The sequence below is a fragment of the Pelodiscus sinensis genome, chromosome 5 (genome assembly GCF_049634645.1).
Source record: "Pelodiscus sinensis isolate JC-2024 chromosome 5, ASM4963464v1, whole genome shotgun sequence".
In the NCBI taxonomy this organism is placed as follows: Eukaryota; Metazoa; Chordata; order Testudines; family Trionychidae; genus Pelodiscus; species Pelodiscus sinensis.
Genome location: NC_134715.1, coordinates 30,603,040 through 30,725,741, shown reverse-complemented (window position 1 = coordinate 30,725,741; position 122,702 = coordinate 30,603,040). Strand labels below are relative to the sequence as shown.

Below are 122,702 nucleotides of genomic sequence, written 5' to 3'. Positions count from 1 at the left end.
CAGGGACATCCTTAGGACTGATGGGGCCCTACACAGTACTATTAAACTAGTCCCTTCCTATGCCCAGTGGCAGTCTGGAGGAGGATGATTTTAGATATGTGATTTTACAGTCTTCAGCAACAAACTAATGAAATAATTTAAAGGGGCTTTTTAGCTCAGGCCTGTAGAATAACATAGTCCATTTAGAAACTGACAGTATATACCTGAGGTTGGCAAATGCCTGGCTCTTTCATAGATTCGATGTTCTGCTAATAGCTCTGGCAGAGTTTGTCACTTGGAGGTAGCAGAGCCACAGAGCAGTGATAAGAACAGAAGGATGGGTGGACATTAAGACTCTGTAGCACCCCTAATTTTCAGGTGCCCTCTGCATAGGATAAAGATGACCCTGTCACAGGGGAAAGAATTCAGACAAATTCTAAAGAACCCATCCTCCAGAGGGCTCAGGAGGAGGAGGAGTGTTTTCTCCCTCTTGCTGCTTTATGGGCTGGGGAGGAAATGACACTTACATAGCACCCTCCCCCTGTCATAGTGACTCTGGGAAAAATAGCACCCAGCACTCTAGAAGGATTCCAGGGTAAGAGGCCACAAAGTGGAGCAGCAGGTAATAGTCCAGATGGGAACAAAAATTCTTCTGTAAGACAAAGGTAAGTAGGGGTGTCCCTGAATAGGGTGGGAGAAAGGAAAAGGATCCCTGTTAAAATTTTTGCCCCTATAAATGTGCAAATTCAACTGAAAAATAGTCTATTTGGAATGTGCAAGCATGATGATTGCAAAGCTGGACAGACAGCAGAACCCAAACTCATATAGGTGAAAAATAGGAAAATACAGGATTTTCTAATTAACAGTTATTTTATTTCAGGGCTATTGTCTGAACTCTGGGAACTCAGTGAGAATTGGGCAAAATTTGACTAAACGGAGTTATTTTTTTGTCTACTTTGAATAACACCTATGGAATGTTTGCCCCCATTTATCAGCCTCCATATAATGCAGATCATTTAAAGTTACAATACAGATGTGCAGCTGGGGAAAGAATTCTTTCAGATGTTGTGAACTGGCTCAGAAAATTCTTATTCTACATCACAATAGTGAATCTTAGAGGGTTTGCTGCAGATAAACATCCATAACATTAAACTTTTGGAAAAACATTGAATCAAGCTCTCAGAATCTTTTGGATCTGCAAAACTGACCTGAAAACATCATTGCAAAATACATGGTACTTCAACTTCCATTCACAGCTGAAGAATCAGACAACTGCCTGTTGAGTGGGGTTTTCTGGCACTTTTCTCTTCTGCTAAATCCTTATGGAAATTATCCCAGAACTTTAGAAACTTGGGGAAATGTTTTTAAATGTGCCTCTAAAAATAGGGCAGAGATTGCAGGGAAATAGGAGAAAAAGAAGGTTCTTAAAGATTCCTGAAGTAGAGATATTGTTCTAGGCACGAAGAGACTATGGAGGTAGGTACTGTATAAGAACCATCTTTGAAGTTGAGTGGATAGAGCTCTGAGCATGCAGATTTGGATTCCATTATAACTATGCCATTGACATGATGCATGTCGTTAGGTCACTTAACTCCCATGGGTTTCATATCCCCATTCCATAATATAAAATACCTCACTGTGGGGGAAGGGGAGGCCTAGAGATGATTCACCGGATTGGTTTAAAAGTGGGAAGAGAAAGGCTTATTTATCTAAATTTCTAGAAACCCCCTTACTCCTAGGAGGAAGTGGGGACACCACAATCCAGTACCTTCAACCGTCAGGAGGTGTGTATCTGAAAGACCACCTGGGGTTGATTATAAAGCCACCTGGATCCTTAGAAGACTTCTCAGCTCCTAACCAGCCAACATTGACTCCTGTATTCTAAACATGGCAGGGCAGGCTGGTCATGCCCCTAAAGAGCCAAAACAGCCTAGAACCTGAGGCAATGAGTGACTTAGCTAAGGTCACTCAGGAAGTCTATGGCCAAACCAGGATATTAATACTGGTTTTCAGAGTCTCAGTCAAATGCCTTAGTCAGAAGACAATTTTTCCTGAGTCTTACAGAGTGGGGAAGACATTCTACACAGACTTCTGAATGTTGGCCTTTCCTGCAAGAATATGGCTTAAGTGATTTGATAAGTGCCACATCAGAGATCTGAGATAAAATTCAGGACAGCATGTGCTGCAAGATTCCAGGCTATTGCCTTTACCACAGGACTCTCCTTTTTCTTTTCTATTCATGCTCTCATTCATAAAGCACTAGTACTACAATGAGAGTCCACTGGGCACAGCCACTGCTTAGGGCAGATCGGCTGCAGAAAAAACATTTTTAAAGAAAGTGCTGATGTGAATTGTGTCTCCCATATTAAGGTTCTTTTCCTAGCTTTTCTATATGTGAACTTATGCAGCTCTCAGTTACCTAATGTGATACTGCCCTTTGGTTTGCTCTTATCTCTTCAGAGAAAAACATTATAACAAAGGTTTTTTTTAACAGTTCATTGGAAGGATGAGCAGAGGGAGAAGTGTGTTTCAGTAATACCTTTACTAAATGGCCCCAGTTTCACACTACTAGCTCTACCACCCCAAATCCTGAATAGGTCTGGTAATTTTCAGGCTGATCAGAGCATGTAAACAACAAACCGCATATGACAGATGTTCATTGTACCGCATAATGCACTACTGGAACATGCTCAGATATTACTGTGATGAGGGTGGTATGAGAGCATAACTACAACAGAATGTGGATTTCAGAGACTTTTTAAAACTTAGCTATAAATGTAAGTTCTGTTGCAACCTTAACTCTGGGGTGGCTGCATAGTACCCTATAATTCCAAACCTTTCCAAGTCTCTGTGATAAATGATAATATACAAAAAAGGTTAACTGAGATCTAATCTCATACGCTTAAATGGGACATTCTTTGGATGATGCAAAGACTAAAATAGAAATGATAATAGGGAAACCTTTCCCTAGAAGTGTCAGAACAATATGTTTTAGGCAGTTTGCCAATGCTTTGACCAGGGACCAGTGAGCATGTTCCTTGGTTATTTTGCTACCAACAAAAACACTCATCACATTTAGATTACCCTGGTATGCAGAATACGAGTGTTTCTTTCTCACGATAAACTCATACATAGAATAGGTTGCAGAGGAAATACTGTTTTTCTTCTGAAAATATAAATATTAAAAAAACCAAAAATGTGGTAGGTGTTTATTTTTTTCCAAATATTTGGTTTCACATTTTTATACTGTTATTTCCCTTTTGAGAAAACAAATGTAAACTTTATGAAACTGGACTGAAATTATATCATATTTGGCTGCATTTGTGTTTTTTCCCACATATGTGTGGAGGAAAAGCCCATAAAGAGCTTCTCGTCTTTCAACCCTGCTGCATTCTTACATAGGGCCCAGATCCAAGAGGCCTTATTCTCTCCATCACTCTAGTTTTATGCTGATGTAATTTTATAAAACTACAATGGCATAACTTTGGCATGAATCAGGTACAAAGATTCAATTCAAAGAATTAAAAAATAAAGGCTGCTTAGGTACAAGTGATCATGTTTTGATCACATTTATTATGTGCAAACAGAATTAAGTTGAAACCAGTAATAAATGTAGTTGATGCTTTAAAAGGGCAAGTTTCACAAAGCTGAAAACAATTATGACCCAAATCAACTATGCAGAAGAATTTAATCAGAAAAATGTGAATGATACTTGGGAATAATTCAAGAATGCTTTATTGGATGCCCCAAAAGCCACTATCCCAGAGTTAAGAAAGAAGGCTGTATTGGTAAACAAACCAACCTGGCTTACAGGGGAAGTAAAGGCAGCTATAAAAATAACAGAAAATTATATATATAATTTTATAGCTGCCTTTACACACTCTCTTCCGTTCTCTCCCTTTCTCCTTCCCCTTCTCTCTTTCTTTTCTCTCTCTCTCTGGCTATGTCTAGATTATACAGTTTTTCCGGGATACCTCTGTTCCACATCCAGGGAATGCATTTGCTCTTCCACTTTTTTTGCGGAAGAGCAAAGAGGCTCTTTCAGAAGCCCCTTTATTCCTCATTCCACAAGGAATAAGGAGGCTTCTGAAAGAGGCTTTTTCCCAACATTTGGCTCACTCTAAATGGGCCAAATGTCAGAAAAGCCTCTTCTAACAAAAGAATCGTAAAAAGCTATGCACAATGTAGAGCGCATTTTGCGTAGCTTAAAAAAAACCAAAAACACAAAACCGGCAGTGTAGACCTAGCCTCACTTTCTCTCTCTAAACAAATGGAAGAAAGAAGAATTGCAATGGTAATGAATATAAATCAGAGGCTAAGAACTGTAGCAAAAGGATACAAGGAGAAATCTATAGCCAGCAGAACTAAAGACAAGATGTTTTTAAAGTTTGTTAGGAACAAAAAGAATCCTGACAGTATTCTTGGTCCACTAAAAATGCTGAAAAAAGCATTCAGCAAATACCTTTTTCTATATTACTGAAAAAACCTCATAGAGTGGAGTCTCAACATAATGACAATAACATTCATTCCATTCCACTAGCATCATATAAGGATATTAAAAGCAGCTTTCAAAGTTAAATATTTTTTTTAAATGAGCAGGCCTAGATTACTTGTATTTTGGAGTTTTAAAGAGTTGAAGAGCTTACTGGACAATTAATTTTGATTTTCAGTAAATCTTGGTACGGAGAGGACATTCTGGAAGACTGGAAGGAAATTAATGTGTACAAATATTTCAGAAGGGTAAATGAAGTGACCTAAAGAACTATAGTTCCATCAGCCTGACCTATTAATGAAACAGGCGATATGGCATGCTATTAATAAAGAATTAAAGGAAGGTAATATAATTAATATCAATCAAAATGGGTTTATGGAATATAAATCCTGTTGAACTAACTCAATATTTTTTCTTGGATTACAAATTTGGTTGATAAAAGGTAATAGTATTGATGCTCTAGTCTTCTCTAAGGCATTTAACTTAGTACCCCATGACTTTTTCATAAACTAAAAAGATTTAAATTAGCATGGCACACATTAAATGAATTAAAACCTGGCTAACTGATAGCTCTCAAAATGTAATTGTAAACGGGGAATCACGATAGAACAGATGCATTTTGAGAGGTGTTCTGCAGTGATTTGTTCTTGGCTCTATGCTGTTTAATTTTTTTTATTGCGGGCCTGAAAGAAAACATAAAATAATCACTGGTTAAAATTTGCATATGACATAAAATTGGGAGATAATGAAGGGTCAAATCACTAATACAGAGCAGTCTTGATTGCTTAGTAAATTGGGTGTAAGCAAACAAGTTGTATTCTAACATCGATGAATATTGAGGAACAAAGAATGGAGGCCTCTATAGGATGGGGACTCTATAATGGGAATCATTGAGTCTAAAAAGATTTAAGTGGTGGTGGTGTATAATCAGCTGAACATAAGCTCACTGTTGGCTGCTGTGGCCAAAAGGGGTAATGTAATGCCTGGATAAACACGAGAATATAGAGTGTATGAGTAGAGTAAAAGTAATGAGGTTATTTAACTTCTGTACTTGACACTGGTGTGACTTGTACAGGAATTGTGTGTCGAGTTTTGATGTCCACAATTCAAGAGGATAATTGAAAAATGGGAAAGAGTTCAAAGAAGAGACACAAGAATAATTAAAGCTCTAGAAAAGTCTGCCATATAGTTATAGACCCAAGGAACTAAGTTTATTTAACTTAACAAAGAGAAAGTTAAGACTTGATTACCATCTAAGAGTACCTATCTAATACTGTACTCTTCAATATATCAGAGAAAGGTATAGCATGCGTCAATGGCTGGACGTTGAATCTAGACAAATTAAGACTAGAAATAAGGCATACTTTTAATGGAACCCTGAAAATGTAGATCCGCAGGATTAGAAGGGACCACAAGGGTCATTTTCTAGTCTGCCCTCCTGCTAAGATGCAGGATTAGTTGTGTCTAAACTATCCAAGAAAGATGGCTATCCAGACTGCTTTTGAAAACCTACAGTGAAGGAGCTTCCACAACCTCCCTAGGCAATCTGTTCCATTGTCCTATTGTTCTTACACTTAGACATTTTTTCTTGAAATTGAAATTAAATGTGCTATGCTGTAGCTTGAATCCTTTGTCTCTTGCCTACCATTTTTGTCAAGACAAACATTTTTCTCTATCTTTTTTCATGGCAGTCTTTCAAGTATTTGAAGACCGCTATCATCTCCCCAAATGAATCTCTTTTCCAAACTGAACATACCCAGTTCCTTGAGTCTTTACTCATATGGCTTGCATTTCATCCTTTTGATTTTCTTTGTTGCTTACTTCTCGATTCTTTTCAGTTTCTTTCATCCTTTCTATGCATTGGTAGCCATAACTGGACCCAGTATTCTAACAGAGATCTGCACCAAGTAGAGTGGTACTAGCACTTCCTGTGATTAGCATACCATGACCCTGTTTAATGCAACCCCAAACTGTATTTGCTTTTTTAACAACAGCATCACATTATTGACTCATGTTGTGGTTGTGACACTCCGCAACTCCCAGATCCCTCTCAGCAGTGCTGCTGCCAAAGGCAGTAATCCCCAGTTCAGTATTTGTGCTTTTGGTTTTTCTTCCCTATTGTAGCATCTTACAATTTTCTTTGTTGAATTATTTTTTGTTGTCTATAGCCCAGTTCTCCAATTTGTCAAGATCTCTGTGGATTTTAGTTCTAACCTCAAAAGTATTGGCATCCCCCCACTTTTGTGTCATCTGCAGATTTGATCACTATGCTTTCTATTGTGATACCAGGTTATTAATGAAGATCTCAAATAGCACCAGACCCAGAACAGATCACTGTGGAACACTACCTGAGACCTTCCTCCTATCTGACATCATTCATGAATCTATAAAATCCAGGGATTATGGGACTGATGTAAGGCCTTCCAACAATGACTGCAGTCCTCCTAACTTTTCCTTCAGCATTAGAAGGGAATAGGCAAGAACCTTAGTTGTGACACAGATATACTTAGGAAAGCAGAGAAAGAATTTAGGCAAAGGGGGCGCCCAGTCACTTTTGTATCTTACCAATCCTGGGGCCATTCACAGCTGTTCTACCTCCTGCCCCAAAAGGTAATTCTGGCTACCAGGGATCACTACCTCAAAGATGGCAGACAAGCACCACAACCATCTTAGCCTTAGGAAGGGAAAATATAACTACTTTTTTTTTGAAAAACAAACAAACTTTGTGACACTGACAAGTTATTATAAGCAACATTGAAAAAAAATATTCACAAATTCACCATGCTTATGTTTGTATCAATAGTTTGTGCAAGTGCAAACTTTCACAGTCTGATTAAAAATGGGCCCATTTTGTTTGAATGTCAAGTTCCTTTACGTTTTATGACAAATAACTTGCACACATCCGTTCAATCCGGAGAGTTGCTGCATACTTCCAGTGAGGTGATAAACACTTTCAGCTCCTATCTCCCACTGAATTCAGTGGGAGAAAAATTACTTTGTACCTCACAGAGCTGGGCATATGGCCAAGTAAGAAAAATTATAAAAGAATATTTGATATCCATGTGGAAACAATGAGAGACATACACAATAATGTGATTATGAGGAGGCTGCTACTTTATTATAATAAATACCTCCCCAAACCACTCAGGAAGCACGTTCCAGTGTAGGTCTCAGGTGGAACCAGTGGTCCCTAATGTATTATACATGTGGTGTGACGGCCAATTCTCCACTCCGCCCTCAGGCCAGCCAAAGATCCATAATTGATAGCCAGGGTGCTGACTCTCTCGCCTCCCCCACTGCAGAGACAGATGATATAAGGGGAGCAGCAAGTTACACAAGACATAGAGGCATACCCCCTCGCCAACCAATGTGAGGGTTTCAGGCCAGTCTCCAAGCAGCCTACTAGACTTTTAGGGCCTTTTCTACCTCACCACCTGCAATGGACACTGTCAAAGGTGTGACTATTGTAATTTAGCCCTTCATCTGAAACCAGAACACCTGATGTTGATCAAAAAAACCTCTTGAGGAGCCCAAAACTGAAAATAACCCTAGCCCCGGACATCACCAGAGATCCAGCAACTAAAGAAAGGGAGGGGCTGAGACAGAGGAGCTTGCAATGGTTTCCTCTACTTCCCAACCACCAGAGGGAAGCCAATCACTCATGCTTGCAACATACTCCTTTAACCCAGTGGCAAAAGCAAACATCTGGATCTATGTGACCCTCCCAAACCCTTATGCACCAAAGCATGAAGATGGGGTGGGGGAAAATATATGGTGAAAGAGCTGTCCTCCCCACCATAGGCGAAGGGCCAGAGCATGAGGGAACACACAGAATACTACTTCCGCTGCTTCTGGCCAAGACCTCCCTTTCCACTGCAACTATCCCATCCAAGGGCCCACCCCAGCTAGAAGGGAGAGACATTTTGGGGCTTTGTTTACTTTTCGCATTTCAGTTTTTATCCTGATTTTGAAAGCATAGTTTATGCAATTTTTTAAGCCCATGAAAACATTACCATATTGTCTTACCTTTTGCCGAAATATAAAATATGTAAAGTACTGTCCCATCCAAGACTACAGCCCTATGAAGTGAAAAGCAGTAATCAGAGACTTTTCATTTCAAGATTATTCATAAAGTTAAATAAATAAATAAATAAAATCAAAGAAAACAAAAATCTCTGACGGTATGATAGGCAGTCACTCCTCTATGTAACACTCTGGGTTTAGCACAGCTTCTACATGGAGCCTGAAAAGTGCAGGTAGCTTTGTGTTGGCTCTCCTCACTGCAGTTGAATTTCACTTTCTGAAAATAGTATATATATATATATATATATATATATATATACACACACACACACACACACACACACACACACACACACACACACGAAACCTTCATTGGCATGAATGGGATATTTGCCTATAATTCTCACTCATACTGAGGCCAGAAACTTGCAGCTCATCACACCTTCCACATTAGCAAAACAAGAAGTGTGACAAACTGCATGCATATCAATATTTAGACATGAATAATGGCAGATACATTTTTAGAGGCTGGAAAGAGGGCCCTTTAAAAATGCAGTCCAAAATGTCCTAATAAATGCAGAGAGGGAAAGAGTTGCCATTTTAAAAGCCATAGACAGGGCCTTCATGTATATAGCCTGAACTAAAAGAGTACAGGGCATCCCTGCTATACATCTAAGGTATGTTCAAAATAATGTGGACGTATAGTGAAAGGATGTAAAGCAAGGAATTTTTTTCCCACAGCTGACTTCTGTTTGTGCTAATTGATCTTTTTTTCTTTTCTTTTTTTTTCCTATGTGAGGGAAGAACAGGGAATGGCAGGACGTAAAATGGAACAGTTCCCACAAGAGTCAACAATGCTAGTGCGGAACCAACAAATACTACGGCGACTTGTAGTGGGGACTCACTGAGGAAAGTTAGATGACCTTTTTAGTTCAAGAATTGCCTATCATTTATATTTTAAATAAAGGACTGATTCTTTCATTTTTAGTTGTGTTAAGCAGCGTTCATTGAGTTCAACATTCTAATTATATGTGTAAGCACTATCTAGTCAGCAGTAACATAATTTAGTTTTTGGTATTTCATATTTTATTCCTGATGATATCCCTACATTTTGGTCCTCAATGGTTGATGTTCTGATAGTATACTGTTGAACAAAAGCAGGAGCACATAGGCTTCTATGGAATTACAACATTCATTACCAATAAGGACTATTTGTGAAGTAACTCTGATATATAAATTAATGAATCTGTGGCCTTTAAATGAGACAAAGAATCTTGTATGCCACAGAGTTAGAATACATACATATTGACCAAGCCTCTTTAAAAACACCCATTTTTGAATGCCACAGCCTAATTATTGAAACTACTGAGAACCCTCCATCACCACAGAGGAGTAGCAAGACAATGTGTTTTTTCTAGATTTAACTGTAAAAGTTCAACAATGTGTAAAATGAGCTTTGAGTAAGATTATTAGATGTTATCAGCTTTTGAAAGTGTGTGAGACCCAATCTGATAATGCTTTGAGGATCAATGCATCTGTCCTGCTTGCGTCTCTGCTCTCCTGAAGAGAAAGCAACTGTCAGGCCTAGCAAAGAGATCACAGTTGCTGAGCAACAATAACAACACAAATAGGCTCCTTGCATTGAATTGGCAAAAGAAAAAAAAGTCTTTTTTATTTTCTGTTGAAATGATAACATTGATTGGAAAAATATATGAAGCCAGGGCACATGAACAGAGTTAACATGAAGATATTAGTTGAACTTTTCAGTAGCAGTTACACTGTAGTCTTATCATCTTTTTTCAATTATGAGGCAGTATGTTTGAAGAATATATATGTTATAGTTAGTGAAAATGAGAAATAGAATTCTTTGTGGAAAAGTCTTATAGAATTTAATAGGGATTAATCCAATAGGATTATATAAAAATTACTATAAATATCTGAAAAATGTAGTTAAGAACAATGATATTTTCATAGTTTTTCTGACCATACTGTAGAATGCTATAGCAGAGATGGTTTCTCTATTAGATTACGTAGGATGATTCAAAGAATCTATAGGAAAGGGGTATTTTTTATTCAATTTTATAGATTTTTTTCAGTAAAGCATCAGTTGCCAAATGCACACTAAAATTCTTGTCTAATCAAGGAACAGGGGCTTGGATTTGGATTAATGGCTAATTTACCTTATTTATTTTTCTTCTCAAAATTGAGCAACTGCTTTCCTTTTCATAATCTGTAAATCAAAGACCAATAAGAATGAGCCTTTCTCATTATCAGATAGCGGTTCCAAAGAGCAGGGCTAATTGGACAAATCTCCATATACAGAACAAACAATGTGAAAATTAAATGATCTAATGTAACAAACAAAATGAAAGTTTATTTCTTGCAATATGCCTTGTTTATTCTTAGCAACCATCTCAGGGAAGTGTAAATTAAAAGTTGAAATGGTTTTTTTCAGAAGTTAAATAAAGTGATCATATTGCTTCTTTTTTCTTTTTTTCATGTACCTTTACTTCTTGATTTTTCCACCCTGAAAGTACTGTTTCAATAGGATTATGTAAATCTCTATAATTGCAAGTGAAAAAGTTAATATAGCATTTACACTGTTCAACAGCTTCAAAGTTGTTTCAATGAATGAATGTACCTAACAGGAGAAACTTATACACAGAGTTGAAAAACCCACCTAACTGTTGCTTTAGTTGGAAATGTTGTGCGAGGACTTAAAAGCAAAAACAAAAAGGGAAAGAAAATCAAACAGCCCCATTTTCCATCTAATTCAAGCCATTTAGAAGCTCTGTACCTAAGCCAAGGATTACCAGTGATACCATCTACTTCAGTTTGCAGTGCCTAAAGAAAGCATCCCTCTTTTTTTTTTTTTTTTTTTTTAAAAAAAGACATTTAAAGCCAAATAATTCAGGCTTGCATAAATCTTTAATAGGAGCTACCCTTCTAGGATTGGCTGCACTTGCTTGTCTGTGCCCAAGGGAAACACAATATGTCTTAGAAGAGAATAATAGTAACTCCATCTTGTGTGTTATATGATATCTTCAAGTAATCCAGAGGATTTTCCCTTTGTCTGCCACAAACAAAAGGCCACCCATACATAATGTATCCAGGCTTTTTCCAGACTCCTCACCTTAGCAGGTGACACCCAGAAGATGGACGTGGAAGACTTAGCCAGCTCATCGCTGGAGGCAAGTTTACTTTCAAGGCAATTTGGAAATGCAAAACAAAAAGCAAAGTCTATCCTTGTAAGAACAAAGCATGATATGAACCCTGCAGTTGTCCCAATTTTCCAGAGCTTTACTTAAGAGTTATGGTGACGGGCCAAGCCATATGTTTCCATGCTGTTGTTTTGACTTCATTTCTGCAATTTCCATTGATAATGAAGTTCCTTGTAAAATTACCATTGGATACAAAATGAATGTAAAAACCAACGAGTAAAAACAATTTATGGCCAATTAAAGGCTCATGAGTAGCACTTTGCATTAATGTAGTTATGTATAAAATCAATAACAAATAATTAAAGACTCTTTATAAAGCCCCATCCTCTCACCTCAGCTGAAGTATTTTGGGCATTGAACAAAAAGCTGTAATACAAATAAAACATCAAAAGAGAAGAAGAAGATTTAAAGGCCCAACAAAATGAAATAGCAATGTTTTACGATGAACATGCTGAGGCCAAAAAAGATATATAATTGTTATTAAAATGTGTATGCGTGATGGGACAAACAGAGTGAGATATCCCTAAAACCACTGTAGCAAGACTTAATTTACCCTCCAGACTTCACTACAAAGGTAGAACCCCCCATAAATGAAGGGGATAACCCAGTTCAGACACTGATTTTGCTCGAGAGGAGGTATATAACATAGCCAGCATGCTCCTTACAAAAGCCCTTGTAAACCTGAGCTCTGCCAGTTAAAAAAAAATAAAAAAAATCAATCTGCCACTACAAAAATAGCCAGTGGAAAGCTCAGTTCAGGTGTAATCTGATCATGACTGCTCAATGCCAAGCAGGTGTAGTAGTTGTAAGCTGTAGAGAAGACCTGCTGGAAGGCCTATAAGAAGGAATTATAATACCACAATCTGTTATAGCAGAAGAAATTTCAGCCTTGTTTTCAGTAACTCATATACATTCATTAAATAATTTGGGATGGGCAGAGGTGATGCTTCATGGGTCGTTTCTCAACTACAATTGAAGGATCTACCACATTTTCAGTCAATGGCACTAGTTCTAAGACAATGTACTGTCAAAGGTCTGTCCTGGCCTTCTGTAGCAGGTATGGCAGGTATTATTCTGGCCAATGCCATTTACCTTTTTCAGCCGATGACAAAATAAAGTTTTTGCACAAGAAGTAGTTTTATCTCAAGACTACTAATCACGTTCTACTAGTTACATTGCAGGAATGGTATCTGTTTGCTTTGGCACCTAAAGCATGAAAGAACAATGGGCTATATGCTGGAGATTAAAATATACTTTTATATGTGTAATCTTGACATGAAAGGCAAGAGAGAAAGTGATTGATGTTTTCTGACACCTTCTGAAGAAAAACAGCATAATAATAATGTATGAATGCCACAAAAATTTAACAGAATATAGACCAAAACAAAACTGACCAGCACTCAGTAAATATCTTCTTTGCCATAACCTATCCCTGCAAAAACTGTATTCCAGAATACAGTGTCGAAAAAGAGAGATCCTTCCTTAAGACACGGTGACTGTTACAAGTACTTGCATATCTGTTAAATACCTCTCATAACACCAACTTAAAATGTTACACACAGAAGTGGTTGTATTTGAAGATATAGTAGACTTCCGATAATCCTGCACTTTTGGACCTTAGTGGTGCCGGATTATCAGATTTGCCGGAGAATCAGGAGGTCCAGTACAGCTGCATGGCTTAACAGCTGGCCAGGACACAACCTCCCTTCCTCTCCCCTCCCTCTCCCTCTTCGCGTCGCTCTCCTCCGTGCTGTAACCTGATCCTCCTCCCGTTTCCCCTCCCCTCCCGTTTCCCCTTCGCTGAAGCAAAATGCTCTTTTCCATACTGTAACACAATCCCACTTCCCTCCCTCCCCTAACCTTATGCTCCGTCTGGTTACAGCTAGCACGTATGCTGAGCGGCAGGCTTTTTAATCAGCTGGTCAGGAGCGCTTGGCATTTTGATGCCGGAGTAGGAGTATCTTGGACTATTGGAGTTTTATTGTACTAGGAAATATATATTATCCTGTTAATGTGTGCTACAATAAATTATTATTCTGCTTCTGAACCCTACCTAACCACCAACCAAGGTATAAGAGAGTCAAACCATTCAAGAAGAAGTTTATGAAAACATTTGAATTTACAGAAGAGTAAGGAAAACAGCTTTCAATATGGTCTTGCAAAAGTTTCCTGCATGAACCTTCTCACAACGTATTTGCAAATGTGTCGGAGAACTTTTCACTTAAACACTTTTGCAAACAAAAGCATCCTTATGAATGTTTGCAGAATATAATTAAAACATATCAGAGATGGAAAATCAGGTGTAAATTAAGACATCCACAAAAATGATATGTTGCGTCTAAGCTACTAAATCAAACACAACAAATCAATAATACCTTCACTAGAAATCATGGCATCACATAAAAAGGCTTCTTGCCAGAGTGGCAGCTGTTCTAACGAAGGCATGTTCGTTGCAGTAGTTATTTTGAAGCAATTTGCTCTTATTTCCACAATTTTAACCTAGATTAGAAGAACTCAGGATTGTCCTGACTTTTACTAAATTAAGTACTACATACACTGGTTTCCTTTTGTGGAGCAAAATTAGGAGAATCTAATCATGAGAAAAACTGTCTAGTTGAGGAATTAAAGTCATACCAGCCTAGATAACGAACTCCTTTACAATCAGCACATTTATCTAGGACCAAATTAACCTTAGTGGGGAAAAAAATGACAGGTATAATTTAGGAAAGAGAGAACAAAAATGTTGCAAATTAAAACTTACAAGGGACATTTACAATTTTTACTGTGGTGTTTTGACTGTAGAACACTCATTACTGTTAACAGCAGCTGCACAACTACAGTTCCATTCCCCACATCCGTCCCTATGTGATCTTTTTATCACCTCCAAAATGGTTGTAAGTATTAGTGCTGGAAATATTTCCCCCCTTTAAATACATTTCTTTATATTGTCTCCGGGTAGCTAGCCCTGCTCAAATTATTTGTGGTTAATTACATTTGTTGCAAGGGTAAAACACTTCATCCTATTTCCTAATTATTCACAAGAGAATCCAGATTTTTGTTATTCATAAATATTCACAGAACAGTTGCCATAAAATGTTTTTGGTCTGTGAGATTTTCACAAACTGTTTTACTTTGAAGATTCTCTGTACCATTGGTCACTTAACTCACCTGGGATTGTTTCAATTTCCTAATTGACTGCAAGTTAAACGGGGGACTAATGAAGTACAAATAAAGAACAATGAATAGTGTACTGAGATTTTACAGTATTGAGAACCAGGTAAGTACCTAGCAAATTAGCTAAAGAAAATGCACTTGCCATACACATTTTCAAAACAGAACATATCCCTCAAACAGAAAGCAAATAATATTCCCTCAGAAACTGCAGAAGAGGACAAGTTCTACTGCATGGCATAGACCTAAGATGCTCTAGTATTCAGGAAGATGACTAGGAAATGTGCTCCTGAGTTGCAACCTGCATGTGCACATTTTGTGCACTTGGTTGCTAAGGAAGCTATTCAGTAGAACTGCAGCAACATTACAGAAGGTAGAGTCTCATTACAGAAGGTAGAACTTCAGGATCAAACCAACAAGAGTGAACACTTACATCATCTGGAGTCATATTGGTTTTACTAGCAATTCTAACAGGAATCTATACCAGACAGCAGGAAAGGATCATGTGCAGAGCTCTTTGCTAGACCAGACCTTTAACTATTAGTACAACAATGCTGTTTAAAGCTTGGCACTTCCTAAGGCATTGAGATGAGCTGCTAAGGTGCCATGGCTAGAGGAGAAAAGGTATGTGTCCACTAAAAGGCAGGATTGGATTGAGAATTTTACCTTGAGTGAATCGTGACTGGTCTAGCCTTCCTCCTGCCCCCTGTGTTCCTGGATTGCCCGCCCCCTTTCTGCAGGCCTCCCCCCTTTCCGATATCTCCCATTCTCCCTTGGTCATTTCCAACTGATCCATCAATCCAGAAATGTGTAAGGAAAAGTGATATATATCAGGCAACCAGGCTAAATAAAGGCAGCTGGTGGCAGTAAGGAAGTGAGCCAACTGCATGTACTTGGTGCTATATTGGGAGCAGGGGCACTGACTCTGGCAGCGCACAGGAAGGGGAGACGAGGCAACAAGAACAACAAAAGGGATCTCAGAGAGGTGAGGAAGATGGATAGACTGACAGTGGCTGGCTCTGCTCTGGCCCCACTACCACCGGGCTCCAGCCTGTAGAACTTAGACTTGGGCTCCAGCCTGCTGAGGTTCCCTGGGGACAGAACTCCCCAGCCACCAGAGCCCTGCTTCTCACTCACCCAGCCAGGGATCCCCGAGGATGGGGCTTGCTGGCTGCCCTGCTTCGTCCACACTGCATCAGGGTTGCCCGGCAACAGAGCTTGCCGGCTGCCCACTTTTGCTATGCCCCAGGGATGGGGCTTGCCAGATGCCCCACTGTGGCTACCCTGCCCGAACAGGGCTCCCAGGGACAGAGCTGCCCTGTCCATCCAGGTCCTGGTGCTGCTCTGTCCATCCAGGGTTCTCTGGGGATGGGGCTCACTGGTCCCACTGCTGCCACATCCAGCCAGGGCTCCCCAGGGACGGGGCTCATCAACCTCACTACTCCCCCACCCGGCTGAGGCTCCCCACGACAGGACTATCAACCAGTTCACACTCCTGAGTGCTGACCATGGATATTGCTGGACCACAGATGTTTCTGGTTCACAGAGTCCCAGATTTTGAAGGTTCAATTTGTATTACTGACTTGATCACTTACTGTTTTACTTACTTGATTAATTGTGTGATTTTGATGCATTTTTTATTCACACAAATCACTATTCATTTTTTAATCATGTGAAATCCCTAATTCAAACAGTTGTACCCAAAATAAATTATCAGCAACATTTAGCAGTGATTTTTTTAGACTGAAATGTGCTTAATTTAAAGGCCTTATCCTCGAAGTCTTCATGAAGAGCAGGAAGTACATATAATACCTTTCCTGTATTTGTGCTACAGGATTTACTCTATTGATTATACATGTTGAGAACATAAGAACGGCCATACTGTGTCAGACCAAAGGTCCATCTAGACCAGTATCCTGTCTGCTGACAGTGGTCAATGACAGATGCCCCAGAGGCAGTGAACAGAAACAGACAATCATCACATGATCCCTCTCCTGTCATCCATTTCTAGACAAACAGAGGCTATGGACACCATTTGTACCCATCCTGGCTAATAGCTATTGATGGACCTAACCTCCATAAATTTATGTAACTCTTTTTTTAACCCTATTAAAGTACTAGTCTTCACAACATCCCCTGGCAAGGATCCCACAGGTTGACTGTATGATGCATGAAGAAAAACTTCCTTTTGTTTGTTTCAAACTTGCTACCTATTAATTTTGTTTGGTGACCCCTTAGTTCTTATATTATGAGAACAAGTAAATAACTTTTCCTTACTCATTTTTTCCACACAAGTCATGATAGACCTCTTTCATATACCCTCGTAATCTCCTCTTTTCTAAAATGAAAAGTCTGAGTCTTTTTAATCTTTCTTCATACAGGACCCATTCCAAACCCCTAATCATTTTTATTGTCCTCTTCTGAATCTTGTCCAATGCCAATATATCTTTTTTTGAGATGAGTCGACCATATCTGTACATAATATTCAAGATGTGGGTGTACCATGGTTTTAAATAGAGGCAATAAGATAGTCTTTGACTTATTCTCTATCCCTTTTTAAATGATTCCTAACATTCTTTTTGCTTTTTTGACTGCCATTGCACACTGAGTGGATATTTTCAGAGAACTATCCACAAAGACTCCAAGATGTCTCTCTTGAGTAGTTATAGCTAAATTAGTCCCCATCATTTTGTATGTATAGTTGGAATTATTTTTTTCCAGTGTGCATTACTTTACATTTATCAACATTAAATTCTATTTGTCATTTAGTTGCCCAATCACTTAGTTTAGTGAGATCCTTTTGAAGCTCTTCACAGTCTGCTTTGATCTTAACTATCTTGAGCAGCTTAGTATCTGCAAATTTTTACACCTCACTGTTTACTCCTTTCTCTAGAGCATTGATAAGTAAATTGAACAGGATTGGTCCCAGAACAGACCCTTGGGGAACACCACTAATTATTTCTCTCCATCCTGAAAACTTACCATTTATTCCTGCCCTTTGTTTCCTGTCTTTTAACCAGTTATCAATCCATGAGGGGACCTTCCCTCTTATCCCATGACAACTTAATTTACTTAAAAGCCTTTCATGAGGGACCTTGTCAAAGGCTTCCTGGACATTTAAGTACACCATATCCACTGGATCCTCCTTGTCCACCTGTTTGTTGATCCCTCAAAGAATTCTAGTAGATTAGTAAGGCATGATTTCCCTTTCAAGAAACCATGTTGACTTTTCCCCAACAAATTAAATTCATCTATGTGTCTGACAATTTTATTCTTTACTATAGCTTCACTGATGTTTGACTTACTGGTCTGTAATTGCCAGGATCACCTCTAGAGCCCTTTTAAATATTGGCCTTATGTTAGCTATCTTCCAGTCATTAGGTACAGCAGCTGATTTAAAGGATAGGTTACAAACCATAGTTAATAGTACTGAAATTTCAGATTTGAGTTCTTTCAGAACTCTTGGGTGAATGCGATCTTGTCTTATTACTCTTAAGCTTATCAGTTTGTTCCAAAACCTCCTCTTAATGACACCTGAATTTGGGACAATTCCTCAGATTTGTCACCTAAAAAGAATGGCTCAAGTTTGAGAATCTCCCCAATATCCTCACCCACGAAAACTGAAGCAAAGAATTCATTTAGCTCCTCCACTATGACTTTATCATCTTTGGGTGCTTCTTTAGCATATCGATCGTCCAAGAGCCCCACTGGTTATTTAAAAGGTTTCCTGCTTCTGATATACTAAAAAAAAATTACTTTTACTTTCTGAGTTTTTGGCTAGCTGTTCTTCAAAGTCCTTTTTGGCTTTTTTATTATATTTTTACACTTAATTTGAGAGAGTATATTGTCTTATTTTCCTCACTAGGATTTGGCTTCCACTTTTTAAAAGATTTATTTTTTTAAGGCTCTATTTTTAAGGCTCTATTTTTTACTAGGTTATTAAGCCATGATGGCACTTTTTTTGGTTTTCATACTGTGTTTTTTTAATTTGCGGGTATACATTTAAAGTCAGGCCTCTATTATGGTGTTCTTAAAAAGTTTCCATGCAGCTTGCAGGAATTTTACTTTTGTCACTGTACTTTTAATTTAACTAACCTCCTCATTTTCATATAGTTTCCCTTTCTGAAATTAAATGCCACAATGTTGGGCTGCTGAGGTGTTTTTCCCATCATAGGGATGTCACTATTTCCAAGCAGTCCCATTATATTTACCTCTTGGACCAGATCCTGCATTCCACTTAGGACTAAATCAAGAATTGCCTTTCCTCTTGTATGTTCCAGAACCAGCTGTTCCAAGAAGCAGTCATTTAAGGTATCAAGAAATTTTATTTCTGCATCCCGTCCTGAGGTGACATGTACCCCTTCAATATGAGGATAGCTGAAATCCCCTATTATTATTGAGTTTTTTTAGTTTGGTAGACTCTCTAATCTCCCTTAGCATTTCATCGTCACTACCACTGTCCTGATCGGGTAGATAATAACATATCCCTATTGCTCTATTCTTCTTATTAGAGCATGGAATTACTATCCATAGAGATCGTATGGAACATTTTGATTTAGTTTTATTCTACATTAATCTTTCACGTATAGTGTCACTCCCGTACCAGCACCAGCTGTTCTGAGCAAAAATAAATGATCAACAGATGTAGTGGGCTTGCCTAAAGACATTGTGGGGACCACGCAATGGGCTGTAGTACAATATTAGTAGCTAATAGGTATATGATGGTGACGCTCATGGTGAGTCTCCAGTCTGTGCTGGGCACTGAACAAACAGAAAAAAGAAACAAACCATACTGAGAAATATTTAGGGATACCGGCACTCAAGCTGGAAGTGTAATTTACAGTTTAGGTAGACTAACGTACTAGCTTTCATCAAGTTAACTCTCTAAAAGTGGAAGTGTAGTCACGGTGATGCAAGTGACATGACGGCCCCTAGCTAACCCAAGTACAACTCTGCCCAGAACTGTAGTTCCTTACTCCGATGGCAAACTCCTTCCACTATCCATGCCACTGTAGCTACACTTCTATTTGTAGCATTCTAGCTCAATTAAAACCTACATGTGTACATTTACCTGAGAAGGAAATTACACCTCCCAGCACCATTTCCCTTTCAAACTAAATGCACAAACAAATGAATCATAGTAGATTTGGGTATAACATACGAGGAAATGAATATTGTAAGGAAGTGGCACTGCCCAGACAGATATTCTGGAATGATCCTCTGTTGTATGGGATACATTCTTGCAAAAAACAGGGGACTAGTCTGGAAAAAAAGGAAGTCCCACACTTTTCATCCCTGCCAGATGATTCAGGGATAGATGCTCAAACTGGAGTCAGAAGGTGCCTTCTCTTACACTTTTTCCAACAGAAGACAGCTGGTAGAATGCAGAGCTTAAGTGCTAGATGAGGTCTTCTAGAGGAGGCCTTCTGTGCTTGGCTTTAGGTGTTAATAAGAGAGTTTCACCCCACCAATGATCTGGAACCTGAAGCAGCTATAATTATTTATGGCTCAAACTGGCACTTTGCAATCTAATCTGAGTAAGAAGGAATGCTTAGCTGTGCTATCTCAGGACCAGGAGAAGGATGAAATCATAACTCAGAGAGTCACCATTTAGTCTTACATCCCCCTTGCTTCAAAAAGGACCAGTAAAATGCTCTAGCTATTTTCCTGGCACAGCTCACTCCCATCTTCATGCAAGCTTTTTGTACTGACCAGACAAAGCTTCATTCACTTCCTACCACTGCCTTGCCAATGGCTGCCCACATTCTGCGTACACCCCGTGTTGAAGCATCTGATGTGGAAAGCCCACCAAATGGGAGTCAGGTGGAGTGTAATGTCCCCTGGAACTCCTGCACAGGCATGCAAGCTAGTTCAGGACAATGCCTTTAATAAGTATTTCAATTCACATTCAAAGGATGCTTCAGATGCTACATGTGATTAGATTATAGCACTGTCTACCTACCACGTGAACCCAGTTATCAGACTTGATAGTTGTTGCCTAAAGTATCATATGGAGAAAAATGTTCTGCGTCTAAGTAGTATTTCTAGGTTGCATGTCTATGCCATGCTGACTGATCACCTATGTACACAGCAAACATGTTATATAACAAAATCACATATATCAAAGCATTGTGTCTACTTAAAACATTATTATTGAAAGTAAAGACATATAGAAAATGTGGAACATAATTGCATCTGAGCTAAAAGTTCTGACAAACAGCCAGCCAGTACTGTATAAGAAATGTGGGAGAGAAGCAAACAGGTATCATGCATTATAGTTGGGTTGCTTCAGATTTCTACATGTAATGATCAGTACTTTTACAACATAAAAAGATATCAAACACCATCTTATTCACAGTGGTTTTATACTGGTGTAACTTCATTGAGCTCTAAGGAATTACCCCCATTTTAAAGCATGAGAAGTCAGTGAAAATCAGGCCCACTGCTTTCAAACATTTCAAACTGCAACATTTATAAAGAATTAAATACTGTACCTGAGGATACATGCACTGCATTGTTTTGGGTATCAATGTTGATGTGAGTAGCAGGCAGTTGCTCTGGGACACATCGCTTTTCCACTTTATTTTTATAAGGTCAAGCTTTAATACATGCAACTTTGAACCTTTGATATGATGGATTCTGTAAGACAAAGATTTTAACATTCGTTTCAATATTGGTGGATTTTGAAACTTCATCCCAGTTTACAATTTTTAGCATTAGTTCTGATCTTCTGTAACGAATTTTGGGGAAATCAATGATTATCTGTCATTAAAGTGTTAATTCAAGTCATTAACATGGAAAATATTCACCCTTCTCCACTTTAAGGAGATGGACTACACTGTTCCTTTAATAGAACTCTGCAGGAAATCAAACACAATTTTTATTCAAGGAAATGATTATTGTGTCTTGTTTAATTCTCACCTAACAAATGTCAGCACTAATGTATTACAGATTATTCAGTCAATTTGATGGTTCCAGGTGAAAGAAAGGAACACAAATCTCTTCTTTTAGTGTAAAAAGGGTCAGCTGGATGACTTCCACTGCAGGAGCGAGATGAGGCTTGACATGAATCAATCAAGCAGGCTCAATTTTACAGTTATAGTGCCTAATGCCTAAACATGAGCGTATGGGTGGAAATTAGCACCCGATTATGAGCATACATGATCTTCCCTGGGAAGACAATAATATTGGCATTAAGCTTCTCAAGAGGGAAGATGCTGCTGGTTTTTAATATGTCTTAAATTATGTCAGGAAAAACACTGGAACATCACACAAAAGCCACAGTCAGTGTATATTGCTATCTCATAGAGCTGGAGATCTTTACAACAATATTGACACAGGAGCAGGCAAGCAAATGTCAGCCAATATAACATATGAAATACTTAACGTAACCAATTTTCAGCTGTCAATCAGGAGGGAATAATGACTGATGCAAGGAATCAATATGCCACAATTGAATTCCAGCTCACAAACTTGTTTCGTTCTGCACTATAAAAGACTGTCAAATGTCACACCCCCAGAGATGCAACAGGATTCCAAAGATTTATTTATTTCAAGCTCTGAAGTCTATTAGCAATAGTGCTCCTTGCACTATTGGAAAAAGAGCTTTGACGACATTAAATTTCAGAAATGACAACTCATTGAATTTAGAGCCAATTAATGATGCCATCCTGTATCATATTTCAGCAATCCTCAGCTATTGTACTAATGAGAAATAAATCAATTATATTAAGTATAATTATAATTAATCAGAGTTCTGTGATTTAAAGCTGCAAATATTTGATCATATAAAATAATTTACTCTGCTGAATATTTTTAAGTAAGTTGTTTTATACAATAAAGGGAAAACAAAATAAAAGACAGTAATAGGCTCATTTTCATATAGATACATATAACATTATGCACACATGTTTAAATCAAAGGGAATGTTTAGTTCAGCTGAATTATTAAAAAATTACTACAGGAATGTGAGCTGCGTTGAGCTATATATTATTATGAATTGTTATTTCCGGGTTAACAAATATAATGGAAACAATATTATTAATGTTCATACTCCATGCTGCTATATTACCAAGAAAGGTAAATGAGAAGCAAAAAAAAAAAAAAAAAAAAAAAAGGAAAGAGGACACAGGGCTGATCCTTGGAAGAGTCTCAATGTCCAGAGAATATATACTGTTTTTATGAAGAAAAATGTATGGAATGTAGCCAGCACAAATAAAAAAAAAGAGAGAGAGAGAGAGAGAGAGAGAGAGACGTTATCCAGCCACAACAGGCAAATGAAACATATAGTCAGATGATATTTTTGGGAATAGCATATCTATTTTTGCTAACAGATAGCCAATGTTTTAATTTACTAATATGTCTTTTTCTTTATTTCTAGCTATTCTAACACTACCAACCCTTCATTTTCTATTGTTTAGCCCCATAGAATAAAAGTTAAATATAACATACAAGTTCAATAATACATTGAACATACACAGGGCCAAGTTCTACCATCCTTATTCATGCTGAGTAGTAACTTACTCCATGACTAGTCCCACTGAAAGCAGTGGGACTACTCACAGAGAAAGGTACTAATCAGTAGGAGAAGGATCTGGACCACAGTAATTATAAGACTATTAGAATTAGCATATTTTCTTTACCTGGAGCTGAGAGTTAATTAAAATCTGACAGTACAATGTATACAGAAGATAAACATTACTGTATTTTCTTTCCAATACATGGATATGTAATAATTCATTTAAGACAGAGTAGCTCATGCTGTTGAATGTGCTTATTAAAAACAGCGAGGAAGGTCACGGGCAGTGCTTGCTGTATCCTTCATTTGTTCTTCACCGAAAATGATATAACCAAACTGCAAAAGTTGAGATTGAAAAGCCACTAGTGTGTTGTCTAATTTCAACCACAGAAGCTGCTGTGCACTCTGTGACTTTATGAGAGAATAAGATTACAGGTCACAATAGCTTCTTTATTTCCCACCTGTAGCATCTAACAACATTTTATTAAGGATTTTCCCATCTTCTCTTTCTGACCTACAGGGGACAAAATTCTAACAGCTGTTACAGGACCCTTACCAAAATGGCATTAACATAGATTAGCAGTTCTGAATAGTAGTCTCATTTCATCAGGCTATATTTATGACCACTAACTAATATTTTTCTCAGTGTTTGCATGATAAACATGGGGTATCATTATGTAAACAGGAAAAGGGCCTTTAATATGGATAAACACTTAATGTGTGTTGCTTGACTTGAATAATATCACACCAAGCTACTGTCTGAAGCTTTAAAGCTTGTTTACAAAACAAACATTTTAGGTGGCAGTAGGCAAACTTGTTGTTGCCTATATTGTGTTTGTCAATTTCTTATTCATTAACTATTGCTCTGGGCACAATAATACACTCAAAGAAAGGTGGAACGTTAATTTACATGTTTTCAGGTTAATATACACAATACTCACACCTACAATTCTCACTGAGAGCTGGGCCTAGAAGCCCGAGTAGCTGGATCCTGCTCTTTACTAGGAGATGGGGTGAGACGTCCTGGGTGTGGAGAACAGAGGGCACTGCAGCCCACTGGGGGTCTGGGAGCTGGTAGGGCATCCAGGCTCCCGCAGTTACCAATCTAAGAAGGGCAGTATGAGGAAGTGAGAAAGCAGCTTTTCAGCTTCTTACACTGCCCCTCTTGGACTGGTGGAAGTGCTCCTGGTGAGAGTGTGCACTCCCGATGCAAGGAGGGTAGTGTGGCTATGTACCACTACAGTAAATAATCTGGTGGCTGTAATCTAGGTTGATTTACATTTCTAGTACAGTATAGACATACCCCATTGGGTAATTTGACAAAGTACATTCAGATGACTTGCAGCAAAAGCCCATTTTGCTCACTGTTTCTGAATGGATCTAAAAGTAACAGATAACAACCAGGGAAGAATATTTTCTTTATGTGTTCCTAATTTCCCAAAGACTATTTTCCTTCCCTTTTGGTTAATATATTGACAGGAAGCAGTCCCAATTTTGAAAAGCACATAAGTATATTAACAGGGATAGCTCAGTGGTTTGAGCATTGGCCTACTAAACCCAGGATTGTGAGTTCAATCCTTGCAGAGGCCATTTACAGATTTGGGGCAAAAATTTGTCAGGTATGGTACTTGGTGCTGCTGTGAAAGCAGGGGACTGGACTTGACCTTTCAAGGTCCCTTCCAGCTCTAAGATAGGCAATCTCCATTAATTTACATTATAACAGGAGGGAAGCTCGTACAGAAGGATGTGACCATGGGTGTGTCTGTGACCAGATTGGCAGATGCATTAACTCTTTGGGGCTATGTCTAGACTGCCACTTTTTTTCAGAAAAAGGTATGCAAATTGCACTCCACGATTTGCGTACCTTTTTCTGATTGTTTTTTCAGAATAGGGTTTTCTGAAATTTGGCCCATCTACACGAGGCCAAATGTGGGAAAAACCTCCTCTTTCAGAAGAGCCCTTCTTCCTCATAAAATGAGGAATATAGGGCTTCTGAAAGAGTGCATCTGCTCTTCCACAAAAAATGTTGGAAGAGCAGATGCGTTCCCTGGACGCAGTGGAGTTTTTCCGGGATACCTCTGGTATCTCAGAAAAACTCCACAGTCTAGACATAACCTAGGACTGATAGGAACTACAACCACTGGCCCTCGTTTGAGGAAGCCAAGTGTTTCTTATATACCCAAGTTGCATGGAGTACTTTGCTAAAGTCATGGATCTAAACCCTCTCAGAGAAAGGGAAACCAGGCCCGTATGAAGGAATTTCTGTAGAGAGGGGTGAGCTGTGAAAGCAGCTGGTGGCTGACCTGCCCCCACAGCCCATTCCTGCCCCCAGCCTCTCTCCTGGAGGTGGAAGGGGGGGAAATCAGCCACAGGCTCCCCCTGGCCGGCCAGAGCCCGGGGGGAGAGAGACTGGTAGCGTGCCACCTCTGCCTTTCCCAGATCAGCCGGAATTGGCCCTATGGAGGACCATGAAGGACTGTGTGTATGTGGGGAGGGTGTATTTGCACCCTTCGCAAACCCCTTCCCCCTCCCACACGCCTGGAGACAGACACAATATACACTGTATGTATTTGAAACATATAATATTTTATTATCTATTTTTTCCCCAAATTGCAATTTCTATACTATTTATTCATGGGGCATTAAAAAAAAAAAGAAAAAAGTTCTCTTCTAGTCAAAAATTCCTGAAAAATCACTGTACACAAACTATCTAACACAGCCCTCCAGATACTGTAAAGCTGCAGATCAAGTTTACCTAAGACAGCAAGAGGCTTTCTTAGCATTTAGTGGGCTCTGTGCAGGCAGAAAAAAAAAATAATTTGTCTAAAATGTTAACTTTAATAACCTTCAATCTTGGCATAGAATTGGTACTATTGTTTCAGCATTCTTCCAACTACAGCTCTTCCTCGAAACAAATATGAGTAGTTATTGTATTAATTAGTTAGAAAACTAGTATAATATCAGTACCAAACTCACAATGTCAGGTTATAGCCTTGTAAAATTCTGCTTCTCCACTCAACTCACAGTAAGCAATATTGTCTGACAGGTACATGAAATATCATTAGTTTTCGCATGATCAACCATATCCAAGATTTTGGAAAGTATATTTTGTGCACGTGGTGTTAAGTTTTTATGTCAACATTGTAACACTGTTGCCCAGTTGAGCTCGAATTTTAAAAGGTCTCAGCACACACCACTAGGCCTGGATTTTCAGGAGAGCTTATGTTCCATTTAGGTATCTGAATGAGATCTCTTGAAAATAGCTAGTATTTTCAAAAGAGCTCCACACCCAGCGTGATGAGTCACTTTGTGACAATTTTGGCAAGATTTTCCAATGAGCGTGGTGAGGTGCTGAGTACTTTTGGGAAAATGTAGTTGTATTGTATGTTTGCAAATCCAGGAATGTGTGTAGGATCTCTTGGTAACACAGAGGAATATGGATAGATGTAACAAATAATAAAACCACAGTAAAACAACAATTATTTTACTTTCAATTTGTGTGAGAAGCAGCAATTTATCCTGTACCACTCCTGCTCTTCCTCATTGCTCTCCAAATTGTCACAGAAGTTGGATGCCAAGTTTTTGAGAGATACTTCTTCAACAACAGCATCTGGATGCTTGGCAGACACTCCAGCCAGTTGTGCTGAATTCTTTGGATTGGCTTCCACACATCTGTCAATGGTCAGACTATTACTGATTGACTGTCTGGGCTAGACTGTCCTGTTCACAGCAATTTCTCTGCTCTTTCATCTATCTAAAAGTAACTGGTAGGTCCAAGTTAAAAGAAAACAAAATATTGTTAAAGTCTACAGGAGAAAAAAGTAAAGGCTCTTACTGGGCAAATGCTCACAGTAGCATTTAAAATCACCCATACTGTCCCCACCCAATTAAAGATAATTAATGTATAATGTTTAACTACTAAAGAAATGCCACAGACTTTCTTCTGTTCAGTGGGAATATTTATCACAGGAACATTGCTAACTTTTATCCACTACGTGCTGTAAATTTCTGGAAACCATCTAAATAACTGTATGGCTTGTTCATTTTTCAACTGCAAAGGTGAATTTCTAGAGAAATCACAGTACCTTTTTCTGGACATACTGGGATAGAAGACAGACACATCTCAGAAGGTTTGGTCGAGTTCAGATAAGTGTTAAAGCCCTCGGGTTCTAACCTGAACTTTATTCAAACTTCTTGATGATGGAAACTTGGTTCTTGGTCCTGCAGTGAGACACGAAAGTGTAGATTTGTATGCCCACACATAGTTCCACTGAAGTCAGTGTGACTTTTCACAGGCACAAGTGTGTGATCACACGGATTTTCTAATTTGACACAGTTTTCCTCTTGGCCTTCTTTTGTAATTTGGCATAGTACAAAGCTTTCCTTAAGCCTATGGTTTTAACATTGATGTAGTAGCCTTCTGATGAGCGTTGTCCAAGTTAAAAAAAAAGTATCTGATTATTGGCCTGTAGTTTAAGAACTAAAGAGGAGATTGCTGCTAGTTTCTAAAATATCAGGATCATTCCAGTGAATTCCTTGTAAATAAATACCAAATTGTTAGCGTCTCTTTATCCTTCCAGTCATTAACATAACAAATGATATTCAGTCACTCAACATGTGGTGAAATCATGAAAGGTCCTGCCTGAGAGGCATTAAAACCAAGGAATCATAGGGTTAAGAAAGATTAAATATTCATGCTACTAGAGACTGGCCTTTTACAACTCCTTCCTTTGTATTAAGAAGCATTTTTGGCACAAAACAGTGCATGAGCTAAGGCTGGTTTGTCAGTCCAGATTTTCAGCTTTTCCTGAATTTCCTTGCTTTTGTGAGCTTCGGTCAAGTTCTTTTTGTTATTTATTTGAAGTGGGATTAAATATTACTGGATATGTTTTTAACTTGCTGGAGAAATACAAAGTTAGTTTTTATTAGTAGTCAAATTTCTATTTTGTGTTTAGTTAATGATGTCTTAGCTTACATATCAGAAACAAACAATCAAAAAAATCCAGTTAGGGCTGGAAATGCAGGCTGACCCACTATCCTTAAGTATACACGCTGTCATGCTAAAAAACCCTTATATAGTGGTGTACTTTACAGAAGACCAATACATTAGTATTGCTTATTAGTCATATGAACCCAATAATTACTTATTTTTGTGAATTTAGGTCAAACCCTAAATCTTACATAGGGCCCAATTCATACCCCCGGTGTAATGAAAAACACCCAATGAAGCAAATATATTAGCAGCACAGAACTCGTCCCATAGATTTTTCCATTTGCTGTTTGTAAACAAAGTGGAATTTAAATTTTAAAAAGATAGGTAGAAGGGGCTTGACAGGCTGATGTGTGGGCAAGGAAAGTTTTATCTGCAGGGGAGGGGAGGCTGCTGGTGGGTGAGCTGTTGAGAATATTTAAATTTGTCAGAAATATTGACCGTTTTACACACGTGCTTCTTCAGCAGAAATCAACAAAAATGTGTGGTTATATAAAGCACTCCTCTTCCAAAGTTATATTCTACTTTTTAGCTAGAAAGAATAATAATAATAAAAACCTATACAGGAAACTCTAGTTTAATTAATTAAACTAAAACTGAAATAATGAGCACTCAGCAAAAAAAAATTACAATTATATACAAATATTGGATGAACTTAAAACTAGAAAGCAGGAAAACAACCCTTAGCCACACCAAGGAGTATAAATATGCTCAGACTTCCTCAAAGATGCTGTCTAACAAATAACCACTTTAATACTAAAATCAGACTTCCTAACCAAAAACTATTTATCCGACCCATCACCCATTTTAAAATATTGAGAAGGCAATCCCAGAACTTAATATTTAGGGGCTGACCTTGAATAGCAATCAATACTGCCCTTCTATGGCACAGTCATGGTGCATCTCTGATGCTTGTTGAAAATCTTTTGTGTGTGTGTGTGTGTGTGTGTGTGTGTGTGTGTGTGTGTGTGTGTGTGTGTGTGTGTGTGTGTGTGTAGAATGCCTCACAACCAATCACCACTTTCTTCTGAGCAGTTAACAGGACAGAAATTCTTTCAGCTATAGAGAATGTGTGTCTTCTGGTCTGATACAGCAACTCACAGCTCCGCAATGGTATATATCCTTGTAGCACAAGCAAAGTCTCTGATTATAAAGGTAGATCATGTGTACAGAAAGTAATGAGACAAACTGCTAAAAAGCAGAACACCCTTAAAATAGTAGCCTCAACAAAAAATCATTCCATATAAAAATATTTTCACCAGCCACGTAAAAAAAATTTAATTGTTCAACCCGGACCCCAATACCTCTGCTAAGCACTTGTAATTTTTTCAGAGGGACTAATTACCTGTAGTTGTTGGCAATTTTAAAATGCATGTTTGGAAAAATGCTGAGTACTTTTTGGTGAGCTTTGAGAACATAAAGGTAGCATTAGAAATAACGGTGATGGTTGTCTCAAATTGCATCATTCGCCCAAGTGCCATGCCTCACAGGATCATGTTCAAGGATCTTTCAGCATCAGCCTACTTTCTCAGTGCTCAGTGTCTTACTAGAATTCTTTCAAGAATATATTGGCTGTAAATGAAGTGTCAGTGGAATCTTTCAATAACTTGGTAGGTACAACAACATACCCCTGGTCTTGTCCATTAGTGGTAGATTTTGAGAATATGTAGATTCAGGGAAGTTGGGGGCAAGAACACCAAATATTTGGTCCAGATGAGTTGGGGCTTCTGAAGCAGAGGGCTCAATAAAATAACGAACAGGTCATCCTGATCTTCCCTGCCAGTCCTGCTCGTATCCTATTAACTAACTTCCTTGTACGGGTCTTCCAATCAGTCCAGCCCTCAATGTGCTTTCAAGGCCACTCATCCTTTATCCCCAGTCTTTTTGCTGAGAACACAAGGCAAAGATAGCTCATTTGTTGACTGAGCACAGGGATTCTTCAGATTTTGAAGCTGTGTATACATGAAGCTGACCCGTGGGCAAAAACCACTCAAGTTCTGCCAGCCTTTTTACCCTGCACCTCACCAGAGACAGAGACTATGTATATAAGTGAATACACTGTTTTCTCTGCCAGTGTAAAGTTGTATAATAATAATAATAATAATATACATGCCCTTTCAAAAAGGCAAAAAAAAAATTCTCATTCTTACGGGCACAAAAGATCCCAAAGCAGATTCCTTTAACCAGTACTATGACAAAGGGTCACATTTAATCACAGCAATGCAAGATATTCAAGAACTTTAAGCAGACTATATCTTATTCTATTTGAATTCAGTAACCTAACTGAGATCATGGAATAAATATGTTTGTATGTCATTTGGCTAAAGAAAAGACCATATTGCAGTGTGTCCAAGGTTTGCAAAGACCATGACGCCTTTCCAGAAGGGAAGTATACACATTTTTTTCTGATGTAGTCTGAGCCACCAAGTCTCAGGGAAAATAAAAAAAGAGACATTGAAATCTGAGTTTGTTTCACTGGGAATTACTACTACTGTTCTGATCCTCACTAAGCCTCATCTTATTACTGATGGGGGGAAAAGTGTTTTATGAATATGACGAAGCTCAGCTTTTTTGCAAGCAGAATCTAAAAGACTTGCAGACTTGGAAAATTGCACAGTCTCTGATTCAGCTGAAGAGAAGAGGCTTTTTCAATATCTTGTTAAATCATCATGCCCTGAAAACCAGTGGTTTTTATGGCTCTTCCAGTTTTGTGGTAGTATGACGGGGCTGAATCCATATGCTACTCCTTCACAGTTTACCCCCTCCCTTTGATCCTCCTCTGAGTGCACGTGCACACACCCACACACACAGGCCGAATACTCACTGTTCTTGGCTGTCACTTGACTTTAATTTAAATAGAGAAACAATGACTTAAGGCAGAAATGGATTTGACCAGATAGTCTTGTTTTAGTTCTCACCTCTGTTCTTTCCTGTAGTTCTCACCTACTCATATAGCCTCTCAATATTTAAAGAGCCACCCAGTCTGACTGCCCAGGTTGATCAGTACACTTCCTAGGATGGTTCTAATGATAATTGGGGCAGATCTATACCACAGATTTACATTGGTGCAGTTGCATTAATGCAGCTGTGTAGCTGAAGGTGTCTGGTGACAATGATTTAAGCTGTTGGGGTGAGCTCTCCATCTCGGAGGGTATGTCTACACTATCCTCCTAGTTCGAAGTAGGAGGGTAATGTAGGCATACCGCACTTGCAAATGAAGCCCGGGATTTGAATTTCCCAGGCTTCATTTGCATAAGCGGGGCTCCGCCATTTTTAAATCCCCGCTCGTTCGAACCCTGTGCCGCGCGGCTACAAGCAGCACGAACTAGGTAGTTCGAACTAGGCTTCCTAGTTCGAATTACCGTTACTCCTCATTCCACTAGGAAGCCTAGTTCGAACTACCTAGTTCGTGCCGCGTGTAGCCGCGCGGCACAGGGTTCGAACGAGCGGGGATTTAAAAATGGCAGAGCCCCGCTTATGCAAATGAAGCCCGGGAAATTCAAATCCCGGGCTTCATTTGCAAGTGCGGTATGCCTACATTACCCTCCTACTTCGAACTAGGAGGATAGTGTAGACATACCCGGAGGGAGGCAGGAGCTATATCATAGAAACCATTTCTAGGGGTGCATCTAGACTATAGGGTTTTATCGATAAAAGTGGACTTTTGCGGACAAAACTATACCTGCGTCTACACTACCGCTGAGTTCTGTCGACAGTAAGTCGACAGAATGCGGCAGTTTTGTCAACAGCAGTGAACCTCATTCTACAGGGTATAACGCCTTTTGTCGACAAAGTTCTGTTGACAAAAGGCGCTATTGCATCCACACTATGCTTTTTCAAAGAGAGCGGCTTGCTTTGTCAACAGAACTGGCTGTAGTCTAGACACACTTTGTTGACAGTATCTGTCGACAACGCCTCTGTCGACAAAAGCCTGTAGTCTAGACGTACCCATTAGTCCACTTTTGTCGACAACGCCCTGTAATCTAGACACACCCCTAATGTCCTTGATAGGTTTGGAAGAATTCTTATTTTCTGTAGTTTCAACAGATAATATTGATTTTTCTTTTTAAGCATTTTTCAGCTTTTATCCATTTAAGATTACACAGCTGTGCAAAATTAGGATTCCTAAGCATTTTCAGGAAATGCTTATTAAGTCAAATTTTTACCATTTGGGAACATTTTCAAGGGCATCAGACTGTAGTGGTTAGACAATTATTTAATGACAATAGAAACTGAGATTCAAAAAGTTATACCCATCAAAACACAGATTGTCAGTTTCATATGTCAAAATATTCAAAGTAAACATCCTGGCAATCAATCTCTAATAAGTTCTCAAGGAGCAGTTTTCTTACTTTACCTATCCATAAATATCAATAATCATCAATGGAAATATATTTTTAAATCTGTTTGTGTGTGTACAGTGGAATTGCTGAAAAACTAATAGAAGTCAATGCAACTATAAGTAGCTTTAACTATCAAGTCACAGATTTTGCCTCCCTCATTTTTGTATGTGAGAAAAGTACCATGCAGACGAATCACTGCTGCAGATCAGTGATTGCAATAGTGCCTAGCCAGTTGTATTTCTAAGAGGGCAGCTTTGGAAGAAGTGAAGGGATACTCTATAAGGACCATGAGATCCCAAAGTGCCTTTGTGACGGGGCGGCCCCGCCCGCGGCGGAGAGCCCCGTCTCGGCCGCCCTGTACAGCGGAAGGCCGAGCGCACCCCGCCGCTGTCCACGCTGTTCGGCAGCGGCGAGGAACACGTCGGCCTCAGGCGCGCCGGAGGACGTCATCCGGGCGCCCTGGAGACCAGGCCCCCGTCGCCCCGGCAACGGGTAGATGCCCCGACGCGAGGGGCGGGGACGACGCAGGACGCCGGGGCCGCGACCCCGGCGCCAACTTTAAAATGGACCCGCGGCCCCAAGGAAGGGGGGGCTGACCGCGAGGGGAGCGGAGCAGAGCGGAGCGCAGCGCAACGCAACACAGTGCCGCACAGCGTAGCACAGCACCGCACCCCACCGGCTAGAGGAGCAACACAGCGACAGCTGCCCACCAGCCGGCTTACGGATACACCGGACCGCGACGAGTTGGTGAGCTCGGGAGCAGAAGGGGAAGGAAGCAGCCCAGTGCAGAGTCAGGGATGACTGGTGGGCTGGCGAGTTAAGGGGTCGTACCCCGTCAGCCGGGTTCGGGTCGTTTGGACCAGAACCCTTAGGGCCCTGGGCTGGGGCCCTGGGCCCCTCTTCCCCTCCTGCCTTGTTGTGGGGGGGAAACTGAAGACAAGCACACGAATAAGAGGGACCTGGGGAACTCGAGACTCAAGGACCGCAGCGCGCCCTCCGGGCAAACGCCGCTAGGCGGCGTGGGGGCGCCACAGCCTTCAATCCTTGGATTCTGCACAACTGTAATCCCTACTTCTTCACTGTCTCCGTTCATCTGTATATTACTGGAACCATCTTTTTTAACATATTTTTTCTCCTCACCTATTTTCCCATGGTTAGGGAGCATATAAAGTTGGCTGCTGTTTTTTAAAGTCTTTAAAGTTTGTGATAATCTTCATGACCTTCATCATGGCAGATCCCAAAGGGAGATGGTCTCCTTACAAAAAGAGTGCTACCCATTTTGATCTTTTGGTATAGTGCTTAAGGAGGTCTGATTTTTATATTCAGCTTTTGTTCATCACTAGAAATCTTCTTGTGCCAACAAAGCTTTTGGAGCTTGTGTGATCACCGGCCATGTAGCAACATTTCATGGTATATATGCTTCAGAATTCATAAGTGCTCTAGTCTTAGAATATGTCCATTCCAAGAAAGCAGCCAAAAACTGAACCAGTGTGAATGGAAGCATTTGATGGATTTGGTTTGGAATATCCTCATTTCTGATCTTGCTGTGCCTCATGGAAAAGGTCAAGCCAGGATTCTTCAGACTTCCCAAGTGTTCTTGTTTCACTGTCGTACAGCTGAGCAGCTACAACTGTGTATCTGTTGATCTACAGCTTCATAACAAGCTTGATACCATAGTGTCCCCACAGAGGCCATTGAAAGACAACACATGGGAGCAGCTGCTGCTATACAAGCATCTGCAGCTTTCAAGCATCCTCCAACACTGTCTATGATGCTGCCCAAGTATTTGACAGCTGCCATCTGCTCTGTGCCCCATCCAGAATGGCTCATATTGAGTTGGCTGTAATCTGTAACTGTCTGATGGTAATACTCAGGGACTTTATTTTATCTAGATAAATAACCAGACCAATGTGTGTTGCTTCTTACTCAACAAGGCCAGTCATCAGCTGCAGTGATTCACCAAGTTGAGCCAGTGTCATTGGCATATTCAAGATCTTGCTATTCAGCTCAGCACCACTGATAGTTGCCTCCCCAAGCCATCCATCAACCAACTGATGCCAATTGAGGACTGTGTTCTGTGACCATCATCACCTATAGGCCTCAAATCTGAGACCACAGCAGCTGCAGGAGCAGCCATGTTGCAACCATCCATTTGACTGCCTGCTGACAACTGCTAAACCAAGACCCTAGTTTGAGGTTCTGCCCCAACACACTATTGGCGAGGGTCCAGAGCAGCTTATTGGTCCACTGGCCGTTCTTAATAGCAACAGGAACATGAACAACTAGGATCCATCTCTGGACTGTGCACCTTATGCTTCCCACTCCCTCAGCTTGATTTCCCAGGATCTTCACCTGGTGTGGCTCTGGACTTCTGATCTTTGGTTCTGATCTCCACTCTGTCTCTGGCCTCCTGGTATCCTGATTCAGCTGACTCCTGACTGTGGACTCTAGCTTTGACCACTAGGTTTAGCTGTCCACAACCTGGTCCTGATAACAGTCTTGCCAAACTCCTGTGGAGATAGGAAACCAAGCCATGGCATCTCCCATTATCTTGAATGCAGCCTTAAATTTCACAAACTTGCTTGGTGCACTGAGTCAAATGTATAACAGAAATCTATAAAAACTATTACACATAACTTATTACAATTCACCCTTCTCAAAAAAGGTGTGTCAGGGTTAAGATCTGGTCAAAAGCTGAATCTTGTCTACATTTGGAACTATGTAGTAGTGTTTCAGTATAGATACTAACTACCCCAAAATGAGAGGTTCTTCTGTCAGTGCAGGTAATCCAACACCCCAAGAGAAAGCAGTTAGGTCAAGGTAACATTCTTCTGTTGACCTAGCACTGTCTTTATCGGGGGGGGGTCAGGTTGTGTCAACTATGTCACTCGGGGTGGATTTTTACATCCTTGGGAAACACAGGTTGAGCTAACTTTTTGGTATAGTCTAGGCCAAGGTCTAACAACTTTTCTACAGGGTTGACTAATAGTGTGAATTTAAAGTGAATTAGTTAAATCACATTTAATCTCTATGGGGGGGAAGTAGTCTTAATTCAGTTTAGAAGTGAATTAAACTAAACCAAATCAAGGACACTTGAATTCTGAATTAGAGGATTTCTCTGGGGGGTGGGGGCTAGTACAGTTTAACAAAAACACTTCAATTCACACCTTTAGTCGTTTCTGAGTAATTTTCTTTATTGTACCCTTCTAGACAAGCCATAAAACTTAAGTGATTTGAGAGATTAAGAGGGAAATGCCTTTTTCTGGGACTAGCAATAGTGTAATACTTCTGTAGAAGTTACATTCAGTCTTACTGCCCTTTTTAAAACAGAAGCAGGATCCTTTTTCCAGGCACAGCGGATAATTTTAGTGCACCAGATAATCTGGAAAACCTTATACAGCCACTGTGCCATAATATTCTCAGCTGCCTTCAGTCTGTTCTTAATTGGATCCCTGAGCCAAGCATTCCTTTATCTTTCTTACACAATGACATGAAGGTGTTCCAAAGCTGAACCCATTCAACCTTAGCTTTCACTCTCAGCAAACGTGTCTTGGAAGATTCCACTTGTCCCCTCATGACTTTCTCAGCATCAACTGCTGTGAGCATCTTTATGAATGACATTTGGAAGGCTGAGGCCCCAGCTTAGAACTGACAATGGTCACCAGGTTGAAACCAAGTCATTCCTCACCAGATGACAGAGTGAGTAAGACTTAAGTCACTAATCTTTCAATGGCCTTCTGTAGTCTGAACAGAAATCCATCTGATAGCTTGACTGTAGTAAGAGATTTTGGTTGAATTGGATTAACTTCAGCCCTTGTAAGTCTATAAAGTCCAAGGTTCAAGTTTGTTAGCAGAAGCTGACTTGTCAAGTTCAGTACATCCCTGACCATTATTCTAACATGCATGTGACTGATAAGAGTCCTGGAAAAATCATCTGGGCTGTACCAGATATGCTTGTGAATCTTGTGTGATGGAAAAATGTCTCTGCAATCACCATGTCAGCCACCAATTACTGCACAGCCTATTCCTCTTCTGCCATAAACCAAACTTCAAGTGTACTTTCTCAGGTGTCTTCATTCTATCCTACCTGTGTACTGAAGTTCCTTAGATCATGACGACATCTCCTCTTGGACATTCATTACAGTTGCTGGTAAAAACTATCTGCAGCCAAATTATTGGCCTTGCTATTGGTGGAGTCATCCTCTATGGTGCTGACAACATACCCCCCCGGTAGGGAATTAGACATGGTTAAGTCACTGATTAATTAATCACTTGCCAATGGCAAGTGACATGAGAGCAAAGAATGTATAATACTCAACATTATTTTCATTGCTTTCTAGCCACACCATTTCATAGTTCTCAATATTCAGGCTTTTCAATTGCTTGGAAAGGACGATGGCTTTAGCTGTTCCAGACAACATTTGAATATTCCACGCACTAATTTTACATGCAGGACACCATGGCCCTTTCGAAATGTTTCATTAGTGATTTTCCCCTCAGAGGTGAAGAAATTCTTGGCCATTTCAGCTACAAGGACATTTGGCCAGATTATTGCAGGTGATCACATGCTAACAAACTCACTATTGGTACATCTACACTTGCTCTCTAGTTTGAGCTAGGGATGCAAAAGTAGCAGACCGAAATTGTTCATGAAGTGGGGATTTAAATATCCCGCACTTCATTAGCATAATCTCGCCCGCACGTTATTCCGCTCAACAGCTGATTTGAACCAGGAAGTGTGCTCTGGGATGCGTTAGTTTGAATCAAACCCCTCAGTTCGAACTCCTCATTTTACCTAGGCGAGCACCAGGCTCCTGCTCCAGTGCCTGGCAGATCTGCTGCCTCTGTGCGCCAGGTTCTTGCTGCAGAGCCTGGCTCCTGCTACCACTTCGGGCAGCCCTGCAGACCCTGCACTGGGCTTCTACTGCTGTGAGTGGGGCTGCCACAGCCCTGCTGGGAAGCCCCACTGCCAAGCGTGGGCCTCCTGCAGCCCTGCCAGGAAGCACCGCCAGCCTGCAGGGCTCCTGGCGCTAGCCCTCCAGGGGGACTCTCTGGTCCTACCAGACCACAGATGTTGCCACACCAGAGAATCATGGTTAAGAGACTTTCAACCTGTACTTACATTTCAGAGTACAGCATATAGAGCAGAAACAGAATAAACAAATCTTTGTAGGAGATTTTTGTTTGTACTGACTTTTAGTGCATTTTATGTAGCTTGCTGTAAAACTAGACATATCTAGATGAGTTGATGTACCAACTACAAGACCTTTGGGTACCCGCAGGGGTACTTGTACCCCTGGTAGAGAATCACTATTGTAGGGTTTCCCTTTACCAAGGCCAGAAACCAGAAGATATGGGTAACGTGCTGGGTTGAATTAGTAAGTACCAACTTAGGCTATGTACTGATTTTAGCCACCTTCATCTGCCCAGACCACACTGAGTTGCTTGAAATACAATCCACTCCTATAGAGCCTGACTAACTGAGCTCTAAACAAATATAATGTGGGGGGTCATTATGGAAGTGAAATCAGCTCCCCAAGCTGTGAGCAGAAGCCAGGCCTGCAGTGCTCCCATTTCTCCACAATTTGCTGGCTGCTCTCCTTATGCCTCGTTCTATGTTAGCCAGCAGAGAGAGCTTTTCTAGAATGAACAAGGTATTCACATGACTCATTTGCATGTGCAATTTTAGCTCCCTATATGTGTCGGTGATTTTGCAAACACATTTGAGCAGCTTGTTCTAGCATATATGGCCAGCAGCGTGAGATTCTATGGGAAATGTTCTCAGCTTGAAGTTCTGAGGGTTTTAAAGTTATTCCACACATTTTTCTCTATATTTTAATTTTGCTGATTCAACTCGATGTTTCACTGTATTGCCCCAGCTCATTTCTTTCCTGTTTCTTCCTCATTGCTTTGGCAAATGTTGCTCTCCTTGCCTTTGCCTTCATATTGTGTTATTTATGACCTGCTGCTCATCTTTTCTAACACTCTGGTTCCTAGCTCTACTATTCTAGTTGATATTGCAGCTGTGATTTCTATTTTTTTCTTTGCCCTTTTTGGCTCTGCCAGGCATTTCATTAGCAGACTCAGAGAGAGAGTTTATACAGTATCTGCAGCTCCAGTGTTCAGTGGGATTTACTGAAACAACTGAACTACTTGGATGTATCTGCATCCATTTACTATTAGAAATGCCTTCCCTCTAAATTTACAGAATAATAGGTTGTGCACTGACACAGTATATGCATGCACAAATTCACTGAAGTCAGCTGAGATACATCTACGTTCATCAGGTCTGAATTTGGCTCTCTATCAGAAAAACATTAATATTTTTGAATCCAAACACAGGCCTTGATCATGTAAGCTACACTGCAGGGAGAGAGACTTCCCTCCATGCAAAATGAGTTGTAAATCAGTGCTTAGAAACTGTTAAAATGAAGCCGCATAAAAGCCACAGTCTCCTGAAATAATCTTGTAACAGATTTGGGTCAGTTGATTTTAGTATATTATAGTTGATACAATGTATAGTTTTGCACAACAGTATAATTTCTATGCAAAGAAGAATTTTAGCTGAGATTCATATACATTGTTCCCTTTTGGCCTTACGAAGTTTGTATGATTATTTTATTCACACATTTGCAGCCCCCTCTTCCCCCAGATAGCTTCATAACAACTTCCTTTTTTGACTCTCCCGCCCACAATGTTGCCTTTTAAAGCTTACTGCAAATAATGAACTTCTATGGCCTTCAACCTTTCTAATGTCTCTGCTTATTCCTGTAAGTTAGTTTTGGCTCTTAGGTTATGTTATAATGTTCCAGCACGTATACTCTTTTTGTGATGACAGTAAATAAGATACACACAGACTTCTCTGTTTATTTTTTCAGCTGTTCATTTATAGTAAATTTTAATAAAAACTGCGAAACAATTTTGTTCTGTGGGGGAGGCTTGACACAAAAGTAGAACAATAATGTGCCAAAAATGCATTGTTATGATCGTTCAGATGGGTGCTGTCACGAGGAGGGGTCTGCACTTCAGTCAGTATGAACATGATAAAGTATGAATAGTACAGCTGCAAACTCCCTTTGGATAACACTGCAAAACATATGGAAAATGTTTCCTGACTTATGAAAAATAATATTGGGACAGAATATAGTAAAGGGATTGGGTCAAAAGGCTGAATAAAGCATTAGCACAAACCATAACTGAAATCTTGTAGTCATAAATTCCCTATTAATGAAATGTGCATGTAATTCTTACAACTCCTCAATGTTTAAAAATTATAGCGTTAATAAAGACACAGTGACCCACTCAGAAATATATATGGGAATGTTTTCATTCATAATTTATTTTAAAAATGAATTGTGAATCTAAATGTTCCTTTTGGAAAAATTCAGATTATGATTTAGTTTCAGACCTAAGTATTCTAGCCTGAGCCTATCTCCAATTTTGTTTATTTTGCATAACCATGTTCTTTTATTGCTTAACTTCACACTTTTAGTATTCAGACCTCCTTGCTGCAAATCTACGCATAATGCAAAACAGCGTGTGTGTGGTTCTTGCACTCCAGGGCAAGTCTGAGTGGATGTCATGCAGACACACAACGCTCCCCTAGCCTCAGCCTTAGAGAATGGGAGGAATTGCCTGGGACAGCAGGGGAAAGAAAAACTTTGGTCATTGCTTTGTGCTGTGGTTTGACGGTAGCACCCATTCCTGCTCACATGTGCATAATTGTCTCAAGTATTCACCTCCTTTGTTGTGGCAAACTGCCTACAGGGCATGGCAGTCACTTAACAGCTTCTGTGTATTATCCATCATTGCACCAATACACTACAGAATGCTACCCCACCCAAAAAGCAGAATCTTTGTTCTCTGGCCTATCAGTTTCATTGCTCTCTAGAAGTGCATATTATGATGGTCTAATATCACTAGGCATCTGCCCCTTCTGTGATAAAACCTGCAGCTCCAGAATCGGGCTGGTCAGCCATCTACGGATCCACAAACAGGAGGGTGACAGGAAGATGTCCTACTCGTTAGCCAGTAGCTGCTGAGAGAGAGAGGGATTCCATTTGGTGTTGAATTGTTTGACATCTGTCCCAGTGAACTGTGACTCTTATCTGAGCACAGCATGTCATATGGGCCAAACTTATCAAAATGTGCCTTTCAGTTCCTGATCACAGTTCTTGTCTGTTTGTCCTCCAGATAGTTCATTGCTCAGAAATGAACTGATGTAGTAAACTACTGTGATCATCCAGTTTCTGCCAATAGAAGAGAACAGATCTGTTCTGACCAAGGCTGGCATGATGATTTGCGGGGTGTGGTTCAGGCTGGGCAGCTGGCTCGATTGGTCCGAGCTTCAGCAGGGACATGAGCCCAGGCATTGGCAGGATGATTTTCATGCTCTCTAGATGGCATCTCACACTGCTCAGTGCCCTGGTAGCTGGTAAGATAGTTCCATCCAGCCTGGGGGTCACACCAGCCGTGTGGGGTCACACCAGCCGTTTTCCCATGATCAAGGTGGGATTTCATGAGGCTATAAAGTTTCCTTCCATTGTTGATCCCTATGCTCTTTGCACACCTTGCATTTTTTAAATGTATGCTCTCAACTGGACATTCGTGCTTGGACACTTGGGCAGTCAATACACTCCCTGGCTTATCTCAACCATGCCTCTATTTCAATGTGTGAAATATACTGTTGCTCTTTCTCTTAACAATCTCTCCTGTAAGATGGAATCAAACCATCCTGTTAGTAATCATGGAACCTTTTATAGCTCCATAGCCACATTTCAATATAGGATTTTAAAATGAGGTTATTTTACTAATCAAGCAATCTATTGACTACTTGATTAGTTGATTGAACTGGCTGCCTTCCCCAGTCCCAGCTCACACAGGGTCCAAACCCTGCTGTGGCTCTACAATTTAAAATGCAGTAGGAGTTGGGCAGCTGGCCCCCACTCCCCAGCTCCTATTGCATTTTAAATTACAGTGCAGCAGTGGGGTTTGGTCCCAGACCTGGCGCAAGCAAGGATTGAGCTGGGCTACCTGCCCACCCAGCTCCCACTGCCTTTTAAATGCAAAACCACCTGGGCATACGTTTATAGGGTGGTTGAGGAGTTGACTACCCACTTACATCCCCTCTTTCAATACCAGAGATCTCAACTCTGTCATATAAATATGACAACATTTTGGGCATTTATCCTGGCAACAATATTTTATTCCTTCCCCAATGATCTAATAAAAAGCTTCATTTTTGTTATCATTTTTACCCTTCCTGATCAGCCCTGGTTATAGCCTCAGGTCCTGCTTTTACTGCTTCCATACTTGCGCAAGGTTTTTTTGTCTGGAAATCCAGATTTCCATTGAATTCTGATCCTCCCTGCTGCTTGTTAGTTTGGTTGCTAGGTGCTGTTTTATTTGCCTATTAATCACACTTCCTTCTTTACTGTGGGTTTCACTACATTGACCATGGCCATAATTTTTTCATGTACTATATGCTAGGTAATAACATGAAATGACTCCCTGTTTATAAAACTATACTGGTTCTTTATGAAGGGAAAATATGGACAAACATGTAGCATTCAAGTTGGGTGCATATAGGCTAACTTTTCTTCCGCTGCCTTCTCCAAACTCTTTCCTCCTGCAAGCATTGTTCTTACCCTCAAGTTCCATCGCTACAGTCTATGCACATTTGCTATCCACCATAGGATCCGAGCCAGTGTGTTCAGCCCAGCACTCGTGAGCAAATCACTAAACAAAAACACTGGTACAGGTAAAATAAAAGAGGTCATTTTGAAAGAGAAACATGCTAATTTCAAGTTTTGAAGGCATTAATTCTAAATAGTGACTAATACATTGCCTTGCTAGATGAAGGGCAGGCCTGAAGAGGATCAGCTATCTTGCTCAGAGAAGCAATTCTCTTTGCATCATTTTTTAAAACTACTCTGTAAAACAAATGAATAACCAGAGCCCTGCAAATCCACAGATATCTGTAGCTATCCACATTTGTGGATGTAAGTATCCCCATGGGACATCTTTGTGAATATGGATGCGGAAACAACTTTTGTATCTAGAACCCTGCAAATTTGTAGATAGCTGCTTAGTATCTGCGGCTATCTGCATCCATAGATGTTGACATGGATGTCCACGGCTCATTTCTGCCAGTACAGATGCAGATGCAAAATTTGTATCCACATAAGGCTCTATTAGTAACCATTGAACAATCACTTGGATCCTATCAGATTTTTTTTTTTTTTACAAAGACAGGAGTGAAAGGGGAATAATGACTCTCCATTGGAAAGTTGCCCTGAAATAGCTGCAGCCACATCATCTGAGGTAACTCTCCACAGGATCCAAAAGTATAAAAAGGTTTTACTCAAAAACTGTAGTAGTTAGGGATTTATATTGAAAATGCAAACAAACAAACATATAATATTATATTTGGTCTTTCAAATAACTATTGCAGAATTCCAATGATTGAACAAGAGCAATAAAAAACTGAAGAGTAAATTGTAGCAATTCAGAATATCATTTAACACAATATAATTATGTTCTGAAAACTGTTATTATTGCCAGAATGGGCTATTTTAATGATCCAAATGTATGACAAAACACAAGTGTGTATTCTGGAGATAATTATACAAGAAATAGCTTAAGAAACACCACTCAGCTTGGTTAGTGAGTCCTCCCTCTTTACCTGGCCAGCACTTCTGTCTCTTTTTATTTTGTGATCCTTAGATAAAACAGGCAGTTCTTAATGTCCCATGCTCTAACTGTCTGCACTCAAGCACATACTTAACCTGTTTAAGAATGTTTAAAATGGATATTTGAAGAATATATTAAATTGGGATTCGGAGCATACAGGCACTGGTTAGTGAACATGTAGGTCCCCTTCAGATGTCAACCAAACAGGTAAGAAAAGTGGAGGGGGCTTCAAGGAGAGCTATAAATTTCAAAATAAGCTTTAGACAGTAAGTGTTAGAAGACAGACCAGCACGTAGATACCAGGTTTCTACGCAGGTTGATCTCCCACAGAAGGGTCCATAAGTGGAACATATTGATAAAATAAATATCAAATTCACTTGCAAGTCATTGGAGAAGGGAGAAGAGGTGGAGGTATGAGAGAAGAAACAGAAAAAAAGAAATTTTTATGTATAAGGGAGACCAAACAAACATTTTAAAATGTGAATTCAAAAGGGCAAGCTCCAATTGATTCAAACCTGCTCAGATATCAGAAATAAAGAAGCGGAAATAAGGAGGGAAGGGCTGTCCCCAAATCCTGACTTGTGTCCTAAAAACCTAAAATATGCACAATCCTTCCATTGTGTACAAAAATCCCTTGGACTGAACAAGGACTCAGGAGATTTGGGTTTAATTCCAGGATCTGCCTTTGACTTCCCATGTGATCCTGGGCAAGTCACTTCAACCCTGCACCTTAGTTCCTCTTACATAAAATAAGAATAATACTTCTCTACCTCAGCATAAATGTATTAATGTTTGCCAGGTGATCAGATTCTACAAAAGAGTACCACAGAAAAGTTTATAGACAAAATTATGCATTTCTCCAAATCTCCGTGGCCATATAATCATATTATATGCTAAACTGGTGGCTACGAACCACTGTGAAAGGGTAATACACTTTAAGTACTGTGTGAAGAAGCAGCAAGAAAAGTTTGTGTGCAGAGTATGTTCTCTCTATCCATCTAACAGCTGTTTGTCTGTTTTCATCACTGAAGGCACACATGCTGGGTGTAATGACAGCCTGCTCTGTGATACCTGTGTCCGATCCTATTTGGAGAAGGACCAGCTGTTTGCCCACAGCCCACAAAAATGTCTGAGCACAGATAGTATGGTAACAAATTTGGCTGTTCCTCAGAAAGTCCTATAATCTTGTTACTGTGCAGGTAACAAAAGAGACTGCAATAATTTTATAATAAAAAACTACTTGCCACAAAATAGACAGGTTTATTCTTTCTCTTTGATTAGTAAATCTGGCACAGTGCCCCAAGATGGGAACTATGGAGTTTTACCACATTAGAAGCTGAGACACTTTACATCTGTCACATAAGAGGACAACTCATAAAGGATAAACACACATGGTGCATAGATAGGTTTTCTGTCTGGTTCCAGCTTATCATGGCAACATCTGCCTGCAGCTACAGAGATGGGATGCACAGCAGCATCTGTGCACTACCCAGATTTCCTGCACTTCCAAAATCAATTCTATCTTTTAATAGTTTTGGTGAAAGCTGTAGAGAGAAGTATAGCATTAATAGAGCTGTTACTATTACAGGTGCTGTCTGCAAGTCCCATTTCTTTTCACAATTGATGCTATATTTACTTGATGCTCAAGAGCAGGAGATCCAATAATTATAAGAGGATTTATAATTCGAGAGTTATAGAATATTAGAGGTGAAGCTTTCTATATGTGCATGCTTCCAAACAAGCAAAGCCTTTCACCTTCTTTCTATAGATAATTATATATAGAACAGTGTGAATTATAAAGTTTTGCCTCATAACATTTTCATGAAGGGAAATGCTTTTGCTTTTATTTTACAAATGTTAATTTTATCAGTAATGTGGTATTCATTAGCTTGTTCCTGCCTGTATTTCAATTAAAAAAAATTGAAAGAAAGCAGCAGCAGCTGCTAAAAGCCAACCTTATTTTTTTTAAGTATTAAAAAAGTTTTCCTTTCCTTAAAGGACCAGTGGATCACTCTCCTACAGTTACAACACATTCAAAGAACACAGAGTTCAAAAGCATTCTGAAAGGTTCTGGTGTTAGGGCAAGGATATTTGAGTCCTTGACTCCAGTCCTTATCCTTTTACAGGACCCAGGATTGCAAATGTAAGCCTCAAATGGCAATTAAAAATAGCATCCAACTGCATTCTTTAAGTATTTTTTTGTCCTTGTTCTTTGTCTGCTATACACCTGCCATGGAAAATGTTTGTTACAAAAAGTATAGCGAGTTTGACAAATGATTTCTTCTTTAATAAGTGGCATGTACGATTGATATATAATACAGGATGGAAACCAACAGATTGTTCATGTGCCATCTTGAGACTGATTATCTTGGGATAGCATTGATAAATCTCTTATTCTGTGTATTTATGTCTGCCAACTTCTCAAATAAAAGATCCTATGAAAAGAAATGAATTTAAAATACAGATGCCTGTTTCTCTAACCGATAGAACTATGATAAATACAACTACTTGATTGCTAGTCATTTTTCTTTATTTGTTCTGATTCAAAGAGAACAGTGTTAGCCAGAATTCAGTTTTTAAAGCAGTTTCTTTGCAAAAGGCTGGATTCCTTTTTCTATCTTGTTTGTCCCACAGCCACATATTACATTCTATATGTAATGTAGATCTGCATTTGGTGGAAAGAGTACAACCCGATTCCTTCACGAATTTTATATATGTGATTTTCAGGTCCATACTTTCCTCAGAAAACAATATAGGGAGGGATACCAGTCTCTAAGTGCTACTGCATTATGATCTAGTGACCCTGAAAATAGGGTCAGAAGGAGGTCTCTGTGCTAACTGGAAAACTAATCAATATAATTCCACCACAGAGCTGGTGCACACCAAATAATGTAGTCTTCCCGTCTCCTCTCCCCAGTAAAGTCTATGCCTCATTGTGGTGAATATAAATGTCAGATTTCAGCATTCAGGAAAAAGTAAAAAGGACTCTGAGAGGTTCACATCTTGTAAGTCAGAGGATGGGTCTGTATTTTTAACTTTACTTACGAGCTGTTAACTGGTTGTGTCAGATGTTCTTGGTTTAATAATACTTAACTCCAAGGCAAGAAGTGCAAAATGATGGTTCCTTACATTTAAGCTACGCCTCTCATCCATACAAATGGAAACACAAATAAGTTAAACAAGTAAACATTAAAGAAAGAAGAAACAGTTATATTTTATGCTTAGAATCTTACACAAGAATTATGAATGGTACTGAGCAGAAACCCCACTGCAGACCAGTGTTACATTTGATTCAGATCAGGTACTTTTACCGAGAAGGAGAGCAAGACAAAGGGTAAAAGGTCACTGGTGACTAATTTTCTGAAAACTAGCAGCTTGTGTAAGTAATAGAACATTTATTGCATTTCTCTCTCATCCCCGCAATGAGCTAGAAAATCCATAAGAATTCCCAGCACTAGCTTTTATTAAGGTATAGCCCTGGATTAGTTTAATGTCCAATTTAAAGTCACTGCTTGGACCTACTTTGCTTATCTTCCTTAAAGAGACCCATTTTTCCCCGTGGTATTGCCCAGTTTATGTTGCCAAAATATATTTTTCCTTAATAAAAAGTGGATTTTAATTCATGTTATATATAACATAATATTAAAATTACATATGTTGTATTACTGTACTTAAGAGATCTCTTTTTCTCCACTGATACTTTAAAGCATAATTAGAGCTGTAACAGTACTGGAAAAAAAAATCAGAAATGGTCTGTCAAACAACAGCAACAGAAGACCCACAAATTCACACTGATGGTATTTGAAATGTCTTTGTTCTCTCATTTTGTTCTCTCTCAAGCCATCAGATTGAATTTTTTCTAATGAAAACGTGTCACAGAATTTCACATAAATTTACATTTTGTTGTACATATAATATAAGCATCTGTCAGTGCTGCACAAGGTATACTCTAGGCTTGAGGTCTGACACTGAGGCTTTGTCTACACTACAAACTTTTGTCATCAAAACCTGCCTTTTGGCAACAAAAGAGAGTGAGTGTATGCATTTCAGTGGGACTTTTCTTGGGAAAAACACCCAGTTTCATTGACAAAAGACTCTCACCCCTACGGGAGACTTCTTTCCTTTCGCCTCCCATTATGGTCGACAAAGATCTGGTGTAGACTCTGCTGTTTGTTTTGGCAGTAGAACTGTTTTCCACTAGAATCCCGCAATGTCTACCATGATGGCTCTGCTCAGCTTTGATTTCTGTTGCCCTGAAGGCATGTGCCCCTCTCCTTTCAAAACTTTGGGAACTGACAGCTGAGTGAGCTGCTTCATTTGGGGAACAAACAAAGAGCAAGTAATTGGAATGCTCTTGTTCTGCCCTGCAGTAGAAACACAGTGGTAGGCAGAGGAAGCAAGTGTGAACACCCTCTGGTCATGTTTGTTTTGTTTGTTTTTGTTTTTTGCTTTTGACATAAGTTTTGTTGGCATAACTTGGTAGTGTACACATACCCTGAGGCAATTTGGCAGATGAAATCAATAAAGAAGCATCACAACACCCTTCACAGTGAAGGCCCTGCAAACACATTGGACTGTTTATATGAAATGATTTGACTGCAGAGAATAGATGGGATGGTGAAAGAGAACAGACACCAATGAATTCAGTCTTCGCAGCTGGCAGCTATACACACTATTGTACTTAAGATGTGGTACTCAAACCACTTCAGCACCACACACTGTTACTCAGTGTGAATTAGACAACAATATAGACTGTAAAGGCTCTTAAATAGATAATGAATCTTTTTCCATCTCCTGAAACAATTCCAGGACTAACCACTTCCATCCGGTCACCTTAATAGGCCACGACTGTCCACCAAGGTTTTTTTCTCCTTAATATCTATATTTGGACAAAAAAACATTTACTCTTCCTCAGCGACATCTGAATTTGAGATTTACCCATGGACCAGTCACCTGCTACAACCCTTGTGACCATAAAGACACCAGAGTGAAAGTGAAACTCATGGGGCCTATTAACAATATTGAGTAAAGCAACGTAATGCTAATATAGTATCTTGGGGTAATGAATGACATGATCTAGAGGGACGCCTAGCTTTTCAGTAACCAGATCCTTCAAGATCCTTCACATAATCACATTAGAATGTTCAGGCAAGACAACTGTGATAGAACCCTTGAAAGAATCCTGACTTGAGCAAATGCTGGATCAGGTCCTAAGTTTGCTAAAGATACTGGTTTCCTTCATGAAGTTTCTCCACTCAGCAAGATGGTACATTAGAGGTTTAGAATATTTTATTCTTGTCTATGTGACCCAAATCATTGCCTGTGCATGGAAACCTTCATCCATATATCAAGGAAAACTTCTTGTCCCTTTGATATTTGACAGGAAATGTGAGGATTATGTCAAAGATTGGGAGGAACGGACATCAGTCGCCTGTAGGAGAGGATAAGGAGAAACACCTAAGCCTACAATGAAAACAGGGCACAAGTTTTTACAGAGAAAGTCGAAGCAACGTACATTCCCTTCAATTAAGAGATGTACACTTGACTCTAGAAGAAATATAGTCCCCATTAAAGACATTAAAATATTCTCAGATAACATCATAAGGTAGTGTAAGAACCGACAGGGAGAAAACTAGAGAGGGCTTTTTTAAAATTTGGTTTTTGTTGTGTTTTTAAAAACTTACATCGTTCAAGTAGTTGAAAAATCCATGCTGTTTCTGTAAGCAATGAACTTAAAGGAAATAACTATAAAACCAGACAGCAGAACCATTCATTCACTGAGAGAAATGGTCTCTGAACTACAGAGAGAACATTACTGCCCAGGTTCTCTCATGTAGACCTATTTAAATCCTTAGAGAACACCTCCTTCTTCCCTCTGCCCAGTACTTTCTACCAGGAAAAGAAATTCAAGCCATCAGCAACAGACAAAAGGCCTTTTCAATACTGGTTAAAATACCAACTCTTCTGTACATTTATTTATACTTTTTTATTTATTTAAATATTTTTACCCCACCTTTCTGTTTAAAATATTCAAGGCTGCTCCTACATTGCCTCTTATGCCTCTCTTTACAAGAGAAATTGGGAAAAATCAGGGAAATCCATGCAAAGAGAATGATGTGATTAGCTAAGGCCCTATCCTCCAGAATTACCCAGCCAATCTGAGCTTCAACTCCTGATTGGGAAGGTGTGACAGGACAATCGACACCTAAAATTTAAAAAAGTTAAAATAAAAAAAAAATCCATGGAAAGGGCCAATTTCAGTATCTGAGCAAGATTTTGCCACTGGTACAAAGAAAAAGGGTTTGATCTCCAGGTGCCCAATCTATTTTCTGTCAATTCTAGAATGACTGCAATTAAGATGTCAGAAGCTTTCTTCCTGCATACTCAGAATACAAAAATTAATATATGAAGCCTGTTCTCTTTATCGTTGGTGAACAGCTTCCTCAAAGCTTCTAAAATCATGTATCTGCCTTGGTCATATAAATCTCCCTTATGGCGAATCTAAGTCTAGCCCTTCAGCCATCACACAGGAACCCGCCGAGACCCAGTGTCAGAATGAGTCTACATTTTAGAACTCAGTGATATTCTTACTAGAGATCATCTTCACATGAAGAGTTCTGGAAGTGTCAAACTTCTGCACTGTCATGACTGAAAGCTTTCTCGTAGACCTCTCACCTCTTTGATCCCAAAGTTCAATTTCTCCTTTCATAGTAGACAGAATATAGCGCTCCTCTCCTTCTGACATCCCTAACACGAAAAGGAAAGCACTAAGCCTGATTGCAAAAGTTAAATTTATAAAGAATGAAATCTTTCAGAAAAGCAGTTTCTCTTATTAACACAGTCACAAGACATTCACCAAACACAAGAGGCTCTATCTAGCCTAGACCAGGACATTTAGACATTCATCCATGCTAGGAAGAGTTCCACCCTAATTCTCTCACTCCTTTCTCTGCAATCAGATTTCCTGTCACATCCCACACATGATTGTTCTATTTTATTCTATATAGGTTTCAGTTATGTGACTAGCCATTTATCACGTTTGTTCTTCTATCTTCTCTCCACAGTGAGAAGCATGTGCAACAGAGTGTCTTGTTTAGTAGTTTGTTTTTTGAATGACTATATCTATTGCTATGTGTTTCTATTAGAGAAGGTAAGATTAAAGAAATATGCACTGCACTTGCGCAGAAATTGGTATACAGTAGACTTCCCATAATCCAGAACCTATGGGACCTAGGTGGTGCCGGATTATCAAATATGCCAGACTATCAGGAGGTACTATAAACTGGTTATATATATACACACTGTATATAAAGTATTCTTAACCCTTTTTATTTTACATACTGTAATGTTTTAGTTTTTTTAAGCCTTTTTTACCCTTTTTGCTCAGTTCAGCTGCTGCCACTGTTATCTTGTGACTCATTTTTTGCTGAAGCTCACTCACTAGGCTCTTGCCATTTTGATGCCAGACTATCAGGAGTGCCGGACTATTGGATGCCGGACTATTGGAGTTTTACTGTAGTTTGTGATAGTCCTTGGTTTCTGAGGGAGTTCTTTCCACAGACTTAGATTGTCCGCACACAAAGTCCTATCTCTTGCACAAAACAAATATTATTCATAATAAAGAGTTCCACTGTGCCAGAGGATTACTTGGACAAACCCTCATTGGAGAAAAGACATATTTTCCCACCTGGCAATTTCTCTCCTTTGCTAATAAGTCACAAGCTATAGACTTAAGTGATGTGCTTTTTGGTTTGTTTATACATTGAAAGTAATTCAGGTCCAAAGTCAAAATTATCTAGACAATCTGAGGTAAATAGGATAAAGTTCAATAAGGACAAATGCAAAGTACTCCACTTACGAAGGAACATACATACAGAATGGGAAGTGACTGTTTAAGAATAAGTATGGCAGAAAGGGATCTAAGGGTCATAGTGGACCATAAGTTAAATATAAAGCCAACAGTGTAACATTGGTGGGGACAGGGGGAAGCAAACATAATTCTGAGATGCATTAACAGGAGTTAGCAAGACATAAGCAGTAACTCTTCCCTTTTACTCTGCACTGATTAGGCCTCAACTGGAGTACTATGTCCAGTTTTGGGTACCACATTTCAGAAAACATGGAGAAATTGGAGTGTGTCCAGAGAAGACAAAAATGATTAAAATATCTAGAAAAACAGGACCTATGAGGGAAGACTGAAAGAACTGAATTTGTTTAGAAGACTGAGCAAGGACATGATAGCAGCTTTCAAGTACCTAAAAGGATGTTACAAGGAGGAGGGAGACAAATTTTTCGCCTTAGCCTCTGATGGTAGGACTGGAAGCAATGGGCTTAAATTGCAGCAGGAGAAACAGAAATAAGTATCTAGGTACTTCTTACCTATGGCAAAAGAAACACACGAGGGAAAAAGGCATAACGACCCAGGAATAACAAATATTTGCAAGGCAAGGCAAGGCCTAGCCTGGATTTTTCAGAGGTGCTGAAATAAGCAGAAGTTGCAGTTGAATAATACTATTAAGTCAGGTGAATATTTCAAAATTGACTTGCACATCATGAGGATCTTTAAGTAGCCTGTCTTTTCTAGAAGAGGCTCCTTACAAGTTTCTGAAAATCAGGCTGTCCAAGGTGGACTCAAATTAGTTACCCCAAATCCATTGTTCAAAGAGAATTTGTCCTAGGTAATAAAAGCATTTGGAATTTACTCATCTATAAACTTTAGAAAAATTGCCAGCTGCATAGAACCATAAAGATTCAAAAGAGAAGGTATGGGAAATAAGATGGTAGATGAAATTCAACATAGGTTGATGATGAACCTGGATGGCTTGAGAAGGAAGAAGAAACAACAGAGTATTCAAGTACCAGATACAACGTGGGACACATTAAGTAGAAGAAATACATCTAATAAAGCTTCACACTCATGGTGCAACCTGGGCTTCCCTGCATAATATGTGAAAAGGGCATAATTTCTGAGTAAGTTTCAAGTACAAGCCAGGAAACAAAGAAGCCTGTTGTAAATCTGAAATAACTGACCTGAAATTGGTGCAGTTACAATAGAGCTAAACGTGTACATGAGCAGATTAAGGCCCATACAGATTTGGAGAGCACCTGCATATTAATAAGAATCCTGTTCTTGGTCTGGAAAGTTTTTGGAGCAGGGTGCTGAGCTGCACTCCTCCTCCCCCACTTACTCCTATTTACGCCCCTCAGGCTATGTCTAGACTGCAGGCTTCTTTTGAAAGAGGCTCTTTCGAAAGCATCTTTCGAAAGAGCCTCTTTCGAAAGATCGCGTCTAGACTGCAGGCGGATCTTTCGATAGAGGAAATCCGCTTTTTCGAAAGAGCACCCAGCGAGTCTGGATGCTCTCTTTCGAAGACGGCCTCTTTACATTGTAGAACGCCTTCTTTCGAAAGAGGGACTTTCGAAAGAAGGCGTTCTTCCTCGTGAAACGAGGTTTACCGCCATCGAAAGAAAAGCCACGTTCTTTCGAAATAATTTCGAAAGAACGCGGCTTGAGTCTGGACGCAGGGGAAGTTTTTTCGGGAAAAGGCTACTTTTCCCAAAAAAAAACCCTGAGTCTGGACACGGCCTCACTGTCCCCTAGCCCTGGCCTGGATCCCAGGCTGGTGACCAGGCAAGACACTGGAATGGCAGTGGAGCACCCCCTACGGCCCAGGTGTGGCAATGGAGCGCTATCCAGGGCCAGCAGCAGAGCCCCAGAGAAGCAGCAGGCCCAGCGGCTGGGATTCCACCCAGCAGAGGTGCAGGGGCCGGAGGCAAAACACTGGGCACATCACCCTCTGCACCTTTACTTTCCATAACTATCATTAGACATGAATTAGCAGCCAATATTTGTGACCAAAACATTTTTAACAAGCACAAAGTATCTGTGAAAAATGAGAAATAATAGAAGAGGATAACATAGGAAAAGAGAAAATACTATAAGAAAAATTAATATACTCTCTTATGTTTAAGAGCTTTGAATGCCATTTATAGTAGCTGTAATAAATACAAGTACAACAGAGACCAATGCAGATGAACAAGGACATGCAAAATAAAATTAATGCTAAAAAAAAAAAAAGGACGTGTGTAATGTATGAAGCAGCTGAGTGGCTGATTGACTAAGACCTTAATTTTGTAACCTGTTCCATGCAATCAGACCCCTCCACCTACAAAGAATAACTTGCAAAATTGGAACCTAAAATATTAAGGGTGAAATTCCAGCCAATTGAACTCTGTACCAAAACTCCAATTGCCTTCAGAAGGGACAGGATTTTACACTAAGAGTGGGGAAAAAAATGACAAAAAAAGTTTACATGTGAAAGTGACTGCACGAGGTTTTTGTCAAGTATTTTAGGAGCAAGAGGTTACCAAAGACATTGTGAGAGCCCTAACAGAAGGACAACAAGATTAATTTATTGACTGACAATTTAGACATCACTTAAGAATTAAATGAATTCTTTGTAACACAAAGAAGGATGGATGATAAATGCCAGAAACAGATTTATTTCCCCAAGGAGGAAGAAATACTATAGGAAATCAATATAATGTCAGAACAGGTGATCAAGAAATTTGAATGTTTGTAGTCTTGGAAAAGAAATAATTATTCCCAGTAAATCTGAACATCCTTCCCCTCTTCCCTCCCAGGAGACTACAACTTGACTAGACATGCTGTGGACATATTTTTTCTAGAATTTGAGATATCTAGGAATCAACACAAAAAAAATTCACTAAACTTTAGATTCACTTGTTCAGACTACGACTAAGGAATACTGCCTGATCTAGGTAGGGTAATTAGGGCAAGAGGAGTTGCAAATGAAGCCCGGGATTAAAGTATCCTGGGCTTCATTTGCATGTTCCCGGGTGCCGCCATTTTTAAATTCCCCTTAGTCCGAACTCTGTGCCCGCGGCTACACGCGGCACGGAGTAGGTAGTTCGAATTAAAGATCCTAATTCAAACTACCGTTACTGCTCGTGGAATGAGGAGTAACAGTAGTTTGAATTAGGATCTTTAATTCGAACTACCTACTCCGCGCCACGTTTAGCCTTGGGCATGTAGTTCGGACTAAGGGTGATTTAAAATGGCGGCGCCCGGGAACATGCAAATGAAGCCCAGGATACTTAAATCCCGGGCTTCATTTGAAACTCCTCTTGCCCCAATTACCTGAACTAACGAGCTAGTGTAGACGTACCCATAGATTCCTTAAGAATCCCCAGTTATCACTTTGAGGGTTATCAGGTCCTTGGCCCCAGATCAGACCCAGAATTATTCAAATTATTTTATGGTTCACAGTCGCAACACTCATACTATAGGAACTCTTGTATATTTACAAATGTAGTTTATTAATACAGTTAGCACAGTCACAAACACCCAGAATGTACATCTGCACTTCCATATACTCACAACATCCCTTGTAGAACTACCTGAAGTGTAAGCTGCCACCTTCATTATCACCATCACCTAGTGGCCATCATGCTGGCACATCCCAAGGACTCATCTCCTTCTCCTATTGCCTGTAGCCTAGTTGCCACTTTTATAATAGGTTACGCTGTACCCTGTAAGTCTCTTGCATTATAGCCAAACTGCTTGGATATAAATTTATTACAGGTTGGAGCTCCCTGGTCCTGCACCAGTCTCCCAGGCCCTACCACTGGGCTCCCTACCTCTGGGCCATCACAGGACTCACTGCCACCGGAGTTTCTGTTACAGGGGCTCTCTGTCAAACCACAGAGGATGCCAGACAAGAGAGGTCCAACCTGTATAACCTTTTATAATAAAACAAATAATCAAAATCAGAAGGAAATAGGAAAACTATAAAATATACAAGCAAGCAGGCAAGCAAGCAGGTTACCCCTACAGGCTACGTGGCAGATAAGCAATATTTATGTTTCTTGACAATTCAGTGGAAACTTAAACAAGAAACTAAATTGCATCTTTTTCTTTATATTTTACTACTTGCTGCCTGGTTCTGGCAGCATCTGAAAGCCCAAGTGTCAGATTACCACAACAAAGTGCATCCCTAGACAATTTCACAGCCTGATAGCCATCAGGCTTTATTGCACTAGAAATTAGGATTGCATGGACTTTGCAGGTCTCACAAACAGGACAGTGTCCAGGCAGTTTCCAGCGGGGTTGGACTGGTGTCAATCTTCAGGGGTAAATGTGGGGCAGGATAGGGGGTGATGTGTCCCCCAATGCCAAGGGCAGGAGGGCCAAGGGGCTGTCTAGCACTTGGATGACTGGGGGGGGGGGGGAATAGTGATGAGGCCTGGCACCCTCAGCAGCGGTCCGTCCCCCACGCACTCAATGGCAATGGTGGGGAAGCACAGCAATGCTTCCCAACTCTCTCTGCTCCTCCAATCAGGGAGAAGGGTGGTTGAAGGAGCCGGGCTAACTGGGGTCGTGTTGCTCTGCTTCTCCCATTGCTGCCAGAACTGGCCCTGCTAGTCTCCCAAGCTGCATTTTCCGGGAAGGAGGGGGAGAGGCAGAGTCGATCAAGGGAGGGGTAGAGGCAGGGAGGGGGAAAGAGGAGATGTGGGGAGAGATGAAGCCTGGAGTGGAGAGGGGTTGTCCTTGTCCTTCCTTGGACTGGGGGAGGGCAGTCACATAACCCATGTCCCACAGTGTCCCTCCCTCATCAGTCACCGGTCAATCGATGTTTGTTCTGAAAGTTTGAATTCCAAATTAACACATATTTTACCTTCAAAGAATCTCTTCCCAAAATGAAGGGGCCACTGCCATATTTACTCACCTTCTTGCAGTGGGAGTTGGTGACCATCTCTGTTCCCAAACATATTGTGGACATTATGCAGGGCAGGATGGGGTAGAAAAGAGGGGAAACAGTGTGTCCTTCACAAACTATACAAGAGAGAAAATACAGGACTATGTAGCACTTTAAAGACTAACAAGATGGTTTATTATATGATCATAGAATCATAGAATAATAGGACTGGAAGGGACCTCGAGAGGTCATCGAGTCCAGCCCCCCACCCTCAAGGCAGGACCAAGCTCCGTCTACACCATCCCTGACAGATGTCTATCTAACCTGTTCTTAAATATCTCTAGAGAGGGAGATTCCACCACCTCCCTTGGCAATTTATTCCAATATTTGACCACCCTGACAGTTAGGAATTTTTTCCTAATGTCCAATCTAAACCTCCCCTGCTGCACTTTAAGCCCATTACTCCTTGTCCTGTCCTCAGAAACCAAGAGGAACAAATTTTCTCCTTCCTCCTTGTGACACCCTTTTAGATATTTGAAAACCGCTATCATGTCGCCCCTTAATCTTCTTTTTTCCAAACTAAACAAGCCCTGTTCATGAAGCCTGGCTTCATAGGTCATGTTCTCTAAACCTTTAATCATTCTTGTCGCTCTTCTCTGTACCCTTTCCAATTTCTCCACATCTTTCTTGAAATGTGGCGCCCAGAACTGGACACAGTACTCCAGCTGAGGCCTAACTAGTGCAGAGTAGAGCGGCAGAATGATTTCACGAGTTTTGCTTACAACACACCTGTTGATACAACCTAGAATCATATTTGCTTTTTTTGCAACAGCATCACACTGTTGACTCATATTCAACTTGTGGTCCACTATGACCCCTAGATCCCTTTCCGCCATGCTCCTTCCTAGACAGTCGCTTCCCATCTTGTATGTATGGAACTGATTGTTCCTTCCTAAGTGGAGCACTTTGCATTTCTCTTTATTAAACTTCATCCTGTTTACCTCTGACCATTTCTCTAACTTGCTAAGGTCATTTTGAATTATGTCCCTATCCTCCAAAGAAGTTGCAACCCCACCGAGTTTGGATGATGAGCTTTCGTGGGCCAGACCCACTTCCTCAGAAAGCTCATCATCTAATAAGCCATCTTGTTAGTCTTTAAAGTGCTACATAGTCCTGTATTTTGTTTCAGCTAAACCAGACTAACACGGCTACATCTCTATCACTATTATACAAGAGAGGGCAACAAAACAGAAACCAATTACCATCTCCAAAGCACTGGAATCTAAAAGCACTCCTAAAAGGCTTAGAGCAAGATTGCTAAGGGCTATGTTTAGTTCATGCCAAGTCAAATAAAACTTAAAAGGTTCTATTACTCAACTTTTATGTGTTCAGCTTCAGATAGTTTGGATCCAGTGCTAGCTACTCACCCCTCCAGTTGAAGTCACTGGAAGATAAGAGAATTCAGCACCAGTGAAAATTGGGTCAAACACTAAAAAAATTGAGCCATCAAAACCAGTGAAATTTATGGCTGTGATAACATACTAGAATGAGTCTTCATCATAGACAAAGGCAGTGAAATCTCTTCTTTCAAGGTAATGAAGGTGAAACAATGAGAAACTTGACTTCCAAAAAAGGCACTGAATTGTTTATTCTACAACTGTAATGAAAACAGGCGGACTATATCCAGATGTAGCGGAGTGTGACTCACCAGTGTGGTGCCTCTTTCTGATCACTCCAAGAATTAGCTTAGGCCTCAGGAGGGTGCCCCCTTCTGGCTGGCGTCTTGCCCATCATCACCCTCTACTCTCTCCACGCTCTAGCTCTGGACTCGTGTTACTCTAAGGACCATGGCATCCTCTTTGGGACACAGGCCTCCGGCAATACCCAATATTTTGGTAATTCGCCCCCTTCTGGAGGTATCAGCAATCATCAGTCTTATCTGCCATTATATCCAACTGAAGCCCCAAAGTCTAACCCCTCGAGGGGGCAAGTCACAATCTCTATAGGACATTCTCCCTGGTGGCAAGGTGTGGTGTAAGGGCAAACAGGGAATCCAGGCCTGCCCACTACTCTGGGTGCCAGCACAGGGAACCTCTGGCAACAACCTTGTCCTGCCCTCTTTTACTCTCCCTTAACTGCTCACATTCCCTGGGCTACTTCTCTATGATCCTTACACCCCCTTGCCCCCTGTATCAAGGCCCACAGCCTGGGCAGTATCCAGCTGCCACGTCTCTTCAGCTTCCCTACCCAGATAGCTCTCTCTAAGGTGCTTCCCTCCCTGGTCAGGACTCAACTGCTCTATGCTCCACTGAGCAGCTCCTTATAACAGGGCTGCTCCAGCAAGCCATCCTCTCCTTGGCTCCCTACAAGCCTCTCTCTGATTGGCCAGAGCTCTGCACAGACTCCTTCCAGCCTGCTTTAACCTCTTCTAGATAGTTGCCCCACTCCACCAAAATAAGGTGCTTCTCAGCACAAAAGAGGGAGGCAGATTCAGACCCTTAAATGTGAGAGTTATCTAGGACTGAGTGCTATTCTTTCAAACATTCTGAAAGCATGTAAGAATAATGTGGATAATCTGCAAGTAGAACTAAGTAATCACAGTATCATTATAATGAGCCAATACAGAGGTAGGTATTAGAGCTGTTAATGTAGATCTGGGTATTACGTACTAGCAAACTTTACATTAGTAATAGAAAAAAATAGTTGAAACAAACGTAGTTATGAGTCATATAGAGTAATATGATATGATTGAGATAGACTGATAGACACTGCGTACCGAAACTTTATACACTGGTTAGGATTTAAGTCAGCAGAAAATGGATGAAGATGGCTCTGTTTACTTGGACTTCAAAAAGATCAGCCATAAGAGGTCATAAGAGGACATATACAGAGAGCGAATAATTAGTATTTTAAAAAGCAGTCTGGTTAACTTGAGAGCTGCTGTGGGTGCTTCAAACTTAGTTGCTTCAGAGGTACAACTAAGCCAGATGGGAGAGGTTAAAGTACTCAGGCAGAAGTCCCTCGCTGGATAAAGGGTGGAAAGACTGAGGCAGGCACTTTCCAACCACCATACAAATTGTCTTCCCCAGATGTGTGTTAGAGAAAAGAAACTGCCCTCCTGTAAAAAAATTTGGCCAGGCCGCTCTTGACTCCTTGAGAGAAACCGGCCGCACCCTTCCTGCATACCATTGCCTTTAGAAAAGGGGAAGGTGTGAAAAGGGGAAAATAGCCTCAGACTCTCCCACCAGTCACCTTGGCGTGAGAACTGCGGGGCTTACCTGGTCCCATGAAACCTGCACAGTTTTGGCCCAACCTCGGGATACAGACCCCCCCACTTGGTGACCATTGGGCCATATATGGTAATATGCAAGCGCAGGAAAGAGATGTGCAGATTTGGGGATAAATACCCATGGCACAGTTCGCTCTAGGAGGTCTTCACAACACACGTACCACCGTGCGTGTGCCTTCTCGCATACTTCAAAGCTCTGCCGGCCTGATCAACCGACCAGCCACCTCCCCTGACTCTCGGGCGTAACCAAGGCCTTCGCAACCGAACCGATATCTGTGAAATGTTCCGTGTGCTGTGTAAGTTGGTATGTATGATTTGATTTTTTTGTTGTATAAGCTTAGTGTTGTAGTTGTTTGTGGGTAGTTATCACTGTTATTTAATTAGTGTAGCTGGATATATTAAGATTAGAGACTATTCCCCTTGCCGTTCCCATCCTTATATCTCTGGCACGTTTAACTAGAAATCATAGAATAAATATAATAAATATTGTAAATTCATTATTAACACGGTCTATTAAAAATCTTAGAATAAATACTATAAATTCACCATTGTCATAAATAAATATTTTTTATTTGATAAAACTGTCCACCTGGTTCTGTCCTTCCCCCTTGGGTATTTATCATCGGACCTGTGATTCTCGCGACAATGTGCACCTCCAGCCATGCATCAGAGCAGGGTTACTCCTGCACATCTTATAATGCCTAGCTGTCAACAGGTAATCAGATATCACATTGATGGGAAAGGTATACAAATCTAGACTGCCACTTAGACAGATAGAGCTCTTCCTCCAGTCCCAGTTGTGCCTATTAATTTGCAGCAACATATTTTAAACTATCTTTCACTTCATAACTAAATGAATCCCCCTCACACAGTAAATCTTTCTTTATCTGCATGCTTTACATGCTAGTGAAAACAATTCTCACTATGAGATTTTTTTGCAGGCTCATAACTCAATCAAGCCAAAACCAGCTCTCCCGAGAGCCCAAAAAGGCACTCAGTGAGGGGCACTTCTATGCCAAATTTTAGGTTTTCATCCCCAGCTGTTGAGGATGTAGAGCTATTCAAGAAAGTTCACAAAAGAATATTTCTGCCATGGGAAAAGTTCCTGTCGTACCCACCTCCTGACTCCCTTCAAAGTAAAAAATAGCAAGAATCACAGTTGTTCAAAAATAAAGCCTTTGAGCAGGGACCAAATTCAGCTTGTGAAATAAAGTTAAAAAAATGTAAGAATAAGTGAAGAACTGAGTTTAGAGTAGAAAGCATGAAACAGTGTCATACTCACTCTTGCTACCATATTTATATTGCAGTGTTACACCACAGTCTACCATCAAAAACCATAAGCACTATCAAAATATACATGTCATATTTCAAACAACTGCCCGAGTCCTATTAAATGATCTCTGCTTGAATTCCACTATAGATAAACATAGTTGTTGTGCATAACAATTCTGTAAATTGAATTCAATATGTGTGTGTGCATGCGTGTGTGTAGAGGAATTCTTAGTTAAACATGTTTGATTAAATTATTATAATAAAGAATATTCTATGCCTCTTTTGTATTTGTCTTTAGTAGCAGATTGAATCCAGCCAGGATAAAGGCCCTATTGACCACTCTTTCTTTTGATGAATTCATCTGTTGTCTATTATTTTTTACTTCTATTGTAAATTTGTCACAGCCAGGATTGTTATATGTTTGTACAGACTAAGACTAACACAATGGTCTCCTGAGCCACACTTAGGGTCTAGGCTACATTGCAATACAAACAATAAGAATAATTTGTACTGGATGCCATATAAACAAAAAAACCTTTATCCAACTAATATCACGTATGGTCCCATTTTGTTATGTTGTAGGGATGTTTGCTAATTTTAAGCAGAGAATCCATCCAACACCTTCACGGAATCATTGTAATATTGGTATGCATTAGGTGTACATAGCATAACAAATATAGATGAACTTCCAATAGTATAATGACAACTTCATATCTTTTTCTTTAATACTTTGCAATACTTTGATGACAGATATCACATAGAAGGGGCAGTTTGTTCTGGAGTACAGAGCATTAAGATTTGAGATTTACTGATGTAGGCCAAACTTTGGCCTATACCCATCTCTACCACTGGCTAGCTGGTGACCTTGGACACTTCACTTGTCTGTGCCTGTCTTCCCAAGCATGAAATGGGAATTAAAGACACTTCCTTCCTTTGTATGGCACTTTGAGATTTACTGATATAAACAGCCAATAAAAGCATGGTATTATTATTATTGAAAGAAATACAAAAAAGGAATTATAATAGTGATGGCAGCAACATGAACACCAAAGAAAGAAGAATATTCTCATTTTGTTCCTAGAAAGCAGAAACAAGATCTAACTGGAGGAAAACTGCAGGGTCTCATTTTAAATTAAATACTGCACTACTGGTATTTGGAAAAGGAGGATTTGTCATGCTTTCTCCTGTTTTGCACTGCTGCCAAGTGAAACAAAAAGAAAAAAGGAAAGATTGCAGCTAAGAAAGTGCTGGCACACTCTCACTTTGAGGAAGGTTTCCATTACTTTTATTTTCAGACTCAAGCACTATAGAAGTTCAGGTTTGATAACCCCTCCCATAGGTCATGTTACACAACGTGACCTGTGAAAATCAAAGGCATGGTTCTATTGTAAGATCTTCAGCCTTTGAATGTCAAGCACTAGCAGTCAGATGCTTTGTAGGAAGTGTTGTTGTGTGAGGCTAACTCCCATTAAATGAAAGCAAACACCTGCTATTCATATGACTGACACCAAACATTTCCCAATCCTCTGTCATCTAAAGCCACAGAGTAATCAAAAAAATTTCTTGCGGTATAATCGAATAATGGCAAAATAATAAGTGGAAGGAAATTAAATTAAAACTTAAACATTGTTGGAGGGGGTGGAAATACCAAAAAACCCACCACAGTCATATTTAGCTTCAAAGAGAGGAACTACACAAAAATGAGGAGGTTAGTTAAATGGAAATTAAAAGGAATAGTCCCCAAAGTGAAATGCCTGCAAATTGCATGGAAACTTTAAAAAAAATAGAGGCTCAGACTAACAGGGACAAAAATGTCAACACAACTTTTGTAAAGGGAAATCATGCTTCACCTATCTATTTGAATTCTTTGAGGGGGATCAAGAATCAGGTAGGCTATGGTGATCCAGTGGATATACATTGTACTTTCAGAAAGCCTTTGACAAACTGCCTCACCAAAGGCTCTTGAGCAAAGTAGGCAGTCATATGATAAGAGGGAAAGTACTCTCATGATCAATATCTGGTTAAAAGACAGGAAACAAAGGCTAGGAACAAAAGGTCAGTTTTCACACTGGAGTTAAACAGTATGTCACTAACAATCTGGTGGGATCAGTGCTATTTAATATATTCATAAATTTTCTGGAAAAGGGGATAAACTGTACATTGGAAAAGTCTGCAGACAATGCAAAATCCAAGCAGAATGTGGAAAATTACAAACAGATCTCACTAAACTAAGAGACTGGTCAACAAAATGGCTGATGAAATTCAGTCTTGATAAATGCAAAATAATGCATATTGGAGAACACACACACACAAACATGAGCAGTCTAAATAGCTGTTGGCACTCTAGAAAGAGATCTTGGGGTCTCAAAAGATAGCTGTCTGAAAAACATCCATTGAATGTGCAGCGGGAGTCAGAACAGACAACAGAATGTTACAATCATTAAGAAAAGGATAGATAAAATAGAAAATATCATAATGCCCTTATGTAGTTTATGGCACACCCACAACTTGAATACTGTGTGCAGTTCTGGTTGCCCCATCTCCCAAAATGTTATATTAAAATTGGAAAGAGAATAGCAAAGCACAAACAGAAATGATTAGCAATATAGAATAGCTTCTGTATAAGGAGAGATTTAAGATTTGGACTGGTTATCTTTAAAAAAATGACAAAAGAGGGATAAAGGTAGACATCAATGATACGGAGAAATTGAATAGGGAAGTGTTATTTACCCTTCATACAAGAAACAGGGATCATCCAATTGAATTAGCAGGCTGAGAGAGTCTCACTGCTCTTTTCTCACCAGCTACTACTATAGTTGAGGGAGAAGTATCCCTCCCCAAGCCTGGTAGTTCCATGCACAGCAGCTCTGAGCCCCTGTGTATGGGGCTCATTAAGCAGCTGTGGGGCCATACTACTGCACAGCTAGAGGTAACCTGGTCCAGTTCTCTTTGTTCAGTGAGTGATGTCACACAGCGTAGCTAGATAGAGAGGTGAAACGATTGCAGTTGTAATGCTTTGTCTTTCAGTCCTATTTATTATTCTGTGCGCTTTGGTAAAAAAAAAAATCATAACTGTTCTAAAATGAAATTGTTAATTCAACATCACAGCCTCCAAAGTCAGCCGGGGCACTAAAGTTATCAGTACCTAGGGTAGCCTCTTTGGAAGCCGGCAGCAGAATATTGTAGGAAAGCCATCTTGCCTATGTGGAGTCTGACTCTCAGTCTTCAAAATACATTGTTGGGCTGGTCCTGAATGATGCTAACGTAGGATGTGACTAGGAGGAGTGGCAAAATGATGCAGATGATTTATTTACAAACACAATATAAGGAGTATGCACAAGTATTTTTTTGTTTAAATGCCATGGCAGTGGGCATCAAATACCCCAGAAGAGTGTGTAGGGAGAAACTCTAGCCCTGGAGCCCTGTCTGAGAAACCCTGCTACAATGGGTATTTGTCAGGGCATAGTAACACCAGGGATCCTAACATGGTCCTTGGAGTGTGTGATGACTATATCTTAACTCTGAATAATAAGGCCTGTTTTGATCACTCTTTTCATATGAATCTAAAAGATGCATGCATATGGAAAGCTATACCTACTTTGGAGAACTGAAATATACCAGTAGATTAATCAGAAGTCTCTCAAACAATAACAAGAATCAAATTGTGGCGATCTATAGTATAGAGCTGATATATTTATGGCCATATAGTACAGCTAACTTTGAAGATTTAGGTAGAAAACTTTTGTAATCAAATGAATGCTTATCCTTAATCCAAACAAATTTCACTGTAAAAAATTATTCAGAATTTCCTTAGCTGCTTTAATCAGAAAGTGTGTGGGGATGAACTAAAATTTTCCTCTTACGATAAGTAAACAGATTGTATTTTGAACTGCTATAATATGACAAAAACAATGAGACAAACACATGATAACTCTATATTATAAACACATGTAGTCCCTCATGTACCCTGGTAAATGTATAACTTTATAGATAATATTGCTAAGAAATATTGTTCAGGAGAAAAACCATAACAAAATTAAGTCTTAACCATTATCAAATTAATTTCGGTATAATAATGTTTGACAAAGCAGGCATTTGAAGAGGATAGTTTAACTATCGGTCTTGGATAGCCTCTGTTTGAATTAAAAATCTTAGAGGGGTAGCCGTGTTAGTCTGTAACAAAACCCACAAACAAACAAACTTAAGCAACAAATGGTCCTATAGCACCTTAGAGACGAATCAAAAACTATAGATAGTATCATGAGCATCTATATTTTTTGGTTACTCTCAGCCCTGATCTACATTTAGGAGTTATTATTTTGAAATAAGCAGAGCATCCATATTACTAAGCCTGTTATTTCTAAATAACTCCTGCCTTCCACAAGGAATAATGCTTATTTGGAAATTGTTATTGTGAAATAGCGGTAATGTGGATGCTCCACTGCTGCTGTTTTGAAAGAACTACTCCCCAGAGTCATTCTACACCTCACAGCTATTTTGGGATACCAGAGGTCTATGCAAGCCGCCCGTTATTTTGAAATATTTTTTGAAATAATGGGCACGTTATTTTGCCATCCTGTTAAACCTCGTTGCACAAGGGATAAGGGATAGCTTGAAATTTGGCACTGTGTAGATGCACCAAATTTCAAAATAAGCTAATCTGAAATCGATTTGAGGTAAGATACGCAATTTGCATAGCGCAAATTGCATATCTTATTTTGAGTTTAGGGTGCTGTGTGGACACACCCAGAGTAATTACTCCCTAGTTCTTTCTGGGACTCTACGTTGCGGTAGTGCATCTACATTAATTTCGAGACTTCCCTGTAATATGGGCACACTATTTCAAAATAGTTATTTTGGGAGCTATTTCAAAATACGTTATTTTGAAATATTTTCCTAGTGTAGATATGCTTTCAGGTGCAATAATACCATTTGTTGTTTAAGTTATTTTTTTCTGTTTGAATTAGTCACTCACTTAGACAAGTCTTCATTGCTGTACATTCTTTTACTCCTGTTCCTCAGTGATGTGGTCACACAGCGGCAGTGAACTCTTGACCAGAAGAACAGAATCAATTGATTGGTGGCTATATCTATGATTTGTTTTCACAGCATGGAGCTTATTTCACACTACCTTTCTCATTCAGGTTTAAAATGAAGTTTCCCTCCCCCTGGGCTGGAGTAATATTAGTGTGACACTGGCTTCAATAAGTAACTTTATTGTGTCTAATCATGTGCAAATGTGTTAAAATTGGTAGTTTTTAGCAAACAGTTATGGAACATATTACTGTAAGGCATTTGTTCATGGCGTGACAATGATTGGCCCCTGGCCACTTAAATGTTTTATTTAATAATGTGGGAATTTCAGTGTGTTTTCCTTTCATTATTTTTAACTTGAAAACAGAAACAGAAAGCCCCTTCTTTAAAGTTAAAACTTTACCGCCTAGAGTCTGTCAAAAGCAATATAAGCATCTGGATTTTAAAAAGGGAGCTTTTGCAGGATGTTAATGTAATATACTGGCATATTTCATGCATATTTTTTATATTTTGTATGCTTGAAGCTATCTCAAAGTGACCACCCAGGAATAAAAGACTTCTTTTCAAGATTCAGAATGTAGAAGCAAAAGATGTTGTCCATGCAACACTGGCAAACACCACATAAAATTCACAATCTCAGAAAGTCAAAACAGTGTTTAGCATTTCAGCTGCTCTCTGAATTAAGTAAGGTAGAAAAAAAAAAAGGCCTTATATGACAGTGTACTTTTTGGTCTCCCTGAATTCCACTTTCAAAATAATTCTATTTTCAATAAGGAAAACAGTATTTGAATATGTTTTTCATCTTAAATTACACAACTCTTCAAGGCACTCTTTAAGCCAGCACTTTTCACCTATGTCTGTGATTAGAGGCATCACATTTGTCATGTAGCAATTAAGAATTAGTGGGACTTTCCCTATTCTAACCTGAACAAGGTACTTTATTAGAATAAAATAAAAAACACTAATTCATGGTACATATTCCGCTGAGCTCTTCCCAGTCACTTCCTTGTCTGGCTTTATATTACAGTTATATAGAAATAGGATACATCTTTATGTTATTTTTGTGAATACTAATTGTTGGTTTATAGATAGACATAAGAATTTGGGAGATTTGAGAAGGAATAATTTCAAAATATAATGTGAAAGAATAGTTACTTATACTAATAATTTCCAAATGTATTTCCATATAACAAGCAATCAACATGAGAGGAAAGTAAAAAAATTATATTTATTTGCGTTTGGATTAATTAACTTAGATATACCACTTTGTAAAGATTTGCATCTGTGATGGCCAGTCTGTAAAAACAGTGGAGGACATCCTTGAATCAACTACTTTGGAAGATTACATCCTATTACATCCTAATCAGCTGTTTGTCGGTGCAGCGCGATAGTCTGGACACGCGGGTGTCGACATCAAAGGTATTTGTCGATCACCCAGGTAAACCTCATCCCAGGAGGCATACCTGGGTGGTCAACAAATACCTTTGATGTCGGCAGGGGAGCGTCCAGACTATCACGCTGAGCCGACAAACAGCTGACTAGCTGTTTGTCGGCTCAGCGCGGCAGCCATGTAAATTTAAATGAAGCGTCGATTATTTAAATCGCCGCTTCATTTTACTATGTCTGGTAGCCTAATCTACATGCCTCTGTTCCCAGAGGCATGTAGTCTAGACGTATCTTTATTTATTGGCCCACAAAGACACGGGACATCTGAAGATAATAGAGAATACATTTCCAATGTATTACTGTAGGTTTTTAAAGGTTACTATCTTTGTATTACTGTAGGTTTTTAAAGGTTACTATCTTTAAGATGAATTTGAATGGTGAAAAAAAAATCACATGAAGCACTTTGAAAATGTAACAGAGGGCAGGAGAAAAGAAGACCACTCGCTCATGTTCTGAACATCTTTGACATTCCTTGAATAACTACAGTAAGCCTGGGTTGTAAACTAAACCAGAACTTAAAGCACAAAATGGCCCACAGAGCCAAGGTTAACAGACAAAGTGATGGCAGAAAGGAAGTGTTGTTGAACAATCAGACAGAAATAAGAATCAGGATTCTTGCTTTGTCACTGGCTCAGTGTGACTTTAGGGGAGTCAGTCTCCATGGATCCATTAAAGTATGATGCCTTGCGTGTGTCATTGTTTCGTTTGCAACATCACCTATGTCTTACTTCCATTATCATAATTATTCTATTCAGAAAGGGTTTTTTAAAATAAATATTCCACACTGAGAAACACTGTGCTGGAACAATTTGTATAGTGGGAGTGCTGAAAGCCTTTGAACCAAACTACAAACCTCATGCTGAGAAAGGAGGGCAAGACATGGACCTGTTGCCAATATTACAAATCTACTGGCTTGTGTATTACACAGGAGAAGCAGCTCCTTTCTCACAAGATTGTTGCAAGGTTTAATTCATTTACTTCCTAAAAAGCTTTGAGATCCTCAGATGAAAGGTATTATTGTTTTTATTGACAGATTGTGATTAGTGTTTCGTGCACGAGGCAAAATGTTTGGGGTGGTTGTGTTAGTTTGTTTGGGGAGTTTAAATCCAGTTTAGACTCAGGCATTAAGATTTGTACCTCACTGGGAGTTCTCTGCTGAATTATTTGTGCTTGCTGAAAACTGCAGTATGCATCCTGTGATCACACTTTACCTAATGAATAAAGAAGTCAGCTTCCCAGAGGGAGGACTACTCATTACTTGTGCCAGAATGACACTCTGACCTCTTGCTTCATGCTAGAGTGGCCATAATATTTTCTGCTGAATCAGTCATTAAGAGAAGACAAACTGTAATTTATTTTAATTTCTAGGAATTACTTTTAATTTTTTTAATACATTGGATAAAATGAAAGGTTAATGAAGATACAACCTTTTGAAGTTAATGAAAATACAAAAATCTCTTATGTGAGTTTAAAATAAACAAAAACATAATTAAATAAATATTGGCAGTGATATTAGAAAGCAGGGACATCCAAACTTTCTCTAAACTGAAGACTGCATTAACAATTTCCAAGAAGCCTGAAAGCCTTTTAATTTTCATAAAATGGACCAGATTGCTTCAGGTGCCCTCTAATCTGAAGGTGAGGCTCAGAAAGAGTATCCCAGTGAGAGATGTTTCATCTTGATCCAACTATTATGCTCAATTCAGGGTGTAGCAATTCACATACTGTCTCCAAAAGTTTCCTAAATCACATGTCCGTAAAGCTTGTAGGTACCATTTTCTCTTCCAACCCATCAATAGTGGACTGATTGATCCAATATGTAAAAGAGATTGGGACAAGCATGATGAGGGTTACTTGCTTGAAAATCAGCCCAGAGTAGATGGAGATAATATTTATTGGCTGGGGGATATTTTATTTACATATCAGCTGATGTCCTATTTTCTTCCATAGCTAGGAAAACATTCTTGCTAATATTAATAGAATGGTTGGATATGAGTTTCAAATGTACAGATACATTAGATTGCGTAACATAGCTAAAGTTTGTACCAGACAAATTATGGCTTATAATCTTTGAAGACTTTTTTAAAAAAAAAAAAAACACAAGTCTACACAATATTATTTATGTTTCTATGACTGCTACCAGTTGCTGATGATGTCACACTTGGCTTTTTACATCTTTTCTGTTACCCCAGTTTCAACTCCAAGAAACTCTACCCTGCAGTGAAAGGCAGGAAGATGTGGAAAAGCATGTGCTATGACTTATCACGCCCCAAACATGCTGAGAGCACAGACACTATGTAATGCCTGATAGAGTGCTTTCGCATCAGGATATCAACAGCTCTCTCTTTGTTGGTAGTAGTAAATGAATTGGGAGATTGCTGTTCTACAATTTCTCAGTCAGAAGGCCTGTCAGCAGCTTTTTGATGACCATCTGGGGAAAACAAACTCTTGGCCCAAAGCAAGATGACGTAACATGCAAGGAGCACTGGCAAAGACATGGTGGATTATATTAAAAATCTATCATATTTGTTAGCTAGTTGTGGATGACAGCCCTGGAGTGCATAATACAATGCTTTTATGCTGCTGTGTAAATCCCTTGAGTTCACCACATTTGTATAGAACTTGAGCTCATCTATTGGCCATGAATATAGCAGAAATCAGCTCTGTTCCAAGAATAAAATGTGTATTTAAGTATATTTAAAACAATATCAGTTTATGTATTGGATTCTTTTCAGAGAAGTAGCATGTTAGTCTGTCTCAGAAAAGAAACAAACAAAAAACAGTCTTAAAGGTGTCATCAGACATTCATCTTTGTTTTCCTAACAAAACTTCTCCTGATAACAGATCATGAAGATTACTTAATTAGACAGAGTCAAGGCAATGCTGGCCATCTGTGTAATCTACAATATTCATGGTGTTGTGGCACATACAAAAAAAAATCCCTATTAAAACTGACAAATGCTGAAGTTCAAAAATTTGCTCCTTCCAACATTTCATAAAGTGTAACATTTTCCTCACAATTCTCAACATTAGTCAAATCAATAAATTATAGGAAAGGGCAATGTTTCAAAATGGAAAAAAGGTGAAATCTCTTAAGATATTTAGTCACACATGTTTTGCTAACCATGTTATCTCTTTGCCAACCCACAAAGACATAAAGGGGCAAATTCTGTTCATTTATACCATCATAAATAATCCAAAATAATTTCATATATTTCAGTGGAGTTTCTCTCAATTTACTTCATTGAAACTGAGATCAGAGTCTGGCACTATACAATTATCTTTTGGCCAAGGACACAGCATGATGGCAAGAGCATTACTAAAGAGTGGATGTCCATGAATTGGCTTGAAACAACTGATATGGACAGAGACTCTGTTTATCATCTATAATTTAGAAATATAGTTTCTGGGTTTTTTGTCTCAGTGACTACATTATCTATTATGTAATACAGTTAATGGTACTGGACATGACAGTCCAACAGATTGTTTCACTTAAAATACTTGGAACTGTAACTCTGCACATATGGAATTCGATTCTGATCTTGACTAGCTATCCTGAATTCAGTGGAGCTATATTTTGGTAAAACCAACACAAGAGAGTCTGGAATCAGTCTTGCATATACGATTATTAGAGCAAAGGATTGGGACTTATTTACAATTCCTGAGTCCTAATGCCACTCTGGACACTAATTTGCTATTTGGTCTTGAGCAAGTCATGAATTGTGAGCACTACCCCAGAGTAGCTTCTTAAAAGTTCATCAAGCAAAACTCCCATCAGCGTTGCTGAGTTTCATGAGATTATTCCAATAACTAGGAACGGAATAGAGAAACCAGTATATCTATTAATAAGCTATGTGCCAAGAAACCATATATTACTCAGTATTTTCAAATATTATGGTACTGACTGGTTTCTGGGTCAGAGCAGTCTGACTAAGAACATTACATATGAATTACCTATTTAGCAGGAGTCGGAAGTACCTGCAAAAATCTGCCATTTAGAAGCATGCCCTATTTCTATCAAACATATGAAGTGATTGCTCTTGAAGTATTGAAACATTTCGCATCTCAAACCACAGAGAAATAACTTTTTTTTCTTACACATCATATTGGGGAAAATAATATCGATAATGTTTTTATAATGGAAGACAAGCACTTAGAAGCCCCAGTCAGGACAGAACTACTATTATGTAACATGGACCTTTCCTGAAAGTGCTTACAATAAGGACTTGATTAAATCAAACCAAGATACCATGACAACCTTGTCAGACCCTCAGGAGTTCCAAAGATGTCTGTAGAGGTCACCTCTTTTCCCAGGAAGGGCGGTAGCAAAGCAGCTCACCCAGAACTAACTCCATATTCCATAGAATACTAGGACTGGAAGGGACCTCGAGAGGTCATCGAATCCAGTCCCCTGCCCTTATGGCAGGACCAAATACTGCCTAGACCATCCCTGATAGACATTTATCTAACCTACTCTTAAATATCTCCAGAGATGGGGATTCCACAACCCCCCTGGGCAATTTATTCCAGTGTTTGACTACCCTGACAGTTAGGAAGTTTTTCCTAATGTCCAACCTAAACCTCCCTTGCTGCAGTTTAAGCCCATTGATTTTTTTCTATCCTCAGAGGCCAAGATGAACAAGTTTTCTCCCTCCTCCTTGTGACACCCTTTTAGATATCTGAAAAATGCTATCATGTCCCCCCTCAATCTTCTCTTTTCTAAACTAAACAAACTCAATTCCTTCAGCCTTCCCTCATAGGTCATGTTCTCTAGACCTTTAATCATTCTCATTGCTCTTCTCTGGACCCTCTCCAATTTTTCCACATCTTTCTTGAAATGCATTGCCCAGAACTGGACACAATACTCCAACTGAGGCCTAACCAGCGCAGAGTAGAGTGGAAGAATGACTTCTCGTGTCTTGTTCACAACACACCTGTTAAAGCAAACATGATTCTGGGATGTATTATTTGCAACAGCATTACACTACTGACTCATATTTAACTTGTGGTCCACTATAACCCCTAGATCCCTTTCTGCCATACTCCTTCCCAGACGGTCGCTTCCCATTCTGTATGTGTGAAACTGATTGTTCCTTCCTAAGTGGAGCACTTTGCATTTCTCTTTATTAAACTTCATCCTGTTTACCTCTGACCATTTCTCTAACTTGCTAATGACATTTTGAATTATGTCACTATCCTCCAAAGAAGTTGCAACCCCACCCAGTTTGGTATCATCTGCAAACTTAATAAGCGTACTCTCTATCCCAATATCTACATCATTGATGAAGATATTGAATAGAGCCAGTCTCAAAACAGACCCCTGCGGAACCCCACTTGTTATACCTTTCCGGCAGGATTATGAACCATTAACAACAACTCTCTGACTACGGTTATCCAGCCAATTATGCACCCACCTTATCGTGGCCCTATCTAAGTTATATTTGCCTAGTTTAACAATAAGAATATCATGCGAGACCGTATCAAACGCCTTACTAAAATCTAGGTATACCACATCCACTACTTCTCCCTTATCCACAAGACTCGTTATCCTATCAAAGAAAGCTATCAGATTGGTTTGACATGATTTGTTCTTTACAAATCCATGCTGGCTGTTCCCTATCACCTTGTCACTTTCCAAGTGTTTATAGATGATTTCCTTAATTACTTGCTCCATTATCTTCCCTGGCACAGAAGTTAAATTAACTGGTCTGTAGTTTCCTGGGTTGTTCTTATTTCCCTTTTTATAGATGGGCACTATATTTGCCCTTTTCCAGTCCTCTGGAATCTCTCCTGTCTCCCATGATTTTCCAAAGATGATTACTAGAGGCTCAAATACCTCCTCTATCAGCTCCTTGAGTATTCTAGGATGCATTTCATTAGGCCCTAGTGACTTGCAGACATCTAACTTTTCTAGGTGATTTTTAACTTGTTCTTTTTTTATTTTGTCTTCTAAAATTACCCCCTTTCCACTAGCATTCACTATGTTAGGCATTCCTACAGACTTCTTGGTAAAGACCGAAACAAAGAAGTCATTGAGCATCTCTGCCATTTCCAAGTTTCCTGTTACTGTTTCTCCCTCGTCACTGACCAGTGGGCCTTCCCTCTCCTTGGGCTTCCTCTTGCTTCTAATGTATTTATAAAACGTCTTCTTGTTTCCCTTTATTCCTGTAGCTAGTTTGAGCTCATTCTGTGCCTTTGCTTTTCTAATCTTGCCCCTGCATTCCTGTGCAGTTTGCCTATATTCATCCTTTGTAATTTGTCCTACTTTCCATTTTTTATGAGACTCCTTTTTTATTTTTAGATCATTCAAGATCTTGTGGTTAAACCAAGGTGGTGTTTTGCCATATTTTTTATCTTTCCAACGCAGCGGAATAGTTTGCTTTTGGGCCCTTAACAATGTCCCTTTGAAAAACTGCCAACTCCCCTCAGTTGTTTTTCCTCTCAGTGTCGAATCCCATGGGACCTTACCTATCAGCTCTCTGAGCTTACCAGAAACCACCTTTCTGAAATCCTCTGTCTCTATTTTGCTGTTCTCCCTTCTACCTTTCCTTAGAATTGAGAACTCTTATGATTTCATGATCACTTTCACTCAAGCTGCCTTCCACTTTCAAATTCTCAACCAGTTCCTCCCTATTTGCTAGGATCAAATCTAGAACAGCTTTCTCCCAGGTATCTTTTTCAACCTTCTGAAATAAAAAGTGGTCTCCAATGCAGTCCAAGAACTTATTGGATAGTCTGTGCCCCGCAGTGTTATTTTCCCAACATATGTCTGGATAGTTGAAGTCCCCCATCACACCAAATCTTGGGCTTATGGATGATATTGTTAGTTGTTTAAAAAAAGCCTCATCCACTTCTTCCACCTGGGTAGGTGGACTGTAGTAGACTCCTAGCATGACATCACCTTTGTTTTTAATCCCTTTTAGCCTAACCCAGAGACTCTCAACATTTCCGTCTCCTATGTCCACCTCCACCTCACTCCAAGTGTGATCATGTCCACCTCACTCCAAGTGTGTTCATTTTTAATGTATAAGGCAACACCTCCTCCCTTTTTTCCCTGTCTATCCTTCCTGAGCAAGCTGTACCCTTCCATACAAACATTCCAATCATGTGTATTATCCCACCAAGTTTCTGTGATGCCAACAATGTCATAATTGTACTTATTTATTAGCACTTCCAGTTCTTCCTGCTTATTTCCCATACTTCTCGCATTTGTATATAGGCATCTAAGATCCTGATTTGACCTTGCCTCCCAGTTTTGCCCTGACCCTCCTTTCTCTCTACCATTGTAGCCCACACTCCCTCCCATTTCCCACGCTTCCTCCCATTTCCAACCCATCTCCCAGGTCTCCATGTTCTCCACTTACCCGTGGGCTTTGCTCACCTGTCCCCATTAAACTTAGTTTAAAGCCCTCCTCACTAGGTTAACCATTCTGTGTGCAAATAGGGTCTTCCCCCTCCTCGAAAGGTGGACACCATCCCTGCTTAGCAAGCCAGTATATTTAGCTAGAGTATATTTATATAGTGTATATAGAGAGTATATTATAGCTAGAGTATATTTACTTGAGTGGGCCAGGCCTTCTCCCTTCATACACCAAATGTTTTTTGGGGCGAGAAGGGGTTGTTGACCAGGCTCCCCAAAGCAGTGAATTCTTGGAATTAACACCCCAGAGAGATGTATAGGGTAATTCATACCTCTCCGAATTTCATTTCATGGTGCCTCTACTCAAGCAGACATCACTGCATGGTTTATACTATGGCCACAATTTCAAGCTTTTTCTTTGTAACCCAGGAGGAAAGGTAAGTTTGGGGCTTTGTAAGGGAATGTGGAAATGTTGATGTCATCACATGACTTTAGGAGCTGGGGACACCAATACAAATAGGAAAATACCAGATTCCTATAATTTGATAACATATACTGCACTGGCGGGGGGGGGGGGGGAGGGGGGAGGAAGCAGAATGCTCAAAATGGTGGGTAGTGGGATACCCTGGGCCAAATGTTACTCTAAGTTAGGCTCGTTCAATCCAGTTTTAAATAGACATGAATGGGTTGTACAGGCGTAACAAAATTTGGCCCTATTTTTATCCTCACTGTTTATAAATAGGGTAATGGAGCATCATAAGAACAGATGGGGAAAATAAAGCATACAGAATTTACAAATATTCAATATCAGCTCATTGCCTGGGACATGATATTCTCCATCAAAGAAGCTCAATTCTACATTTATCTTTATTACAATACATGTTCCTCATCACTATAATAATCTATTATATAGTTGAGAGAATTTGTATGTGAGCAAGTGAGTTTGTCTATCAGTCTGTCCATCCAAGAACTCCTCCTAAACCAGTGCATCCCGTGGCCCACTCTGCTCAATGCAAACCACCCATGATGATAAAATGTCTTTGCTTATCTCTAAATGCTTTAAATACTGAACTATTCAAATTACGCTACTGGAGCACAAGAATTTAAATATTCAGCTATAACATAAGGGGGGTATACAGCTGGTAAGAAAGGAAATATTAATCTAAATCAAAATTAAAGAGATTAAGTGCTTTAACTGTCTCATTTATTTATTTAAAATAAAGTATGATAAACTAAGTATTAATTTAGATCTAAAACAAAAGGTTTCAACATTGTCTTTATTTATTGCCGGGATAAGAAAACTTTTTCTGGACCAGAGGCCACTGATCCACAGAAAAGTCATTCAGGGGCTATGCAAAAGAGAGAGGCCAAAAAAAACAAATCCCTCACAGATGTGGCCCCTAACTGAGACACTTCACTCCCCTGGTGCTTTAGCCCCACGGTAAGGGGCAGGGCGCTGGGATTACTAAGGCTCAGGACTTCTCATAGGCCAGATTAACTCTTCTGGGGTCCCAGGGTTAGTAGATTTTGTGAGCTCCTGTACCCTCTTAGATGGCCAAAAATAAGAGGTTGAGTGTATGGGAGGGAGCAGCCTGAGAGTGAGATAGGGATGGAGGTGCACAAGAGGGTGAGAGTTGGAGGTCTGGGTGTGAGGGAGAGGGCAGGAGCAGGCTGGGGTGTCTGGCTAGAAGAGATGGTGCAGGAGTGGGCTGAGGATTGGGGGGTGCTTTGGTGGGAGCGGGAGGTCCGTAAGGGCAATGGGGGTGTGGGGTATGGGCATAAGGTGATGAGGATCACCCACCTGGCCCCACACCCCCTATTGCTCTCAGACACGTCTTAGGTGCCACCTCCAAGCGAGTGGTTTCTTCTAAGTTTGCAGATGATACCAATCTGGGTGGGGTTGCAACTTCTTTGGAGGATAGGGACATCATTCAAAATGACCTTAGAAAGTTAGAGAAATGGTCAGAGGTAAACAGGATGAGGTTTAATAAAGAGAAATGCAAAGTGCTCCACTTAGGAAGGAACAATCAGTTCCATACATACAAGATGGGAAGCGACTGTCTAGGAAGGAGCATGGCGGAAAGGGATCTAGGGGTCATAGTGGACCACAAGTTGAATATGAGTCAACATTGTGATGCTGTTGCAAAAAAAAAAAAAAAAAAAAAAAGCAAATATGATTCTAGGTTGTATCAACAGGTGTGTTGTAAGCAAAACTCGTGAAGTCATTCTGCCGCTCTACTCTGCACTAGTTAGGCCTCAGCTGGAGTACTGTGTCCAGTTCTGGGCGCCACATTTCAAGAAAGATGTGGAGAAATTGGAAAGGGTACAGAGAAGAGCGACAAGAATGATTAAAGGTCTAGAGAACATGACCTATGAAGCCAGGCTTCATGAACAGGGCTTGTTTAGTTTGGAAAAAAGAAGATTAAGGGGGGACATGATAGCGGTTTTCAAATATCTAAAAGGATGTCACAAGGAGGAAGGAGAAAATTTGTTCCTCTTGGTTTCTGAGGACAGGACAAGGAGTAATGGGCTTAAAGTGCAGCAGGGGAGGTTTAGATTGGACATTAGGAAAAAATTCCTAACTGTCAGGGTGGTCAAATATTGGAATAAATTGCCAAGGGAGGTGGTGGAATCTCCCTCTCTGGAGATATTTAAGAACAGGTTAGATAGACATCTGTCAGGGATGGTGTAGACGGAGCTTGGTCCTGCCTTGAGGGCGGGGGGCTGGACTCGATGACCTCTCGAGGTCCCTTTCAGTTCTATGATTCTAGGATTCTCTGCTATTCCCCCAGCAGGGGGATGAGGAGTGGCAGCATGTGGAGTCACTTCCTCTCCCTGTGAGCCAGATCCAGCCCACGATGCTCGGGGCTGCCTCATCCTCCACAGCGGGCTCCCAGCTTCGGGGCGGATGGGGGGGGAGGGAGGGGTTCTGAGACTCAAGCCATGCCCACCTGCAAGGTAGCTGCAGACCACTAGTGGTCCTCAAACTGCAGTTTGAGAATCACAGTCTTAAACAGTAACAACCAGGGCCACCAAATTTGGTATGTGTAACTTAAAGCAAGGTCAGGGTTTGGTTGTGCCAGGGCAGTCAGATGTGCCTGGAATAGATGGTTTTCCATAAAACAGAAAGAGAGAAGTCTGCTAGCAGGGACAGTTATACTGCATAATAACCACAGAGAAGCAGCAAGGGACCAAAGATGGGGACCGGGATAGCTATAACTCCACTAGGGCAGCAGATGGTGGAGAAGGGACAACTACATACTATATATTTGAGAGTTTGTTGTTTGTGTGTGTGTGTGTCTTTCTGTCCTCCAGCCAGGGAACCTGCATTTCCCCCAGATGTGCCAACTATAGCAGTCATGGAGAGGTGCTTCTCACTGGCCCCAAGATGCTGTGGTCTCTGAGGGCTGGGGTAGCCCTTTCTCCCTGGGGCTGCCTGCATACTGAACTTCTCATACTGATCCCCTACCCAAGCCTCCCATCTTTTCGGGGGGGGAGAGGTGCTGAAGCTCCCATCTCTATTGCAATAGTGGAGTATTGCTGATGAGCAACACTGGGTAAATCTTCTAATAATAAAAATAATTAGAGAAGAAGCAGAAAGAAAAAGTGAAGAAATCCATGTGGATGTTGCTTATTAGAATACCTTGCAAGAAATCCTTATCACTAATATTTGTGCAAGAAAACTGTTCTATGATTGCTTGGGATAAGGTAGAAAAACCTGAATGGATTTCAGAGACTGACCTCAGTCAAACAGGACTCCAATGGAGACCTTGAGTTAGTTTATAATTTCCTCAGTGGAAAGGTGAATTGTAAAGCAGATTCTGTGAATTCCTGTAATTGTAGGTCTTATTTGGCCCACACGAGCTAGCATCTAAATTGTTACTGAAACAAATTATTGCATTTGTACGTTTGAGTATGCATGATTCATTTAAAAAGCAGTCCTGCTGAACCACATTTGTATTGCCTGATTAGTTTAGCATGTTCATTTTCAGTTAACATATTTTTCAAATAAGTTCTTTTAAAGAGCAGCAAAATCTAAGTAACATCTAAGGGTTGACAGTTCACCAAAAAATAGCAAACATGCATTCTGACTAAAAACAAACCAAACAAAATATTAGTGTGTGGCAAAGGATGTAGCTTTTATTCTTGCTTCATAATACAGCCCTGATATGTACAATGTGTAGGAAGACGTGGGTGGCTTCTGGGTCAGATCAGACAATTCTTTAACAAAATGAACTGGAGGAAAATGGAAAGAAACATTGTAAAATGTTTGGTATGGGCAGAATATTCTCTAATTTAAAACACTGCAGGAGTTCTCACAAATTAGAAGGCATTTTGTGGGAGGAAGAGGGAAAGCAAAGGTTCCTGGGAGAATCAGAGAACAAAAATGATACATAAGCAGCTGAAACAGTTCAGCAGCTCAGAGACAAATTGAAAGTCACTATCTCCACTGCTCAGACAGAAGCCAAATAGAGTTGCAGGAAGAACTATCTATGGCAGTGCCTCCTGATCTGTGATTGGCTTCTGAAAAAGAAGGTGGAACCAAATAAGATCAAACAAACCTCAAAATCACAGCTTGCTTCTCAAACTTTACTTTAAAATGTTAAAACTGTTTGTTGAAAAAATTACATTCTCTACAAAGCCTCCTTTATTATTGAAAGCATCACCAAAAGATATCCAATTAGATTTTTAACTGTATGTTTTTTTCCAAAAGATTTATTTTGCAGAAAAACAGAGTGAGCCTGGCTACCACATGAGTACTTGTAAAATGTGGCACATAGTAATTGATGTGTCAGAGTATTCAGTATTCTAAACATTAATTAAATGAAAAGTTGCATTATAACAGCCTAGGCAAAGATCTCCAAATGTCTTCAATGACCATGTCAAGCATATTCTGACTTATTTTCTAGAAGTGAGGCAGAAGAAAATGATTGAAAACTCTAAAGATTGCCTTCCTGTTTTATAGCTTTTCAAAGGTTTTATATAATGCACAGAAATACATGGAAAAAGGAGCATAGCCTAGTATCAATGTCATCAAGTAGAAGAAAGGAAAAATATTCAATAAAAATTACAGCAACCACATAGATTTTTTAATTCTTTCATTATACCAGAAGACCTCCCCACTTGATAAACAATGATTTAGAATTCCACTATTCCTGTAAGCTATTGCTCTTTCACAGAGGAGGCAGAGTGGTCTAATGGATTGGTATGGGAATCATAAAACCTTGGTTTTATGTGCTGATCTGCTAAGTGACCTTATACAAGTAATTTCACCTCTTTGGGTTTCCATTTTTCCCTCCCACCTTTTTTCTTGTCTATTTAGATTGCAATTTCTCCAGGGCAGGGACTCTTATAATATGTTTGCACAGTGTCTGACACAATTAGGCTCCATTTGGAGCTTCTAGGTGCTTTTACCAGATTTGCCCATTACTTTGGAGTACACTCATTTATAAGGGCTACTCTTCTGGGAGTGAGTTCTGTAATTCTATCAACGTGCTGATTCTGTCACTTGTGTTCTCATATGAAGCTCTACTTCACCCTTCTGCAAGTTCCCTCCCAATGGAGACATCCTGCAGGACCTAGGCTCACCAGGGCTGGATTCTTTTTGCTCTAGAACACACACATTACATAGTAAGTCTGAGAGGACCAGATTAATCAGCACTAATCAGGATTAATCAGAAAAATGCTGGTGCAGACAAATGAGGAAGCCAAAAGCACTCATGGGGAGAGGGGGAGAAAAGCAAGACACAATCATCTTAACCAGGACATTGCAAGTAGTAACCATAAAAGGAGAGCCAAAAAGAAAAATGATAACATTACTAAATCTAACTTGTATTATACAAAAGTCAGATTTAACAAACAATGACTGAGCACACAAGTCAGGGTCAGAAGGCAAGAGAGATGGATCTCACCACTCTTGAAGCTAGAATCAACAGGGGATTCCCAGGTAAGTCCAGAGTACCATTGGCAAGATCAGTCAAGAGAAGATGAAGTCCCAATGAAACGGGTGCAGAATTTTGTTCCAGGCCTCAAAGCCCTTACTTGAGTGTGGGTAGGGAATTTTGTAGGGAAAGAACCATGATTCCAGGAATAACACTAGATTTGTTTATGGCTAAACTGATGCCTTAAGGGAGTATCCCAAAGTTGTTTTGTTCAGGCTAGATATGAGGATCTAATCACCCCTGGCTATGCAAGGGAGCTCACAATGCCATCTGGGAGCTTCAGTATTTTGGATGTCAATAAAGGCTTTATTACTAGAATTGGTCTGATAACTACTGAGTTGGGTGTGTGCTGGTGTGGGTTCATTAGCATCTGGAGCTGAGATTCACCAACATGCAGTGCTTCCCTGCTTTCCTGGTCCCAGAGTTCAGTGCACTTATTGCTTTGAAATCTCTGTTCTCCATTCTGTATGCTAATGGGGATAGCATATTTGATAGAAATGAGGCTAGAGGAGTTGTCTTAACCCTGCCACTCATGTCCAGAGAGACTTAGGTGTGCCTTTCACTGCTTTTTCATACTCCTGGCTTCTGTAATTTCTTCTCCAATTTATCTGATGAAGTGGGTTTTACCCTCAAAAGCTTATGCCCCAATAAATCTTAGTCTCAGAGGGTATGTCTGAACTACAAGCCTCTTTCGAAAAAGCCTCTTTCGAAAGAGAGCATCTAGACTACAGCCAGTACTTTCGAAAACGCGAGCCAGGCAGTCTGGATGTTCTCTTTTGAAAAAGCACAGTTCACATTCAACAATGCCTTTTTTTTTCGAAAAAAGGCATTATTCCTCGTAAAATGAGGTTTTCCGCAATCGAAAAAACTGCAGTGTTCTTTCGAAAGAACACAGAGGCAGTGTAGATGCAGGGGAAGTTTTTTTAAAAAAAAACAAAAAACCTGTAGTCTAGACACACCCAGAGGTGCCACAGGACTCCTATTTATTGCTGTTTGTAATTTTCTTCTGCTTAGCTTTGGTTCAAGCACAGGCTAAGGGGGTGAGAGGTCTTTTGTGAGTCCGTCAGGCTGGAGACTGTGCCCTGGTTCCCCAGGAACACAGAGCAGGTCAGTAACAACACTACTATTACACAAATAGAGAGAAAATGTAAGTAGGTATGAACGTATTCTGTCATCTTTATTTACATTTTGTAGCACCTTACTTGGCAAGTAGTCCTTAAGTTATAAAGGTAAAGTGTGAGTAAAGGCATCAGAATCTGGCCCAGAAAGCTAAAGCCAACATTTTCAAATATTCTTTCAGTAAGTGACTTGCCCAAAATCACACAATGAGAAGTGACAGAGACATAAACAAAACAGCATCCTCTTTTCTAACCACTAATCAATGCTGTCTGAATACTGAAGAAAGAATCTCATTCTTATTGGAGTGAAAAATAAGAATCCAAATAAAGATTAATTGCATTTACAATAGTAGGAACCGAGTGCAGGATTAAAATACTTAGCACATGTTGCAAAAGCTCTTATTCCTTCATAAATCTGCCATAATGCCAAATTCCGTGAACCGCTGTAGGTGGAGGCGGCACTGACTCTGTCAGTCCCCGATCTTAATAACATAATTTTGAGTTGAGATAATAGATAAAGTATGCTTTGGTCTCACTGAACCTCCTTGCAGACATAGGGGAACTGGGGTAGGGAGTCTTCCTAAAATTAGAGGAATGTAGAAACATTTTGTGAATCAGTATAATGGGCAACAGTTGAAGTATTTCTCTGCGTCATTTGTGTGGGGGGGAGGAGGGGAGATGCTAGTTTGGGGACCTTTTCTAACTTAGTGTGTGGAAACACACTTCTTGGCAGCTCTTGCTAATAGTATATTGAAATAATAATCTTACAGTACATCAGCAATACTTCCAAATATAAATACAAAGACCTCTGAAGTAGGTGTCTTAATTACTGCCATGGACTTGACATGGTCCGAATATTTAATAATTCACATAGATGAAGTGGAAGATGGTGATGATGGTGGGTTAAAGAGTGGAATAGTGAAAAAGGGAAACTGGTGGATCAGGATACACTTCTGTTCTCCTATGGGGGCTCATCCATTCAAATGCTGAAGGCAACGTTTACAGAAACCCAGAAAACTCTTCCTCCTAAACCTAGGAAATCATTCATACATTGGGACATTTTATATTTAAAAAACTCCATGCCTGCTGAAAAAGAAACTTCTTTCCCTAATTCCTTCACCTGCCAAATTAGCTTTATATCTGATATCACAGCTGTTATTGCCTAAGAAGAAACCCTGCATTGCTTCATTCCACTGATGTTTTTGGTTCTCGGAACATCCACTTTCCTCCTCTGAGTACCCCCTAATTAAGCTAAAAGCATAGCCTGCCTTTTTAGTAGCACAGTGGGGGAGGGACCCTCACGCATTTGGTCCAGCTCATCATAAGACGGGCAGGTTTCCAACCTAAACTGGGCTTAAGGTTGTCTGAGGCCTTATTACACTAGGCTTCCGCTATTAATCACTCTGGGAGATATCGTTCTCTATTGTCACATGACTTCTTAATTGTATACCAATTATTGGATAGCCTCTTTTCCCCATATGAATACCAGCCTTTTTTTCCCCCTCCACTTCAGTTATCAGGCCAGCTCCCAGAGTTTGTGCAGGATCTCCTTTCAGACATGCTGGTAAGAGAATAAGATGGATATAAAAGAGCTAGCAATTATGAGAATAAGAAGTTGGCAACTATGAAAATAATGCACTATTATATGCCACTGTGTTGGCTATGCTGTTTCCATTGGCCAGCCTGACCTCTCTTCAGATTGGAGTGACCAGACCACTATGAAGTCCTATGTGAAGGGGAATTTGCACTGGTAGGGCTACAACATCAACATTCCCCATCCAGTTTCCACTGATGTAGAAGTCCACATACTCACAGCAAGTCTAATCCAAATAGTATTTGCAAAGTCTGAGCATCCTTGGTTTAGGGATGTTAAGTAGTTAACTGGTAAGCATACCGGTCAACATGAGGCTTACTGGTAAGCTTACTGATTAACTGACCCTTAGCAGCAAACTCTGGCAGCTGACAGCAGCACCAATCTGGAACAGCACCAGCTGTGGAAGGGCCAGTGGGCTGGGCAGCCGTCTGGGCAGTCGAATCAAAATGGTTAACTGGTTAAGCACTCATTTAACCTGTTAACCTTTTTAACATCCCTACCATAGGTGCAAATGTGTGTGGATATAAGGTATATTAAAGCATTGCAAATGTCTAGGTTAGGAAACCATTACTACCAGGATCACTTGTGTTCATTTTAGGTACAATTAATCATCTATCAACCAGACCAGTATTCAGAGTCACTCTAAGGATACTATGGGTTTTGCAAGGAAAAAAAGATAATCTGCAATCTGTGATAAACAGAGACTGTCAGCCTAAGAGGTGTTCAAAATTAAGACTAGATACATATGCTGGTATTTCTTATTTTAAGCCGCATGTTCATGTTCTCTTTCTTTCCTTTGTTAATTTTATATGAATTTAGTTAATCATAACAAAAGCCAGATAAATATCAATGGAGAGCAAAAGCTCCAATTTATCCACCCATTTATCCACCCAACAGGTGCTACATAGACATCAGTCCAAGCTTTTTCCACAGTATCCTGACCTAGAAGGATTAAATCCAGATTGAGATGTTAATTCAGTCTCTGTAAACTAACTGCCTTGGCTTCATCCCTGCCTTGGCTTCATCCCCACAATTAGTGCCAAACTATAGTTCTAGAATAGACATTTGGTCGGTGGGAACCAGACTGATCAGCAGAACATTGTATCATTACCGGTTGTAATATTAGCATACTATGATCATACAAAAAGAGACTATTTCTGCCCCAAAGAGCTCACAGTCGAAGTAGATACAAGGTAAAGGAAGCATTATCATCTTCATTTTACAGATAGAGAACCGCCACAGAGAGAAATTAAAGTCACAAAGGAAGCCTGTGGCCAATGTTGAGAACTGAACACCAATCTCTTCAGTCTCAGTACAGTGATGAGTGCACAACGTTATTTCTTCTCTCTAGCTATCGAAACAGTTTTATCAGCTCTGAGTCACACTGACTTTGCATCCCCAGCCATATCACAAAGGACGCAAGCACTAGTATCTGAATGCGGAATACACAAGTTTTCCACATAGTTTCACTGGCAATGAAAACTGAAGACACCATACAGTGGGTTTTCAGGCCAGAGTAAGTGAAACATATGCAGAGTCACAAAAGAAAGGAGACATTTCTGGCTACCAGGAGATGGGCACAAAGGCATTCTAAGGAAGGAGGCTTTCTACCCAGGTGCTGAAGGACGTGTGTAACACATTGTATCAAAGAGGAACAAAGGTAGTGAGGGTCAGGAGCAATGTTCCCTCTAAACTGTGGGACAGCACAGCTTCGCATGTGATTAATCAGCCCCGCCCAGTCAGTGGCTCAGAACTCCATACAGGGAGATTGCTGGTCAGGAAACAAAGAAGATTCCTAATGCACTAAAGAGTCAGAAGTCACTGTAGGATATAGAATAGCTTTATTTGTATGTTGCAAGACTTTAAGTTAGCCAAGTTAATATGGGGAAACTCCATAACCATGCATGTGTGTACACAAAATCTCATAATTTAGAAGCTACATGTTGTGGATAGTCACAGGACAAAAAGGAAAAAAAAGAGGTGTATCTAGGAGCAAGAATTTCCCTGCTGCAAGGAGTCAGACATATGTATAGCGGCTTGATCTTTTTCCTATTTCTATCATCAGCACAATCAGCATAATCTCTTCAACCTCATATTACAAGACTCCTGAAAATAGTTCAGAGGAAAAACCTCTTGATTTCTATGTTTGTTTTTTTTAACAAAATAACCAATTTTAATTGTATAAAGCAATACCTTTTGAACATTTCATTCAATTTACAAATCTTTGGAAGCTATTTTAACATTCTTGCAATGATGAGTGTATAAGCAAGTAGGCTATGTGGAACTTCAAAACTACTCTAAAACAAGACCAACTTGGTTTAGAAGTTATGAAGCATTGCAAGTTAAGGAAACTGCATGGGAATTTGAGTTCCAATAAACTGGAATAAAGGAGAACTGACAGTCAAGGCTGAATTTTTATTAATTGTTTTGTGGTGGGTGGAAGGGAGAGCTGGGAAGAGGGAAGGAGAGAAGAGGCTATGGTGATGTTTGAGAATGGAGTCTGGTTTACCCAAGAATAAGCATCAATAAATACCCTTAATGTGGAGAATTCACCATAGCCCTAAACAATCACACTAAAGACATGTGAAATTTATATTGGGCCTCCTGTTATTTACCTCGCTAGGAAAAGCACTGTGCTAAACAGGAAAAACAAACAAACCCATCAATTCATCAGGCTGTCAAACAAACTGAAGTAGGATATGAAGACCAACAAGACCTTCAACATTATAATATGGTGTCAACATGGTAGGCCCCACAGGCCTGATTCCCAACTCAGTTACGCCATTTTAGCACCAGTGTGAAGTCAGGGGAGTCACAGTGGTTTAACACAGCAGTGAATTGTGTCTAGTATTTTCCAGTGTTTGGTGCTCATTTGTCAGACTATCATCAATGGAATTAATCAGCTAAATTAGGAGCTTTTAAGAATCTATAGGTGAATGTGGTTTTTCAGGGAAGGGATTTAGCAATACATTTCCAGTCCATGCTAGTTCTACATTTAAATCCTTATGCAGTTTGTTTAAAGTATTCCCTAGAATTTTATCCCATCTCTCCTCTTTGCCAACCAACCATTACTTACAGCCATTACAGGTTAGAAATCTGTCCTGGTCCATTCTGACAATGAAATCCTTAAGATGACCTTGAATCAACTGTGCCACATCAAAATCAAATCATTCACTTGTTCAGGGAATTTATACTGCAGTGCTCAAAGCAAAAGATATTATTATGCAGAGAGGTACTCATATGCATGGATCACAAACCTCTGAGACACAGCTTATAAATGCACCCTTCAATTAACATGACTGTCAGAACAGGTTTATTACAAACCACGCTATACACACACATCCTTAACACAAGAGTCATATAAACACACCCAGGTTTTGGACTGAGAGGATGGAGGGACTTTGTTGAGTATTGTTTTGGGTAGAAGTGAGTGTTTATATAAAAAAGGCAGAATACATCTTACCAGAGGGAGAAACAGATAGCCTGAAGAAGCAGCTGAAAGCACAGTGGCTAATCAGGGAAGAAACTGGGGGAGAGGTTTTTAAGTCAGGGGTGCATGGAAAAACTGTTTTGGCATTGCGAGCAAAATAAGTTGTTTCTGCTACTTGATTCTTTCAGTGTTCATAGATATGGCACTAGGTTCATTTTTTAAAATAAATCCTCCATAGAAGAAATAATTGATTGTCACCAATTTCTCTGCCTAATTTGGACAACCTATTGGACCACAATTTTTTAAGCTAACTGCTTAGTTCAAAAGAGGGCAACATGCTTCTCCAGGATAGTTATATCAGTCAGATATAATGTTGTAAACAAGAACTAGGCTCCAGAAGTAAGTATTAATTCTCAATAGGCTGTGAATAATTAGAAATTGACTAAATTAAACAGTCACAGTCTTGCCTTGGGAACTGAGAATACCACCAAGAATATCCTCAAACAATTAAAGCATTTAAGCAACAGGGCAGATACTGCAGTATAAAAGATAAAAAGAAAACAAATTAGGACCCAAATTATAATCACTGACTATTGTGTTAGACCTTTTTGTCAAGGCTTTAGTGCTCCAGGAATAACAGGCAAAAGGTACAGTTTAAAAAAAAAAAAAAAAAAGATGTGAACTGTCATTCAAAACACAAAATTCACTTTTCAGAGTTTCTGAAAAGTTGTACAAAAATCAGTTCCATCACCCATAGCTACAGTTCTTGGATCTGTCCAAGACTAGAAATGATCAATAACCTCACAAAATACTGGATTTTCAGTATGCATGCCCCTACCACGGGCTGGAAATCTATGGGTGGGGGATAAGAGGGAGGAAAGAATCTTTAAATGCTTTTCTGTCCAATTTTGGAATTTCAAAAAGTTTAGAAAATATAAATAAGGAATTCAAACCAAGTTGCATCCCTGAACCTTTTAAAAAAACAAGTACTATTTACTGTGAGAGTAACCACAGAAAGATGATCCAGAAAAGGGGTTAAGACACTAAGCCCTTAATAGATGATCAAAATAGCTTTAATAAAGCAGCTGTTGTTGGCACCACCAAAGTTTGCATATCAATTTAGGAGACCTGGATATTTAGGTCTAGTATTGCTTAGTACTTATTAACTTTATTTGGAGTGCTTAGGAGTTCCATTATTTGAAGGGAGAGTCTGTGTTTGTAGACCCACATTTTAATAAAATGCCACATACACCCTTACCAATAATTATCAGTTTTTAAAAAAAATAAAAGCATTTTGTTCACAGATATGCATAAAAGTTTATTAGCTCTGTGTATACATTGTAGCAATGCTCTGTCCATGCCCTGAGAGTCCTGTGCTTCTTTGCCAATATCGTATGTCTCAGAGGCTCACCTTGACCCCCCACACAACCTCCTCTTTTTCTAGGAGCCTACTGAGCCATACTTATCATATGCAAATCCACAATTTGGGGCTGAAAATCCCTCCATAGCCCTGGTCTCCCCTCTTAGGGGAGATTCTGTAGTGGCATAGGAAGAGTTGGGGAGAACCCAGGCCCATCCTTTACTCCAGGTTCCGGCCCAGGGACCCTAAGGGTATGTCTAAACTACATCCCTCTGTCGAAAGAGGGATGTTAATTAGGCCAATCAAAAGTGCAAATGAAACAGGGATTTAAATATTCCACTCTTCATTTGCATAATGGAATCCAAGCACTTTTTCAAAAAAGGATTTTTCAAAAGTGAAAGTGCTGTCTGGATGTGGCTCTTAAAGAAAAAAACCCTTTTTCAAAAGATCCCATACTCCTGGATGAGTAGTACAGGATCTTTTGAAAAGGGATTTTTGTTTTTTCCAAAAGAGACACATCTAAACAACCCTTTTTCAAAAGATCCTGTACTACTCATCCCTCCTAGCAGACCTCAGCTCCTCAGTAACACACCTCTTCTTATTCTCAGCCCTTGACTTCTCTCCTCTCCTCTGCCTTTCCTGAGGAGAAGACTTTTAAACTAGCCCCAGCAGGCATTAATGAGCTGCAGGTGCCCTGATTAGCCTGTTGCTTCAGGAAAGCTCTTAATTGTCCCAAGGTGTCTTCCTTGATTATGTAGCCAGTTCATTCAGGGAACAGAAATCTATTTACCCAGTTCCCAGTATATTAGCCCTCCACCAAACTATTGTAGCCAGCTGCCCTGGGCCTGTCACAACACATACATGTAAAACAACACAGAGATACAGGGAATGATGTTATCTTCCCCTTCCCAAAATTTTAGTTCAATGGTGGAAATAGTTTCACTGGGCAATTTACCTTGCACATTCAGTCACTTAAAAGGAATGGGTTCCTGTCTGTGGCTATTCTCTGCAGATAGAAGCTGAAGAGGAGGCACAGTTCCCCACAATAGATCCAAATGGCCTATCTCTCTCCAGCCCCAGCTGTACAATGGTTAATGACTGCCTACTCTCCCTCCCAGTGCAGCAGGGAACAGCAGGAATCATACTGCTTTCTGGTTCTCAGGTTGGGAAGTGTGGTTGCACAGTGTAGGCCACTATATATATTCCACAATCTGGCTTCTGGGACAAGCATTTTTAAAATTGCTCTGACAATAAAGCCTTGAAAAACACTTGCCCTAAAAATGGTGCAACTCACTAAGACTAGGGCTGACATGTTTATCTATTACGGATGCAAAATAAATGCTATCAAGGTATGGCCATAAATGAAATACTTGGCATGCTGAGGGACCCCAGTCATGTTTAAATTAGTTCAGGGAGAATATAATTTGGGGAGAATTTTGCTTATGACACTATTGCATTCTATGGGCTCACTTTAAAAAAGCCTTTCCAGTGGCTCTATTCTCAAAAAAAGACCATCCAGTAACTAGACAGACTTCTCAGCTTTTTAAAATCATTAGCTAGTAGAAAAGGACAGGCTGGCAGTAAACAATGCAATGCTCTTTCAAACTTAGATTACCATCTCTCCTGAGGAGGAGAGGGGTCTCTGAATAACCTCAACTCAGTCTGGGTTGTGTGCCCATCTATGCATGGGTGTCCCAGAAGAATTAAAGCTACCATTTCCCAGCATCTGTGCCCTGAACTGGCTTTCCAACTCAAACTTCCAGCTTCCTATCACAGCTGCAAAGAAGCTGGTAGCTGGCATAGAAAAGTCAAATCTTGTGTGTATTGCATAAAGACTGAGGCTCAAGTTCCAAGGGTTTTACAAAAGGAATTTTTGAGAGCAATTCTGTGATGTCTTCAAAGGGAATGTCAGAAAAATGCAAATCAAATGAAGTGTGCATGCAAACACCACTACCCAGAAAATGTAAAGAAACTTCAAATATACCATCTCATCACTTCTGATACAAATACCCTATTTCTGAGATTAAATAGGCATATTTCTTTTTTTTTTTTTGCTTCCTTACTTTTGTTTACTGCCTTACTTTTGCTACCTCATTTTGATGCATTAAATGGAGATTTCCTCTTAATTTTATATTAATTAGAATGGTTTCATTGTAAAGGCATTATAATTGGAAGTCTTTTTTCTAAATTATTGTGGGATTATTTGTCACACATCTTTGGGCATTTTTAAATAAAATTAAATAGCTGTTTATTACTCAGAAAATATACATTAAACCTTTCACGTACTAATGGTATCTGCTGTGTTCCAGGCTTCCAGTTTCTATAGTCTATAATGAAAGATGACATATAAATTATACCTAGAATTCTTATTTGGGTTTGAAATAATGCACTAAATATAGTCAAAGACATTTTCATGTATCATTGCCCGTGCATTTAAAAATTCTGGAGAACTTAAATCCACAACACAGAAAAAGAAGCATACCCAAATAATTATTCAACTGCAAATTTAGATCCTATGAATAAAAAAAAAAACACAGAGGCCTTAAAGTAACTTGACCAACACACAAATCACTTTGATAAAATAATTCATTCGGGCTAATTGCACAACTAATTCTGCAACAAACCTTAATATTGGCAACATTAAATAGTGAATAGGAAGTTAAGACTCCTGTTGAATGCAATTCGAAAGAAGCAATTACTTGTTCACCATAGTTTTGACAGAGGTGACATGCTATCTTGATTACCTGAGGAGACATATCCTATTTGTGTTTCAGCACTTTAAAAACCCTTCAGCTTCTCTCTTTAGTCTTGTCACCATCTCCTCCATCTTCCTGTTGGTGTTTAGCAGTGTCCCCTGTAAACTGTTTGGGCAGCTGCCCAGGAGATATTCAAATACTGCTCAGCTGATTAGCAGAGTGTCCACAGCCAGCAACAACTGAGAGCATATTTTTCTACCCGTGGTGCACATCCTCACATGCCCTTGTGCGTATAACAAAATGTATTCTGCACATGGCTGAAAAAAATTAGAGACAACATTGATGCCTCCTTCAGCTAAATAGCAATATGAGTAGTGGATGCTTTCAGCATTTGATTTGGGGGTCTATATTAGACCCTCTAAATTAAGCACTAGGAGATCGACCTCCAGATGGTCAATCTTCTCCATAGCGTAGACATGCTCAAGGAGACTGAGGGGAAGAGTATGCAGGTGCCTCAAAAGACATAGCTTCCAACTTGTATCTGTACCACAGGCTTACCTCCTAATAGTGGGTATGTACAGAAGTCACTTGAAGAGTTGCCATTGGCCAATGTCAGCCCATGAATCAATATTAAAGATGGACTGAGATGATCTGGTTTGATTTTTGGCAGTAATCTTGGTTAAAAATTAATAGTCAAAAGTACTCTAGACTTTGATGTTTGATATTGATACTGATTTTGAATTCAAGACTTGCTGAAATCCACAGTATGACCAATTAGTGTTTTCACAGTGACAGAGCAACAGATAAGATCCCTTTTACGAACAATAAAATATTGTGAACTGTGTTTGACTTGTGAAGTTTCAATTATTTTTAAATCATCCCTCTTAACTTTTCTCAGGTGCCAAATCATTAGTGACAGAGTCATTCTAAAATAATATTCTCCTTTAAACATGTTTTGCTCTGAAGAAGTCTGCAATAAAACTAGCTACCTAGGCTTTTTGATATGACCCATTACTAGGGCTGGCTGGAAAATAAAGAATGTTATTTCACAAAAAGAGGTTTTGAAATATGTCTTCATCCTTCAGTGAGACAAAACTGAGACCTCTTGATTCTTGGGGGAATAGGGGTGTGCACTGCAGGATACATACAATAGCAAGAGAGGCACTTCAGAACAGACACCAATTGATGATTACAGCTCTCACTCTGGCTGGAGAAGAGACAAGTTCAAGTCCTTGCTCTGCCCAATTCTATGAGGCTATAAAATCTTAATCTCTCCTGTTGGAGCTATTTTGCTTTGTACAAATTAATTCAGTATTCATTGGACCAGACACAGGCAGACACACACACACACACGGACTTCCACATCTCAGGTGGATGAGCTAGTCACCAGCTATTCTGGGAAGCAGATAATAGGGAGGGTGGTCTCTCTCCAGAAATTCCATCTGGGACCTGATAAACCTTCCCTGTAAAATTTGTCAAAACCATACATTTCCACAAAAGCTTTTGCTTTCAACAAACTGGTATTTTCTAACAAAAAAAAATGTCCTCGGAACATTCACAACCAGCTCTACTCATCATGGCTTAATATAAAGGTTAACACCAGAGACCAGCTTAAATCACTGGTTCCAAATATAAACCTCATCTTTACTTTCCTGTCTCCAGCTTTTTCTGTATTGCATTTACTCAAATGAGTGCCACCTGTTTGCAATAGCAAAATAACTTATTAGTCAATTGCTCTCAATTAACCTTTAACAACCATACACTGCATTACAAAAAGATTATGCTTGTAGATCAGATGACAGTCCATTACAGAGAGGGAATTAGATGTCTGCATACTCAAAGTCCATCACTCTGTAAACTGGGTGTAAATTACCACAGCAGGGCACCTTCAATATTTTAATTACATGTGAAAAAATCTGGGTGTATACTAATATTTGCCAGAACTACCCACATGGTTTAGTGACTTAGCAATGAACAGTAAAGGGACGGTTATTCCAAGCCCTATTATATTCATACACTTATCTTATTCTGGTATAATTTAAGTGAGTGAAGTGGAGTTATTCCTGATTTACACCAGGATAAGTGAAGATATTGCAGGTGTGAAATATTAAATCTAAATAAAATCTAAATTTTATGGCTGCAATTTCCTCACTTATCCTGATTTAAATCAGGAATAATTCTTCACTCACTTAAATTACATATATACATATGAATGAAGGATCCAAATTATTTTATAAAAGTTCACATTTAACTCTAATGGGAACTTTTGGTATTGAAATGGGAATATAATCTTTCAAACTATAAATGATTGCATAACATTGTATAAAATAAAAAAAAACAAGTTCCAAATAGCTTTCTACAGCAGAGTCTATTAACAAAGCCTTGCAATCTAAGCTTCATTACGGACAATGACCACTCCAGGTTTTTAGTTATTGTTACTTATTTAAAAGGCATTGTTTATAAAGGCATTGTATAAAAAAATGGAAGTTAAATCCTACTGAGGAAAATAGAAAGGATCATAAACGCTGTCAAATTAAGTGTAAAAATATAATAAGAAAAACCAAAAGGAGTTTGAAGAACAGCTAGTCAAAAACTCAAAAAGTAATAGCAAAATGTTTTTAAGTACATCAGGAGCAGGAAGCTTGCTAAACAACCAATGGAGCCACTGGACAATCTTGATGCTAAAGGAGCACTCAAAGACGATAAGGTCATTGCGGAGAAACTAAATGAATTCTTTGCTTTGATCTTCATGTCTAAGGATGTTAGGGAGATTCCCATAACTGAGCCTTTCTTTTTAGATGACAAATCTGAGGAATTGTCCCAGACTGAAGTGTTATTAGAGGAGGATTTGGAAAAAATTGATAAACTTAACAGTAACAGGTCACTGGGAGCAAATGGCATTCAACCAAGAGTTCTGATAGAACTCAAATGTAAAATTGCAGAACTATTAACTGTGGTTGTAACCTATCCTTTAAATCAGTTTCTGTACCTAGTGACTGGAAGATAGCTAATATAAGGCCAATATTTAAAAAGAGCTCTAGAGGTGATCCTGGCAAATACAGACTGATAAGTCTAACATCAGTATTGGGCAAACTAGTTGAAACTATAAAAAAAATAAACTTCTCAGACACATAGATCAACACACTGAAATTTGTTGGGGAAAAGTCAAGATGGTTTCTGTAAAGGGAAATCATGCCTTACTAATTTACTAAAGTTCTTTGAAGAGGTCAACAAGCATATGGACAAGGGGGATGCAGTGGATATAGTGTACCTAGATTTCCAGAAAGCCTTTGACAAGATCCCTCACCAATGGCTCTTAAGTAAAGCGAGTTCTTGTGGGATAAGAGGGAAGGGCCTTTCATGGATTGATAGTTGGTTAAAAGACACGAGACAAAGGGTAGGAATAAATGTTAAGTGTTCAGGATGGAGAGAGGTAATTAGTGGTGTCCCCCAAGGATTTGTACTGGGACCAATCCTATTCAACCTATTTATGAATGATCTGGAGAAAGGGGTAAACAGTAAAGTGGCAAAATTTGCAGATGATACTTAACTGCTCAAGATAGTTAAAACCAAAGCAGTCTGTGAAGAGCTTAAAAAAGACTGGGCAACAAAATGGCAAATGAAATTTAATGTTGATAAATATAAAGTTATGCACATTGGAAAAAATAATCCCAACTATACATACAAAATGATGGGGACTAATTTAGCTACAACTACACAAGAGAGAGATCTTGGAGTCACTGTGGATAGTTCTATGAAAACATCCATTGATTGTGCAGCAGCAGTCAAAAAAGCAAACAAAAATGTTAGGAATAATTTAAAAAGGGATAGAGAATAAGACAGAATATCGTATTGCCTCTATATAAATTCATGGTATGCCCACATCTTGAATACTGCATACATATGTGGTCTCCCCATCTCAAAAAAGAAATATTGGCATTGGAAAAAGTTCCGACAAGTGCAACAAAAATGATTAGGGGTTTGGAATGGATCCCATATGAAGAGAGATTAAAAAGACTACAACTTTTCAGCTTAGAGAAAGAGCAGGCTAACGGGGGATATGGTAGAGGTCTATAAAATCAAGACTGGTGTGGAAAAAGTAAATACAGAAAAATTATTTACTTGTTCCCATAACATAAGAACTAGGGGGTCACCAAATGAAATTAATAGGCAGCAAGTTTAAAACAAACAAAAGGAAGTTTTTCTTCATGCAGCACACAGTTAACCATTGGAACTCCTTGCCAGAGGATGTTGGAAAGACCAGGACTTTAACAGGGTTAAAAAAAGAATTAGATAAATTCATGGAGGTTAGGTCCATCCATGGTTATTATTCAGGATGGGTAGGTATGGTGTCCCTAGCCTCTGTTTGTCAGAGTCTGGAAATCGATAACAGAAGAGGGATCACTTGATGATTACCTGTACTGTTCACTCCCTCTAGGGCATCTGGCATTGGCCACTATCGGAAGACAGGATATTGGGCTAGAAGGACCTTTGATCTGACTTAATATGGCTGTTCTTATGGTCTTTTTTTTAATGCTTCTTGTTCTTTTCAAATATATAGATTAACAGGACTATAATAATAGACATACTGGGTCAGACCAATCATCCATCTAGCCCAATATCCTATCCTATTCTTAACCAATTATTGATCTACACCCTCATCAACATGAAGATGTCACCCTCGTCAACATGAACCTGACAGGCTCAACAATATTTGGAATGGTACTGCACCATGAGTGCCAACCTCGGAACAGACTATTCAGAAGCAATGCACAAATCCCAAATAGATTGTGAGCGGTATACTCCCACTTCAACTAAAACTTGTGAATTCCTCAAGTACTGTAACAGCTTTAACATGGAACCACAGGTGAAGTGCCTGATGGGACTGTGTGTCTCATCATTCAAGTAAGATTGTCTTTCTGATAGATAGTTTCTTACACCAAAATGAAAATAATTCACAATAATATTCAGGTTAGGTTCAGTCCAAAAAGACTAGTCCCTTCCCTCAGATCATTGCACTTTGGATCCTACACCAAAGACAACACCTGCAGTTACTTTTATAATGAATAACGAAAGCTTTATTAACAAGAAAAAGAAATAAGAGATGTTTAAAAGGTTAGAGCAGGTAAAACAGACACACCCAAATGAGTTACAGTCTTACATTCCATATGGTGGTAGAAGTTTCTACGACATGCAAACTCTATATGTGCTAACCCAGGCCAAGCACCAGCAATCTTTTGCTCGTTCCCTGTTCCTCCCAAAGGCCAAGCAACCTAAAAAAAAATCCAGTTTCTTCTTGTCAAGGATTTTTATTTCCTTTCACCCCAGAGTTTATGCTGATGGGACAAATTCTCATGCATGTGTCCTCTTCCTACATATCGGGGAAGCAATTAATGAAGTCTTTGTTCTTTGATATTTTTCAATGGCTTATTTGGTGCCAGGAGGTCTTCTTTGTGGTCTTCCATAGGAAGCCAGCATTTTACATTAAATGAGCTGGCATTGGGTCTGTCAACATCATAGAGTACCTCAAAAAATTCTAATACATTGGTGAGGCATGATTTCACTTTACAAAAGCCATGTTGACTCTTCCTGAACATTTTATGTTCAGATTAATCACATAAGTCTATACTCTACTGTAGTTCTAACTACTTTGCCAGGGAATGAAATTAGTCTTACCAGCCTATAATTGCCAGGGTCACACCTGGAACCTTTTTATATTAAAAATGGTATTATATAATCTGTCTTGCAGTCAGCTGGTTCACAGAATGATTTAAATGATAGGTGCCATAGTAGTTAGTAGTTCTGCAATTTCACATTTGATTTACTTAGATGAATGCCATCTAGGCCTGGTGGTTTATAACTGTCTAATTTATCCATTTGTTAAAAAAAAACCTTTGGGGACACCACAATCAGAGACAGTTCCTCAGATTTGTCAACTAAAGAGAATGCCTCAAGGGTGAGAATTGGCCTCATATCCTCGGCACTGAAGACAGATGCAAAGAATTCAATTTGCTCTTCTGCAATACCCTTTTCCTCCCTGTGCGCTTTTTTAGCACTCCTTCAGCAACACGTATGTCATTAAAATATTGGATACCACAAGAAGCTGCTTTACAAAACAATTAAAGAAGACATAGATACTGCAAAATAATTGAGAGATTGGTAAAGTGTCTCGCTGATTAAGAAACAATCTTCATAGTTCTGTCATGGTTTATGGGGTGCTACATTTTTGGAATATGTTCATATTCTCAAACTAATCCTGTTCTTCAACAGCTAAAGCTAATTGCATCATTGGAGTCTATCATAATAGAATTTGTTTAGGCTAATTTTTCCATCCGCACCACACATTTGTGGCTTTCCCACTCATAAGTTATGTATGTGTACCACATGAAGATGAACGAATCACATTATCACACCAACCACTGTGACATATCCCATAATATACACAGCCAGCAAGAGGAAAGAATAAGAGGAATGAGTCTGAGAATATGTTGTTGCTTAAGGACCAATTTAATCTTTTCAAGAGGTCTTTGTTTCTAAATAAAGAAGCAAAAATTCAATTAAGAGCAGAGACCTAACATATGAATGTCATTTATATGGTTAAGCAGAGATAATGCTGTGCTGCCTTTAATCCCCTATACGCTGTTGAAATATAAGTTGACAGTTGATATAACTGAGGTGAGGAGCATGAGGGGAGGGAGCGGGAAGGGAGCCAAGTGCCCACCCTCCGTTTCCTTGTCCCTCCGCCGGTCTTAGTGAGTGACTGGCCCCGCCGCTTCCCCCGGGAAGCCACTTCTCCCCACACTGCCAAGCTCCATGCAACCCCAGGGAGAGACATCGGTCTCTCATCTCTTCCCTCTCACAGTCCCTTAAAATTTTCTCCTGGATGAAAGGTTATCCCATGCAAAGTTTGGTTGTGGTAGCTCTTATAGTGTCCAAGTTATTAGTACACAAACATACAAACGTTCTCCTTTGTGGTTAATGACCACAACTAATTAATTGAGTAACTGGATACGAGTTTCAGACAGGATCTACAGAATCAGGTTAATATTTAAGCCAGTATTCCTGAATTCATGTGAACTTGTTTTGCAGCTTTACATATTGGATACAGAACTATACCCAGCATATGTAGACCCACTACTTAAACACACCAACATTATATATAATGTATAAATCAAGCAGGATTTCCGTCAACAAAGTAGAAATTTGAAACCCACTTTTTATGTTGGAACTGTTCCTCACATTTCCCAACATAAGTGCCTCAGTTTCCCCTCATCCTTGAATACTTGCGTAATCTGGTGTTATTAAGGTGCTTTGAACCTCTAGACTAGAGAGAGTAAAAGTCCTCCCCCTCTTCCAGAGTAAGCCAAAGTCTCAAACAAATTCAAAATGAAACGACCATCTCCGCTTCCACTCAGACTCTATGTTAGGTAAAAGCTCTCAGTTGTGATCCTATCCACCTATCTCCCCTCTCTAAGGTGTAGCTCCACTTTTCCCCAAGATAGAGCTTCCTTTCTAAGTCTTTCTCCTTGGTTGCAGGACTTTTTCCTCACTGTCACTAGTTAACACCTAGGGAAGTCTTGGCCGAGGGCAGACTTCATGTGGGTTCACAGGTGCAATTGTACCCACAGAATTCATGAAACCAAGGATGTAATGAACATGCAGACTTGATTCTCCTGGCCCTATGGTAAGGGGAGGTCCCAGAAAGTGGGGCTGAAGAGCAAACAAGCTAGCTATACACTACCCCAATATGCCAGCTTATGCTCCACAAGGGAAGGCCCAGCTTTCCACTTTGGGCATTGCAGCCTGATGCAAATGCAGGTTTGGCCAACCACCCTTCTCTCCAGAGGGCAGAGCTGGGCCCAGCCCACTGGCACAGGGAGCTACCATTGCAGAGTGTGTGGTAGCCAGGTTTGCTCTCCATCTCCCTACTTTTTGCCTTTCCTTTGCACCAAAGTGGGATTGGGGTTGTGATGCTGGGATAGAGGGTACTGCTATGTTTGGGATGTTTGGCAGTCTACTATTGTGCACCCATTGAATCAGCAGGCTATACATACCCCTTGTTCTGGCCTTCTTTTATTCCAGCCCCTAGTCCTTTAACATCGGTGTCTGCTTTCAAATGTCAAACTGCTCTGCTTTCCAGAGTCACCTCTTACAACAGGGCTACTCAACTTTGGAAGCTCCAGGAGCCACAATGATACACCACAGGCTGAGGGCCACCACTTGAGCATGGTTGTATCTACGTGCAAATATATATGCAAATATATGCAAATAGCTTATTTCACACTGACAGTCATGAATACAAAGATTAAGGCAAGACTACACAACATGCAGGCCCCATTTAAATCAGTTCTGCTGTTATTAATAAAATGCAATATTTACCCAATTTCCACCTATATGACAGCACTTTTAATGAGCAATGGCAGTTCAGGAATTTAACTACTACAACGCATATCAACAGGAGACCATTATATTGACACGTGTTGAGCTCCACATAAACCCAAACTGCACTGTGGGCCGCAAACAAATGGCCCACGGGCTGCATGCTGAGTAGCCCTGTCTTACAGTGCTCAGCCTCTCCTTTGTTTAGGTCTTCCTCACAGCAAACCTTCCAGCCTTGTCTCATGGCACCCTCTCTCTCTTGCCACAGGGACTCTTCGGCCAGCATCAGTTCAGATCTCTGGAGTACATGGATGATCTGCTGCTTTTCCTAGATCTGCTGATGGGAACGGATGATTCAGCAGTTGGCACAGTTGTCTGGCACTTAGGAGATTCAGATTCAATTTCCTGGTCTGCCACAGACTTCTTATGTAACCTTTCCCCAAGACATTGTCTCCATGTCTCAGTTACCCACCTCTAAAATGGGTATATTAGATTCTTCCTAATTCCCAGTGATTTTGTGAGGATAACAGCCCTCCAAACACAGTCCTTCCAGTCCATCCAGCAAGCCTGCCACCTGGTAGGCCTGCATGCCCCCCCCCCCCGCCCTACTCCCTCTGGACTGGGCCCAGGGACCACTGCTGGGGCCGACCTGCACACCTCCCTTTTCTCCTTGGACCGGGACCGGGGGACAAAACAGTAGGAGGGATGTGTGGCCCCCTCCCACTACAGACCAACTCTGGGAGAAGCTGGTAGGTTGGGTGTGAGGTAGGGATATTAACTATCCGTTATTTTACTAGTCGAGCCCCCACTAGGGGTGAGGAACTCTACGTGCAGCCTGGGACCAGCGGGAAGTCACGCTGACTCCGGGCTGCATGCAGTGTGCCAGCTTTGAAATACAAAAGAGTCCCTAGCGGGGGCTCTTGTATATTTCAAAGCAGCAGCACACCATGGAGCCTGGGGTCAGCGGGATCCATGCTGTGCTGCCGATTTGAAATGCCATGTGGAGCGGAGGTCAGCTGGGGACTCTCCAGCTGATCCCAGGCTCCACACAGCATTTCAGTGGAACCCAGGGCCAGCTGGGGACTCCCCACCTGGCCCCCAGGCTCAATGCACAGCAGTGCCGCACAGCTGATCCTGGGATCAGCTCTGTGGCACTGCCGTTTTGAAATGCCGAAGCGGCATTTCAAAGGGGCAGAACCGCACAGCTGTGCTGGGGAACAGCTGTGCAGCACTGCCCCTTTGAACTACTCCTTGTCCCCCCCGCTTTGCTGCCTCTATCTGATAGAGGCAGCAAGGTGGGGGAGGGAATTGACTAGTCAACTAGTTGACTGACTGTCCAATAAGCATTTACTTATCAGATAGTCAACTAGTCCTTAACATCCCTAGTATGAGGTCTTCACTGTCCTGGCCACCACTGGGTAGAAGCCAGTGGCCAGCCACCCTCACCTTCTGCTCTTAGCTCCCCTCCCACTCCTGTGAACTCCTCCTCCTCTCAACTTCCTGCCTGATTTCTGCAGCCCCACCACTGTCCTGATCCCCTCCTCGTCCCCCAACCCTCACTCTTGCACCCCTCCCACACATCCCTAGCCCCCTATCCTGACTCCTGAATCTCCCACAATGCCAACCCCTTGCCCTGAAGCACCTGGGCAATGCTAGGTAAGTCTTCTGTATAAATGAAACCAATAAAAATGACAGGACATTTCTTATAAGAGATGCACCTGTAACTAGACCTCACAAGAAACTGAATAAAATCCCATCCAGGAACCTATCATGCCATGCACAATGAGCCGCTGCCTTAAAGCCTGAAAATGTGCATGTTTACATCCCAAAGGCATAGATGACAATAAAGTGCATACGTAACTCTGTACAAGAAACTTACAAAGAGCTCTGGAGAGAAATCTCACAGATCAAAGTCCTCATTTACCACTCAGCTGGACAGAAATAAATTATAACTTTATTCCAGAATTAATGCCTCTAACTTATTTGGGACTTAACCCTTTCTATCATCTGTTCCCACGAAATCGTTATCTTCCTATTACCTTGCTCAAAGCATTTGTCTCTCCATTACTCATAATTATTCCAATGTGCCCCTTTTTCTGCCCCTTTATTTCCACTAAGTCAGCTATAATTACTAAGCGGTTTCTTGTCTTATACATCACTGCATCACAAAGAGCAATAGACCTTTACCAGGCTATATAGTTAATCTTACCCATAATGACAGAACTTGTAATATTCTAACATCAAATCCATTTTACAGCTCATTTTACAGCTCTGGGGTTAGTTGTAACAGTGATGGCTCCTAGGAGATGATTAGTGTATCTGTTACAAAACGTGTCAAACATCACTTCAGCTAAGTTTTGCTAGCAATTTTAATATTGCACACTACTTCATTCACTGTGGTGCCTATAATACTACACACAGCAATAAGAAAAACATTTTATAAGTCTTCATATGGATGTTGAAAATACTCCATCGCTGGGTGCTTTTTTTTAAATCTACTTATGGTAGGAGATTGAAAAAGTCATTATGAAGGTTTCAGTTTTAATTCTTCTTAAATCTGATCAACAAAAAGACATACATCCTTATTGATTTCCCGACAGCTTAATGACCAGGAACTTAAAAATGGTTTCCCTTTATTAGTTGTATGGAAAAGAAAACAAAGTAGAATTATGACAGCCCCTTGAGGAAAAATAGCAAAACGTTTCGCATGTAAGCAAGTTTGTGTATCTAAATTTAATATGCTTGTAAGGCAACCTGAAGAACCAATTAGTTATAATTTAGTTCTTTGAAATTGCCACTGCAACTTAGATTTATGGAGTCTGATAAGAACAAAAAAATGAATTGATTAAGAGCAGATGGCACCTAACCAGAAAAATGGATCTGAACTCTTTGAACTTTGGAGGCATTAGATATGGTCTCAAGTTTTGGCTTTGGTTCATCTCCATAAGGCTGCATAAAACCAGAATATTGTGTCCAAATTTCCTCACACTTTTAGTGTTGCAAGCTAGACCTGACCTTTCAGGTCTTGGTCCATAGCTAATGTTGAATAAGTGCTTTGCTAAGCTTCAGTGCAGGATTTAGGGTTTATTTGACACCCAGCAAAAGCAAAAAGAAAAAAAAATATGGTTAAACCAAATGCCCAAAAATAACGGGTAAGCATGTTCAGTATATACATGAGAGCAACTGTCCTATGGTTGATTTTACTTACTACATAGAGAAGGCAAACTCTTGGCTAACACATCATTTACATACTGTAATCAACATCAACCAAGAGTGATGCAGGTTCCATGCACCTCTGATCAATTCCTAGCCTCATTATTGTCAACAGGAATTTCAACACTTATTTTAATTAATTAGGATTTGGTTCCAAACCTGAATTTATAGTCAAAAGTCTGATAAGAACAAAAAAAAAAACCCCACACAGAATAGATTAATAGCAGATGGATCTTAACCAGATCAGAGGAGCCAAACCTCTTTGAACTTTGGGGATGTTAAGTTTGGTCTGAAGACTATCATTTGGCAATTTAAACTTTGTTTCCAATTTATACAAATTCATTTTGTATAGCATTTTTCATACAAACTGTACACTTGAATGATATTTCTTAATGTACAGAATACAATTACAAAGTTTTAAACTCCTGCAGTAGGTCAGAACAGTGATACAGTAAAGTCAGGATTAATTACACATTTGGTACATCCTCTTGTACTTTTCTTCAAAACATTTACTACCTGGTGTTATGTTTTCACTCGTTGTTTTAAACTATTTTGTTATGTACTAAGTTAGGATGTCCTTGTACTGTCCTGGCAGACTATAGTTTCATATTTCATGTACTTTTAGCAGTGCTAGCAGGTCTGACTTGCAGGCAAACATCTGCTTTAGACATAGCCTGTCTATTATTCATAATATAAAATATAACTATTGCTTACTTTGGTTCAAGCGCCAGGCCCATAACTATTGCTTACTTTGGTTTCTTTTTTCTACAACTCCTGCTTCCACAAATGTAGGTTTACAGTCCTTTCAGGTTCCTGTGAATCTCTCTTATGCTCTCCTGGATTTGAATTCTTTCTTATTGGTGCTACATTGTCTACTGTGGCTTCACCCCAGTCTTCCAGTTAGAACTCACAGGTTGTTTGGGTCTGGATCAGGCAATCAAGCAGTGACAGTTCATTCTAATACCTATTACTGGGAAGGAAGGGACTTCTGACTATGTTGAGTCACTTATTGGGCACATATGCAATGAAATCAGCCATATTGTAACTCATTAAACTAGATATGAAGCACAGAATGGAAAGATGAAGGTGAACCTGCGCTTAGAGTAATCTGAGACACCTGTATGGATAAAATCTCTAAAGCTATTGAGCATAAGAAAGCCAAAGAATTACATACGTTATGAGCACCTTGACTCATTGACTTTAACAGGACTTGTGTTGGGCAAATCTTTGTGTGTTGCCTCAAAATTTTAGGCATTGAGAAATGCATGGCCAAAATCCAACAAAAATTATAACCACCATATATTTTAATTGTTTAAAATTATTACGGCAAAAAACATTGGCACTGTCAAATCATTTCTAGACAATCCACAGTAACATTTACAATTAACACAGCCTTTACACATAACTGAAGTATCAATGTATTTAATAAATGGGTTCTGGAATGAATAATGTAGGCACCAATGCTACTTGTAAAATCCAGAAAATCTTATTTTCTCAAAAAGTAAAATTCTGCACGTCAGATACCTACTCAAGAGCTCACCTAAACCTAATGATTTTCCATAATATTTGAATGCTCACTGAATAGTCAAAATACTCTGAGCTCTATTAATATTGTACCTGGACAGAATGTCACTAGTGTCCATAGAGGCTGTGGATTTAGGAACCAATGAGGAAGCTTATGTCAGTAAAGCGGGTATAATACAATAACCCTGTGAGGAGATGACTGTCTCATGGATAATTTTACAATGGCCTCATAAAACCCCTTTGCAGAGAAACTGCAATATCTGACAGGTAGAGTTGGGGAAAAGATTGCAAAGCTTTTAGCATGATCTTTTGCTTCCAGTTTTAGTAAAAGCAAAGGAAGCATCTGGATACCACTCTTCCACTTGGCAATTTCTTCCTGAATTTGCTGATTGAAGCACAAACAAGTCAAAGCAGCTGCTGCTGATTTTAAAGCAACTACAAAAGTGCAACACTCAGTAGTGAAAGAAAAATTAAATGTCCATATCTGATTGTTTTTGTTTATCTTGTTTAGTTTGGTTTTGGGGATATTTTAAACATTGTATTTTTTTTCAAATTAGGCAGTCTAAAGGTACAAATAATTTAAAAGTCAAGAATGCAACTAGTCAAACAAGGTCTCTTTCCAGTAGGTGGGTTGGGGGATTACCTTTTTTCTTTTTTACAATTCTGAAGTTCATTGTGACCGAAATCCCAGTGCAAAAGGCAACTGTTTCTCAGGAGGTGTGTGTGAATAAAGGACACAAATTAAGGTCTGAATTCTGTCCCAGGTAGCACAGCTGTGCAGGGACTAGATGATACATTACAGATAGTTGTGTGAGAGGTAAACAGACTCTCTAAAGCCTCCAAATCACAATGTCTCTTCCAGGTTGCTCTAGGGCTAGTGCAACAAGGCACTGAACCTTGCACTAGGCAGTTTTGCAATGTCATGTTCTAGCCCCCAAAAGTATTAATGCTAAACCTGTTAAGCAATTAAAAAATTAATTGGGATTAATCGCCCTATTAAACAATAATAGAACACCATTTATTTAAATATTTGTGGATGTTTTCTACATTTCCAAATACAGACTGACCCTCTCTAGTCTGGTACCCTTGAGACCTGACCGTTACCAAACCAGAGAATTTGCCAAACCAGAGGAGGTCAATATTGTCTAGAAGCAATCCACTGCTTACTGGGCTCTTAGAAGATATTTGGGGTAAATTAGAGCTAAATAATAGCACAGAACATTGAGCCAGGACTGGTGACCGTAAACAAACTTTGTAGGACCATGAGAAACTTGGCCACAACCATGATAAGTGGACATCTGGCTAACTAAAATCATGCCAGACCACGGATGTTGCTGGGCAGACAGGTTCAACCTATATATTGATTTCAATTAGAATAAAGAATACAAAGTGCAGAGTGCTCACTTTAAATTTATTTTTGCTTACAAATACTTACACTTTAAAAAAAAAGAAAGAAACTATATTTTTTTCAATTCACCTAATACAAGTAATGCAATGGAATCTATCATGTAAGTTGGATTTACAAATGCAGAATTATGTACCAAAAATAACCATTAAAAAACATGCATTCAAAAACTTTAGCACGTACATGTCCATTCAGTCCTACTTCTTGTTCAAACAATCTCTCGGGCAAATAAGTTTGATTTCATGTTCATCATTTGAGTCAGAAGCCATCAACGGAAGGTTGATTTTCTTTTTTCGTGGTTTCGTTCTGTAGTTTCCACAATGAGGTGTTGCTCTTCTAAACTTCTGAAAGCATGCTCCACATCTGATCCCTCTCAGATATTGGATGGCACTTTAGATTCTTAAATTTTGGGTCAAGTGCTGTAGCAATTTTAAAAAACCTTCTTGCATTTTGTCACTGATGTTGTCACATGAAACATGGTAGAATATGGATAAAACAGAACAGGAGACGCACAATTCTTCACCATGGAGTTCAGTCACAAATTAAATTAACACATTTTTTTTAAATGAGTATCACCAGCACAGAAGCATGTGATCTGGAATGATGGCCGACGTATGTTGGGGCATTTGAAGGTTTAATATATCTGGCACATAAATATATTGCAACACCAGCTACAAAAGTGCTATGCAAACACCTGGTCTCACTTACAGATAGCATTGTAAACAAAATGTGGGCAGCATTATCTTCCATAAATGTGGATAAACTTGTTTGTCCTAGTGAAAGGCTGAACAAGAAGTAGGACCAATAATTATAGATTGTAATGTTGTATATTGTTTTGTTTTTGAGTGCAGTTATGTAACAAAAAAAGAAATCTACATTTGTAAGTTGTGCTTTTATGATAAAGAGTTTGCACTACAGTACTTGTATGAGGTAAGCTCAAAGATGCTTTTTATCATTTTTACAGTGTAAATATTTGTAATAAAAATATTAAGTGAGCATTGTACACTTTGTAACCCGGGTTGCAATATAAATCAATATATTTGAAAATGTAGAAAAGCATCCAAATTATTTAATAAATTTAAACTGGATTTCTGTTGTATAACTGCATTACTAATCACAATTAATTATTTGGAGTTAATTGCATGAACTTAACTGTGATTAATCAACAGCTTTAATTAATTAACATTTATTTAGCTCTCAGAAGGGTATACAATTATTCCTTCTGTATTTAGCAGTTCTCCTGAAATATCCAAAAATCCACAGGAGTGAGTTCCAATCCTGATTATATTGCCAAACGGCTGGCTACTTACAGGATAATATCAGACAGACTTTGAGAATTGCTTCTCTAAATGGAAGAGGTTAAAACACTCCTTTTGAAAGCTTTTGACTTTTCTTATGAGAATCTTCCATTGGATGGTTAATCTTTTTGAAAGGCTTGTTTAGAAAAAGGTGTAAAGTCATCATAGAACATTTGGAGTGAATCTGACATTTGCATTAGTAATTCAAGTCTTGCTAGTAATACAACAGAGCAGAGTGATTTCTTGTTATCTGCTGATGATTATTACAAATTTCATGTAAAACATCGTTTATGCTGGTCACTCAGACTATCATTAGTTTCCACTTTAAGCTTTGACAATATGTAACCCTACCATGTACAACATTCTGTCGTAGAATACCCAACAAATAAAATTGTATCAGTCCAAGGTAAATCTGTGGAAAATGGCATCTAGGGAAACCATGGCAAATCAACAAGATTTTAACCAGAGGGTCTAAGACTGATACAGAGCTAGATTGCAGTAGATGACAAATTCCAGAGATTTGTATCTGAATTGAACATTTCAACCATGTTCAATTCTTGTGGTCACAGATGTTTTCTTGAATCATTTTTCTGAGGTGCAGGGGAGGAAGTTTTCTGGTCCAGGACTGAAAACAATAATAGAAAAGCAGTAGCGGGGTATTTCATTACACTAATGATGCACATGTGCCAATTTGCTACATAATTGTGTTCTTAACATGCTACAAAAAACCCTCAACAATTGTGATAGTGTCCACTGAAGTGGGAGCAACAGAAGAACACCATCTACAGCAGAGGTGGGGAACCTGCAAGCCAGGTCACCACTTCCCACAGCTCCCATTGGCCGGGAACATTGAACCATGCCAACTGGGAGCTACAGGTCTGTGCCTGCTGACACCCAGTAAACATACCATCTTGCAGCCTGAGAGCAGCTAAACCTGAATGCAATCTGTGGGCCAGAAGTTGCCCACACCTGATCTCCAGTGCAGCTCTGTCAACCTTTGTAAAGGATAACAAAATCAATGTCTGTTGTGACGCATATTTCAGTGTGTTGACACTGGTCATATAGAGGATGATTGTAAGCAAGACTTCAAAGAAATGGACATGAATGTGGATAAATGGGAAGATCACACTCAAGACCACAACCTTTGTAAACAAGCTTAACAAAAGTCTCTGGAATTATGAGAAGCAGCAATCCATCCTTGCAGAGGAGAAAAGAGCTTGCAGAAGGCAAAGCATAAAGGGTTGAGATTTCACCTTTAAATGGGGCAGACATTGTGTCTTGAGTGGGTCTCTTCCATAATGTTTGCGGCTGCCATAAAACCAGGTGAGGAAAGTCTTTCCTTCTCAGGGGCACATACCCATAGTCTCTCAAGTCTGATGGATGACTACTACTAGTAGTAATTCTTTTCAAGCATTCAAGTTGATTTTCAATAAGGCCTATTGTAGCCATCAGATTTTAATATTTGAGTGTGTGCAATATATTTGTTTGAAGGATTAGTGAACTGATTGTATTATATTGCATAACCCAAACTATTCAAACTGAACTGAACTCAAATTTTGGGGAGAGAAAGTCAACTTTAAATATAAAAATATGCCATGTGTTGATTCTGGAAGATCTGCAATAATGCAAGAAAGGTGGTTTACTACGGTATATTTTTAGGGATGCATAACCTAAGAATTCTTGAACCCCATGATAAAGACTAATTATGTAATCCAATTTTCAGATTAAAGGAGTTTGGCTACATTCATATGAACATTCAAACTAAGGGATATTTATCCAAATCTAAAAGCCAGCCATTTTGAAATTTACCCATTAAGGGTCTGTGATGCTGCAGAGCTGAATGTGCCCATTTATATAATTGATATTGGAATTATTATACAATTGCAACAAATCTTGTACAAAGTATGAAATGGAAAAGTTATGATTTGCTAAGTATGATTATACTATTTATATGCATGTTTCATTTTTATATCTTAAGTTATAAATTTTGGCTGTGTACTGGTATCATGCATACGTATTGTATTCCTGGGTGAGACCCACCAGGTAAAATTTACATAAAGGCCAAACAACTACTTTTTGATGGCCCATCAAGGACATTCACACAAAAGGCCATAGAAGAAATTTATTTCACACAGACATCTCGTCCTATGGACACCTCAGCAAGAATCTGGGTAATAGGGGCCCTCTATGAGTCATCAAGTCATGTAAGGACTTGTGATAGGCTCTTGTAACCACAGACTACATTTTAGACTAGTAACTTTCCATAAACAGAGTCAGTAAATTTCCAGGCACATAGCAAAGCCTATAAAAGTTAGTTACTAAAGAATTGGTATCAACATGATAAGAGCTGAGTTATATATTGACCTGGCTAAGTGTCTGATTTCTTGGGATTAAAAGGACACCTTATTTGCTTAAATTAGTTTTCAGTAACCACTCATCATAGAGCCCAGTGTGTGGCTGGTGAGACAAGGGCTGGAATGTCTAAGCAGACTGTATTTTGACTTTTTGTTCACCAATGTGGTGAGACAGAAGTTTACTTTTGTTACTGTGTTGGTACAATCTAATGTGAGAACAATAACCGGTTTGCGGGGAGTCTGTCCTATTTCTCAGCAGTTTGTCCTGAATTTGGACACCCACTGAGGCACAGGGATAAGGTCTTCCCTTTCTCTCGCTCTCACTCATATAAATAAGTAAAGATCTTGTGATGTTGCCCAACGAAAGATGTGAGGTTATCTTTCTATGATTTATAGAAGATATTACATGTTAGCATGTTTAATGCATTTATTATGCATCACAGATAAAGTACCTATTACTCAGCCTCTTGCAGGTTGGTGGTTTCTAAATTTGAATGCTTTAATAACAGTTATTGAAGAGGAGTGTCCTTCCCTTCCCTCACAGTACTCTTCAGATTAAGAAAAGAAGAAATGATAGCATGTATTGTCTGTGCTTTCCTAAAAGCAGAAGAGATTTTTGGTGTCAAAAATTCTTTTAATTAGACAGAAAATACTTATAGGAGTTGGGTAGACGAAAACTATAGCTATCTTTTAAAATTACTGCTAACAAGCAAATTAGCCAGTGTATGGAATGGCAGCTGATCAATAACAACAGTAAAACTACATAGAATTTGCTGATCGCATATTGTCTGTGAATGCACACTGTAAAAGGGGTCCCCACAGGCCTCACAACAATAACCTACAAAAGAATGAGACACAAAGGCTATTGAGCTTAAAGATGCTTCAATTTCCCTAGACAGCTTGCCCTTGTCACATCAAACCACCTATTAGTCACAAACTCGCACAAGTAAGAATTCTCAGGCCTCTTGAGTCTCCTGTCATCTTGAAAGAAGCAATACCAATGAAAGGCACTGGTTCCTCTTGTAACATGTTCAGTTTATTGTTTTTCAATGGCTCAAGCAATTTATGATTTGCCATCCCATACAAGCAAGATTGTACATCCTTATTTCAGTAAGGACATAGACACCCAATGCAAATTACTGAGTTTTGACAATTAAAGCTAGCATTGAACAAATACAATTTAAAGACATAATAAATAAATAAATAATAAAATAATAATAATACAATAACAATAAATTGCTACAAAATAGTATTTCTTCATCTGTTTTGACATCTGTGGTTTGTTTTACTTATTTATTAAAACATTTAATATGTTAGGAAATATTCTGTACTATTGTATATTTGGAAAAAAATAATTAAGCCTTAAGCAATAGATGCCTTCATTACAGAACAATGGTAGGATATTTCCACACACATACCCGAAAGGTGGGAAGAAACTGACATTTTTTGACTGAATGTACATTTTAACAGTGTGACTAGTGAGGTACAGTTTTACTTTAAAAAGTGTTGTAATTTTCTGTTCTTAAATATTTGTAAATTTGACCTAAAAAGAGAGAGTGTCTTTAGTATTCCGATATTCATTACTCTAGTTACTATAGGAAATATCTTAAATACTGCAAATATTTATCTGATGCAACTAGTAAATTAAAAATACTATGGCTGCAGATATGTTTTCCAATTAATTTACAAACACTACAGTCAAATTTAAGCTTTAGCCTATTTCTTATGGTTCATATTATGATCGGGTTTTCAAACTTGGGTGGCACATAGGATCCATAGGCACAGAACCTTACAGCTCTCATTGGCTGCTTCCAGCCAAGGGAAACTGTGAGACATGGCATGGAACATGCCACAGCTCCCTTTGGCAGGAAATGGTGAACCACAGCCAATGGGAACTTCAAAGCCCCATGCCTATGGCTACTTAAATAAACAAATCATCTTGTGGCCTGTCACCAGCTTACCCAGGCGAGACTGCGACCAAGTTTAAAAATCTCATAGAGTACAAATGAGTTAAACCAACATTGGTCCAAATGCAACATTCAACAATATAGCAAAGGATTTGCATTTATGTCAATGATAATGTATTTAAATGACAGTGCAGAAAGATAAAAGATCAACCATTTTATTTATAATGAGAGATTAAAGGTATTAAAGCTTCATTAGTTACATTTCACTTTAAGGCACAATGTGTTGGGCAAGTGTGACAGATGGCAATTTTTTCTATATTCTTGTAATACACTAATTTTTGTATGGGCATAGAAGGTTACCTTTCTATATTTTTGTAATGCACTCATTTTTTAATGGGTCTGGAAGGTTGGTTAGGTTGGAATCCAGGGTTCACAGAGTTCTAAACAGCAGCTGTCCCCCTCCCCCCCATCAGTCACTTACAGCTGCCTTGATAATTGTACTAAAATTGCTCAGTTTGTACATTTTGAGTGACTTCTCTGTGGATGTTTTACCTTGTAGAATTTAAAACAACAGCAACAGCAATCAATGGACCTTCAATGTAAAGTTTGATTAGCTGTCAAAAAGCTCTTTTTAATTACATCCATTGAGCAGAAAGTGGTGTTCTAGAGTGCTTGAAATACAAAATGTTCATGGTGCCATCAGCTACAACTGAAAATACTGAGACACAGCCAACTCACTACAAACAACTATTAGGGTATGTCTACACTTGCACCCTACTTAGAACTAGAGATGCAAATGTAGGCATTCGAAATAGTCAATGAAGTGGGGATTAAATAGCATGATCTCACTAATGTATGATCTCAAAACTGAAGAGTAACATTAGTAACTAGCATGATCTCAAAAATGAGGAGTAATGTTAGTTCAAACCAAGGGGTTTGGTTCGAACTAACGCGTCCCAGCGCGCACTTTCACTTTCAAAACAGCTGTTGATCGGAGTAACTTGCCGGCGAGATTATGCTAATGAAGCGTGGGATATTTAAATCCCCGCTTCACTGACTATTTCGAATGCCTACATTTGCATCCCTAGTTCGAACTAGGGTGCAAGTGTAGACATACCCTTTAGATAACCATAGTAGATTCTATGCTCTGAATATTGCAGAGGTCCTGGGCAAAGAGTAGTATGGGTATGTCTACACAGCAAAGTTATTAAGAAATAACAGCCCTTATTTCGAAATAACTTTCCTAGCATCTACGCAGCCAAACCACTATTTCAAAATAAATTCAAAATAGCGGAGTACTTATTTCGAATTTGGTTAACCTCATTCTACAAGGAATAAAACCAAATTCAAAATAGCTATTTCAAAATAAGTGCTGTATAGACACTTATTTCGTAATAGGAGACCTCCAGCCTTCCCAGGGTGCCCTGGTGGCCACTCCAGCCTCAACCAAGAACACTTCTCTCCCTCCCTCCTCCTTGGAGCCCTTAAAGGGGTAGACTCTGGCCACAGTGTCTGTGCCAGCTCCAAGCCTGCCAGCCCAGAGCCAGCAGTGGCCACCAGGGGCCCTCACCCAATAGCCACAAAACTTGAGTCAGCAAGCCACTGGCAGCCAGCCATCCACTGCTCCCCAGGAGCAGTCTGCCAGCTTCCAGGAGCCTGCGAGGGCCCGGAGAAGGCGGGTGCCTTCCTGGTCCAGGGTGGAGATCATGGACCTTATTCAGGTTTGGGGGGGATGCCCTCAATGTCCATGATCTCTGCACTAGATGGAGGAATGCGGCCGTCTATGGCAGGATAGCTGCCAGCCTGGCCACCAAAGGCCACATGCAAACCCAGGAGCAGGTTTGCATGACAATCAAGTTGGTCCGGCGAGACCCCCCACACATGAGCCCTGAGCTTCCCCTCCCCCTTCTTCCCTTTGCTTCCCCCTTCCAGCTCCCTCCTCCCAGGTTTACCCCTCCCATCTCCCACCCTCTCTTCTCCCCTCTCCTGCCTCCTTTCCCCAGTCTCACCAGAGTTTCATCCCCCTCCCCCGTTTTGTTAAATAAAGAGAGTTTGTGTTCATGAAAATACATGTATTTTATTTGACATCAGGAAGGGGTTTTAGGGAGGGATAAGTGGAAGGACATGAGGGAGAAATGAGGCACAAGTCCCCAACAGGGCAGACCAGGGAGGCTCTTAGTGCTCCTCAGGGTGGAAGCTCTCCTACAGGGCCTCCTGGATACTGACAGCCCCCCGATGGACCTCTCAGATTACATTGGAATCACATTTTCAGTTTTCAATACGCCACAGATTTTTGTATTGCCAAGATATCATCTTGGCTCAGATCTTTAGTCTCTGTAACCTGCTGTATCTCCATAGAAGCCACTAACTCTCACAAGCATGAAGACAATAGCAATCCACCGAATCATAGACTCATAGACTTTAAGGTCAGAAGGGACCATTATGATCATCTAGTCTGACCCCCTGCACAGTGCAGGCCACAGAATCTCACCCACCCCTCCCAGAATAATCCTCTCACTTATATCTCAGATATTGAAGCCTTCAAATACTTTGAAGACCCCAAGATGTAGATAATCCTCTAGCTGTGATCTGTACCCCATGCTACAGAGGAAGGCGAAAAACCTCCAGGGCCTCTGCCAATCTACCCTGGAGGAAAATTCCTTCCTGACCCCAAATATGGCGATCAGCTAAACCCTGAGCATGTGGGCAAGACTCATCAACCAGACACCCAGAAAGTTCTCTATAGTAACTCCTATCATTCCTCCATTGACCTATTCCCACTGATAATGAATGGACAATTAGAATCACAGGAGCTGGCTTGCGTGTATGTGTGTATATCTATGTCTATAATTAGGAATCTTTCAGATACAGGAGACTTTGTCCATGTTAGCTCATCTGAGAATCGAAAAAATAAAAGTCACAGATCTCATGAACCACTGTTACAATTTAAAACAATAATCAACAGACTAGTAACAGATGCTTTAATCACAATGTGCACATAGTAACCATTCACTCTTGCCACAAGGTTAAGCTGTAATTACTGTAAATTTGCATGGGGGACTCTATCTTTGACACGTAGCAGGAATGTTGGCCAAACTGTTCTTTTTTTTCTGTTTGACGTTGCTACTTCCTTGTTTCTAAAGTAGAATCAAGCTCTTAACTTCTAAAATATATTATTGGAATTATTTACTAAGAAATTAACAGACATATCTGTCAAAGGACAGTTAATATATGTCACTGATGGTGGTTTTAAAAAATAAAACTATCTACAAGATTTGTGATATAGTTCATGGATACTCAATTCTTGCTCCAAAATGCTGTTGGCTAACATTTCTAAACAGTAAATTTCATTGAAGGTATGTTTGTTCCACACAGACAAAAATGTTTGGTTTGGGAATAAAAATTATTTGGTTGACTTCTGAGAATGGATCATACAAGCATCTAAGACATTTTACTGAAACTTACTTAAGCATAAACCAGGGGCCTATGAAAAAGAAGAACATCTTGTCTAGTCAGGACTAACTCCTTATATCCTCACCAGGCAGCTGTAGCAGCAATTGCCATAGAACTTCAAGGTGCTGAAGCCAGACAAACATCCTGTCCCTGCTGCAGTAAGACCATTACTAGACTATCCCCATTTTAACCCTTTAACCACTAGGCTTTTATAACTCTGGTGAATTTCTTCTGAATAGCTAATACTTTTCATTCCTTTGAGATGTAAATCTCCTATATTCAGGTCTATGATGAACTACCTTCCCTTAAGCAAGGTAATTCAGAGCTGTACACAGCTACTGGAGGGTTCTCTGAATAGTTAATGACTTTATATGTCCTCACTTAAAGCATAAGCTGCAGATGACATTCTAGCTTTAAGAAATTGTTCTACAAGGTGTTCAGTGTCCCTGGAGACATGTTTCAAGGTTCTAAAGAACTTCAACCCCTGTTTAAGTGACTAGGACGGCATTTCAAAGTTATTCAAGTGGATCATATCACCATAGAATCCTTTGTATTTTCTTTCCTTTGCATTTTCTTTCTCTCACAGGATCTTGCAAGATCACTTCTTAAACTGAAAGGTTCTATGATCTGTTGAATTCACTCTTACAATACTATTATTTTCAAATGCATGATTTATTTTAAAGGGGCTTTATTCTGTTGGTGAGTTTGATGAATAATTTGTCATTTTACAAGTTAAAAAAAAGACAAAGAGAAAAATTGGCAGGCTTTATCAACACAACACACGACACCAGACTTCCAGAAATGTATCATTCTTCTGCTTAAAACAGTAATGCTTCACAGTAGCTTTAACATGACAAATAAAAGGAAACCCAAACAATTCAATAGGCTTTAACAGTTGATGTACAAATACACAGTTAAGAAATGCCAGAAAATTTGGACAAAATAAAAGCTGAAATAAGTAAAGGCAGCTGGGAGGATGGAAAGGGAACCTTGAAAGTTTGTGCCAACAAATGATAAAGTGTAGTTTTTACAAGACTACTTTCCTTACACTCACATTCAATAAAAAAGATTTTCCTACTGTCCAATAACATTTATGCAATAACTTAAGTTAAAAACACACTTGCCCATAACTCATGTGATATTTAGCATTGTACAACCTATCCACTCATTTTTTTAACCAGGAAAAGAAATCTATTCCTCTAAAATGTATTACTTTTTGTCATACAATTATTGGGGCTTTTTATTTTTTTGAAAAAATGGAGCTACCAGTAAACCTTTCTTTACAGGGGTAATCACTTCAGGTAAATTAATAACAAATAAATTAATCATAGTTAGCCCTGTACACTTTCAAACCATGGTACAATCGCTGGGACAAATTACCATGGGTAAAGGCTATACCTGTCAATAAAGATATGACAGACTGATCACTGCAGGCAGGACTGGAAGGGGTTAAGGTGACCAGGTAGGTTGAATAACTCAAGAGGCCACACCTGGAAGAAGAACACTGGAGCAGGTATTGATTGCAGAAGGTTCAGCTGTGTAGGAACAGGGAAGGGCCTATAAAACCAGGAAGCTAGCAATGGGAAGAGGGCGGATGACTTGGAGCTGGTATACCAGAGCAAAGCAGGAAACCAGGTGTTATAGGAAGCAGTCCAGGGAAGGACCAATGATGGCTGGGAGGGGAAAGCCCCCTGGAAATCTAAGTAATTGGTAGGCCTGGCTTCCCCTACCAGACACCAAGAGTAAGGCATAGACCAGTAGGGCAGTGCATGTGAGAACTGCCTGAGTCATCATGGGAGTGACAGTGAATTGAAGGACTGTACCCCAGAAGTGTGTGTTGGAGGGACATTGAGTCACCTAGCCAGAGGGCTGAGTCACAAAGAGAACACTGTGATTCCTGGGATGAGAAAGGAGCTGCAGATCGGAAAGGGTGATTTTGTGCAAGCCATGACAAGCCACTGATATCAAGAGCTAAGCCCCAGGGCCACCAGGAGATACAGCCATACCAGCAGTGAGTGGTGCACTCTGTGACAAGGGGTTTTCAGGGGCAAACCCTTAACTTTTTGTCTATCATTTTCTAAATGAGTTTGTGCTCGATATTTGTAGAGGCCTAGTAAAAATATTGTACATATGTATGTATATTCAATACACCTGAAAAAACATAGAATGCAAGCACATGAAAGCAGGAAAGTTAATCTAAATACCAATTCTTGAATTCTAAATACCATATTCAAATATTTTAGGACATTCAAATCAGCCTCAGGTTTTCACTCTCCCAAATGTGTATTTTAAATTAAAAATATGGAGAATACATACATGCACACACACAGAATACACATACACACACACAAGATGAGGAACATCAATATGGAGAGAGGGACACTGAGCCAGGTCCTCGGTTGGTATAGCTCCATTACAGTCACTAGATGAAGATCTTGTTTGTTACCTATATCAAGATTTGGTAGCATGAATGTTCTTCAAACACACTTTATGAGACCCAGTGTAAATTCAAAGAGTGATCAGTTTTTCTATTTGCATACATGAGCTATAGCAGCTGTGCACATGTATACTTTCAGTAAGATATCTTTCTTTTCTTATTCCTCAGGGACTTCTTGAGCCAATAGTTTTTGAGCAAAAGTTGAAATCAATGAGGAGCTCCTTCTAAAAACTGATAGCTCTTAGGTACTTACTGCTACAAGGTCCAAGATATGCACAAGGGGCCACATGTGAAGAGCCCTTGTACTAGTTTAGAATGATTTCTTTGTTTGGTTTCTATTATTTACATCCCTGTTCCATTATGTGTCCTCATAGTTCAGATGTGCTATGGAAATCATTCTTCTTTTTCAATGAAGTAACAACAACAAAAATTTCCCAGCTGAAATCTGAACAGTTTGTAAGTTTTCAGTATAAGAACCAAGAATTTTGTACTATTAAAAGAGAGTCCCAAAAGCCAAAGGCTGAAGCAGTATATGTTAGGCAATTTAGCTGGCTAAAGCACAAGTAGAGATTAATTTTACAGTGAGCTGTCAACACAGTAATGAGGAGAAAGTTCCATTGGTTAAATTAAATTATGCTGAGGCTGTATTATAAGTGGCATTTTAAATGCACAAAAGAAAGGGGAAAAATCATTTAAACACAAGCTGTTAAGCATCTCCAATAATGGAATATATTTCACAAAGAACTGGGTATATTATTAACATGGGATTTTCTAATACTCAGGACCTAAATCAACATCGACAGCTGAACACAAGTGGTATTGGTATAAGTTTTGTCACAGTTAACAAACCAAATTGATGCAGATCAAAACACCTTTTTCATGTTGAGAAGGGAGACTGGTTGTCAAAAAAGCATAGTGATGAGACACCATGGGGAGACATCCCAACAATAATCAATCGTCAATCAGTCACAGAAAGTGCTTATTCTGCTCTTATATGAGGCTCTTCATTACTCTCTGTGCACTGATCTCAAGAGGGAGGAGATAAAGGTTTCTTTCAATGAATAAAGCAATAATTTCCATGCAGTAGAAAACATTTCATTCTAAGACGACAGAATAAACACCGAACAGCTTAGATGGAAGCAATTGTAGTCAAAGATTTATGAAGATTTTATTGTGCTTTTTTAAAAAAAAATAACAATAATAATAGCAGTAGTAACCACAACCTTTTCCAGCCTAAAATTAGGGAAAGGATTATATTAATCTGCAGCAAAGTGTACTGGTTTGAAGAATTTAGAAGTTAATATTTCTTTCAAAAATGACAGAAAACACTGCACTGGTCCAAATTTTGACAGTGGAAACTGATGTAGTGAAATACGTGCCCTTTTAAAGTAAGCACAGGGCTATTTTAAGTTCTGTGAAAAAAATGTTTAAGTATATTAAAAGGTTAATAATAATATTAGTCTAAGATAAAGGTTAGGCCACTAAATTAAATGTATATGATTCATAAATGTAAATGGAAAAGCAGAAACACAAATGGTTTGAATTTACAGATAAGATTTTTGATGTTAAAAATTCATTCATCTTGCCATCTACACATAATATTATTAAATCCCACCAAAAAAGGGGAGAGGAAGCCCAAGTCTTCTTTTTTATGCTGTTTATTTTTTAAGTGCATGCATTTTCTTTTCCCTAAATGAGCCTACAACCGCCCTGGCACCTATTTCACACCACTAAATAACAACTGGATGATCACACTTGGAAAGCTGAGTGAGGGAAGCAATTTAAAATTTATTTTCATAGTGGAAAATAGGTTTGCCAAAATAGTTTCAGAGTATGAAAGGGGAGAACAGCTGTATTTGGTTTATAATAAATCTTTCACAAATCAGTAAAAACAAATAGACAGCACAACTGTAACCCATAAAAGTGGAAAATATTAAACAAAAGGCAGTGAAGTTGTTAAACTTTCCCACAGATGCTGCTGGTAAAATCCTCTACAAAATACGTACATAAAATGTGTACAAAAAATGGAACCGATGGCAAAAGGCATTGGAAAAAGACGGAATTACTTCTTATTAGACGAATATCCTATTAAGGTGACAATTCTGGGTGTAAGGATGAAGGCGTCTCCAGCAGTTTCCTGCTCCTATTACTGAATGTTAGTGCAGAATAATTACTTGCTTGCCAAAAATGACAGGACATTGACCCTGCAGGCTTATTGAATTCGTATTGCCTGCCTCCAGGCCATGTCGGGGGTTATTCAATTTTGCCTGAGGAGGACAATCTATTATGAGATATGAGTCAAGAAGGCATCTTCCCTGATTGCCCACCAAAACCATTATCGCAGCATAGAGAGGGCATCAGCAGTGAGTGGACAGACAAGACAACACTGATCTCGATTACCTAGGGACAAGATACAATTTACATTACTTGAAGCAATAGGACAGAGGGCAATCAGCCCAGGGAATAGGGCTACAGTCCAGGAGTATGCAGGTATAACACCAGAGCAGCAACTGAGCTAATTGCTTATGCTAGCCCTGATGACCTTTAACCTTACAAGACATTAACTGATTGGCTTGATCTGTAATTAGATGCATATTTTTACAGTTACAAAAACACCAAAACTTCCACCAGAGAGAAAAACCATGAATTTAAATTGGATTTTTTTTTTTTTACTTCTGATGTTGTCTCTTATTACACCACTCTATAGCATTGATTGCTTAATTAACAAGACCTTAACAACCAGGGCAAATTTAGCCCTATATTTATATTTTAATAAAAAAATTACATTAATAGAATGGTTTCCATTAAAGAAATAAATTTTTAAAAAATTAATTGGCAATAGGATGAATAAAAAAAAGAAAGAAAACCAAATATACATTTCCCTACAGTAGTCTTGATCCAGTTGGAATTTTTCCTATAGACTTCAGTGGGCTTTGAATTAGGCTGATTGTTTGGCACCTAAAGACTATGATCCTATAAACGCTTCACATGTTATTCAGATCCTACTGTGTTGAATATAATATTTATCATACAAACATTCCTACTTCATTGATTGGGACTACCCACATGTACAACCTTACTCAAAGTATTTCAGTGTTTTAAAAAATGGGCCTAAGAGTGCCAGTGAAATTGATCTAAAAGCAACAAAAGTGAAACTGACTCATCTGCTTCCCAGCTTGTGTGTTATTTATAAGGCAGGTAAAGGCTTCTTGTCATTTTAAATGTATGGGTTTTTGAAGCTGTTGTGTCCTTTTAAGACAGTTGTGCTAAAGTAAACACTTAGGCTGCGTCTAGACTGGCAAGTTTTTCCGCAAAAGCACCTGCTTTTGTGCAAAAACTTGCCAGCTGTCTACACTGGCCGCTTGATTTTGCACAAAAGCACTGACGTTCTACTCTCTGAAATCAGCGCTTCTTGCACAAATGCTTTGACGCTCCTGTTCGGGCAAAAGCCCTTTCCGGAAATGTTTTTGCACATGAGGGCCAGTGTAGACAGCTAAAAACTGTTTTGTGCAAAAAAGCCCCGATGGAGAAAATGGTGATTGGGGCTTTCTTGCGCAAAACCGCGTCTAGATTGGCACGGACACTTTTCCGCAAAAAGTGCTTTTGCGGAAAAGCGTCCGTGCCGATCTATACGCACTTTTCCGCAAATGTTTTTAATGGAAAAACTTTTCCATTAAAAGCATTTGAGGAAAATCATGCCAGTCTAGACGTAGCCAAAATGTAACATTTCATACACAATAATATAAAGAGTGAAAAAATGTAAGAGAAAAATGGAAAGATCCTCCTCTTGGCACTGTATCTTACTCTTGAATGCTAAGGGTAGAAGTATTGTAAAATTGTGATTTGAGGCTCAGTGAGCTCAATAAGCCAATTTCATGGTGCTAATGCTAACATATAAGAAAAATCAGCAATACTTCTGTCTAGATTTGAATGTTAGTTAAAACCTTAGCAGTAAGCTTGCAATGTTAGATCCCAATATCCATGCTAAAGCATCCTATTACATTGAAAAATCCCCCTCCCCCTCGCTTTGAAACATTTTTCAATTTGAGATGTATTACTACTTTTACAAAATGGATTTAATTGAGAGAATAGGAAATTCTGATATTATCTCTGAATCACCAAGGCCAAGAACTAGGCAAAGGGTTTATAATAGGATGGTGTATCCAATTTAATATACCAAGATGAGATTATCCTCCTGAGACCTTGTGACATGCATAGCTCACCAAATGGGTGAGACTTCATTCCAGTGGAATCGGTAGCTTGTATTACTGAGATATTATATGAGAGATCTTGAGGAAATTATACCAAATTCTACTCCCAGTATGAATAAGAAATTTATGCTGCCACTATACAATGTGCATTGGTTGTGACATTAGTATATTCTTTTCTAATTAGAAAACAAATCACTTCTTACTCCTATGAAAACTAATTAAGACATGCAAGAAGAAAAAAATTATGAAGCAGCTATGAAAAACAATACTTTATCGTTTAGATTTAGAATCCTGATCTTTGAGTGAAGGTTAAAGAAATGGGGCATGTTTTGTCTTGAGAAAAAAAAAAGAGAGACTGGGGGTGGGTGGGGAGGGAGAGTTAATAATAGTCTTCAGATAAGGATGTTATAAAAAATACTTTGTCAATTGTTTTTCATGTCCACTGAAGACAACACAAGAAGTCATGGCCTTAATCTACAGCAAAAGAGATTTAGATTAGGTAACAGGAAAATCTTTCTAAATATAGGGGTTGTTAAATTCTGGAGTAGGATGCCAAAGGAGGTTGTAGCATCTGCCTCATTAGAGATGTTTAAGAATAGGTTGGACTAACAGCTGTCAGGGATGGTCCAGGTTTACCCGGTCCTGTTTCAGCACACAAGGGCTGGACTGGATTTCTTGAGGTCCCTTCCAGCTTTACATTTTTATTGTTCCATGATCCAGTGAAATTTCTAAACTAAGGTGCCAGCTAACATATACAATACTAAAGCAGCTCATTTCATGCAGTGAAAATGTCTGAATCTACTAAATATTTAAGGACCTGTGTCTTGGTTTAAACCCTGCAACTAACACAAATTGGCATAATTTTACTTCCCTACCCCAAGATATTGTATTGGTCAATACAAATGAATTATATGCTATGAAATGACAGCCAAATATCCTGCCATACTAACATCCATCTCAGCTGACAGGGGGGCTTTGTCCTTTTTTCCTGCATCACACTCCTTTTATGCAATGGGAAATAACAACATTCAGTACATCTATTATATATACACAAGAAAACTATATTAAAAAAATGTAAAGGTTACAAAGTCATTGTCATCTCTCATCTCAGGAAGTGGGTTTTGTCCATGAAAGCTCATGATACTATATGTATTTTTGTTACTCTCAGAGGTGCTACAGGACTACTTGTTTTTTTTAAAGTCCTTGTCAAACACTCAAAAAAATTCAGAAATGCCAGAATTAAAGTTGCCTCAGCCTCCTTAATTCAGTTCCCTGGTGCATATGCACAATCTTATTTAGACATTCTATTATCACCTACTTTTTTCCCACAGCACCTCTACCCTCATTCATAACACAGGGTGGCTACTATTCCTGAAATTGGCAGCTATTCAATATTTTATTTTATCCTCATAATTCATTGTGCCGCCCCATTTTTTACTCACTGACCATAAACCCTGCTCTAAACCCAGAAATATTAATTTTCTCATGGGCTATTTCATAATACTCATCACTTCAGCATCTCAGGGCTTCACAGATATTGATGAATTTATCTATCTACACAATAACCCTGGGAGATGAGGGAATGGTATTATTCTCATTTTACATATGGGGAACTGAAGCACGGACATATTAATGCCCTGTCAGTCCGGAATTGCATAGTGCCAATTGCATATCTTATTTCGAATTTAGGGTGCTGTGTAGATACGCCCTGAGGCTATGTCTAGACTGGCAAGATTTAGCACAAACACTCTAAACGCAAGAGTTTTTGAGTTAGAGTATTTGAGTAAGAGAGCGTCTATATTGGCATGTGCCTTTGCGCAAAAGATTTGCTT

At 39.5% G+C, this 122,702-nt stretch overlaps 1 long non-coding RNA gene across 1 annotated transcript; it reads right to left on the bottom strand.

The window, feature by feature from the left end:
* Positions 1-7,562: 7,562 nt before the first annotated feature.
* LOC142829404 (uncharacterized) lies at positions 7,563-90,827 on the bottom strand. The gene is made up of 5 exons (XR_012903800.1): positions 90,738-90,827; positions 21,381-21,525; positions 10,675-10,724; positions 8,498-8,550; positions 7,563-7,767 (listed from the first exon to the last, which is right to left on the bottom strand). It is a non-coding gene; the product is annotated as an uncharacterized LOC142829404 (long non-coding RNA).
* Positions 90,828-122,702: the final 31,875 nt, after the last annotated feature.